Source organism: Archocentrus centrarchus, chromosome 10, assembly GCF_007364275.1.
Source record: "Archocentrus centrarchus isolate MPI-CPG fArcCen1 chromosome 10, fArcCen1, whole genome shotgun sequence".
NCBI lineage: Eukaryota > Metazoa > Chordata > Actinopteri > Cichliformes > Cichlidae > Archocentrus > Archocentrus centrarchus.
Genome location: NC_044355.1, coordinates 21,506,138 through 21,610,476, shown reverse-complemented (window position 1 = coordinate 21,610,476; position 104,339 = coordinate 21,506,138). Strand labels below are relative to the sequence as shown.

The window sequence follows — 104,339 nt, the reverse complement described above, 5'->3', positions numbered from 1 at the left end:
ACTGCATATGAAAACAAAGTTATAATCACCATTATCCTCTGATGAAAATTTCCACCCTAACAAGAGTGAGTCTGATACACGATGACATTAAACCCATCCATAGGGCACAAGGGCTCGATGAGTATGAAATTTATAACAATGTAGTGCATTCACAGCCAACACATCTACAAATCCAAAGAAGAAAAACTGCAGAGGGAAACCGAGATTTTAACAGTGTGTGGACAGATTTGTTTGTTTTCACCTCCAGCACTGCTGGCTCATTGGTATTCTTGATCTGCAGCTGGACTTTTTTGCCAAACTTAAAATGAAACTATTAAAACTATTAGGTTACTAAATGGCTTATTTATTATCAAAGTAGTACTTTCATTTTGACTCATTTGCACAAATGCAGGTAGAATAATGAAACACACATTTTCTCCAGCTGGCGTGGTTTATAAAGCAGCTCTTTTAAAAGCTCATTTAAAGCGGGCCACGCAGCTACTGTTTCAAAGTAGGGTTTTTTTTTCCCTGTGCATTATTAGAATTTTCTTTTTTATCCACTTCACAGTTGTTCAATTTTGTTGGTAATTAAAATAACTAAAAACAAGTCAAATAAAATATAATTTATATAGAAATGTAACAAAACTGTGATATTATTACAATATTCCTTATTAGTGATGCTGATATGCTAATTTAATGTGACTGTGTAACCATAAGGCTCATTTTGCTGCCCCATTAAAAAAAAAAAAAATCAAAAATAGCTCCAAAAAGCCCCTTTTGATAGTAAAGGCCAACGACTAACCTTGTTGAACCCTCCTGAAAGCACACTCCATCACCATCATCAAAATATAAAATTGTTATTATTTAATAAATTGTGTTACGACACTCCAGTGGAGTTCCACAGACTTGTAGAATAAATGCTAAAGTGCATTAAAGCTGTTCTAGTGTAGTCTGTATGTTTTCACCTCACTTACCACATAGTTAAAAAAAAAAGATTAAGCTGATTCCACTATTCATCTCGAGATCAGGCGTTATTTCCTGAATTAACGGGATATTTAATTTAAATGGTAACCCATTAAAAACTGTGCACAAATCTAAACTATGTCCTGATTTGGTAGGAAGACACAATGTTTTGATTGTTAATTCTTGGAAAAGACGCCAGTAAAGCGAGTTATTTGTAACACCAGAATAGATGTGTGGGTATTTTATAAGTGGATGGCTTCACTGCATACAGTATGTGAATTCATCTTGCTCATTCCCCCGAAGGAGATCATATGATGGTCCAGAGAACCTTCACAAGATCTGTGTCATCCAGCAGCCAGTGAAGAACAAAACAAGCATGGAAGGACAAGTGCTGCGATCAGAGTTGCTTAAAAGACATGCCCATCAAGCGCATTCATTTTGTGGTCCAAATGCAGACTAAAATATCTTGGGCTGAGCCTGAGTTTGGTACAGTCTGGTAAGTTTTTCTGACATGTGCTGACCTATCACTCCTTCATATTGACTGAACCGCTCTGCCTGGAGTGAGTCATAACCTAAACGACTGTTTAATCCGAATGAATTGCACATAAAAATGACAACTTGAGTGGGAGGGCGCATACAGGGAATGTTCTTGCTAAATGTAATGAGAGAAAGCCTAAAGCCACGGCATCGTTTTGGATGTATGTTTTGTAATAGTTGTGGAATTACATGTAATTCATATGCAGATCTTTTTCTTTATTCTGTGCGAAATTCCCATGAATATTTCATCAGGCTTAGTCCGAGAAGAATGTGAACAAAAAGCTTCCTTGTGGCCGGCAGTGTTGCACAGCTGAAAACAGCACATAAGAAAGAAACACAACTTCATACTGAATAGCCAGAGGAGACATGTATACGAGGCAGTACACCACTGGGAATCTCCCTAAAAAAACAACCACATGTGGGAATGTATGATGTGAATCATACTCAGTTCAGCTTGACCTTGTGCTTTTCTGTGTGTCACGTGTGTTAAACTTTCTTAATTTTTTGCCACCTTTCTTGTACTAAAAAACTGTAAATAAACACATTTGTTATACTATAACTTACTATTTCTCCATTTGGACTGAATGATTTTGGTAAGGGTAATTTTAGTAAATGTGTTCACCTCAACCCTTACATACTGTTTATATTTCATGCCCTCACAGTAGAGGGGCAAGAATTACCTCATTATAAGTCTTTGTATCAATTTTAAACTGCAGATATATTTAGAATGTGTAAATAGCCTGTGTGTCAGTAATAAATACCTGCTATGATGTATGGTTTTGGAGACGGTGGCGCTGACAAAAAGACAGGAGGTTGAGCTGGGGGGTGATTAGAAATGAGTATATCAGAGGGACAGCTCAGGGTGAGAGGTTTGGAGACAAAGTTAGAGACACAAGGTTGAGATGGTTTGGGCATGTGCAGAGGAGGGATAGTGGATATACGGGAGAAATGATGTTGAAGATGGAGCTGGCAGCCAGGAGGGAAAGACCACATGATGACCATAGAGAAGATTCATGGATGTAGTGAAGGAGGACATGCAGAGAGCTGGCGTGACAGAGAAGGATAGGTTGAGATGGAGGCAGTGGTACGGTGACCACTAAAGAGGCAAGCCAAAAGAAGAAGAAGAAGAATTTACAATTATAAAGAGCACACAGAGACAGTTTCAAGATACCCTTAAACCACCATTTTCCTTGATGTGACCACGCTGATAAATCTAAAATCCATCAGAATAGATCAAATTTGACCCAGAACAGCCTGTACAGTGGTATAAAATTTTCATTTCTGGGAATTCTTGGGTCACTTTAGGAAAAGTCATCAAATTTCAGGCTAAAATAATGACATTTGGGAAATTTTTGCTGCTTTCAAATGTCAAAGCAGGTCAGTCATTTAGAAACATTTAGCATGCTGTGCTGTTAATCATATCAAAAGCCTGCTCCAGTTTTGTTGAGTAAAATGAGTATTTATTTAATGTTACTAAATAGCAGTTAGCAGATATGTCCCTGCGTAATGCACCAAAGGCTGCTAGCACTGTCTGATATCTCAACACTTCACTCTCATCCAAATATAGTATATTCTGCTTGCTATGTAGGACACGTTAAATGTCAAGACTCTGAAACACTTCCAAATAAAAGATTGAATTTTACCTTCAATCATCAGTCAATTCAGGTTAAATCTGGTTTTCTACAAAGACAAAAACATGTGTAATAATGCAGAAATCTTTAATCCAGAAATGTGGCTTTTATAGGTGTTTTATTTATAGGAACATTGACTATCAATCAGAAATAGTATCAAAAGTCCATGAGTCCAATAATAAAGTGTTCCTGGTAACCCACTGCAGACTAAACTACATCACAAGGTACAACTGCATTAATTATATAGATAATAAAAAGCAAAAATATAAAAGGCACATTTCCCTGAATCTTGATCATTCAATTTGTGACTCATATAAACTGAGGTTAGTTTTTACATACTGCGGTCAAGAATCTACACGCTAACTGCCTCCAAATTCAAGCTTAATAAGATAAATGCTTCTCTTATTAAGCACAACGAGTCTGGATGCGGTCAGTAGGGTCAAGTGTTTCTCACGTGTTTGTTGCAGCTCTTCATGAAACACAACAAAAACTCTGAGGGACTGTTAAAGCTGTGACCTGAATCTACCTGCAGGCGATAGCCCTCTCGCATCAATTTACACACTAATGCTTTAATAAAATGCAGACCGAGTCCTCGTTGCATCACCATTTGAAATATTGCTGTCATCCTGATCAGGCTGTGATGCGTGGCTGTAGTGCTGCACTAGAAGACTGGCTGATCTCTTAAAAATCTTCTTCTCTGCTCCTTACACGCTTTGACTTTAGGAGCTCTTAACGTCTAAGATGGTTTGCGAATAACTTTTATCTGCTCCAGCATCTAATCTTAACTGGGAGGGCAAATTCTTACATAGCATTTCATCAACCGGAGAGGCAGCTCTATGAACAAGGTCAGAGGGCTGCAGTGGATGCCTGGTAACCCAGTGGCCACAGTAACAAGGGGTTCATTCTCATGAGAGGGAGGTTTGAATGTTACTTTATCTTGTGTATACAGTCTATCTAACTCTGGAATAATGAAAGGCCACGGAACGCAGATTATTTAAAAGAATGTAATGACATTATAACAGATCTACAAAGATTGCAACGCAGTGTTACTTTTTATCAACTGCAGCAGGAGATGCAGATGTTAGTGTGCTATGAGCAGGAAGTTTTGATCTTCCATGAAGCCAAAAACAGACGGGGCAGCTTTGATAAACTGTAGACCGACGAGTTCTTTTATCACAAAAGTCACATCCTTTGTGAAGCACTGGGTAGTCTTCCATAATGAGGGGATTTTGCCTTATATATTTGCTAAGTTTTTGCGTTCGAAAGCCAGCAAAGATCTGTTATCAGAAATGTCACAGGATTTAATAAAATCATTATTAAAAGCTTCAGTCATACCCTAATGCCACATTTAATTACAGGGGGGAGCAATGTGGAGGGCTAATCTCTTAGCTCTGCCTGTCAGCAGTTTTTCTCTTGCAACTGACCAAAATTTCTTTTTATTACCGATGGCCAGTGATTCAGGAGAACCAGGAGTTGGATATATTTCTATTCTATATGTTTTGGAAGTAGCGCGAAAGTCAGCCAAGGCTGTAGAAAGTAAGGTTTTGAACTTTAGGGGGGACTAAATCTAGGTCTGGGTGTCCAGGGACTTTTACTGCATTTGAAAAGGAAAGACAGTACAGTATCTGACATTTGATTCTTGCTGACAGGAGCAGTCTTGCGAATGTTTCTGCCAGAATATGGCAAGACCTCCTGAAAAAAACAAAAAACAAGAAAACCCCACTTTGATCTGATCATCATGTATTTGCTAATGATTATTTTACACTACAAAGCAACAATTTCTTTTTGTTTTGCCTGCAGGAAAACCACATACGCACAGGGAGAACATGCAAATGCCACAGGATCCCACTGGCAACCAGCCGGTTCGAGGCTAGACTGCATGTCTGTGTAGGTTCTCAGTCAGTAGTCAGTCAGTAGTCTCTGGAGTTTGAAAACGGTGACTGGACTTCTTTAAATCTTTAAGGCTTCTTCAGTTCTGAAACCAAAAGGTGGAGAGACCCAGGTATTTAAACTCCAGTGGGGCTTGTCCCCTGGAGGTGGTTGTGACCCACTATTGTTCATGTGCATAATCACATGTACCAAGGTGTAAAAGAAGGTGTGGGTCAGTGCAGTCAGTGGTTTTGGGTGAAACCAATGTGCGACTTTGCCCCATTCTGTCAAGTGACCTGTTAAGGTCACCTGAAGAAAGGTGTGAATGGGGATTGAGGCACCTGGGAGCTCAGGACAGCACTGTAGACAGGGGAAAGTTGGTGATGTAATCCACCTTCTCTGTTCAGTGATGGTTGTTCACAGTGGACAAAAATGGCTTCTTTAACTGCTCTTCAAACCATTTCAAACCATCCAAAATTTGAACATTGGCATCCTTGAAAGAGTGCCCTTTGACCTTTAGGTGCAAATGCACAACTGAGTCTTGTCGTGTCGAGATGGATCTTCTATGCTGTGACTTGCGTTTGTGAAGAGGCACGGCACAAAATAGAAGAAGGGATAACCAGGTTCTCTCCACCTTTTGGTTTTCGAACTGAAGAAGCCTTTCGGATGAGCGGTGAAACATCTTCAAGAAGCTGAAAAAAGTCCAGTCACCTTTTTCAAACTCCAGAGACACCTAAAATGCACTAAGCACTGCAACCACCATGAATCAAAGCCTTCTTCTATAATACATACAAAAAAAGAAAAAAGAATGAAACATATGATCTTCTAAACTAATTTAATTTTAAGTCTCCTTCTATACTTTATATTCAGATTGATGTACAGTATAGATACAGTGGCAGCGTCTCTGTGACATTTCACAATTTATTTATAGGCCTAAGGCATATCAGTATATTGAATTAAAGCTGTTCCTAGAAAAGTTATTCAAGCACTATGAGCTACTCTGCACTTGCCACTCACTGCTTTCAGTTCTGTGTCCACAGAGTGTATGGGCACAGAGCATGGGATATACTCGGGTTTGTGTCCCTTGCTGTGTTGGAGAATGATTTGCTGTGGTAAGGTATTGATGGGTTTTAGTGTCTGCGTCTTGAGTTTGTTAAATAACCCATGTCAAATGAGGAATCGGATGTCAAAACAAACTATCCAGTCCATGCTTGCTGAAGTGTTTCTGTGCAATTCTCTGTAGATGTATACCACTAATACACATTTGTGATCTTTCTGTATATTTTCCAGGTTATATTGCAGTGTAGTTGGCAGTCCTACTTTTATCATGACTTTTATGATGTCAGCTAAAAAAATCTAGTGGATATCTGCATATGTTTCATATGCACATGTGATGCTGACTGAGGTACCATGAAACCAGGTAAAGCTACCTGTCTGTCTGTAGCTGTGCACAGCTCAGTGCCAGTTCATTCAGGAACAACAAGGCAAACTGTTACTGACAGACACACGGTAATTTGCTTTTACCAGCGCAAAAAAAAAATAATGTCCATGTGTTGGTCAGTTCTAGGATGTACTGTGTTTGATTGTGTTGTGCCTGTTTTTCATTTGTCCTGACAGAAGTCATCATGCGCAAAGAGCTTCTTTGTAATGGAATGAAACACAGCACAAAAATAATTAAAGCAGCACGCTGCAGCCATTCTGTGAGCTTCTCATCTCTGACTCTTTGTTCTTGACTCTTTGTTTCTTTTTCTTTCTGTTGTTGGAATCGTTTTCTTGCTGTGATTGTTCGATTTCCACTTCAAGGCCAACCTGTCTGACCTGTGCGTGGTGTCACTGGCCAGGGGAGACCTGCTGTTAGCTTGTTCAAAGAACGCACACGAGTCTCCAAAGCATTCACGCCGGCCGAATCCCCATAATCTAAGCTACAGAAGCAGACAACAACATGAGACCATAATGAAGCCTTTGAGGGCACTTGTTGGTGCTGGCGGCATAAGTCACATGACCCTTACCTAACATACTACAGTCACACATTGTGCCAATATTTTTAAATTTTTTCACATTACTTTTACAGATAGTTTTTGTTCTCACGCACTAGTTACAGTAGATTTAACCACCAAAACTACTTGAGTAGGTTTAAGGAGCAATCATGGTTGAGTTAAAAGTATTCAGTTTGACTCCAGGACATTGCATATTGTCTGTCTGTAGTTTTAATGTAAAGGCTCATTTGTGCATATTTAAAAGATTTGTTTTGCTTTTTTTCATCACAGAATACTTCCGGTTCAATCTGTACCCAGAAACTTGTCTTCACGCTACACTTGCAAGTGTAACAAGCTGTCATCAAGCTTTCATGCTCTTTTTTTTTTTTTTCTGGAGTGTACTTTTCACAGTCACACACCTTCACACTCGGTGGAATAGACCGGGGCGAGCACCGTCCTCCACGCTTGACCACTGAGCAGGTGTGAGGTAAGACCCCACTAACCCTGTTGCGCATCAGTGCTCACAGTGGCAGCTGCTGAAAGAGAGAAAAAAGCACCGCACAGCTTTGGAGATTTGTATCGGCCACAAGCCCAACTCTTACAGCTCTGGGTAACTTCAGCCCACAGCAGTCTATCATTTATAGCATAAGAAGTGTGCTGCTGCAAACAATGAGATCTGTGTCTTTTTTGTTCTATTTTTCTACTAGCCTTCTAAGAAACAGATAGTCACATGAGGAGCACTGTAAGTCTCTAAACAAGCTATTAAAAACACACACACAAACACACACACACAATGCTGTGCAAATGCATTCAGTTGTAATCAGTGATGCAGTGCCATCAGGAAGTTGCCTGACTGTTCCCAAATTCAGTCTGCAGCTGAGGCATCCTCTGTAACAAGAAGAACAAGGAGTCCTAAAACAGAAGGCGTTGCGCCCGTGGACCTTTGATTTTAACATCTTGCAGTCTGTCTGGGATTACATGAAGAGACAAAAGACAGCGAGACTGCCCAAATCCACAGAAGAACCGTGGCAAGCTTGGAACAAACTACCTGCCAAGTGGGCCTGCTAACATTTGCTTAGCAAAGCTGCACTAAACACAATGCATGGGGGACAAATGGAAATTTTGAATAGAATTGAAACGGACCAGCTTTCTAGTCACACTGACCACTCAGAGCGCCTTTCTCTACAAGCCAAGTTGGCCCGTACATTTATTCTCTGTGCTTCAAGAGCTTGATTTATCTCACACCCACACCTATGGCCAGTTTAAAAAATTAAACTAACAAGCTCTGTCTTTGTACTGTGGTAGAAACCCAGAGAAAACCCACGCCGGCAAAAAGAAAAGAGGAAGCTGTCCAATAATGATTCATGATGTCACTGATGCTGATATCAGTAAACTATCAGAGGACAATAAAAGTCCACATAATACATTATAGGGGAAACAGGATTATTTCCATCCAGTGAGATATATGACGATAAATAAATAAGGAATCTGGATCTTCTGGGGAACATGAACTTCTTATATAACATTCTATGGTAGCGCATGTACAGAATATCAAATTATGCAACACTAATGAAATAATTGCAAACCGATTAGTCCTTGATCTCAAGGATTTGCTCAAAAACACTTAAGCAAAGCAAATGACTTCTGATACTGCAGGGAACTTTAATATGCAAATCCTCTATTTGAAACATAGTCACATCTCCTGTCCTTGAATCGCTAATATGAAGCCACTGGGCCCGAGTCAAAACGAGAAGATCGGCCTTGCTGTTTTGTCACTCGACATGTTTTTGACTTGTAGATAGAACCTGAGTAGGTACTCTAGATCACAGCAATTACACGTCCATCTCTGTATAAAGGAGGGCTGGTGCAGAGGATCGAGATAATAAAATGCAAATGCAAAAAATCTCTTTTCAGAGCTGAGTTTAAAGAGCTCACTGAGGTAGGTGCACTGCGCGTTCTGGACAAAAGAGAACTGGCAAAAGTATAATGTATGTTTTATGTCAGGGCCTGTGTGAAAGTAATTGTATTATGATGTCTCCTTGAATGGTTGGTGGAACAGAAAGGAAGCACTACAGAGAATGAACAAACAGACGGCATGAGGGGGAGCCTCAATATATTCCTGCCGGCTGACCTGCGATGAGATCCCAGCAGAGCCCTCTCTGCTGAGCTGCTTCAGATTCTGGATCAGCTCGTGTCCTTTAAAGCTGCTCCCAGCCATGTCAGAACAAAGCTCCAAAGAAAATCACATCTTTGATACCAGCATTAGAAAGGAGCCTTTAAGGCTTATTCCCCACCAGAAAACTTAATTGTCAGTGATAGCCTTAATTTCTTCCAGTTGAAGCTAATCATAATTTAGAGAAAGCAAAAGAGAAGAATGTTTAAAGATCCTCTGGAAATCTAGGTGAAATCCCTGAAGGGAGACAGATCTTTTTATGTAAAATTAAGCAAAGCAAGGGGGGGCTTGATGCTGCAAGTGTCTGTAGTCTGAACCTTTTTGCTTCCAACTTTTAGTGCCTTAAACGATCTGAAGGAACCTGAAGTTTTAACAAGAAACCCGCTTTTATCCATGAACTTTGAACCTTAACCTACACACATAAAGAAACGGTACTGTAAATGTGCAGAACCTGTGAGTGTGCAGCCTCGTTTAAATCCTGGAAACGCCCCTAATCAAAATGCCTCACTAAAGATTTGTTTACTCCCCCCCCCGCCTTAATTTGCATTTCTTGTCATGAGTTTAAAGTGCCGATTTTTGATTTGCTCCTACAACACAGAACATGATCTTTGCAGGGAGGGAACTGGAGCCCGCTGAGGCTCAGGCTGTGCTAGAGCCACAGCAGAAGCGCAAAGTAAACATTTAGATCATAATTTGCTCCCGCATATAAACATGTCCCGGGGGGAGGGGGCATCATTGCCAGTGTAGTCAGCTTTGATTGGATACTGCATTCCCCCCCCCCCCCCTCCTGTACTAAATCATATAATCCGCGTAAGTCAAAGCCAGGGCAGAGAAGTGGATACGCGCTTTTGGAGAGAGCCAAAGTTTGCCGCCTAAGTTTGCCGGGGACCGCGGAGCGCACGGTGCGCCACTTAATTAACGACCACGCCGAGGTGATTATTAAGACGAACTGAAGATGAACGACACGGGCATATTGTGCAAAAACAACCAAACAGACAGCTTCACCGACCAGTCATGTCAGAACTCAACCCCCTCGCCTTACAGTCAGATCGACATCACCACTTTCATGCACATATTCCCTTCAATTTATGGCATCCTGTGCTCAGTTGGAGTTATAGCCAACGGACTAGTTATCTACGCGGTGGCAGCGTGCAAGAAGAAAATGGTATCAGACATCTACGTGCTTAACTTGGCAATAGCCGACATGCTGTTCTTGCTGGTGATGCCCTTCAACATTCACCAGCTGGTCAGAGACAGACAGTGGGTTTTTGGAAACTTCATGTGTAAGGCGGTCGTTGTGGTGGATGTCAGCAACCAGTTTACCACGGTGGGAATTGTTACTGTGTTGTGCATTGATCGGTAAGCGTTAAATCAGTTCATCTCACAGATTTGCTGCCAGTCCGTTAAGATGTTTTAAGATTTTTTCATTTGGAAAAGTAAAAGTGTTGGAAACAAGAAATATCCTCCAAAGCGTGCTAACAAAAATATATGTATTTATCTGTGCAAAATTAAGATAATAACACCTTAATAATAGCTGAAAATAAGCAAAATTAGTTGTTTAATATCTGCAGTTACTCAGTGTACTTTTTTTTATTCCACAGTAGATGTTTCTTATTTAATTTCCAGAGTTTTCTGGTTGCGCACAGAAATTCATGCTCATATGCCTTTTTTCGGAGGCAATCCTTCTAAAAATGTAGCACTGAGTGGGCTTTTCATGCGAGTAACAACCCATGAAAACACAATCTTCTCTATATAAATGTGTGAAGCTTGTGATCTGAACACATTCAGGACATTAAATGAGCCCTTCCACCAAAGAGCTGAAGTGATAAACATCTCCATTTAGACATAATCTGGATCAGGTGGCTTTGACAGGTCTGATTCTACAAATCTTCAGAATAATACACACAATATCTTTCTCTAGGGTCACTGGACCAGATAAATGTGCTCCAATTTCGCAGCACTACCTCTACAGAAAGAATTCCTTACAGGTTTTGTATTTGCTAGTTTTTTGGGGGTGTTTTCTCATCATTTTGTGAGTTTGTGAGTTAAGCTTTCTCTCACAACAATTCACCATCAACATTTTAAATCACTTTTAAAAAAATAATAATAATAATAATAACTGTAGTGAACACTAAGGAAAAGATCAAACAACCCCTTGAAAAAAAAATCAAAACTTCCTCAACTTCAAAACAAGTAATTGCGGGCTGTAGTCTGGAGTTAAACCGAGATGAAACTCACAAAAGATAAAACAAAAAAGCAGCTGATGTCCTGAGTTCATCAAATTCAAATCACATTTTTTTGCATCTGTTTATCTGAGTTTACTGACTCAGACTGTCTTCACAATTTCTGACATCAATGCTACCTTTCAACAAAAAAAACAAAAAAACAAAACATACATTATCTACTCAACATCTGCTGCTGAGTACTGTAATTTTATAATTTTTTTTCCTTAATCACTTATTATGTAAAGTCCAAACTGGCATTAGAGTGCTTTTCTTTGAATCCCCCTGCTGTTTATCCCAACAAAGGCCACTTTATCTCAGGCTGCCGTGTAATTTCATTTCATGGGAGTTTTGTGGATACCGACATGATCATGTTTCCAATTAACAGCAGACCTAAATAATTGTAAAAACATTTACAGAGGAATAACTCATATTTTAATGCCCCTGTGCTGATGGCTTTTCTTATAGGTTATAGATATGTAGACATGTTTAGGAAATGTCTATTTATTTGAACTACATAAAGATCAACTGTTTTATTCTTCCTCTAACAAGATGTAGGGACAAATCTTCAGCATAGAATAATTAGTATAGTCTAAGGCTGCCTGGTGTTTTGATGGTCTGTGGGGGAAGTATTGGGTTATATCAGACTTTATCTTGAATGGCCTAAAGCTGGGTCTGCACCTAGTGATATAAAATATATTAAACCTTAGCTGAGGACACCGGCTCTGAATGGTCAGAATGCTAAATTAATGATAAGAGAGGTAATGGCAATTTAGCAGTATGTCGTGGAGGAAATTACAGTAATGTTTTTGTGTCCACGCCTGTTAAATCTCAACAGAAAGGTCAGGAACAAACATGCAGACAGTGACTGGCTCTAACTTAAATAGTAATCACTGCATGTAATGGCAAAATCATTTTTCTAGCTCTTCAAACTGAGGCACAATCAAAAGCGCAATCCATATGGAAATGTGTTTACATCCTATTGCTAAATCACTCTTTTTAAATTAGACTACTCTATCAGTGCATTCATCACTTTAATGAGTGAGAGTGAATCTCCAACATGGTGCTTGGTATTTGTGTGTCCTCGTCCAGCATGAAAATAAATTACTTTTCCAAGCAAAACCTTGCACTTGCATGCATGCACTCTAGCAAAGCTGCTTTTACCATCTGTGTTTAAGAGAGTCGTCGAACTGTTAAAAAAAAGTGAATTTTTCCTCACAGGTACATAGCTATTGTCCATCCCACCTCAGAAAAGAGGACCGTGCAGTGGACCATCATCATCAATATATTGGTGTGGCTGGGCAGCTTCCTCCTCACCGTGCCAGTGATGATGTACGCCAAGGTTGTGAGCAGGCAGCATTTGGAGGTGTGCATGATGTACCTGGACGGGCCTGAAGACATGTACTGGTACACTCTCTACCAGTCTATCCTGGGCTTCATCATCCCACTCATCATCATCAGCACGTTTTACTCGCTCACCCTCTACCACGTCTTCAGCTCCATACGTCGGGTCAAGCGCAAGCAGTCTGTGTGGGCGAAAAGAGCCACGAAGATGGTCCTTATGGTCATCGCCCTGTTCCTGATCTGCTGGTCGCCCTACCACGTCATCCAGGTGATCAACCTGAGCAACAACAAGCCAACTGTTGCTTTTGTCTACGCCTACAACATCAGCATCTGTCTTAGCTACTCCCACAGCTGCATCAATCCACTCATGCTGCTCATCTTCGCCCAGAATTATCGTGAGCGTCTGTGCCGAAAGAACATGCTGCACAGCTCGCAGCACTCATCAAAGGTCACGGTGGTCAAAACAGATGGTTCCAGTACAACAAATGACCCCAACTACCGCTGTACGGTCATCTAGCTTTTTGTATAGATACATGTAAATATTTTGCTGCTTGGCACGGAAGAAAGGAGCTCAAATGAATGGAATCACCGTGAACTCATACCGCATAACATAATGGCTCTGAAGCATGAGCAGAGAACACAATCGCAGCTGAAAAAAAAAAAAAAAAGGAAAATGGAATGGATGTTTTTTGGGGGGTTTTTTTTGTCTCGGAGTTTCCATTAGCCTACCATACGTCCAGTGTCTTGCTGGTCTGAGATGCAGCTTGCTGGATAAGCATTCACATGCTGAGTGTGTGAAATGATGTGATACTCGGGAGCCTTTCCATGGGAGGGGTAATGGGAGGATCAGCTTTATTATATGTTTGATGGATAATTTTAACACCACACATGGTGGCATATTCATTCTGAACGCATGTGAACTGCAGCAAGACAGCTATCAGCACCGTTTTCCAAGAAGGAACTATTTATAAGGGCTTATGAGTTGGAACCAGTGGCTTTACTAATGGTGAATACATAATTTTATGTAGTATGTATATATAATCCATCCATTTATTTTCTACTGCTTATAAGGGGCCTTAATTGTAGGGTGATTTGTCCATTTTACATTGTAATAAAGCATTTAAATGTGTTGGCATTCCATTAATAATTGTTATGGTTTTCCCACTCTTAAATTAGCCAGGAATTCTGTTGTTACCTTCTGTAAAAATGGTGGTGTGATGCAATGGGTCATGGCAAAAGTGGGATTTGTCTCACAACCAACTCGTCACTTATGGACACTCTCCCAGGATGCATTGTAATGTTATTATATGCCATAATCCTAATCCTAAACCTAATTGAGTAGCTTTGGGTGCCTAAGCCTAACCAGTGAGAAAGTGAAAGTAAAAAGGAAGCGAAAAGGAAACTAATCAGGAGTGAAAACAAGGCAAAACAAAACCTCCTGAACTGGACACAAACTTGTGAGTCCAGCGCCATCCATCTGACCTCCTAATGCATATTTCTTTAATTTTATCTGACAAACATGCTGAATTTCCCTGGATTAAGTCCAGGTTTATTTGGTTTGTCTCTCAGAGCAGTCAGAGGTTTTCACATCCTGACGATGCACATTCATGTTTTAATGGTGTATAGAGCAAGAGTAAATTATGTATTCACCATATATAATGTAAATATTGTAAAGCATTAGTTACAACTGCTAAATGTACACACTTCTGAATTGTGGAACCCAATAATTCAATATGTGAAAGAAACTGAATTAAAAAAACATTTGAAGGTAATTTCATGGCAAAACATTAGAACAGCAAAGGTGATTTTCCTGGTCATGCATTTTTCCTGCCTGACTGTTGTACAAAGTACTGTAAATCATGAGTTTTTGCCAATCATGGATCTTATAACGGAAGGGTGCGGTTAGTACACTATTTATGAAATATGTTTGTAATGAATGTAGCATTTAAAGAGAAAGGCTTAAAAAAAAATCAAATTCTGTTATTGAGCAGTTCTTAAACCGCTGAGAACAGCCTGTTTGTTTTACCCTCAGACTGCTGTTAAATTCAGCATAAAACACCAGTGACCAATTTGAACCCAAATGTAAGACACAGTAGAACCTTTTGGATGATCAAATTTTTTTTTTGGTTTCTGCCTTAATGAATGGTTTCAGAACTCATCAGACGTTCTGTGTTTTATTGCTCTTTGTTTATTTATTGAGCTGCAGTGATTTCAATTGAAGTCACAGACCTCACAAACATCCTCTTGCTTTTCCCTAAAAGAAAACTTAGGCATGGGCCCAGAAATAGACAGCATTTTTTTGTTGTTGTTGTTGTTTGTCTTGTGGCAGATTTGTAGAAACAATGTCGATATTGTATATTGACTGAAGATGTTTGTTAGAATATTGGGGCTCTTCTCTTCTCCCAAATTGTGTATATTTGATCTGTGCTTCAGATTGTGGCTCTGACATGTAATTTTATGATAAGAAGTTGTGTTTCTTTCATAAAGGACTCTGAGTGGTATTACAGACACAGCAAAGTCATTATCCTTCAGTGTAATGTTAATATGCACATTCAAAAGTGAGAAAGTGATATGAATACAGCTCTTTTTGTGATCTGTGACGCTGCAGTCACAGGGGAGTTATCAGGAGTGACCTGATAACACACTGCCAATGGATACTTCCCCAATAGCTGTGAAATTAGAGCTACATAATAAATCATCAAGACTGCTTTCTTTCATAAGTTGTCCCTAATTATCTCTAAAGTAACTTGATTGCCATCTGCTACTCACTTACTAGTTTGACTGAATATGTTTAAGATTAATTTTAATCATTTGGAGTAATATTGAGATAAAGGCGACATTTTTTACAGTTCATTAATTATCAGGTCATTCCTGAGTTCTTGCTCCTCGATAATCACATTTCAGTGTGCTGTGTGCTGTGTACTGTGTGTGTGTGTGTGTGTGCGTGTGTGTGTGTGTGTGTCTGCGTGTGTGTGTGTGTGTGTGTGTGTGTGTGTGTGTGTGTGTGTGTGTGTGTGTGTGGTCCTCTGTGCTGGATTACCAGCTGTTCTAATCAGGCGCCTGGGCCCTGGGTCCATATACGTTCTGTGGAAAATTAGTTTGTGGTAATTTGACAACATGCAAGTTTGTCTGGAAATTCTACATACAAGCTGAACTGAAAGTGCTGAAATGGCTCTCACAGTTTGACTTTGTCTGGGGGCCCGGTATTCTTAAAGGGGGCCTTTGTATTCGGCATTTCCATACAAACTCGCAAAATATCCTGATTACTGCCCTTTTTTTTGTTGTTGTGATAGCAGCAGGCTGAGCAGGGTACACCAGACACCCCTTCCCCACCAAAGTTTCCCACTTTCTTCTGTTGAACACCAAGACATTCAGACCAGGTGCGTTAAATAGTCCCTTCAGTGACTTCCGGGGCTCCTCCCAGCTGGGTGTTCCCTCCAAGTAAATGTGCCCTGGTAGGAATCCTGATTAGCTGTCTGAACCACCCCAGCTAGCACCTTTCAATATAAAGGAGCAGTAACTCCACTCAGGATGTCCAAGCTTGTCACTTTATCTCTAAAGCTCAGCACAGCCACCCAATGGACCTGAACTCTCCCTTAGTTACAGTTATGCCTAGGCTGCTGGGGGGTTCCCATGATCCACTGAACACTTCTTCTTCTTCACTGACTTCTTTTTTGCTCTCCATGTGTTTATACACCACTGCAGGATGCCATTACATTTTTGTCTTCTCTCCCTTAGTCTGTGTTCTTTTCGCTTCTCTTTCTTTTGTTCTCTCTCCCCTCACTGGTCATGGCAGATGGCTGCCCCTCCCTGAGCCTGGTTCTGCTGGAGGTTTCTTCCTGTTAAAGGGGAGATTTTCCTTCCTAATGGTGCAAAGTGCTTGCACATGAGGTTTTCTCTAGAAAACTGTAAGGTCTTTACCTTACTGTATGAAGCACCTCGAGGCGACTGCTGTTGTGATTTGGTGCTGTATAAATTAAACTGAATTGAACTGAAATTGAAGTACTCAGAGTTTGTGACCATAGGAGAGGGTTGGAAAGCTGATGGACTGGTAAATCAAGAGCTTTTCCATCCGTCTCAGGTTTATCTTCACTTCAGTGGAATTAATCAATCCACCTGTCTATCTCAGACTCTGTTTTACCATCACTCATGGGCAGATCTCAAGATACTTAAAATCCTTCCATTTCGGCAACAACTCTCCAACAACAGTGAAGAAGACGCATTTTCTCAGACTTGGTGGGACAGACGTTAGTACTGGCTTAGGTCAAACCTCCTTGGATCCCACATTTCACATATTGCAAACAAGAGCACCTTCACTGGTGAATTCCCCCATTTTTCAAACTCCAAACTCAACTTTTGGATTGTAGGTTTTTCCATATAGATTTCAAGTCCAAGCCAAGTGAACACTAAACTAGAGATACAGCTTGATTCATCATATATATTATTATTTAAATTTCTGCTTTATTAAAGTAAATGAATGATTGTAATCATGGTTACAGGAACAAGAGCATTTCCCGTTTATGGTTGCTAGTATAAAAGAATTTGTTGACACAGGAAATAAGAGACCGTCTGCCATCTCTCACAGCTCGTTAGCTTGCTCACCCACACCGACCCTCCCTTTCAATGTGGTACATGACTCTGGAACAATGACAATAGTTATAAGCCACTAACTTGTTGTAAAAAATATTGTTCCTGGAAATTTGCTGGAAGAACTGCTGCTGTTGTTGTTTCTGCTGGGAATCTCATTTTCACAGGTTGAGCCAGACTAAGGCTCACTACCTGACTTTTATGTGTGAAATTGGTGGCATTTCCCTTTATTGTTTGTATTCCTATTGTACTTACATCCTACACAGACAAGTCTAATCAAATGATCAAAATGTAATGTGGGTGGTTAAATAGAGGCCTACAACAGATTTTTATCCAGTGACCTGGGTGAAAATCACTGGGTTAATCCAGCCCTGACCTTACATTGTTACAGTCTCCTCACAGTCTGTAAAGTGCTTTTTGTTTATTGCTTTTTGATGCAGAATCACTGAGCCAATGAATGCCTTAAAAGCTTCTTTAAAGCTTCTGTGGTTGCTGTAGCCTTTGTAATGACTTACATGTCAATCATAAATATACAGTGTGTGAGTTCTTTGTAAATTTCTTGTAAATGTTCAGACATGCAGTACATTGTACAGTATAACTGCATCCTTCCAATTCATTTCCCAGTAATTCAAGTACCACCCCCTGGCTTTCATTTAATACATCAGTGCTCTTGCTTCTTACTTTAACAGCCATAAAGAGTATCCAGAGGAGATTCAGATTTTTAATCAGTGGTTGGTGCTGTGGTAATATTTCAGATTTATCTCTGATTATCCTCAGATGCATCAAGCAAAAACACTTGACTCTGTTATTCACAGCATCACTCATGCAGCAGCTTTCGTGTTGTTTATGACTCCGGTGCCATGCCGGTAATGCCGAGGGAACAGTAGAAGTGACCGCTTATAAAATAAGAAGTATCGTGGAAGTGTGTTTTGGGACATGCCTGCGCGCCCTCTAGGAAGCGAGAGTCAGAGCGGCAGCAGCCAAAACGGTTTCAAAGTCACACCAGTGCACGGAAATGACCCCGGATGAGATATCGACCTCCGTCCATGTTTCAGTTAACAACTGCAGAGTGAAGTTGCAGTGAATTTCATCAACAACCACCTCACCCCCCACCCCGCCACCCCCCCACCCCTCTTTTCTTTGGGTCTTTGATTTGATGGTTGTGGACAGAGTTGAACAAAATCTTCAAGGTAGCTAAAACAGGAGCTTTACAACATTTCTTTTCCTATTCAAGGAAAAACTGTTAGTTTAGTTTAATATGACAGCAGGGAAAGGGAGGAACAGCTTACAGAGATTTAAAAGAATTCATTAAGAGTGAGCATTATAGTACTAATATTTAAAACCTTCAGACAGGGCCTGGCTAACTGTCTGCAGCTGTACGGATATCAAGTGTTTTTTCCGTGAAAAGTGATTAAATATATCTCAAAATGTCAGATGTTTTCTTAAAGTCCTGCAAAAAATTAATTAGTTATCAAATGCCCAACCAAGCAGTGATTAAAAGTAATGGTCAAATTCAGGATTTGAAAATTATTTTTATATGACTCCATGGCTCTGCGGTTCTTTTATATTAAACAAAGCTTCTGCAGTATCTGCATTAAATTATGGTGCAAAATGAACAAGCAGTTTCTTAGAGAAACATCCATCAACTGAATATATACTTATGTGATCATATTACTGAAGTACACTTTAATTTACACTTGCTTTTCTTATTCACAGGAATCTGCCCCTTCTCGCCCTTATTAAATGTGATTGTCAGCTCTTTTCAAAGCCAGATCTCACTTTGTGTTCACATTTCATTATTGAAGTCAGTCAAGTCACACAGGTCATCCTACCTTCCTCTCCACATGACTTGGTACAAACAGCACCTGTTCAGAACTAAAAACACACACACTCACACACACACACACACACACACACACACACACACACACACACACACACACACACACACATTCCAGCCCTGACTCAATAAAAGGTTTGACAACAGTCCTTTTCATGGCCTAACATGTAAATCACATGATTTTTCTCCTCACCTCTCATCTGCACTGTCTTCTCTTTCCTGTCTCAGTGAAGCAGATCACTTCAAGTGCAGCTTCACTTAGTACAGTCCCACTGGAGACGACATAAATTCAGTTATGGATTCCATACGCTCCTGTCTTTGAGAAGGGAAGCCAGAAATGTTTTTTTTCCCTTCATTTTTTTAAATTTTTATTTGGCTGCATTACAGAAAGAACCATCATCATGATGATATAAAAAAAGATGCACATCTGACACATTTTCCACTCTGCTGCTGAAACATTAAAGAGAATCACTGCATGCAGAATACGTGAGCTGCTGCTCCTTAGGAGTTATTGGAGTTATATGTGATGGACCAGCACTGACTGCAATAACTTCACAAAAGTATATTAAATATTAAATATTAAATATTATGTTGCAGTGGCACAGAGCTCTCATAATAATGCTGACATTACTTACTTTGTAAAACATAAACATACTGTTCATATTCATTTAAACCCAAACTCAACCCAAATCTTTTTTAATAGCACAATTAATTCAGTTGTTGGATATATTCATAAAAAGACCAAAACAGTTAACAAGGATCATCTGTGGAGCTACAGTCTGCTCTAATTTAACTTTCGGCCATTGTACAAAACACATGAATGAGCCACACTGTTTATAATTGGTTTCATTTTTTTTTTTTTTTTTTTACAACTGAAGCTCTAAGTCTAACACAAAAACCAATTTTGTTCTTCATGCGGAATTTGTAGACAATCATAAAAACATTCAGCCACAGTGTAAGCACAGTCAAGATGAACATCACGGCTTATCTTTCATTCCTACATTTCAGGAAGTTAACTCAAATGAAACAGATCATTATGGCAATGCATGTGCATGCACAACCCAGCATCCCAACTGGATGCTGGGGTGCAGGAAGGATTGTGAATGCTGTATGAACTGCAGCAACAGCAGCACGTGTCAGCATAATTTTCAGGTGAACAGTGTGGTGGAGCTCATGGTGGCAAAATGCAGAGCACTGAGGGTTTAAATGCACCACCGTAATTCAAGGGGAGTGTTGGGTATGAATGTGAGAGGAGGGCACGCTGCAACAGTCTTAAACTTTGTTACTGAACTGGGCTCACAGGCTTTGAGTGAATGGGAAGCAGATTGTTGGGTGATTTGAAGCTGATTTCCAACAACTGTGACCACTCACGTACCAATTAAACATGATGGCACTCAGAGATGTTAAGAGTATTGACTTTAAACCCTCAAGCACCACACAGTGTAAAAATCTGATGAGCAGCAGAACTAATAAGAGGGAAGACGCTTTGAATGCGATGCTTTAGAGAATGATCCAAAGAGAGAGCTAGTCTCTGCATGCATGCAATAAATCAGATAATTAAAAGCATAAAGTTCAAAATTTGGATGGAGAACTTTCATACACTATATTGCCAAAAGTATTCACTCATTCATCCAAATCATTGAATTCAGGTGTTCCAGTCACTTCCATGGCCACAGGTGTATAAAACCAAACTGTGTGACTGCATTGTATCAAGTTTGGTGGACGGGGGGATTATGGTGTGGGGTTGTTTTTCAGGAGCTGGGCTCGGCCCCTTAGTTCCAGACAAAGGAACTCTTGCCAAGACATTTTGGACAATTTCATGTTCCCAACTTTGTGGGAACAGTTTGGGGATGACCCCTTCCTGTTCCAATATGACTGCACACCAGTGCACAAAGCAAGGAGCATAAAGACATGAATGAGCAAGTTTCGTGTGAAAGAACTTGACTGGCCTGCACAGAGTCCTGACCTCAACCTGATAAAACACCTTTGGGATGAATTAGAGCAGAGACTGCAGGCCAGGCCTTCTCATCCAACATCAGTGTCTGATCTCATAAATGTGCTTCTGGAAGAATTGTCAGTAATTCCCATAAACACTCCTAAACCTTGTGGAAAGCCTTCCCAAAAGAGTTGAAGCTGTTATAGCTGCAAAGGGTAGGCCAACATCATATTAAACCCTATGGATTAAGAATGGGATGTCACTCAAGTTCACATGCATGTGAAGGTGGACAAGTGAATACTTTTGGCAATATAGTGTACATGATTTCTATGGTCATGTCCACACTATAATCCAGTGAGGAGTGTAGTCAAATTAATAGAAATTCAGAACACTTTAAGTGGTTTCTCACTACAGGCAGGATTACACTGGCTTGCAGATGGGCACGTGGAGAACTGTGGACACCAGAAACAAGTAGACTAAAGGAGACATGCAGAGCTGTTGCCTTTAAATTGCAGCAAGTTTGCGCAGTTATAACAAATGAGAGAGTATGCCAATATCCACAAGGAGCCTATCGTTTCCCCTCTGATAACGGAATTTACATCACCCTGTACACATCTGGGCATTAACATGCATCTCCACATTGGTTTTGAGGGATCTCATGTCACAACTTTCTGCAAATAAACATGTGCATCACTTCCTGTGCCTGTCCACTGGAAATGACACAACAACATAGATTCTTTGTTGTGTTCCAAGCAAACCAAGTTTCACCAGATTTTTCTAATCCACTGTAACACATCACTATATGAACTTTAATATGAACCACTGGCATGTGCATGAGTACATCTGCACACACAGAGGATGTCATTCAGTAGGTCATCCTTCATTGTGACCCAGGACGCTTACACAAAAGTACAGTACACAGTGCTGGTGCGAGCATCCCTGGTTCTGTGTCCTCACCCCATCTCGGCTTCATTTGCACCTGTGCCTGTGATTAGATCACCTAAGAAATCTCTTAATGCCAAGTGTTAACAGATATCCATTTGTCTTGAATTTGCCCGTGCTGATACAGCAGTACTCCCAGGGTCTGAGATCCTCGCTGATATCATAGCTTTATACTTATAGTAGCCTGCCAGTGTAACTCTCTCATGTGATCAGCTTTTAGAGAATTAAACATGACAGAAAGCACTGGAGGCAAAATAAGCTGGCTTCCTGTTGATCTACTAAAGTATGTCTGTGAAGGAAAGCCACTCTCAGATGAAGTGAATAAAGTTAATCATGGTTTAAAATTGATGCATGTCAAGGTCTGGGATATATTTAATGAACAGCCAGTTACTGTAGTGAAGATTGACAAGGACAAGGTTATAATTGGGGCAGGGTCAGAGCGTCTGTAAAAGAGCAAGGCTTGTGGGAAGCTCCTGGTCACCAACAGTGAGTACACACAGTCTGATCCTCTGATGTTCCAACTTGGCAGCATCTTCACATGCCTTGCAGATTCAATCAGTGCTGTTACAGGACAACAACAATAATAACCAGGCTGCAGGTGGTCATTATGTTTTAGCTCGTCAGTAGTGATTGTTTTTTCCTAAACTATGTATGAAATGTGTGCTGTTGGATTTACCAACTACGGTGAGTGCTCCCAAAAAAAGCTTAATTTCAAAGCTGCAAACAACAGTTTTTGGTGTGGATAGAAAGCCCAGCAGGAGACAGAAATATGTTTTCAGGTTTATCAGTGTGGATACAGCCTAAAACCCCCTGATTACATGCAATTGGTCACTAATCAGATTTACCGCTCCTTCTCTGCCACGCTAATACTGCTCTCGGTCTTTGAAACCCTCTTAGAAATCTGCTTTTGTTCACCGGTTGCCTTTATCAGAACTCACACCTCACTTAGCAGTTTTTTTTTCTACCACAGCTTAAAACACAAAATTTAAGCTTTCTTTTTAGAACATCTCAGAGACTGTCTTGTGATGTTGTTTGCAAATTTTCTCCTCAAATGAGGCCAAATATTCACTGGGGTTGAGGTCTTGTGACTGCTGATGGAGAGCCATGCGAGCAACACTTGCTGCTATCCCTTGGACTTTAAATAGCTCTGACGCATGTTAAGGATCATTGTTTTACTGGAAATTAAATCCTACTGCAACACCAGGAGGCTGTGGCATGAGGGACTTTACAGCATGCTTCCTCAGGATAGAGCCCACTTCTGTTTGCACTGCAGGGAGATGATCTGTGGAAATTTACCAATCCTGAATATGCTATACACACTCTCCATGGTGGAGTCTGTTTGTGCATTATGAGCACTTTTTTTTTTCATTCCTCACACACACACACACACACACACACTGATGCATCCATTTAGGTTAAAATTTAGTTTCATCAGTTGTAAAAAAGACATTCTCCCCTTAAACAAACTCCCATCTAACCAAGACTGCAATCTTATATCTCATCATAAGTCTTACTGAGCTTGTCTTGAAAATGTAGTACTGTGCAAAGGGAAGCAAGGCCCAGAGCATCGAAGGTGGATTCAAACTGTTCTACCATGGTGTGGAAATAGTTTGAAGTAAAAGAAATGGCGTAGGAGTAATGAAAGAAGAATGTGTGAAGAGTGTTTTTCGAGATGAAGAGAGTGTCAGACAGGATCACGAGTTTGAACTTGGAAATTGAATTGAATGAAGTGGTGGGGAGTGTCCCCAGGGGGAGATAGTACAGAATGCACCTGCATACAGTTGTATTTTTGCACCAAAAAGATGATTCCCAAATAGCCATTAGCTGATGTCTGTAGTTTTCTCTGGGCCCCTCCCCAATCAGACCAGGAGCGACATGTTTAGCATCGTGTTCTCTTTAAATTGCTGTCTGTCTGAGTGGCGTCTGAGTGGGCTTTATAGATAATTAGGAAACTTTCTGGGGAAAACCTGGTCTTGTTAGGAGAGACAGCATCCATCCCACTTTGGATGGAGCAGCTTTCATTTCTACTGACTACCCAGGGTGAGACCAAGAAGCAGAGTTGCAGTCTTACGCGCCTCTCTGCAGCTTCTCTCCTCCTGCCATCCCCTCAAAACCCCATCTCCATAGAGACAGTGCCTGCTCCCAGACACCAAAAAACAAACCAAAAGCCATCAAAAAAAAAATAATAATTTGAGCATAAAATTCAAAAAGAAATAATAATATAGCATCCCCAATTGCACCAAAGAGTAAAACAGTTAAATGTGGATTATTAAACATTAGGTCTCTCTCTTCCAAGTCCCTGTTAGTAAATGATTTAATAATTCAACATATTGATTTATTCTGCCTTACAGAAACCTGGTTACAGCAGGGTGAACATGTTAGTTTAAATGAATCAACACCCCAGAGTCACAGTAACTGTCAGAATGCTCGAAGCACAGGCCGAGGAGGAGGAGTAGCAGCAATCTTCCACTCCAGTTTATTAATTAATCAAAGAACCTGGCAAAGTTTTAATTCTTTTGAAACTCTGTCCACCCTATTTGGAAAATCAAAAATCAGTTTTATTTGTTATTATCTATCATCCACCTGGTCCTTACTCAGAGTTTCTGTCTGATTTCTCAGGCTTTTTATCTGATTTAGTGCTCAGTTTAGATAAAATAATTATAGTGGGTGATTTTAACATCCATGTAGATGCTGAAAATGACAGCCTCAACCCTGCATTTAATCTGTTATTAGATTCATTTGGTTTCTCTCATAATGTCATAACCACTTTAATCATACTCTGGATTTTGTTCTGACATATGGCATAGAAACTGAAGACTTAACAGATACTCCCTGAAAACCCTCTTTTGTCTGATTATTTCTTAGTAACATTTAAATTTACTTAAATTTACTGTGATGGATTACACAGCAGTGGGAGCAGCTACCTCTGCACTGCAGGAAATGGTGTTCGCTAATTTAGATGATCTTCATTTAGCCTGGAAAAGAGTTTGTTGCTCTATTTTTTTTTTTAAAGCCCTCTGTAAAGGTAGGACATCTTACTATTCATCACTGATCAAAGAACATAAGAAAAATCTTAGGTTTCTCCCCAGAACACCTTACCCAAGAGGTGCCCAGTCCTAGTCAGATGCCCGAACCACGTCAACTGGCTCCTTTCGATGTGGAGGAGCAGTGGCTCTACTTTGAGCCCCTCCCAAATGGCTGCACTCCTCACCCTATCTCTAAGGGCGCAGCCAGCCACCCTTCATGATTTTCTTCACAAATAAAATTTTAACCATTAGAGAAAAATGTATTCATAACCATCTCACAGAAGTATCTTACTTGTGGTTCCTAGGATACTTCAGAGTAGAATGGGAGGCAGAGTCTTCAGCTTTCAGGCCCCTCTTCTGTGGAACCAGCTCACAATTTGGATTGGGAGACACCCTCTCTATTTTTAAGATTAGGCTTAAAACTTTCCTTTTTGATAAAGCTTATAGTTAGGGCTGGATCAGGTGACCCTGAACCACCCATAGTTATGCTGCTATAGGCCTAGGCTGCTGGGGGGGGGTTCCCATGATACACTGTTTCTTTTCATTCACCACATTTAACTCGCTATATGTTTATACATCACTCAGCATTTAATCATTAGTTATTATTAATCTCTGACTCTCTTCCACAGCATGTCTTTTGTCCTGTCTCCCTCCCCTCACCCCCAACCAGTTGCAGCAGATGACTGCTCCTCCCTGAGCCTGATTCTGCTGGAGGTCTCTTCCTTTTAAAAGGAAGTTTTTCCTTTCCACTGTCGCCAAGTGCTTGCTCATAGGAAGTTGTTTTGACTGTTGGGTTTTCTCTGTAATTATTGTATGGTTTTTACTTTAGAATATAAAGTGCCTTGAGATTTCTTTTCTTTTTTTTTTTGTGATTTAAATAAATAAAACTTAATTTCATTGAAAACTCATCATATCTCAGTATGCTCTGCAGTGTGTCCTTAAAAAAATATGAGGAAACTGGACGAGTGGAGAACAAAAGAAAGCGTCAAAAAGATCTGATGCAGGACCTGAGAGATGCATCTGGCCTCCCCAGAGCCCAGACTTCAACATTTCAAGCAGTGTGGGATCTTTTTGGCAAAGAATGAACCAAAAGGCAGACAACATCCAAAGAATGGCTTTGAATGTCCTTCAAGAAGCCTGGAGAACTATTCCCGAAGACTTCTTAAACAAAGTACAAGAAAGCTTGCCTAACAGAGTTCAGGCTGTGTTGAAGAATAAAGGCGGTCATTACAAATACTAACTTTCAAGCTCATTAGAAAACTCTGTTGTTGCCATATATACTGTATTTCCATGTATATTTCCACATATTTCAATAAATAGATGCACCAATTTCCAATTTTCCTAGCAAAACATGAAGAAATAAGGGGTTGATACTTTTGCACAGTACTGTATTATAGAAGAGCAGTAAGGTTATTAGGCTTGTTTTAATAATATTTTATGCTATCTTCTTTTAAGTTAGTTATTTCAAAAGTTATTTAAGACTTCACAGAAATAACAGCCTAATTATCACATTTAGGACATTAGGTCACATCATTAAAAATTCTAAGGCTGTGTCAGCGTCAACATATTTATTTACCAAATGTAAATCAATGCATTGATGAACATGTACCAAATCATAAGGGTCGGGAGTATCAGCTCACTAGTCCGATTCCATCTCACGGCAAATCATGAAGTAGTTATGAATAGGATCTCCCCTGTACAGTGTTGCCATTTATCACTATATTAAATCTAATGCATTACATTTTTGCAGCATGTGTCCTAACAAAGTAGCAAATTAAAGTGACTAAAAACACAACTTATGTGTAAGACACAGTACCAAAAAAAAAAGTGTGATAATCAGGGCCCTGTGTGGAATTAAAACCTCTGGAGTCAATAAAAAACTGACCACTAATTGCAGGGTGGGTGATTTGAGCCCTGGCCACTAAATATTCCAAAGTGCCTCTGGTCCACTGCTCTGCTAATCTTAATGCGTCTGTGTGTGCATAATATTGTAAAGTGCTTTGCAAACTGATGTGTTGATGAACATGAATCAAATAAGAAGTTAAAAGACACATTATAAGTGCACAACATTTTCAAGTTAGTTTTGAGTTTAGATCATTAAATGCAGTCCTTGAAATTACGGTTTAACTACATGAGTGAGGGTGAGTGGCAGAAGCAAAGATGGAAGGAAATCTGTCTGCCTTAATGAAGAATAGAAGAGGATTAGTGCAAATTGTCATCAAAATACAATCGGGAGTAAATTATTAGATAGAAGTCATACCATGAGGACCAGTGTGAACTAGGACAAGATAGCATAATGGAACGCACACAGTGAAAAAGGCAAACTCAAGACACACAGAAGCCCTGGAGAAAGGGTGAAAAATACAAGGGAACAAAGAAAAGAGAGGATGACATTCAGAAACTATGACATTTTCTCTGTGTATTGTCATCTTGACATTTCTCAGCTATGAAGTGGTAAGTAAAGTTGTCATGACTTTCTTTGGGTAAAAACAAAGTTGCAATTAGTTAGAAGAAATTACAGCCCTTTAAAATGATTGGTACCGAAATGCTTTTTAACACTCAAGAGAACAATATGAACCCACAATAAAACAACAGTACAGTTGCAGTGGAAGTCCCTGATCAAGCTAAAGCACTTTACCAATTATCTCCTAAGTTTTATTGCCTCCTCCCCTACTTTGCTTTAGTTCTTTATTCCTTACATTTACATAGACTGAATCTAGTAGATTGTATTCCTTTGTTAATCCTCATAAGCCAAAGTAGCTTTGTGGTCCTTTGTGGCAAATAGCCAAAACTATGCAGGTCAGATTGGTCCCAGCAGATAATGAAAAACATGCTGCCAGAACAGTACCAATACCAACACACAAACTAGCCCATATTCCGAGAGGACATTAAGGTAGCTTTAGAGCAACAATAAAGGCAACATGAAGCTTAAAGTTTATTTTTTAAAATGCAATTAACATATGAGAAGACAAGGCTATATCACATGTCTCATACAGTCATGTAAAAAAAAAAAGGAAGTACACCCTCTTTAAATTCTAAAGTTTGACATATCAGTAGATAATAAAATAATCAGGTCTTAAATTGAGGCAAAAAACAACCTGAGATGAACAACAGTATATTATGGCATGATTTATTTAACAAAAAAATAATCCAACATGCAGAAGGAGTGTGGAAAAAAAAAAAAAACTAAGAAAAGCCTTACTGCTTCCATAGGAATTAAGAGGGTAAGTAGCAGCCAGGTGCTGCTAATCAAATGCACTTTATTAACTGGTCATCAGCAAATGTGAGCACCTCTATAAAAGCTGAAGTTTTTGCAGTTTGCTGGTCTGGAGCATTCAGGTGTGCGTTAACGCAGTGCCACAATCTTCCCAGAATGTGGTCGTCGAAGCAAATTCAACCCAAGATCAGACTTTGTAATGCTCAGAGAATCTGCAAAAAATAAACAAAGAGCTACATCTCAGATTCTACAGGCCTCAGTTAGCATGTTAAATGTTAAAATTCATGACAGGACAATTAGAAAAAGACTGAACAAGCATGGCTTGTTTGGAAGGGTTGCCAGGAGAAAGCATCTTCTCTCTAAGAAGAACATGGCAGCACAGCTAAGGTTTATAAAACCTCATCTGAATAAACCTCAAGACATCTGGAACAATGTTCTTTGGACAGACTATAGTGGAGATGTTAAATCATAATGCACCACACCACATTTGTCACTGAGTGGACAGTGAACTCCTCTGTATACCAAAGTATTCTAGAGTCAAATAAGAGGCCATTTGTACGACAGCTAAAACCAAGCCCTAAACTGAGTCATGTAATAGGCCAATAATTCCAAACACAGCAGCGACTGGCTGAAAAAAAAGAATCAAGGTGCTGCAATGGCCCAGTCAAAGTTTCTTTATTTTTGTTACTAAAATAATAACACTGTAATATGTGTTGTTGTTCATTTGAGGTTTTAGTTACCTAATTTAAAGACCTTTAATGACTATATATTATTCTGTCCTGATTAAAAACAAACTTAAAACTGAAACATGAAAGATGGTGCACTTTCTTTTTCACGTGGCCATATGCTGTGTGTTTCTGTTGGAACTTTCCTTTCTGTGAATCAACTTTTCAAACTGCTAAAAGCACCAAACAAACTGAAGCCTGGTTTGAACTCTACTATAGATTCTCCAACAACTCCTCTAATGAATTCAGAGTCAACCTTTAGCTTAAAGCTTTTCTTTTTTAATAAACTAAATTAATTAAATTTTTACAGCTTGATTCTGGGGGGAAAAAAAAACAAAACAAAACACTTGAATGACAGATAAACTGAAATCACTCAACAAATGAGAAAGCCTTGTCTGTACACATAGTATACGAGGCACTTTGCACTAAAGCACAATATAAACCTCTTTATGTACAACAGCAAGCTCAGAGTGAAGTGCTAACATTAAAGTGATAGAAAGCTTCTTTATGGTGTCTTAAATTAACAAACCTCTCGGAGTAAATGTGTGACTATCTCTTTGCTGTTTTTTTTAGAAAATATCACTCTGGGATTAAAGGAGGAAGCCAACAAAGCTACTGGAACGTAGTTAGTTGTGCACATCCGTGATCCACGCTGGAAGCTGTTTGTGCAGTCATCTAGGCTCATAAGTTTGAAAGTATAAGTCATGCCCTCTGTTCCATTGACATAAAGACAAGCCTTGTACTGACAAAACTTGGTCTTCAGGCCTCGCCTAACATGATTTTTCAGCTACAGATCAAAGAATGCATATTTTCAAGCAAAAAAATCCTATAGGGCACTGTGGTGAATGAATGTTTTGTGGAATTCCAACTTGACTCACAGATCCATAGTGTTTCCTCATGAAAGCGTTTAAGAAAAACACATTCAAACTTTCTGATATTTATGATATTCACTCAACAGTAAACTGCTCTGCAGTGCTTCTGTGTAAGGTCAAGTAAACAAGGTTCTTAGATACATCATGGCCCACTGCTATAAAAAGCAAGTAAAGGCAACGTGGCAGCATTGTGTTTTTCTGTATAGGAGATTGTGTTCAGTGAAGTTTCCTCATCTTGGTGTTTTAGTGTGACACATCTGAAGTATTCACTTTGTGTATACAGTTGTGTGTTCTTATAGAACAGCTTAAATTTGCTTACCTGCTTGGTGGTTTTCTCCCCTGGTGATAATAAAGACTTCTTTGACCTTTGATTATTATTCAAACAGCTAAAAGAACATTAGTTTAAAACCTTGTGACTATTTGATACGGGTAAATGATGAATTACTTTGGATTGTAGATCATGACATAAAAAAATCGGGAAGAGATAATAACTGTGACATAACCTTTTTTATTGCCAAGGCCAAATAAAAACGTATTTATATAATCAAAAGAAGAAAATTTTCAAAATTTTTTGTCTTATTCTGTTAATGTGAGTCATAGGGCTACATTAGTTAGAGTGACAGAGAGGACATTTCCTTGGCTTGATAAGGCATGTACTCTGTGTCTTGTTTTCATCATCTATCAGGATCTTGGTGGAAAACTATCCATCCATCCATTTTCTTTAATTCAATTTGATTCAATTCAATCTTATTTGTATAGCGCCAAATCACAAGTCGCCTCAAGGCGCTTTGTATTGCAGGAAAAGACCCTACAATAATACAGAGAAAACCCAACAGTCAAAACAAACCCCTATGAGCAAGTATTTGGCGACAGTGGGAAGAAAACTCCTGTTTAACAGGAAGAAACCTCCTGCAGAATCAGGCTCAGGGAGGAGCAGTCATCTGCCACGACCAGTTGGGGGTGAGGAGAGGGAGACAAGACAAAAGACATGCTGTGAAAGCAAGACAGAGATTAATAATAACTAATGATTAAATGCAGAGTGAAGTAAAAACAGATTAGAAAGAGGTGAATAAAAAGAATAAAAAAATAAAATAAATAAAAAAGTGCATTATGGGAACACCCCACCCCCCATCTCCTGAATCCAAGCTGGGAGCTGGTTCCACAGAAGAGGGCCCTGAAAGCTGAAGGCTCTGCCTCCCATTCTACTCTTAAATACCCTAGGAACCAAAAGTAAGCCAGCAGTTTGAGAGGGAAGTGCTCTATTGGGGTGATATGGCACTATATATATGGGGTGGCTGTAGCTCAGTAGGTAGAGCAGGTCACCTACTGATCGGAAGGTCAGAGGTTCGAATCCTGGCTACTCCGGGCTACATGCCAATGTATCCTTGGGCAAGATACTTAACCCCAAGTTGCTCTCCGACCGTTCTGTCGGAGTATGAATGTGAGTGAATGTTAGGTAATTAAAAGCACTTAGCTTCATAAAAATGGAAGTGCTTGTATGAATGGGAGTGCATGGGTGAATGCAAACAGGTTGTATAAGCGCTTTGAGTGCTCTGACTGAGTAGAAAAGCGCTATATAAGAACTAGTCCATTTACCATAAGGTCTTCAAGATAAGATGGGGCCGATTATTCAAGACCTTGTAAGATAAGATAAGATAGTGTTTATTCGTCACATGCACAGTTATACACAGTACAATGCACAGTGAAATGTATTTTGTACGTGAGGAGAAGAATTTTAAATTCTATTCTATATTTAACAGGGAGCCAATGAAGAGAAGCCAATATGGGAGAAATATGCTCCATCTTTCTAGTCCCTGTCAGTACTCTAGCTGCAGCATTTTGAATCAGCTGAAGGCTTTTCAGGGAGCTTTTAGGACAGCCTGATAATAATGAATTACAATAGTCCAACCTAGAAGTAATAAATCATGAATTAGCTTTTCAGCATCACTCTGAGAAAGTTTCTAATTTTAGAAATATTTAGAAATATTTTTCTAATTTTAGAAATATTTATTTAATATTTATTTAATATGTGCATTGAAGGACATATCCTGGTCAAAAGTGACTCCAAGATTTCTCACAGTGTTACTGTGAGACCAAGGTAATGCCATCCATAGTAAGTATCTGGTTATACACCATGTTTCTAAGATTTGTGGGGCTGAGGACAAGAACTTCAGTTTTATCTGAATTTAGAAGCAGGAAATTCTACTAATCTTGGGCCAGGTCCCAGGGGGCAGCAGCCTAAGCAGAGAAGCCCAGTATTCCCTCACCCCAGCCACCTTCTCCAGCTTATCCAGGGGAACACCAAGGTGTCCCCAGGCCAGCCGAGAAATATAATCTCTCCAGTGTGTCCTGGGTCTGCGCTGGAGCCTCCTCCCAGTAGGACATGCCCGGAACACCTCACCCGGGAGGCATCCTTGTCAGGTGCCTGAACTACCTTTCATTGTGGAGCAGTCGCAGCTCTGAGCTCCTGAACTCCTCACCCTATCTCTAAAGGGGGTGGCCAGGCACTCTTTACAGAAAGCTCATTTCGACCACTTCTGGAAATCTCATTTCCACTCATTTCCACCACTTCTGGAAAAGATCTGCGATCTTGTTATTTTGGTCACTACCTAAAGCTTGTGACCATAGGTGAGGGTAGGGACATAGATCAAGTTGGTCCAGTGTTCCACAAACAGGATGAAAACTGCATTGTTCCTCTTGAATCTGAAGTTTGACGACAAACTGTCCTTTCCAGTAACCTGGCACTGACCTTCACAGGGAGGCTGAGGAGTGTGATCCCCCTATAGTTAGAGCACACTCTCTGGTCCCCCTTCTTAAAGATGGGAACCACCACCTTAGCCTATCAATCCACAGGCATTGCCCCAGATCTCCACATGGCTTTGCAAAGGCGCATCAACCAGGACAGCCCTACAACATCCAAAGTCTCAGGAACTCAGGGCACATCTCATCCACCCCAGGGGCCCTGCCACCAAAGAGTTCTTTAAACTACCACCTCACCCTTAGTGATGAGCAAGTTGTTCCCCTTGTCCCCAGACTTTGCTTCCTCCAGAGAAGGTGTGTCAATGGGATTAAGGAGGTCCTCAAAGTATTTCTTCCACCACCCAACTACATCTTCAGTCGAAGTCAACAGCACCCCACCTACACTATACACTGTGTGAGCAGAGCACTGCTTTCCCTTGTGAGGATTACCACCACGACAGGCACCAACCGCCTTGCAGAAGCCTTGGCAATGGAGGTGTGGAACATGGTCCATTCAGACTCTGTGTACTCAACCTCCCTCAGCTGAAGGTCTACCGGAGGTGGGAGTTAAAGATCTTGTGGACCGGGGCTTCTGCCAGGAGTTCCCAGTGCACCATCAGTATATGTTTAGGTGTGTCAGGCCTGTCCTGCATCTTCCCCTGCCACCTGATCCAACTCACCACCAGGTGGTAATCAGTTGACAACTCAGCTCCTCTCTTCACCTGAGTGTCCAGAACATACAGCTACAGATCTGACAATGCAAGTACAAAATTGAACATTAAGCACTGACCTTCAACATAGGGTGTCCTGGTGCCATGTGCACTTATGGACATCTTTATGTTCGAACATGTCGTTTGTCATGGACAAACTGTGATTTGCAGAGAAGGCTAATAACAGAACATCATTCGGGTTCAGATCAGGTAGGCCATTCCTTCCAGCCACATCGCTCCAGGTCTCACTGTCATTGCCCACATGAATGTTGAAGACTCCCAGTAGGACAGCAGTTGCCAGATGGAGCACCTTCAAGCACTCCACCCATTAACTCCAAGAAGGCTGGGTACTCTGAACTATTGTTGGTAAATGTTAAATGGACTGTGTCATGGTCCTGGGCTGTGCCCAATGTTTGTGTACTGTCTCTGTGCTTTGTTACCCTCTGTCTTTATCAAGTTCTTGTGTCCTAGTTGTGGTCTGTGTTCCACTTCCTGTTTTATTTTGGGAGGGTATTGTTTCTTGTCTGTTTAGTTTTCCTTTCTGTGTCTTCCTCTCAGGTGTTCCTCATCCCCTTGTTACCTAGTGTGTATTTATTGTCTGCATTTTAGTCAGTTCATTGTCAGGTCATTGTTTACGTCATGGTGGAATGTGTGTCCCTGTTTCCAGTTCTCATCTGTTTATGGATTATGCTCCTGGCCTAGCCTTCATGCGGATTTTGGTTCTGTTATTTTGGTCACACAATAAATACCCTTCAAAGTTATTTTCTGCCTATGGCATCCTGCATTTTGGTTCCAACTCTACCTGACACACCGTCCAGTTATGACAGACTGGTTATTTCTACTCTGCTTTGAGCACTCACAGCACTTTACACAACATGCCTTATTCAACTATTCACACACATTCATACTAGCACTTTTATCTATCTAAGCGCTTTCTATCTAATTCAATGTCTTGTTCAGGGAGATAAAGCAGAGGTGCAAAAGTGAACACTGAGCAAGCATGAATCAGTGAAGGAATAGTATCATTTTACTAATATATATATATATATATATATATATTATATATATATATGATATATATCTATATCTATATATATATATATCTATCTATATATATATACTTATATCTATGAACTGAATATATAATCTATATATATATATATATTCAGTTCATATATATATATGCTGAATATAGATTCAGTTCAATCTTATCGATGACCTGACTCATATAACTCTATCTATCTATCTCTATTATCTATATCTCTATCTCTCTCCTCTATCCTCTATATCGCTCTCTCTAATCTCTCTCTCTCTCCTCTATATCTCTATCTCTGTCTCCTCCCCTGCTCCTCTCCTTCCTCCTTCTGCTTGCTCAGTGTTCACTTTTGTACTTCTGCTTTGTCTCCTTCACTGCCTGTAGAAAGATCAGGCATTGTTTTGCAGCTACTATCATGCATGTCTCTTCTTTTCCATGCTAGAGCACTTCCTGCTCTGGCTTTTTTCATCTCTGCTCTAATGGCCTGAACATTATCAAGTACCCCCAAAAATTTGCTTAATACAATTGACTCAGTAACTTCAAAATTATGAACCATAAAGAGACTTTCTGTTGTTGGTATACTTGTTGTAACAAATTTTATGAGTACATTAGTCCAGTGAAATGTCCAGTCTCTTTGACACAGATATGCAGACCCATGATACCAGGCCTGTTGTTATCTATTAAGAAGCAAGCTAGAACCTCTGTCCAGCCATCTTTCTCCTCAACTGATCTGCTCACAGATGTATTTCCTTGAAAAAAGTTGAAGCAGCCAGTGTAGATACTGAGGCAGTAGCAGTTTTTAGTGCCATTTGTCTGTTTGTTTTTTCTGTCTCTCTACTCTGTCAGCAAGAAAAGGCAAAAGCTGCCAAAATTTAATGAAACTTGGAAAAGAGGTGGGTAAAGGTGGAACCCAATCAAATTTGGATCTGGATCACTTCCTTAATGGTCAGTTTCAGAGTAAATGCAACGTTTTCATGTACAGTCATGCAGGACAGGACAGTAGTGTGGTTTTGGAAACACCACACTACTGTCCACACCTAAATGCTCCAGACCAGCAAACTGGTTTTGGCAGTTTGCTGGTCTGGAGCATTTAGGTGTGTGTGTTAACAAAATCTTCCCAGGAGTGGACATCCCAGCAAATTCACCCCAAGGTCAGACCATACAATGCTCAAATTCAGGGGTGGCATCCTTCGAAGGACCCAGCCCACGTACATAGTCCGCAAAGGCCGGTGAGTAAGCGTCTGTGAAATTGGACGGTCTAACCTTCATATCAGCATCACCTGCCCTCACCTGAGCGTAGCTCATGTCGCCTAGCAACCGTGACAGTGTGAAGCACAGCTGTGGAAAAGCAGCTGGTTAAACGGAGAATGAACATTTGCTCCTTTTTGTGGTTTGATTTTAAATCTAATTCAAAATAAGCTGTTAAAACAAGCATAACACATTTCAAGATCAAGGAATACAGCTGAGTGAATGATTAATTTCCAACCAGGGGCGGGCTGGGGTTAAAATTCAGCCCGGGAGCTTGGTTTGGAGAGGCAAACGGACAAACCATAATTTTAAGATGAGAGAACTTTATTTGCAGGTGCGGAGCTGCAGCAGCCAGCGCTGCTGTGCTTAATTGGGTAAAATTAAAAAAAAAAAAAAATAATAATTCTGATCACTGGCCGTTCGGGAAACCTCCCGATGGCCACCCGCCCCTTTCTGAATGAGTTATATCTGTGTTTAACTTCCTATCTGTGCGGGAGGTTGAAAATGATGTGTCGCACAACACCAGCAGTCGGACGTTCTCTCCGGCTAAAGCGAACCTCGATAGTCCGGTCAGCTGACAGCTAACGAGGCGAGCTGCTGGCAGCGGCAACGGACAGCTCCGGAAAAAGCGGAGCACTTGTTGCAAATAAGCGACATGAATTTGGACACAGCTCATCACGCTTATCACATTGTGCGTAGATATAATCTGTATCCCTGGACTCCTGCAGTGAGAAACGTTCCAAACTTGCAAACTGCAAAGTGCGATTAAAATGCGTTAAATTTTTTAATTCGTTATTTTCTGTGTAATTAATTAATCGTAATTAACGCGTTAAAGTCCCACCCCTAAAAAAAAAACATGAACTACATCTCAGACTCTACAGACAGTTAGCATTTTGAATGTTAAAGTTCATGACAGGACAATTAGAAAATGTTTGAACAAGTAAGGTTTGTTTGGAAGGGAACCTCTTCTCTCTAAAAAGAACATGGCAGCAAGGTTTATCTTTACAAAGTCACATCTAAACAAACCACGTTTGGCAAATACCAAACACAGGATATCAGCACAAACACCTCATTACCAACCATCAAGCACAGCATGAGTCAAGCTTATTTGCAGCTATAGGACCTGAGTACCTTGCAGTCAGTGAACTCCTCTGTATACCAAAACATTATAGAGTCAGTGAGGCCATCTCTCCTACAGCTAAAGCTTGGCCCAAAACTGGGTCTTGCAACAGGACAATGATCCCAAGCACAGCAACAATTCCACAACAGAATGGTTGAAAAAGAGGAGAAAAGGCCCAGTCAAAGTCCAGACCTCAAATACTGCAGCAGGACCTAAAGAGAGGCGTGCATAAACAAATGCAAACCTCAATGAACTGCAGCAATTTTGTAAGGAAGAGTGGGTCAAAAGTTTTCCACAGTAATATGAGAGACTGATATATTCATGCAGAAAATGACTGCTTCATGTTATTGCTGCCAAAGGTGGTTCTACAAGCTATTGAATCACAGGATGTACTGTACTGGACATTTTTTTTTTCTTTTTCTTTTTTTTTTTTTTTACATGACTGTATATTCATAAGTTGAAAATATTTCAACCTCAGGAAAACTTTTTGCCTCATGATCTGTTGTGAAAGCTTATCAGCTAAGACTATCCCATAGATTGTGGATTCCCGTGGTGCCGCCAACAATCAGAAATGGATAAATAGCTTAGTGTTGCCCTTTGGTGATTCAAATTTGCTTTGGAAGGAAATTGTTCCCTCACCTGCTGCTAGAGGGTTGCAATATGTCCAGAAACTCTTTAGTGACTGTATTTGCGCAAGTGCCACGAGGCAAACACACCATAAGAGATATTCACTGGTCCGGGTGTTCAATGCACTTCCTAAGGGCTCCTCTATAGTTTCACTTCTGTTGTTATATCCATCTACCAGCTAATATTGCTACGCACAAAATAAATAAACACTACAAACAGTTCACTAATGCACCTCATATGTATCCCACTCTTTGGCACAACTGCTGACAAGATTTCTCTCTTGGAGTGCTGGAGGAATCCTTAATTTGTCTTCCCGTATCAAAGACTGAACAGAATATCTCGACCTGCTTTAAACACATCGGCTAACACGTTCCTATCGATGCCACTAAATCTAGTTACTTTCTCTGATTAAGCGATTCTCAGTCTCAATGAGCAGAGACAGCCCTTCCAGTCATCGAGCAGCACTGTGTGAGATGGTAATGCGGGGTGAAATAACTGAGATTGAATATTGATCAGGTGTCTGTGTACAGCCCTGAGGCACCTCAATATAATCATTTCCACACTTGTTCTGCCTCCATCGGGGCACACCTGATGGAGTGATGACAGAGGATGCAACCACGCTGCGCGAGGTGTTATCTGTCATATCTCAGTGCAAGTGTGCACGCGCGCACACACACACAGGTTATGAGAGTACGATTAGATTACATTCAAGTGCTGATCCAAATGCATCGTAACTTAATTGTTTTGATCATCTATATTAGAAAAGGTGTGGAATGGAGATTAAATAGCTGGGGAATGATTGAGTGTTCTGAAATTGAAATGAGTTAGACTCATTTCCATCCACTGAATCTGGCCCTTTTTTTTTTTTTTTTTTAATCTGCAGCACAGTTTAATTGAACTGTGTCAGCAGTGTTAAAAAAAAAAAAGTGATGCTTAGACTGGAAAAGAGAGTGTCTGAGAGGCATATTGATTAGCTGCTCCTGGAGGAAAGGATTCTCCTCATCACACTTCCTGGCAACACCTTCCCACAGGGCATCCATCTTAATGTGATATGACAACCCTCAGCCATATCAAAACTGGATCTGGACATTGATTTTGACATTCAATTTAAACACTGAAAAACACTTTTCCGCTTTCATACGCGCAGGCAGATGTAAGGGTGTTTGTCTTGCTAACAGGGACTCCTGCTGTGGCCTTATACAGGCCTTATACGCCTACTGCCAGTTTCACAAGGTTTCTTACTGTTCCTGTGTAGTATTTCTATGAAACTCTACTTCATCTGCCCACCACAGAAGGTCATAAATAGCTTTAAAGTTTGACCTTTTTAGAGTACAATAAAAAGGTCAACTTTTTGTTTGTCCTCAAAAGCAGCTGAGGATCTGGTGACTTGCTTTTTTAATTTCTGCCTGTAAAAATGTTCACTTTAGATGGCAAATACATCCACAGAGAGCTCCCTGCACTGCTGTTTACTTGCCAGAGAATGTATTGTTTAAGTCAGGATGCTTAAAGGAGGGAATATGGTTTCAGCAATTGGCTCAGACTAGAGGAGGCAATATAAAGTCAGAAGACGAGAGGTTTGGCAGCAAAAACCAGCAGACCAGCTTAATAGGTGCAGATACCGAGGGCTATGAGGCTTAAAGACACAACCAAGGCGGGTGTGCTCATGCACAATTTAAGAGACAATGATGTAAAAGTAAGAAAGCCGATGCAAATTTAGATATTTATATATATATATATATATATATATATATATATATATATCATAGAAAAAATGGGAGTACTTGAAAGCTAATATTGCCCACTGTGAAAGAAAAAATCTTGTAGCTATTTTGCATAATTGTCCAACAGTCTCTAACACTGGCTCGATTAAGTTTGACCCCATTTTCAAATCTTTCAGGTGCAAAATGTTTCAGGAGTGTTTTTTTATGTACTGTGCTTTTCAAATCTTTCCTACAGCATTTCAGAGGGGTTCAGATCTGGGTTTTGACGAGGCCATTAAAGAAACTCCATTTCTTCCTTTCTGGGCCTTTTCTTGGCATATTTGTTTGTGTGCTCAGGATCATTATTATCTTGGAAAATCCACTTCCATTTTCACTGAAAATTTCAGACAGATGCCTTCACATTATCATCAAGCACTCTTTGACAATAATGCAGGATTAATAATTGAATAACTGAGTGTAAGCTGCCCAGTCCCTGAGGCACCAAACAACCTCAATCCATAATTTTCCCACCATCATTTTTATAGTTTAGGTCAGGGCCTAATATTTCTGCTTTTACTGTAGGTAAAAGCAGTCTTTTTTCACATTATTTCAAAACACCTGATCATCCACCTTAATGTCCATTCTATATGTTCTTTTTGGACAGCAAAGGCTTTTTTTTCTCATGCATGTGAAATTTGTGCAGTATCTATAGATGCATCCATCACTGGCCTGTCCTCATGCTGGAAAATCATTTGAAACCTGAGCCATTTGCAGAAGAGTTTTCTCACTGCAGAATAAGTTATTTCCATTTTTCTGAAGGCCTCAGAGAGCTCTATAGATCTTGGCAGGATGGCACCACACTGCAAAATCAGCCCCACAAAAAAAAGAAGCCAAATATTCTTAAATGTAATTAAATTGTCCTGTAACAAGCAAAAAGTAAAAAAAAAGAAAAAGAACCTGCCAATAGGGAAAGCCACTTTTTAATGGGCTATAATTCTTAAACTTAGCTTAAAAATCTAGACATTGAGAGATCAAAATGGGCCCTAAAGCTAGAAAAAGATGCCAAAATGGAAGCAAGTTGTGCTTCTTATAAGCAATGAAACTGCAAATGATTGAGCTGACTTTAATACTTCTTATATAAATGATCCATACTTCAAGGGTTTGTCATTCACCTCCTCACCAGTGTAGTGGAGCTGCCATGTGGGGGAAAAAACACTGTTTTATCAACTGAACCACAGCCACCTGATTTTTACATGTCCATCGGGTTTTAGTTAAAGCACCGTGACTGAATTTCAAATTGTAAGTTACTTGCATTATGCTTGGATAGTATACTTATCTACCTGTTTAGGATCAGCGCCATTGTCTTTGGTAACACACAGACATCAGTGACAAGTCTCTGATAATAATCAGTGCAAATGAGACAGTACCTGTCTCTGGACTTATTAAAAAGAACAGGTATGTGGTAGACAGATTCTGGCAGCGCCTAAAGTTGCTGTACTTAATTTTGCCTGGGAACCTAGAGACGTTAGATGCTGAAAAGATTTCAGAAACATTATAAGAAAGAGATGTAGTAATCCAAGAGTCCTGAAGCTTTGAATCTCCAGCATCGCTTGCTCTCCGATTTTATTCCGTTGTTAGGTGGTTTCTAGGCAACATGATGGCATCATAATACATCGTGCATAATTCAGGTTTTGCGGATATCAGTTAGATGTTATTGTCATCGAATTAAAAAGATACAGCGCTTTAACAAAGTGCTGAACTTGCACAAATGCAACAAATGGGTCATTTTAGCCCGTTGGGAGGTGGTTGCTAGGCAACGCGATGACTTCATAGCATCTGATAAGAACCTTCGGGGGCCCTGGATGTACCAGTGTGCCAAGTTTGGTTGCTCAACTGCTGCTCACGTAGGTGCAGTGGACGGACAGAGATGCAGAGAGATTTTTTTTTAGTATTATGGTAAGGAAAGGATGGTGGCAGAAATACAGCTTAGGGAAAAAAGTTTGTTTTCGGGGCAAAGTCAGCAAATGTTTTAAGCATTTCAAAACATCAAGTTAAATGAGTGTCCAGAGGTCTTTCAGGATGGCTGCCGAGTGGCCAGACTTTCTTTTAGAAGGATTTTGATCATATGTTTTGCTGTCCAACTAAACTGTTCTGTCGAGTTGATACTGCTGATACTTGTGATTTGAAAATAAATGTGTTTACACTGCCCCGGTATTTGGAATAATAATGTGACTCATCAAACGCCAAGTGTTACTGGCCAGTCTCTTGTAGTTAGAAAAAAAAGTGTCTATTTTAGCCAAATTAAATGATCTATTCATGAATGTGAGCTGCACACACTGCTTATGAAAAGACCACACAATAGCATGTAATTTGACTTTATATCCCACATTCAAACAAGCAACAACAGTAATATTATAGCTCATTTTCTGACCTTGGAAAATACTCTTTAGAAAACCCTGCCCTGAGGTCCATTAAAGGCCGTTCTGGAGCTTCTGATTGCATCACATGATCTTTATCAGCAGATACAGTTGGTCCAGTTGTCATGGAAATACAACTCCTCTAACACCCATTTGCTCCTGAGGAGACTGGGGGTTTCTTGTTCGCATCTGGGCATGCTCAGTCAGCAGATGAAGACTGCACGATGCCGCTGAAAGCTCCAGAACAGCAAATTGATAAATAAGTTGTATCCTGACTCATTAATGAAGCACAATGTCAGAGTGTCTGAACATGTTCATGTGAGTGTTTTTGCAGTGCTGCATGTGCTTCTCCAGCCCCCCCCTCCACCATTCCTGACAGCTACAAAGGTCCCTTTCAACAAGGTTGCCACAGTGTTTGGGCATCTGTCCCACACAAGGAGGAGTGATTCGGTTCATTTCGCTCTCAGCTACGGCAGCTATCATACCATGACTTTGCTAAAAACCAGCACAAAAGGAGTGTGATTAAATTGCCTTGTAGTAACATATACCAAGGTGGGAGATAAACAAATCTGCAGAACTAAAGATGTGAGGAAGAAGTCAGACACACACACAACCTTCGGTTTCTCACTAATGTGATTAAGTGGGACTTTTTGGCAGGTGCGTGCATTATATAAGCTAGCCTTGATGATATGTAAAAAAAATAATGCGATTATGACTACACAGCTGTGAAGATGGGATTCCGTATTTCATGCCGGAAAAAAAAAAAGCTAAAGGTGAAGTACATAAATTGTGCAAAGAAGTCTTTTTGCTGTACTTTTGGCTGTGTTCAAAGTGCCACTGGCTGATGCGTTCATGGTAGAATTTAACATGATTAATATCCTGGAAGTTAAATTGTTAATTAACATGATTCAAAGCTTTTAAAAAGCTTTACTTTTACAGTGCAATTCCTCGGTGTTGCTCATGTAAAATATGACTTTTAAACACTCGGGGAGGGGGGGGGGGTGCATCTCAATCTGTGTGTTCAGGAGGGTAATGGGCTTCGCAAAGAAGAACGCAGGGGGAAAAAAAGCTGCAGATGCTTGAGATACAGTAATTAAACCTTTTCTCACCTGATACTCGGATGCTTGGCATACACTGATCAATGAGCCACTACACTGTGGCATTCACATTTCATCTGCACCAGAATGAAAAGCAGAAGCAGAATTACTTTTTAGCAAAGAATAAAGTGTATTTAATACAAGTTTGGTGCATCAGGCTCACACACCATTACCTTCCTTCCCAAGGTTGGTTCCTTTTATTTTGAAACCAATAATTAGACTTTGTGATGTGGCACTTTCTTGTTCTGAATTAGATGAGATCATTAATAACATAAATGTCCCCGAATAAAGCCTGAGAGCCGGTTAGCATCGAAGACAAGCTTTGAACCAAATGTTAACGTCAGCAGCCATTTTATCAGGTACACCTGTTCAACTAATCAGCCAATCACATGACAGAAACTCAACATATTTAGGCATGTAAATATGGTCAAGATGACCTGTTGAATTTTAAACTGAGCATCAGAATGGAGAAGAAAGTGTGTGTGGTTGTTGGTGCCAGACGGGCTGGTCTGAGTATTTCAGAAATTGCTGATTTACTGGGATGTTCTTGCAAAAACCATCTCTAGGGTTTACAGAGCATGGTCTGAAAAAGAGAAAACATCCAGTGAGTGGCAGTTCTCCCTGTTGATGGCAGCGTTCACATGGCCTCCCCAAAACTGGAAAACCTTTAGTCGACTGTTCTGATGATTCTCGATTTCTGCTGCAACATTCAAATAGTAGATTTAAATTTTGTATAAAAAAAAACATGAAAGTATGGATCCATCCTGCCTCATACCAACAGTTCATGCTGCTGGTTGCTGTGTAATGTTTGGGGGGGTATTTTAGTAGCACACTTTGGGCCCCTTAGTATCAACCAAGCATGTTTACACTCCACAGTCTGTTAAGTATTGTTGCTGACCATGTCCATCCCACAGTGTATCCATCTTCTAATGGCTCCTTCCAGCAGGATGACTCACCATGTCACGAAGCTCAGATCATCACAAATTAGTTTCTTGAACATGACGATGAGTTCGCTGCACTCAGATGGCCTCCACAGTCACCAGACCTCAATCCAACAGAGAACCTTTAGTATGTGGTGGAATGGTAATGCAGTTGTAAAGGCTAACAATGACCATGACACTATTTTCCTGGTTCAGTGAAAACAGAAACCAGTTTAACAGTAATCATATTAGTAAGCTACAGCTTCAGTTACTAATTTGTATATTTTTTTGTACCTAAAAGAAGAACTTAAAAGATATGTTTAGTTATTAATAACCAAATTAGCTGATTGACAAAAAAATTGCCAAATAACTGTTAATCGATTTAAGTCATCGTGTAAAAGTATTGCATGTTTCCAGCTTCACAAAATGAGATTTGTGCTTTCTTCCTTTTATTTCTTTAATAGCTCTATAATATATATTGTTGATCATGTTAATGATTTCAATGTTTTGACTGTTAGTTGGACAGTTAATTCCAACAGCCACTGAGGCCAATTTATATATTCAGTAATTTTATTTTTTGATGCTTTTTGTAAGTATAGCTAAATGTTTTTATTACATAAGTGCAGAATGTTTTTAACAGAGTATTTCTACAGTACAGCTATTAGTACTTCCACTTAATTAAATGATCTGAATGCTGGCACTGGTTAAAAAAAAAAAATGTCCCCATAAGTCGCCCTTTTCACAGCGCACACTCCGCTCTTCTTTCCGAGCACCTTGAAGCACTATCAATATATATAGCTCAGATAAATATTCTAGCTAAAAATGGGTGACATGCAATTAGCTCTTGTGGGATTCTGTCTTTAAAGTGGAGCCACTTGGGTGACTTATGGTTGGCCTGAGAAGCGCTCTCCTTCAACTTAACCCCACGGCACGTTCCTCTGACTGAGGAGGCAGCGGATCGAGAGCAATTCTGCGAGTTCGGTGTCTGGGCCATCATAATCCTTCTTGCCGTTGCTTCAACTGGCCTCCAATTTGATCTCAGTTTGTGTGGTAATAACAGAAACATTCTCATTCAATTACAACCAATCAGCTCTGTTAGATCACAACAAAGGGCAGACATCATGACATCATTTGTTTGTCTCTACTAAGTGGAGGCCATTGCTGTCTAATATGGAGTTTCCGATTACAGGAAAAAGGATAAAATAATAATGTTAATTTTCCTCACACAAACTAGATAAGAAAACAAATAAAAAGCAGCGTGTATCATCCATTAAAAAGGGACAAAAATGGGATTCATGTTGTACTTGAGCACTTCAAAGATTTTTATTTAACTGCAGTATGTGTCAATGACTCTCTTGTCCCCCTCCATGAAGACACCACATGAAAAAGCGAGAGTACTATCATGTGATGTCTGTTTCTCTAAGTTAGGTGACGCACGTGTGACGTCACTGGCTATTTAATGGGTGCCTTTGACAGTTTGGTGGGGAAAGCTTTTTCAAGTGCTCTCCACGCCAGAGGCAATAACATCTCGTTCCGGAGGCTGGCATGATCCCTCCAATTGTGGAGAACCACAGGGAAGTTTCCCACTGCCTCGTAATGTTATTATTGTTCCTCGATGCTTGTTCAGATCTGTAAGAGTACGTGTACTGGCTTAAACTTTTACACCTTTCACTGCAAAGTTATACCTTGCATTCCCATGTGAACCAGAGGAAAAAAATACTGTGCTGTGCCTAGACTGTGCAACCTTTGTGTCTTGATTCATGTGTGCTGGGAGCTTAGTTCCTGCACATGAGATCTTGAATTATCGTCAGAGTCAGTAAATCCAGGTTGAGCTACAGGCTGACACACCTTCAGGAACAAGATGCTTTTCCTCTTGAGTGTCACATCGGGGCCATTCAGCTTCATTAAGATTGTAAACAGTGGCCCCACCGTGCTCTTTAATTAGCTAATTACTAACTGGGTGCATTCAATTTAGCTCCTCAACCGCGGATTAAGGCAACCTGCTTTGTTTTGTTTTTCCCTTCTTTTTTTTTGGAGGGGGGGGCTGGCTATGTTCTGAGTCAGACTGCAAGGCAATGATAGTGCAATGCAGCTGAGGGAAATCTCAGTGCACTGCACTTTATGATTGTTGAAAGGGGACCGTGTTGGATACCAGGTCGGGCAGAGCAGCACAAATTCTGCATGACAGTAAAAACCCAAACAAAAGAAAGACAGCGATCTGAGTTTCTAATCGGATTTAACTGCAATGTAGTTTTATGTTTAAAATAAGATCTAATTCCAGGACTTAACAGCAGATAATCATTACACATACACTATATTGCCAAAAGTATTCACTTATTCGTCCAAATCATTAAATTCAGGTGTTCCAATCAATTCCAGCTGGGAAATTTCCCAAGCACAACTCAGCAGAACAGCTTTGGGATGAATTAGAGCAGAGACTGTGAGCCAGGCCTTCTCGTCCCACATCAGTCTCTGACCTTACAAATGCGCTCCTGGAAGAATGGTCAAAAATTCCCATAAACACTCCTAAACCTTGTGGAAAGGCTTCTCTGAAGAGTTGAAGCTGTTATCGCTGCAAAGGGTGGGTCGTCATCACATTAAACCCTATGGATTATGAATGGGATGTCACTCAAGTTCATATGTGTATGAAGGCAGATGAGCGAATACTTTTGGCAGTATATTGTTTTTAATGAATTAAGACAAAAAACAAACCAAACTGTTGTTCCACCTGAAGGCAATGAATGGTACTGCTGCTGCTTTTAATAGCTACTTATTGTTCTGCAGTTCTAAAACACGGTTAAAAATAAAGATAGCAAAAAAGTAAGATATAAACTTTACTGATTCCAACAATAAAAAAGGCATTATATTTCTAGAGAAAACAAAAAGAAGCTGCAAACAGAATCAAGTCTCTATCAGTGCTCAGCAGAAGAACTGTACCAGCTATCAAAACTTACTTTGATAGTTTAACCTGATAACTCTTGTGCAATCCCTTAATGTCCCAAGGCCCACTCACAGGCTATAATGGCTATAATGATTTTAATGACTAGAATAAATACCCTTTTAGATGCAATGTTGGCAGTGTTGAACCAGCTTGGGAGCAAGTAAAGAATAATTAAACACAATTCAAACAAGGCTTACTTGCAAATCTTATATATGGCCAACAAGTAGTAATGAAAGAAAATGAAGCCGCCAGCAGGAAAAAAAAAAGAAAAATGACGCAAGGAGTAAAGTTATCTCTGCTGAGAATCTATATCTCCCAGAGACTGCCAGAGGGTTTAGACAGTCTCAAAAACCTAGAGAATCACTTCCTCCCCGTGCACGGTGCTCAGGTCTGCAGGATCTTCTAGAAATGGTGGTGCTATTTTCCAAGAGAGCTGAGATGCTTTTATACATGTTCAACTGCTCCTGAGCAGATTAGGTTTGCAGCACAAGTAATAGCACTGTTACCTATGCTGCAAACCTGGTAGCAATACACTCCAGTAAGCAGTGAGCCACCTCTGTAATACTGAAAACCCAAGGTTAAAGCTGCAGTTACCCCACTAACCCAAATCCTGCTTTGTTGTACAGGCCTCTGGAGAAGCTTTGTTCTTCGTGTGAGGATACAGAGAATGTCCTCCCTCAGGAAAAAGACCGCACAGGTCTTTGGTTCAGGCTGTTATTATATTCTATAGTTTAATGATGTCTAACAGTCGTCTGAAGAAGTGCATGTAAGGTGGCCATCAGGGTTGGTACCTTTAGATTTGGAATTAGCACTTTGTCTTCTCTAAAACCCCAAACATTTTACCACCAGGAACTGAAGTAAAAGCTTGTTGTGGTATACTTATATAAATTATTAAATCTATCCATATTGTTCTGTCTACCCTGTGACTTTTCCAGTGAACTTGGACAAAGAAAAAAAAAAAAAATTGACACAAATTTAAAAGATTACTAGTGTAACACTTGTGATTATTATTGTTTGAGGTGAGAAGGTCAGGTGCTCCGCATGGTCTGCTTTCTCCTAAAAGATGAAAGGCAGTAACAACAGCGGCTGCAGAAGCAGCAGAGTCTGATGTAGCCTTCCAGATGTGTGATACAATCTGGAGATTAAATCTTTAAACGTCTCTTATAAAGGAAATGGAGCACGTATCACGCAGCGATCTCTCTAAACTGTGTCTTTTAAATGATATCAATTGGTCTGGTTTTCAGTGATGAACTACTGTATGGAATGAAAGCACATTGTTGGTGCCTACGATGCTTCCTGTGCCTATAAAAACACAAGGTCAGTCAAATTTATTGGACAGATAATGGTAGCATGGTACCATGGTAGCAGCTGCTTTAAATCAAATCAGAAAAGGGGAGCTGCACTAGCTGAGCTTCTATCCATAAAGCTGCATGCTTTTTTCTTATAAGGTACAACTTTAGATATATTCATTTTCACAGACGGCCAGAGACTGTAGCATAAAGACCAAAAGACCAATGACCTTTGACTGTCACTTGTTTATTGCCAAGTAAAGAACACGTGTGAGTATAACCATGAAGGGTTTCATCTCTGAAGTCCATGGGTGGAACTAGTTGATTGATCTTTCTCTTAATCTCAATATCGTGAGGCAGAGCTGTCACAGCAGGTCGACAGAATGGATTTGAGCTGTTCTGCAAAAGCTAACATCATCAAGAGTATAAAATACAAAAAAAACACAGCTTCTGGATGCCATCTTCTCTTGACTTTCAGGATTAACAGAGGTCACAGCAGCACTGTCAGTATCTGAGCTCTGAGTCACTATTTGTCTCCCTCTATTGGCTAAATTATCCAAATATGATGAATTAAAGGACTTTGTGATCCCACAAAATCTTAACAGCCCCAGAGTAAAGTAAATGAATCGGTTTAGCATTCATTTTTGCACTTTTGTACGTCTCCTCCTGCTACTGAGGCTTTACCATGAAGGCCACACATGAATATACTGCCTGGTTGAAGCCAACCTCAACTATTTTGGGTGTGAATAAAATGTACAGCAACTTTCTGCAATGTGGAGTATAAAACAGCATGAAACAGAATTATTTAAATAAAGTACAATCACCCCAAACCTAGTGTTTATGATTGCTCCCATGAAGCAGAAAGAAAAAAAAACAATGCTGTTATCAATAATCCTTTAATATATGAAAGAGGCATGTATTAACAGAATATACAGTGTAACAGACCACGTCCCACAGTTTTCATTTACATTTCTTTACAAGGCGACCCCCTCAGAGCAGGCAGGCTGATTGTTTTCTGCTGTAATCCAGAAAACTTATAACATAAAAGAAAAAAAACAAAACAAGGAGCTCGAGAAAAATCACAAACTATCTTTGTAGTGGTTTATGTGCAGCTGAAGGATAAACAACTGTCTTCATAGATGTAAACTCCGTAAAAACCTACCAAATGCATTTCTATACCAGCTCAATTGCACTAGCTGATCAAATGTGTTTGATTTGGAAACATCAGTACTAACACGCGTAGTATTGCTGTTCACATGCTCATAAAACGAGCCGCTTAGGCTGCGTCTCTGTGCTCCGATGTGACATGAGCGTATGCACATGATGAGGTAAGAGGTACAAATGTCTGATGTGCTGCTCATTTTTGTTCAACAACATGCTCACAGGACGTTTCATCAGGCACACTGCCAGCCACTCTCTATTATACATATAAAGCAAGCCTTAAAAGATTCAGTCAAATCATTCAAACGCTTTAAATGAGGAATCAATAATGGTTTATTCTAACCTGAACAGAGGGGATTATTTTTAACGATATTATAAAAGGAAAATAAAAATCTATCATCCACATGTTCAGCTGCTGAACAGAGCATATCCAGGTTGTAATTAAAAGTTTTTGTGATTGCATATAAATGTAGGTCTGCACGCACACCTGGAAACTGAAGAAAGGGAATGCTCATGCGCTTCCATGCTCGCTACAACACATTTAAAAATGTTAAAGAAAAAAATTTCTAAAAAAAAAAAAAAAAAACTCCTCTAAGTACTCTAGATTCACATTCCTTATCTCAATTCATGTTGTGCATTGCACTGCATCAGAATAAAGGGAAGTACAAACTGAATGTGGGGCAGTAGGTCCATGCTGATAAAGACTTGTACATTCATGGTATGTATAAGGCTCCTCCTCGGGAATGATTTAAGCACCCACAGGGGGAAGCAGAGAAATTAAGAAGGTGTTTCTTGATGCAAGGCCATTACGATAAAGCACACAGCATAATTAGCATCGTTCTCTCCCTCCTGCTTTACCCTACATTAAAGGAATACAAAAGCAGAATTAGCCAAAGCCGTTAAAACAAACACACTCGAGCAAGTCACCTCTGTAGAGTCTGCATATTAAAATCCTGCCAGGCAGCTACTGCAAATTATTATGGCATTATTATCCTTATTACCAAGGTGACTGTCTTGGCACATCCATTCAAACATACTGCTGGCTGCAGAGCACAGCCCTGTAGTGCAGGAGAACCGACACTCACAGGCCTCCACCTGCATTCAGCCACACCCTCACCATAACTCAAACGGCTGCAGCCCCCCCCCCCCATGTCATCAAATACAACACAGCATCTGCTCCTATCCATAAGCAAGCTCATGTTTTTTGTTCTTTTGATGGAACAGTGTGTTTAAGACCCTGAGCAAAGATTTTCCGATTCAGAGTGATTTAAAAAAATAAAATAAAAACACTTCACAGATCTGTTAATCTTTCTCTTTTGCTAAGTAGTGACATATCTGTTTCAACCCACAAATGTATGGAGGGGAAGGAAAAGAAACAAAAACAATACACACACACACACACACACGCTAGTTTGACGTAACTGACTGAACAGTAAGTGAAATCAAAGAAGCCCACACAAACCAAGGATGAAAAATAACCCCACGTCACATCATGAAAATGTAACTCCAGGTGAGAATTAACTGCAAGTTCATCCTGTAAATGGCTCCATATTTATTCTAAATGAAATCTGTTTTCTGAGATTACTGGAAGCTGTTTCTCACTGATTACACCTAAAGTGCTGATATAAACGAGCTTCTCCTATAGAAACATCTATTTGAGCCGGGAGAAGTCATTAAGGCTCCGTCGCTCTTGTGCAGACGCATTGTTCTCCACGGGCAATATTTTCTACTTGTGCATTCACGACACCTAAATTCAAATGACTCGTTTTGTCGTGCGTTCCTCTTTTGTCAAAAGAGCCCAATGTTTAAAAATACATCAAAATGACAGGCTCTGAAACAGGTGTGCTCTGATCAGGTAGAATATTTTTGAAGGAGGAAGCGTGTGGGCGAAAAGCGTGTCATGTGACATGTATGCACGGCAGACGATCTGAAGGTGGCGTTGCTGAAAGGACTCCTGTGTGTATGTATTCTGCAGACCGACTCGGAGAGAAGCAGGCAAAGTTTTGCTGCACTGTTCACAGAATATTAATGCTAGTCATCTTTCAGCTAGTCTGCGTTGCGATTCCAAACATGTTTTCTCATTTTTGATAGTGTGTGCATGTGTGTATAAGTGTGCATATATGGGCCTGTGTGTAGTCAAGTAAATCCCTTCCTAATCTTGCTTGTGCTATGTATCCGAATGACACCGTCACAGCCAGAAACAGCTGTTGTAGTTAAATGTGTTGAATAATATACAGAATTACCAAGTGAAGCCAGTTATAGCAGAAGTAAATTCACTTCAAGATGAAAAGCACTGAGGGTGAATTTTTATAATGAAAAACAAAAGGATGACAATCAACTGAGTACAATGTGTAAACTTTAGCATGAAAAATAACAAGAATACTTCCTCAGCCTTTTTTTTAAACTACAAATGTCATCGTGAGAAGCTTTTTGTTAGCTCAATTACTGTACTAAACATCAATAATCTAGTCAAAGTTAAAGCAGCATTTGTGTTATATTGAGGCTGTCGCTACTATCAAAATGTAACAGCATGTATCTACTAATCTATTTAAAAAAAAAAAAATAAATCCAAAGAAAAAGACAAAAGCGTTACTGTAACATCTTTTAATTGTCATTTGATTTCTAGGTTAGACTGGCACTTCCCACATAGAGGGACAATGAATTCACATTTTGGCCATGGAAATGCCATTTGTTATCGTTTGGCATTCCTAATAACAACAGAATTGCGGCCAGGCAGAAACCTTGGCAGTTAGCTAATGATATTATTTGGTCTCCATTAGGACCGCTAACACTCACAATACGAAGCTAATTTGCAGCTGACTGATGAGTTGGAAGTGAAACAGGTGCCTGTAAAACCTAAACAATGAGCCCAAGAATAGATTTATCTATAAATGACAGGAAATAAATGAAGAATAAAGGACATCTTTAACAATAAACATATGTTCTTTTGCAGAGAGCAAAAAATAAGACAAATGCGGTAACAGAAGTAAGAGGAAAAAAAGGCCCCAAACAAGCAATCCCATGTGCCTGAGGGACGCTCGGAGACAGACAACAATCTGTATCATTAAACCCCTTTCCCTGCATAGCACACTCTTACAATCCTTAACCAGTCTATGTCATACAATACACCATCTTTCACTGAATCAACAGATAATGCAATCACCGCAGGGCAAACAGGGTGACTTTCGAGGAACTGTCAGTTTTGTTTCTGCAATGACTTAAGTGTATCTAAACTCAACAGACATAGATGCAAAAAATAAGATATGCTTTTAACTGGCGACAGGAAACACACATTTTTTAGCCAGGCCCTGAGGTATTGGGGGGGGGGGGGGGGGGGGGGGGGGGGGGGGGGGGGGGGGGGGGGGTGAAGAACAGGAAGAACAGGAAGACAAAACTATCGCTGGAACTTAATGGCACTTTCTTACATTTGAAATTAGAAGAGAAATTTCTTAAAATGACTTAAATTTGCGGGCATGACCAGCCAGTGTTCAGTTTGTTTTTTTTGTTTGTTCTTTCCATTTTTTCAGTGGTCATAAAAAAGGTCACAAGGGGGGAAAAAAATGACACGCAGAGGAAACCATGTGTTTCTTAGCCGGCCGGCCAGCCAACCGGCCACTGTCCTCTGGAGGAGGAAGTCAATACAAGCACGTTTTAAAAACGGCTGTTTTTAAGGAGATGTTCAACCTCTTGCTGAGTGGGACAAAGGCTCTGTGATAACATGTTGCTTGAGATAAAAAAAAAAAAAAAGACTTAGTCATTTTTCCTTTGATTTTTTTTTTTTTTGTCTTTCATCCATGGCTTCCAACCTCCCAGCTTTCAGGAGTCCTTGTGCAACTGCGTGCCTTAAATACATTTGTTGAAAGAAAAAAAATAGAAGAAAAAAAAATATGTATGAAGTACGCAGGACTCAGTTCTGTATATTTGGGTTAAAATCCCAGCTGAGTGGTAAACAAAGTTCTGACTGTTTGGTTTGCGTATGAAATATTTCCGTTTTCAAGTGTCACTCCTTATTTCTGCACGTATCACTGTGTGACAGCATGAATGTGTTGCTTAGCTCAGTGGCAAAGTAGACAGAGTTTTGTTGGCTGTCCATCCTCAGCTGGACGGTTGTGTGCTGTGTGAGCTTGGGGCGGGGCTGCCCCACTTCAATTCTCCTGTCACCAGTTGGCTTTGACAGCTTTGATGTCACTCACAAGGTTTTGAGCAAGGCAGATACCAAAAATCTAGAAGGGGGAGGAAAAAAAAAAAAAAGGCCATAGAGGACTTTAAGTCACTGAGGTAAGGCAAATAAGAGAAAGCTCTACAGTTGCACTGCAAGGGTTTACTTGATGGTACATATTCTCACCACTAGATGGAAGCGAAGATATAAAATCAAAATCCAGTTTTAATTAAAGGCCTCATTTCAGATACAGTAGGTGTCTTAGTGTGAGTAATCTCCAAGCACCACCGTCTTACCTGTAAAAGTGCAATTCCAACAAAGATGCCGGCTACAATGATCAGGTTGTCTTGAAGCCACTTCTCAAACTGTCCCACACAGCCCTTGGTATGGATATATTTCTGCCGATCCAGGTCCTTTATCACAAACAACAGATTAGAAAGTGCATTAAAATTTAGAGTGAAGAAACACTTTTTTTTTTTTTTTTTACATCAAATGATCTGCTCTCTGAGAGGAAACTGTCATTGCTCATCATTTAAACAAAAACTGGTGCTCTGTCCTATGACTAATGCTGGACACAAACAAACAACACAGATAGCATTTTGCCCACTGACTCGTTCACTGCTCGTGAGGGCACAAAGACTACATGATAAGCTGAGTCACAGCCTGAGATTACAACATGCCAGTGTCCTCCATTATGGAGAATATCAATGCAGCGTTTTCTGTTCCACTGAGGACACTGCTGGCCTGAACAAACAGACAAAAGCTGTTTCCTGTTGCCGGACAGATGGCTGTTTGTGTTGTCAGATCCAGTAGATGTGTATGTGTTCTATTCAGACACGAAAATAAAAAAAAAATTAAAAAAGGTGTAATTTACTGCTGCAATGACACTAAAAAGGGGCTGAGAGTCAGTGCCTCTATGCAATTCATTCTTTGTTACCCTTCAAGACAAGTGAACCAGGAAAATCTTTTGTTCTTTAACACAACTTGAAAGCAAGTTTTAGACCAATGAAGTAGACAGAGCCACTCGGTAGCCAATAAAATATCAGGAAACACCATGGTGTTCCCTAGCTGTGAACTTCCTCTGAAGCTATTTCAGCCTTCTGCCTTTGTTGTGCTCCTGTCCTTGCCATATCTCCTGCTCTTCCTCTTTCCCACCCTGCTCTCAACACAAGGGGCTACACAGGAACTCACTGCACAGCCCCGATAGTTTCAGCAAAATGTCAATGGCCAGGGCGTTAGCGCACAGAAAATTAATTCATACCAACTCAGTGGCAGGTGGTTCACTGTATTGCAGCTCGCCTAGCAACAGCAATCTTTCTGACTGCAGTGCAGTGAGTTGTAACCACCACACCCACACACACAGAGGAAAAGGGAACGGACTGGCATAACCCACTGAGTCGCCAATTACAGAGTGTAGTAAGGCTGTTCTTGAGGCTATAACTGGAGCCTAATTATCCCTGTTAGAAGAACAATCTGTTATTAAGGCAGGAAGCATACAGAGTAGTCTGAGTGTGCTACTTAACCCACTGTGTTCTCTACATCTAACACTAGCCATATGCTTTTTAGGTATAGATGTTATTTAGTAGGTTTAAAGACAGCTTCCTCCTCACAGAGAATACCATAAAATCTCACATTTGATTGGTTCTCGTTTGCATTTCAAACATGAATTCATTTTGGCTGATAGATCGACAATCAAGTCCAATACAAATGAACCCGACTGCCCTCGACAGCTTAGATTGTTTCAGTCAAATGGGTTTGCAGGCTGTCAGTCAATTCACTCGCTGGAGATATTCTCTTCAGCAACATTGCATCATTTAAAGAAAATTTCTGTCACTTAGAAATCACAGATTTCCTTGACAATTATCTTAAAATTATCTAAAAATTCAAAGAAAGAAAGAATGAAGCAGCCTCTAGAGATCTACAGAAACAGCAGATACCAACCCCTTGGAGCCGAACATCATAACCACACTGCGTGTTGATGACATCCTCCTGCAAAAAAGAAACAAAATCAAGATGAAAATCCTTTACCACATTTATGTCACAATTTTACCAACCGGTCAGAGGATTTGCAATATAGCACTCTGCATGTCTGAGTGACAAGAGGACAAATTAATGTTTTTTTGTTTTTTGTTTTTTTTTAAATGAATTTAGAGAGAAACTTCTTATACTGACACAAATGCCTGGCTACAGATAGCTGCATTAAATGAAGAGATGATTATGCACAGTTGTTCGTACTGCTTAAGAGTGACTCACTGCAGGGTCTTTAACACAACATGAGAAGGGAACGCCACAGCGCTCTCTACTGGGATTCTTGTCAGTGCAGTTGAAGTAGATGTTCAGGTTCCAGTCGTCGGGCCCGTGCGCTCCACAGCATGACCACTGAGACAACAACAACAACAAGCCGAGATTAAAGAGCCGACTCTGGTAAACACATAGCTGTACTTTCTTTGATCTTGTCTTCTGAGCTCTTGAGCGGCTGGCTCAGGTCAGCCTAGGTTGTTAGCTTACTGTTGCAGGTAGTGACTACAGAAAGTAAGAATGGTGAGCACAACTGCCAATCTAATCGCCTTTAGAGTATTTCATGACGAAGCCCAGCGTTTACACACAGTCACTTGATTGAAATACAATCACATTAATCAGAGAAATGATTCCACAATTGCAGCAGCCGAGTCTCTTCATTTCTTCCCATAATTAGGGTGATTCATCATTTTATGAACTCATATGAGCAGCTGCATTTCTAAAGAAGGGAGTGACTTCTTCTTGTGAAGAGAAACTATTTAAGATAAGAGATACAGTCAGTGGGCGTGGACTCACATATTCCTGGGCAAAGTCAATGAGATTCTGCAAGTCGATGTCATCGCGGTAGGCCTTGACATTATTGTTGATGAAAAAGTTAAGCTGGTCTTTGATCCAGTCCTTAAAGACGAAGGCAAGGATCCCAGCAGTCAGCTCCAAGAAGAAGATCAAACCCAGGAACACAGAAAACTGAAAAGTACAAGTAAACAAACACACACACACACACACAAACAGAAAACAATGTACCTGTCACTTCAATCAGGGAACAAGGAGTGCCAAAGAAAATCCTGTGCTTTTTCCTGTTACTTTTTGAAAACAAATGAAAGAACAGCTTTGATGTAATGTTCATGTGCAGGTCAGGTTGTAGGGTCTGTCCTGATTTGCTAAGTGAGCGTGTGGCAATAAAAACCACAGTCCCACAGGTGCTATTGCATAATCCCTTTACAGTAAATGTAGGAGAAGATGCTGATGATAAATGCACAAAAGCCACATTAGCTCCTCACACTGATGCCTGATTTACTGCTGCTAATGGACATCTGGCAGAGTTAATAGCTACTCAGGATCACAGCCAGCAACAAGGCAAGTTTGTCTCTGTCAGTCACATGTTTTTATCAATAAAGCTGAACCCAAATAAATCTCCTTCCTGGTGGCGTTGTGGCTGTGGGTTTTAGAGTCCGTCTCCTCTTTCTAAAAGATGCTGCTGAAGAAAAGAATAGCCTGACACAAAAAAGACGCTTCAGTGGATTAGCATACCTTTCTGATCATTACACTCTGATTAAACAGGACTTGGTTTAGTGTAGAGGTAAGATATGGCAGGTAGTCACTCATAGCATTTGGCTCAGGCGAGTCAAAGTGACACCTGCTACACAGACGGCCTAAGCTCTGGTGTGAAGTGCAGATCTAAGGAGGTGTGAAGTAGTTAAAACGGGGTGTGTGTGTGTGTGCGCACATCAAGCCTAGAGGTGGCTTACAAATTTAAGCAGAAAGGTGTTCTCTCTGAGCGCTCCGATACATCCAGCAAAGCCCAGAATGAACATGACCCCTCCTACGACGATGAAGAGCCATACAGGGTCGAAGCCCCCTAAATCTGTGATGGATGACAGATTGGACAGCACGCCCTGAGGGGGAGAGAAGGAAGACAAAAGCGTAGTTAAAATTCAGACTATAATACTTCCAAAAAAAAAAAAAAAATCAATCCTTACCATCCTTATAACAAGGTCTCAGCAAAATTTCTACCGCTACAAAAACACAGTTAACCTTGAAAAGAGCCTGTGATGTCAAAGAGGAAAAAGTGAGATTTAACGAATGTCAGTCGAGAGGCCGGCTGGGCCCTGTTCACGGATGCAGACTTGTGGCAGGAAAATCCGATAAACTGCAATACTGTTATTTCATTACATTCTTATATATCAATGTGATGTTTTCAAAATAAAATAAAAGAACCTCCCTGGGGTTTTGCTATCAATTTATATGCAACATAGGACTCACTCTATGGCATTTTTTTTTTTTGCCACAGTTATAAAACAAGTAACTTGTCTCACAAGAGGCAAACTTCAGAGCCTTCTGAAAACACACAGACATTTGTCCTTCCACTTTCCTCTCTGAAAGCCACAGTGTGTCCACCATCATCTCGTCAGCCTCTGGTATTTAGAATTATTTACAATGAGATAGACTTCATCTGAAGTCATTCCCATCTCCTAACTATATTTAGGGCCCGAGCACGAACTGTGCGAAGGCCCTATTGTAATTGCTTCGTTTATTATTATTATTATTATTATTATTATTAGGGCCCGAGCACGAACTGTGCGAAGGCCCTATTGTAATTGCTTCGTTTATTATTAGGGCCCGAGCACGAACTGTGCGAAGGCCCTATTGTAATTGCTTCGTTTATTATTATTTTTTTTTTTAGGGCCCGAGCACGAACTGTGCGAAGGCCCTATTGTAATTGCTTCGTTTATTAGGGCCCGAGCACGAACTGTGCGAAGGCCCTATTGTAATTGCTTCGTTTATTATTATTTTTTTTTTTTTTTTTTTTTTTATTATTATTATTATTCAGGCAAATGAATTGGCTTTTTGGGGGCTTTATCATATTCAAAAACTCATGAAACTTTGCACATGCGTCACACCTGGTGAAAATTTAAGTATTTTAATGGGCTCGGGCAAGGGCGCGCCCAAATGGCTCGCTAGCGCCCCCTAAACTGGAGCCCCACCGCTGTGTTTCACGTACATGAATGAAACTTCATACACATGTATATCATGTCCAGGCGCACAAAAAATCCTCTTGGAGCCATGCCCTAAACCCAACAGGAAGTCCGCCATTTTGAATTAATTATGCAAATTTGGCGATTTGCAGCCCTCACACTTTTTCTAATAACTCAGAGGTTTTAGACCTTATCATCTTCATATTTGGGTTGTCTAACCTACACCCCCAGGGGAATCTAAATCTCGAAAATGGTGAGTTTTTGCCAAGGGGGAGGGGTCCTTATGCCCCTTTGAACTTTGATCATTCGCCATGAAATTTTGATTGCCTCTCATTCATACCTACATGATCCAATGTGCATCAAACTTCTCCAGTAGGATGAGGGTGCCCCCCTGAACACATACATATGACAATATTTAATATCAGTCGCAGCGCCACCTAGTGGGAACAGGAAATGTCATATTTTACACTTGGAGGTCCAGCTCCAAGGTGGTTTAGCAGAACCATCTCAAATTTCACCTGGAAAGCCTTAAGAAGTTCGACTTACTGTGTTTTCAAAACTGTGACTTTTTGACAAAAGGGCGTGACCCTTATGGGACGGCAAAGTTCGATGATTCGCCATGAACACAAAAATGGCTGTAACTCCAAGCCAACTTGCCCAATCTGGCTCAAACTTCTGTGGTGTGATAAGCATGCTGCCCTGAACACACTCATATGCATAAAGTCCATAAACGGTAGAGCGCCGCCTAGTGGCAGCTCCGAATATCTTAAAATAGCATGTTTTTTGAGTAGCCCCGGAGCTACGTTTTATCTACATGTATGAAAATGTACAGGCTCATGTAACATCCTAAGACGTACAAAAAAGTCTCTTGGACCCATACCCCAAACCCTACAGGAAGTCGGCCATCTTCAATTGAAGGTGTCAATTTTTGCGATTTCCACGCCTGCTATTTGAACGAACTTGTCCTAGGGCATTTGACCCAGTGAGACCAAATTTGCTCCACATCATCTAGACAAGAAGCCCATCAAATATTGTGGAAATCTTTACAAAATATTAAATGGCCTTATCACACCAGGCCATTGAAGTTGGCCTTCGTTTTTCTCCCTCACCACCAAAATTGTTTGTGCACTTGTTCGCACATGCTTTGTCTGATCAGGCTGAAAATTTAATCACTCATGTACACACCCAGGCTGAATCCATAACTACAGATTCAAGACTGTAGGCGCAATAGCGCCCCCTACAGAAGCAAATGAAAATTTGTATGACCGTCCACAGAATTAGTTTTGCTCTGAAATACATGAAATATCTTTCACCATTCCTTACAAAATCCTCATCTATTTGATAAGCCTCCTGCCCTGAACACATTGATATGCATAAAGTCCATAAACGTTAGAGCGCCCCCTACTGGCAGCTTTAAATATCATAATATACCATGTTTTTTAGCTAGCCCCTGAGTTACATTTTATCTACAGCTCTGAAATTTTGCACACTCATGTAACATCCTAAGACATACAAAAAAGTCTCTTGGAGCCATACTCCAAACCCTACAGGAAGTCCAGCATCTTCAATTGAATGTGTCAATTTTTGCCATTTTCAGGCCTGCTATTTGAATGAACTCCTCCTAGGGCATTTCACCCAGTGAGACCAAATTGGCTCCACATCATCTAGACAAACAGCCCATCAAAAAAGTCAATCAGACCCATGCCCTATTTTGCATGCTGGAGCCGTGACCACACCCCCAAATATTCCATTGCGTCTATGCCGAGAGCAAAAGATACCTTTTCCTATAAAAGAATTCAACTTTCTAGAGACCCATCACGATCACAAAACCTCCGAGTGCGGCACGGGTCGACGAGCGCCACAGGTCGACGCGCGCGGAGTGCGAGGGCCCGATATCACCGCTTGCGGTTTTAATTATTATTTTTTTTTTTTTTTTTTTTTTTTTTTTATTATTATTATTATTATTATTCAGGCAAATGAATTGGCTTTTTGGGGGCTTTATCATATTCAAAAACTCATGAAACTTTGCACATGCGTCACACCTGGTGAAAATTTAAGTATTTTAATGGGCTCGGGCAAGGGCGCGCCCAAATGGCTCGCTAGCGCCCCCTAAACTGGAGCCCCACCGCTGTGTTTCACGTACATGAATGAAACTTCATACACATGTATATCATGTCCAGGCGCACAAAAAATCCTCTTGGAGCCATGCCCTAAACCCAACAGGAAGTCCGCCATTTTGAATTAATTATGCAAATTTGGCCATTTGCAGCCCTCACACTTTTTCTAATAACTCAGAGGTTTTAGACGTTATCATCTTCATATTTGGTTTGTCTAACCTACACCCCCAGGGGAATCTAAATCTCGAAAATGGTGAGTTTTTGCCAAGGGGGAGGGGTCCTTATGCCCCTTTGAACTTTGATCATTCGCCATGAAATTTTGATTGCCTCTCATTCATACCTACATGATCCAATGTGCATCAAACTTCTCCAGTAGGATGAGGGTGCCCCCCTGAACACATACATATGACAATATTTAATATCAGTCGCAGCGCCACCTAGTGGGAACAGGAAATGTCATATTTTACACTTGGAGGTCCAGCTCCAAGGTGGTTTAGCAGAACCATCTCAAATTTCACCTGGAAAGCCTTAAGAAGTTGGACTTACTGTGTTTTCAAAACTGTGAGTTTTTGACAAAAGGGCGTGACCCTTATGGGACGGCAAAGTTTGATGATTCGCCATGAACACAAAAATGGCTGTAACTCAAAGCCAACTTGCCCAATCTGGCTCAAACTTCAGTGGTGTGATAAGCATGCTGCCCTGAACACACTCATATGCATAAAGTCCATAAACGTTAGAGCGCCGCCTAGTGGCAGCTCGGAATATCTTAAAATAGCATGTTTTTTGAGTAGCCCCGGAGCTACGTTTTATCTACATGTATGAAAATGTACAGGCTCATGTAGCATACTAAGACGTACAAAAAAGTCTCTTGGACCCATACCCCAAACCCTACAGGAAGTCGGCCATCTTCAATTGAAGGTGTCAATTTTTGCGATTTCCACGCCTGCTATTTGAACGAACTCGTCCTAGGGCATTTCACCCACTGACACCAAATTGGCTCCAGATCATCTACACAAGTAGCCCATCAAATATTGTGGAAATCTTTACAAAATATTAAACGGCCTTGTCACACCAGGCCATTACATTTGGCCTTTGTTTTTCTCCCTCACCACCAAAATTGTTTGTGCACTTGTTCGCACATGCTTTGTCTGATCAGGCTGAAAATTTAATCACTCATGTACACACCCAGGCTGAATCCATAACTACAGATTCAAGACTGTAGGCGCAATAGCGCCCCCTACAGAAGCAAATGAAAATTTGTATGACCGTCCACAGAATTAGTTTTGCTCTGAAATACATGAAATATCTTTCACCATTCCTTACAAAATCCTCATCTATTTGATAAGCCTCCTGCCCTGAACACATTGATATGCATAAAGTCCATAAACGTTAGAGCGCCCCCTACTGGCAGCTTTAAATATCATAATATACCATGTTTTTTAGCTAGCCCCTGAGTTACATTTTATCTACAGCTCTGAAATTTTGCACACTCATGTAACATCGTAAGACATACAAAAAAGTCTCTTGGAGCCATACTCCAAACCCTACAGGAAGTCCAGCATCTTCAATTGAAAGTGTCAATTTTTGCCATTTTCAGGCCTGCTATTTGAATGAACTCCTCCTAGGGCATTTCACCCAGTGAGACCAAATTGGCTCCACATCATCTAGACAAACAGCCCATCAAAAAAGTCAATCAGACCCATGCCCTATTTTGCATGCTGGAGCCGTGACCACACCCCCAAATATTCCATTGCGTCTATGCCGAGAGCAAAAGATACCTTTTCCTATAAAAGAATTCAACTTTCTAGAGACCCATCACGATCACAAAACCTCCGAGTGCGGCACGGGTCGACGAGCGCCACAGGTCGACGCGCGCGGAGTGCGAGGGCCCGATATCACCGCTTGCGGTTTTAATTAGGGCCCGAGCACGAACTGTGCGAAGGCCCTATTGTAATTGCTTCGTTTATTATTATTTTTTTTTTTTTTTTTTTTATTATTATTATTATTATTCAGGCAAATGAATTGGCTTTTTGGGGGCTTTATCATATTCAAAAACTCATGAAACTTTGCACATGCGTCACACCTGGTGAAAATTTAAGTATTTTAATGGGCTCGGGCAAGGGCGCGCCCAAATGGCTCGCTAGCGCCCCCTAAACTGGAGCCCCACCGCTGTGTTTCACGTACATGAATGCAACTTCATACACATGTATATCATGTCCAGGCGCACAAAAAATCCTCTTGGAGCCATGCCCTAAACCCAACAGGAAGTCCGCTATTTTGAATTAATTATGCAAATTTGGCGATTTGCAGCCCTCACACTTTCTCTAATAACTCAGAGGTTTTAGACGTTATCATCTTCATATTTGGTTTGTCTAACCTACACCCCCAGGGGAATCAAAATCTCGAAAATGGTGAGTTTTTGCCAAGGGGGAGGGGTCCTTATGCCCCTTTGAACTTTGATCATTCGCCATGAAATTTTGATTGCCTCTCATTCATACCTACATGATCCAATGTGCATCAAACTTCTCCAGTAGGATAAGGGTGCCCCCCTGAACACATACATATGACAATATTTAATATCAGTCGCAGCGCCACCTAGTGGGAACAGGAAATGTCATATTTTACACTTGGAGGTCCAGCTCCAAGGTGGTTTAGCAGAACCATCTCAAATTTCACCTGGAAAGCCTTAAGAAGTTGGACTTACTGTGTTTTCAAAACTGTGAGTTTTTGACAAAAGGGCGTGACCCTTATGGGACGGCAAAGTTCGATGATTCGCCATGAACACAAAAATGGCTGTAACTCCAAGCCAACTTGCCCAATCTGGCTCAACCTTCAGTGGTGTGATAAGCATGCTGCCCTGAACACACTCATATGCATAAAGTCCATAAATGTTAGAGCGCCGCCTAGTGGCAGCTCGGAATATCTTAAAATAGCATGTTTTTTGAGTAGCCCCGGAGCTACGTTTTCTCTACATGTATGAAAATGTACAGGCTCATGTAGCATACTAAGACGTACAAAAAAGTCTCTTGGACCCATACCCCAAACCCTACAGGAAGTCGGCCATCTTCAATTGAAGGTGTCAATTTTTGCCATTTCCACGCCTGCTATTTGAACGAACTTGTCCTAGGGCATTTGACCCAGTGACACCAAATTTGCTCCACATCATCTAGACAAGGAGCCCATCAAATATTGTGGAAATCTTTACAAAATATTAAATGGCCTTATCACACCAGGCCATTGAAGTTGGCCTTCGTTTTTCTCCCTCACCACCAAAATTGTTTGTGCACTTGTTCGCACATGCTTTGTCTGATCAGGCTGAAAATTTAATCACTCATGTACACACCCAGGCTGAATCCATAACTACAGATTCAAGACTGTAGGCGCAATAGCGCCCCCTACAGAAGCAAATGAAAATTTGTATGACCGTCCACAGAATTAGTTTTGCTCTGAAATACATGAAATATCTTTCACCATTCCTTACAAAATCCTCATCTATTTGATAAGCCTCCTGCCCTGAACACATTGATATGCATAAAGTCCATAAACGTTAGAGCGCCCCCTACTGGCAGCTTTAAATATCATAATATACCATGTTTTTTAGCTAGCCCCTGAGTTACATTTTATCTACAGCTCTGAAATTTTGCACACTCATGTAACATCCTAAGACATACAAAAAAGTCTCTTGGAGCCATACTCCAAACCCTACAGGAAGTCCAGCATCTTCAATTGAAAGTGTCAATTTTTGCCATTTTCAGGCCTGCTATTTGAATGAACTCCTCCTAGGGCATTTCACCCAGTGAGACCAAATTGGCTCCACATCATCTAGACAAACAGCCCATCAAAAAAGTCAATCAGACCCATGCCCTATTTTGCATGCTGGAGCCGTGACCACACCCCCAAATATTCCATTGCGTCTATGCCGAGAGCAAAAGATACCTTTTCCTATAAAAGAATTCAACTTTCTAGAGACCCATCACGATCACAAGACCTCCGAGTGCGGCACGGGTCAACGAGCGCCACAGGTCGACGCGCGCGGAGTGCGAGGGCCCGATATCACCGCTTGCGGTTTTAATTATTATTTTTTTTTTTTTTTTTTTTTTTTTTTTTTATTATTCAGGCAAATGAATTGGCTTTTTGGGGGCTTTATCATATTCAAAAACTCATGAAACTTTGCACATGCGTCACACCTGGTGAAAATTTAAGTATTTTAATGGGCTCGGGCAAGGGCGCGCCCAAATGGCTCGCTAGCGCCCCCTAAACTGGAGCCCCACCGCTGTGTTTCACGTACATGAATGAAACTTCATACACATGTATATCATGTCCAGGCGCACAAAAAATCCTCTTAGAGCCATGCCCTAAACCCAACAGGAAGTCCGCCATTTTGAATTAATTATGCAAATTTGGCGATTTGCAGCCCTCACACTTTTTCTAATAACTCAGAGGTTTTAGACGTTATCATCTTCATATTTGGTTTGTCTAACCTACACCCCCAGGGGAATCTAAATCTCGAAAATGGTGAGTTTTTGCCAAGGGGGAGGGGTCCTTATGCCCCTTTGAACTTTGATCATTCGCCATGAAATTTTGATTGCCTCTCATTCATACCTACATGATCCAATGTGCATCAAACTTCTCCAGTAGGATGAGGGTGCCCCCCTGAACACATACATATGACAATATTTAATATCAGTCGCAGCGCCACCTAGTGGGAACAGGAAATGTCATATTTTACACTTGGAGGTCCAGCTCCAAGGTGGTTTAGCAGAACCATCTCAAATTTCACCTGGAAAGCCTTAAGAAGTTGGACTTACTGTGTTTTCAAAACTGTGACTTTTTGACAAAAGGGCGTGACCCTTATGGGACGGCAAAATTCGATGATTCGCCATGAACACAAAAATGGCTGTAACTCAAAGCCAACTTGCCCAATCTGGCTCAAACTTCAGTGGTGTGATAAGCATGCTGCCCTGAACACATTCATATGCATAAAGTCCATAAACGTTAGAGCGCCGCCTAGTGGCAGCTCGGAATATCTTAAAATAGCATGTTTTTTGAGTAGCCCCGGAGCTACGTTTTATCTACATGTATGAAAATGTACAGGCTCATGTAACATCCTAAGACGTACAAAAAAGTCTCTTGGACCCATACTCCAAACCCTACAGGAAGTCCGCCATCTTCAAATGAAGGTGTCAATTTTTGCGATTTCCACGCCTGCTATTTGAACGAACTCGTCCTAGGGCATTTCACCCACTGACACCAAATTGGCTCCAGATCATCTACACAAGTAGCCCATCAAATATTGTGGAAATCTTTAAAAAATATTAAACGGCCTTGTCACACCAGGCCATTAAATTTGGCCTTTGTTTTTCTCCCTCACCACCAAAATTGTTTGTGCACTTGTTCGCACATGCTTTGTCTGATCAGGCTGAAAATTTAATCACTCATGTACACACCCAGGCTGAATCCATAACTACAGATTCAAGACTGTAGGCGCAATAGCGCCCCCTACAGAAGCAAATGAAAATTTGTATGACCGTCCACAGAATTAGTTTTGCTCTGAAATACATGAAATATCTTTCACCATTCCTTACAAAATCCTCATCTATTTGATAAGCCTCCTGCCCTGAACACATTGATATGCATAAAGTCCATAAACGTTAGAGCGCCCCCTACTGGCAGCTTTAAATATCATAATATACCATGTTTTTTAGCTAGCCCCTGAGTTACATTTTATCTACAGCTCTGAAATTTTGCACACTCATGTAACATCCTAAGACATACAAAAAAGTCTCTTGGAGCCATACTCCAAACCCTACAGGAAGTCCAGCATCTTCAATTGAAAGTGTCAATTTTTGCCATTTTCAGGCCTGCTATTTGAATGAACTCCTCCTAGGGCATTTCACCCAGTGAGACCAAATTGGCTCCACATCATCTAGACAAACAGCCCATCAAAAAAGTCAATCAGACCCATGCCCTATTTTGCATGCTGGAGCCGTGACCACACCCCCAAATATTCCATTGCGTCTATGCCGAGAGCAAAAGATACCTTTTCCTATAAAAGAATTCAACTTTCTAGAGACCCATCACGATCACAAAACCTCCGAGTGCGGCACGGGTCGACGAGCGCCACAGGTCGACGCGCGCGGAGTGCGAGGGCCCGATATCACCGCTTGCGGTTTTAATTATTATTATTATTTTTTTTTTTTTTTTTATTATTCAGGCAAATGAATTGGCTTTTTGGGGGCTTTATCATATTCAAAAACTCATGAAACTTGGCACATGCGTCACACCTGGTGAAAATTTAAGTATTTTAATGGGCTCGGGCAAGGGCGCGCCCAAATGGCTCGCTAGCGCCCCCTAAACTGGAGCCCCACCGCTGTGTTTCACGTACATGAATGAAACTTCATACACATGTATATCATGTCCAGGCGCACAAAAAATCCTCTTGGAGCCATGCCCTAAACCCAACAGGAAGTCCGCCATTTTGAATTAATTATGCAAATTTGGCGATTTGCAGCCCTCACACTTTTTCTAATAACTCAGAGGTTTTAGACGTTATCATCTTCATATTTGGTTTGTCTAACCTACACCCCCAGGGGAATCTAAATCTCGAAAATGGTGAGTTTTTGCCAAGGGGGAGGGGTCCTTATGCCCCTTTGAACTTTGATCATTCGCCATGAAATTTTGATTGCCTCTCATTCATACCTACATGATCCAATGTGCATCAAACTTCTCCAGTAGGATGAGGGTGCCCCCCTGAACACATACATATGACAATATTTAATATCAGTCGCAGCGCCACCTAGTGGGAACAGGAAATGTCATATTTTACACTTGGAGGTCCAGCTCCAAGGTGGTTTAGCAGAACCATCTCAAATTTCACCTGGAAAGCCTTAAGAAGTTGGACTTACTGTGTTTTCAAAACTGTGAGTTTTTGACAAAAGGGCGTGACCCTTATGGGACGGCAAAGTTCGATGATTCGCCATGAACACAAAAATGGCTGTAACTCAAACCCAACTTGCCCAATCTGGCTCAAACTTCAGTGGTGTGATAAGCACCCTGTCCTGAACACACTCATATGCAAAAAGTCCATAAACGGTAGAGCGCCGCCTAGTGGCAGCTCGGAATATCTTAAAATAGCAAGTTTTTTGAGTAGCCCCGGAGCTACGTTTTATCTACATGTATGAAAATGTACAGGCTCATGTAACATCCTAAGACGTACAAAAAAGTCTCTTGGACCCATACCCCAAACCCTACAGGAAGTCGGCCATCTTCAATTGAAGGTGTCAATTTTTGCCATTTCCACGCCTGCTATTTGAACGAACTTGTCCTAGGGCATTTGACCCAGTGAGACCAAATTTGCTCCACATCATCTACACAAGTAGCCCATCAAATATTGTGGAAATCTTTACAAAATATTAAATGGCCTTATCACACCAGGCCATTGAATTTGGCCTTCGTTTTTCTCCCTCACCACCAAAATTGTTTGTGCACTTGTTCGCACATGCTTTGTCTGATCAGGCTGAAAATTTAATCACTCATGTACACACCCAGGCTGAATCCATAACTACAGATTCAAGACTGTAGGCGCAATAGCGCCCCCTACAGAAGCAAATGAAAATTTGTATGACCGTCCACAGAATTAGTTTTGCTCTGAAATACATGAAATATCTTTCACCATTCCTTGCAAAATCCTCATCTATTTGATAAGCCTCCTGCCCTGAACACATTGATATGCATAAAGTCCATAAACGTTAGAGCGCCCCCTACTGGCAGCTTTAAATATCATAATATACCATGTTTTTTAGCTAGCCCCTGAGTTACATTTTATCTACAGCTCTGAAATTTTGCACACTCATGTAACATCCTAAGACATACAAAAAAGTCTCTTGGAGCCATACTCCAAACCCTACAGGAAGTCCAGCATCTTCAATTGAAAGTGTCAATTTTTGCCATTTTCAGGCCTGCTATTTGAATGAACTCCTCCTAGGGCATTTCAGCCAGTGAGACCAAATTGGCTCCAGATCATCTAGACAAACAGCCCATCAAATATTGTGGAAATCTTGACAAAATATTAAATGGTGTTGTCACACCAGGCCATTGAAGTTGGCTTTCATTTTTCTCAATGGCGACCAAAATTGTTTGGGCACGTGTTCGTACATGCTTTGCCCGATATGCCTGAAAATGTAATCACTCATGTACACAGCCACTCTGAACCCATAACTATGGATTCAAGGCTATACGTAGCTGCAAGAGCGCCCCCTACAGAAGCAAATGAAATTTTGTATAGCATCCACAAACTTAGTTTCTCGGAAATGTATGAAAATGTGTTTCAACATTCTTGACATCATCCTGATCAAAACAGTCTATCAGACCCATGCCCTATTTTGCATGCTGGAGCCGTGACCCCACCCCCAAATATTCCATTGCGTCTATGCCGAGAGCAAAAGATATCTTTTCCTAAAAAAGAATTCAACTTTCTACAGACCTTCTGTACACCATCACGATCACAAGACCTCCGAGTGCGGCACGGGTCGACGAGCGCCACGGGTCGACGCGCAGGGAGTGCGAGGGCCCGATATCACCGCTTGCGGTTTTAATGTATATTGCATCTTTGATGGCGTAGTTATTGTTTCTGGGCAGCACATTAAAGAATTCAAGTTTGTAAAAGCTCCATAAAAGCATGTTCAATTTTATTAACATGTTTCTGTACAAGCCTGATTTCTCCACTATTTCCTCAGTCATTTTGAAAAGGGAAACCACTACAGGTACCCACTCTGAGTTTGACATCCTGTTTGCTTGTCATATATCACAGGGAACATGCCAAACACTTGCAGCTAAAACCGAGACAGCTCTCATACTACGTTAATCTCCCGCTGCACTGAGCAAGGACAAAAATATAGGATGAAGGCAATGCTGCATTCTTATGTTTTATGGCACTGCTGCAGAATAAACTGCATGCATTTAAATTTTAGCAGGAGGCCCTGAAACAATGATGTAGTCTGGCTGTGCACAGCAGGCTTGAAACTAATCATCTTAGTCACTGAGACCCAAACTCACCATTACGTCTTTCCAGCAACCACTATTCATCATTCGCCCTAATCCCTTTAAATTATTCACGCTGCTCCACAAAGGTACTCCAGCGCAGACCGATTTGCACAGAGTTCATGACCAGACGTTACTAATCAGTACACGGTTCCTCGCTGGTGCAGCAATTTCTTGCTAATTAATGAACAAATTGACTGCTGACTTCTCTGAAAGAAGTTTTGAATGTTGCCATGATTCACTGCGCACGAGAGGTTAATGGCAACACCTGATCTTTGTAGCCTGGCCAGTGTGGACAATAAACAGCAAACCAGTTTTCATGCAAATATAGGATTCATACAAGACACAGCACAATGCATTCAGAACCTGGTAGCTGTGAGTCAAATGAGTGTGTCATTTAGGCCCTATGGCTCCTTATTTGCAGCCACGGCATTTCAAGCTCCAATCACCGCAAAAACTATTTAACCATTAGCTCGATATTGGCTCAACAAAACTTAGTTACATGTCACACTGGAGCTGCAGCAGTGAATATAATTCATTTCCTGAGACGTGTTTACCAGGAACATTATGAGGTTATATGCCTTTAAGTGCTACAAAGTGTTACAGGAATGGAGCTTCTATTTTCCACACCACTCCTCCCCAATCAAAAAGCTCTGTTTACATCCAAACTCTGATGAATTATACTTCCAGCTTATAACAGCTAGAATATCTGGAAGAATTTTAGCTATGTGGTAACCCTTCGCCAGTGTGTGTTTGTGTGCATGTGTTTATACATACCTTCTCCGCCCATGCCCACAAGCCAATGCCCAAGAATGCTGCTCCTAGTAACTGTAAAACAAAGGACAGAGAAGAGGCTGTGAGATGTGAGGCAACAATACACATAAAAACAGCTTATTACAGATGAAACTGTTATTCAGTGAGATCGGGAATGATTTGGGAGTGGCGCGGCTTACACTGGTCTCTTCCTGGCAACATATGTAAACAACAGAACTGCCTGCAGATTCAGGTTTTTATTCTGTTAAACTGATTAATCTTTTGTAATCCACTGCATCCTCTTTGTCAAATTTAAAAAAACACACACACAAAAAAGCCCTGAAGACAGTGAGAACAAAAGGAATCTCTCGTTTTTAATTATCAGTACATTTCTAAAACTGGTAGAATCACATATGGGAAAAGAGCCAATGAAGGAAAACAGCTTTAAGAGCTTTTAAATCAAGTGAATCCTTCAAAGACACAATCTGTACATCTACAGGTCAAAGGAAGTTAGAGACATTAAACCAGGCTGCTCTAAGGGTTAAGGAAAATCCCTCCGATGTTAACCTCCCATCCCAGTGAAGGATGAGCGCAAGGCTCACAGCTTTAACATGACTGAAAACTAAGTGGCCGTGTTACCAGCCCACAGTGCCAAACAGCAGACAAAAAACAGCAGAAAAGCTTCAGAATCAGAATAATCACCAGTTTCTGGTGCTTACGCGTAGAAATGTTACTGTCTAAGCAGCTGCTTAGCTGCTACAACATGGCATTCATAAGAGTTTTAGGATGGCAATGAATTGAGCTGGGGCAAACTCTAATGGTAGTGCCTGAAATATAATAGCTCCATTGAAATTGTGTTAAATCATTTGTTGGGAAGCTGATTAAATCGCGAAAAGCAGGTAAACTAATGGCAGCCCATTAGCGCACACCTAACAAGATCAACAACGTGACAGTCTTCCAAACAAGCACAACAGTCAGCAGCTGGGGTGGGGGTGGGAGGCTGCTGGCTTGACCTGGTAGTTACATAAGCATCTGTAGTGAAGGGTGTGGTAGGTTTAGCTGGAAAGTGGCAAGCAGGAAGAGTCTGTGTAAGCAGACGAACATCAGAAGAGATTAGACTGACAGAGTGGGAGTATTACAGCATTTGGCCTTTGACTTCAAGTTTTCCATTGCAGATTAAAGGAGCTGAAAACCATGACAAAGAAAACGCTTTAGTCTTGCAGCGGGAAATACTCAATGGAGCACAGTAGCTGGACAACATGAATAATTACCAATGTAATCATTCGAAATAAGGAGAATTCTTATAACTGCTAATATCCAATTTAGGACACTGAGCTACTTTAGCAGCTTTGTCAAGATCGGCTTCAACTCTAAAATGGAATATATGCATGTTTGTCAGATTGTAGTGTGGTTACTTGACTGTCATACCAACACTTTAATTGAATTTGCTTCTCTATTGAATACTGATCAATTTTTAATGTTAATTTTTTTTTTAAGAAAAAACGGGCCTTATAGCATCAGTACAGCAATTTTATTATCTCTGACTCTGAACCGTTGAACCAACATGTGTATGACTCAGGTATGCAGTTCCACTGCAGTGAGTTTCGCATCAATGTTTTGCAAAATGCAACCATCAGAGGAGCACGCACTGATGTAAGAAACTGCAAAGTTTGGAGGCAAAGCAATTCATTAGACTGGACATTTTGGAGCCTGCTCTCAGTTTCCACCTTTAGTGACTGAATCCAGAAGAAGCCTTGATCATAAGTGCTCTGCTCTCAAGTTCTTTCCCATGGTTCAGGAGTAAAAAAAAAGAAGAAAAAAATCATTATTTGGTGCTCCCTTCTTCATTTTTTATGAGATTATGGTTATGGTTCCTGCAGGTCCCTACACTACACTGCCTTACCACAGTTGTGCACCAACACCAAAAAAGCAGCAAACAATCAACCCTGCAATCTCATCATTCCAACAGAATGGTGAACTTGTAGTCACCCTCAAAAGCCAGAAAAAGAAGAAAAAAAAAGAAAAAAAAAACAAGTGCTGTTTTTGCCAATTTTCAATGAATCCACTGACATGTTTTCAGAAATCGACATGAACTTAGAAAATGTTACTCATTCTTTGACACACAGTTTTAAAAACCACACCAAAAATCACTGTAATTCAATTATGCAGTAAGCAACGAGCTTAAAGGTAAGCCAAGGCATTTTTCTACTTCTGCTAATGGAAACATTTTTAACTGGATTGTGTCAAGCATGGCTCACACATTCCAGCTACCACCTTAATATCCCGCTTAATCATCAAGAATTCATGCTAGCAAACATACAACAACACATGTTTTCATGGAAATGCACTCAGGACCATAGCGCATTCTGAGCAACAGTGAAAAACATTATACCTTGATTTGTTTGCAAGAAAACTCCATCTCACTTTTAGGTTGAATTTGGTAACAGTTCAGTTGGCAGTTACACACCACAAGCAACTGTCTGAACACCAGGGGTACACCACACAGGTTTTTAAAACAACAAAGTGGCTAAAAGATGATGCAGGCACCAACCTCTCTCTTCTCTTTTATTTGAAGTGTTTGTGTTGTTTCATGAAGGAGGTCAATCACTACATCTGCCCCTTTGCCAGTCAATATTAAATCATGTGCCAGAAATCAGTCTTATTTTTAGTATTTAAATTTTTATTAATTTTGCATTTCTAAGCTCACCTGGTCTTTTTTTCCTTTCAGAAATTAAACAAAGCAACTACATAAGCCTTTAACCTTCTCCCGTCAAGATTTTTGTAACTCATTTTTAATGTGCCCCACTCACTCTCATAGTCCTTCACAGCCTGTCTTCATTTGATCCACACAACAGTAGCTAGGCTGCTAAAAAAAAAACAAAAAAAAAAAACTAATGGGTATCACACTCAGTCCTATTCTTGCTTCCCTGAACTGGCTTCCATTGAAATTTAAAATTCAATTTAAAATTGTATTAATCACTTACAAAGCCTTGCATGTCTGTGCCCCTGCTTAAATAGCAGTGCTGCTGAGCCCTTATACCATCAGTCACTTTCTCTGATAATCTCATCAGGGCCTCTTAACTCTTCTATGCTCTTCTTTTAAACTCAGAGGTCACCACACTTTTAAGGCCTTAATGCGTTAACTTTGGAACAGCCTTGTCTGTTTTCAATGTCTGCTGAAAACACATATTTAGAGGTTATCATTTTCTTAAATACCCTCTCCTTGTTGTTTTGGGTTTTTTTGGACATGCTCCCTTCACTTTTTGCCTATGGTTCACATCAAGGCTTGCATATATCTCTGTACAGCCATGGCCAAAAGTTCTGGCAGTGGCATTACTGTCAAAACAAAATTTTGATTTATTTCACAAGAACTTTTTGAAACTTGAGGTCAGGAGAGCAATACAACAGTGTGTGCCTACAATCATCTGTAATACACGATAGAGGCTCTGTCATGGTTTGGAGCTGCATTTCAGTGGTGTTGGGGATCCTGTCAAATTGGAATTACGAACAGAGATTTTGAGCCACCATGCAATACCATCTGGAAAGCATTTGATTGGAAATAGCATAATTTTTCAGCATGACAATGACCCAAACACACTGCCAGTGCAGTAAAAGTTCAAAGCATTGAGTTCATTAACCTTTGATTAACTGTAACATGCACATATAATAGTTATTACCTCCTATAATAAACTTAGTATCTTAGACGCTTTCATATTTAGCAACTGATTATTTCAAGAGGAACAGGGCTAGAATTTATTAGTGCTGCCTTCAAATGCTTGAAAAGGTGTCCATGTCCATAGTGCTGATTACCGAACTGGAGAAATTTAACAATTAGAGGACAAAGACTGCAGAATTCAACATCTCCCATCTCTTATGATGAATCATGCAGAATTTAATATTAAAATGTTAAACAGACATTTTTTTCAAGGCAAATTCTCAATTTATTAATAAGCAGGTGTTCTGGTAGCTCAGTATGGATGCCACCCTCCCCATCTTTTCCCATCTTTCCCATTTCTTCCACACTATGAAAGATCCAGTGAAGCAGAAAGAAACCTATGCAGTGTGGTGTTTCTGAAATGAAACACCAGCCAGACACCACAAAGTATTTTGTGGTGTCTGGCTGGTGTTGGTTTATAGAACCAATTTTATTATTATTTTTATTTCCGGTCAAGAGTACTTCAGAACATCAGGTTGGATTTCCTCCTGACACAGCTTGATGCATCACTGAAGGCGGCATTAAGCCTACGCCTGGTAGTACGATGATATCCAGGTTTACTTTTTTCCTTCTACTGTTCTCTGCCTCAGTCAGTGATTATTTGCATTAATGTTGTGAAGTATAAATTAACTTTCAGGAAAGCTTATTGAAGAATCATATTTATATAAATATTAATGATATTTAAGCAAAAAAATAATAATTTCAATTAAAAGTGAGATTTGACCTGACAGAGCAGCTTGTGAAATATCTGTATAGTACAAGTATATCCTGATACCTTATGCTATGTGCTCTTGCACTGGGTTTTTTGGAGCCCTATCTACAAATCAAACTTCCCTTTATGGAACAATAAGTTTTGGACTGAATTGCCTAAAAAAGTTCACAACAGCAAAAGAACTGAAACTGCCTTTGTACAGCACTTGTGTTTCATCAGCTTTTATCTAACTTTTCTCACAGTATAATGTAGCTGCAGCTAGAATCAAATTCAGGTCAGCTTGTGGCAGCAGAATTAACCACCTGAGCTAAACTCTTTCAATGCCACTCTCTGCAGCAAAGCGTGCTCCAGACAATCGCTGAGCAGTAGCTGATAAACAGGATGTGAAAGCTTCACTTAGCTGTAAAGTTTTTCTCTTTGTATGTCAAAAAAAAAAAAGTATGAGTTGCAACCTTTGTTTTTTCAAAAATATGTTTTTAAAACTCAGAATCATTCATTTAAATCTCACCCAAACTGGTAAGTAATGTGTTTCTTTTGAATTTGATTAATTTTTTTATTTTATCACAAACTAATCAAATAAAGTCAGAATCTAGATGTCTCTACATTTGCCTTATTATTCAAATCAAGGTTTCTTCACTGTCAAGCACTGCTTGTAAAATATGTCCATCCCAGAGCGAGGGTTTCCTCTTCATGTGGACTAAGAGATTATCAACACTTGAAAAGATGCCTCCCTAAGCCAGCTGATCCCATTAACCTCAACTAACTGGCAGACAAATCAAGCTCCCCACTCCCTCCCTCCCACCCTCCCTCCCTCACACACACACACACACACACACACACACACACACACACACACACACACACACACACAGAAGTTATAGACTTACTCAAGTGTGAATACCCTGTCGACAACGCCTTAAAAAAACTGAATATTTAATGAATCGGGTTGTGTGACACGATGGTTCTCAATCTCAGCTGCAATGTCAACAGTGTGGGCAAATTGTTAAGCTCATCTCACTCCACAACAATAAAAACACTTCCATGTATTGCACATTTGCACACTCTCCATGTGGCTACAAAATATATACATTGATTCTGCAGATTAATTATTTCCATGGAAAAATAATTCAAAGATCTTATGAAAACGGGCAGCACAGTGGCGCAGTGGTTAGCACTGCTGCCTCACAGTTAGAATACCATCTGGAAGGCCTGGGTTCGATTCCACCTTGGCTCAGGCCTCTCCCTCTCTCTGTGTGGAGTTTGCATGTTCTCCCCGTGCTTGCGTGGGTTTCCTCCGGGTACTCCGGTTTCCTCCCACATTCCAAAGACATGCACTTACTGGGGTTAGGTTAATTGGCTAATCTAAATTGCCCATAGGTGTGAATGAGAGCATGAATGTGAGTGTGAAAGGTTGTTTGTCTCTCTGTGTTGGCCCTGCGACAGGCTGGCGACCTGTACAGGGTGTACCCTGCCTCTCGCCCTATGACAGCTGGGATAGGCTCCAGCCCCCCCGCGACCCTGAACAGGATAAGCGGAAGTGAATGGATGGATGGATGGATGGATGGATGGATCTTATGAAAACAGACCAGATCATACATAGCTGTGAGACAGAATGAATTGGGGGAAAAAAATTCCAGTTTTAGTTATGAAAAAAATGCAGAATAACACAGTAGTCAAAAATAGGAAAATATCTTATGGGATACCATGTATACAGACATGAATGATGATTACAAATGAAATAATACATTTTTCTATACACTGGGTCCTAGGCCTTCAACTTAAAGTCTATTTGTCCACCAGTTATTCCACAAATTATTTCTTGGTTTAAAAAAAAAAAAAAAAAATTTGCCAAAAGATTTTAAAAAAAATAATGCTGACGTTGTCTCGGGCCAGGCGAAGAATTTCACCGGTTCGCTATCAGAACTCTTCGTTATCACTGCAATTAGCAAGCGGGCACGCACCCAACGCACTCCGCCATGTTGCCAATACCAGACTTTCTTTCTCTGGCTAAGTCACTGAGCTATAATATTATTTCACCGCAATTTGCCATCTACCACCGGGCATGGCCAGTTTCGTTCACATTGTGCACCCGTAATCTTGCAACTGTTCACACTTGATTTAGTGGGGCTACAGAAAGCAAAATGGCGACCAGTGTGAAAGCGAGAGGGAAGAAGACGAAATAGGGAGCTCAAATGATAATGTTGGGCTTGGAAAAAAAAACTACAGTTCCCAGTAAAATGTCACTTCCCATTGTCGTAGTTAGTGGCTGGCATTAAAAACGTGACAGTTCATGCTGACGTGATGACGGATATTCCACCGAAGGAAGTGCTGTTAACAACTGATCGGACCGATGAAACACCTGGATTATAATGTTTTTGTTTTATGCGCTTTTTACATGATTTCTGCAAACCCATTAGTGGAAGAAAACGGCGTTCTGAAACACATTGAATGCGTTATATGTAGGGCTGCAACGATTCATCGATTAACTTGATTAAATCGATTCTAAAAAATTATCGACACAAATGTACTGTGTCGATTCTTCGTTTAAACTCTGCAGCGCACAGTTGTCTCCGGGTAAGCGGCGTTCCTCACTAGCATTAGCAGCATTAGTGCTCCGTCGTGGGTTTATTGGTGGCTGGCAAACCAACAGAACTGCATTACCGCCACCTACTGGACTGGAGTGTGAATCACGCACGCACACGCACACACAGATTCTAAAAAGCTCTCCGTCTCTGCAATGGATTTCCTTTAACACAGTGGATCATTGCTAGAGTTGCCACCTGTCTCGTAAAATACAGAACCCCGCATGTTACGGGACTCCGTGGAATACGGCTCCGTAACATGTGGGGTTCCGTACTTTACGGGACGGGTGGCAGCTATCGCTGACATGCATTTCCACGCCTCCACTGCTCTCTGTGTGTCTGTGTGTGTTGTGCTCGCTGAGAATTTCAGCTATTATTTTTGTCTTTACTTCAGCTGTAGCTACCAGAACTGGTTTGCTAGCGAGCGCGGGCCATTAGCACTAGCGATGGTTCGGTACCGGAAGGCCCGCCCCCCAGGACCGAGGGGCTCCGTCAAAATATTTTTTATACTTTAATCCCTTATTAGTGACTAAATATAGACCTGCAGTAGAAACGTATTTTCGAGAATGCTTGTGAATACAAAGCATTACATTACTCACACATGCGCCATGGCTCCTGCAGCCACAAGTTTTTCAAAACACTCATAGCAGGCAGCGGTTTTAACTGCGCAAGTGCAAAGAGGCGAAGCTGTTATAGAGACGGTGAGCTCAAGTAGTGCAAAAGGAAACATTTTTCCAGCGTCCAAAACAGCAGCTTTTTCTTTTAGTAACCACCATTAAAATCTTTACTGAGAAACAGCTGGAGGTCCTTCAAAGAGAACTTTGTAGCTCCATCCACCGCTGTTTGTTCACACGGCAAAAAACTGCAGTAGGGAAGTTAAAATATGCAGATAAACTGTTAATAAAAAAAGTATTTCTTATCCGATTAGGCGATTAATCGATGGAATAATCGATAGAATACTCGATTACTAAAATAATCGATTTATGCAGCCCTAGTTATATGTAAGTGTAACCCTTCTGGTTTATATGCAAAAAGAATTATCAATCTAACTGTTCACCATCACTTACATAGCAAGCAATCCCAGCATTTAGCGTTTGGCATTTTATTCTGGGTTGATTATAAATCTGTAATGTAATCACTGTCTCCGTCCTTATACCTTATTAACAAGTGATTGGCTGTAAAAGCGCGATTAAGTACAAATACAGTAACATCGAACAGGGATTTCGGTGCTTGTAAAATTGTAAACATTAAACAGTAAAATTAATTTGCTTCTCTCATCGCTTTGACAGTGACTTTAAGAATGAGGAAATGAATCTGAAGCTTAATTGACTTGATGTTGTACTCTAATTAAAAAGTGTTCCTTGAATGTTTTTGAGCAGCGAACAAAAAAGGGGAAAAGTTGAGGAACAAATAAGTTTATTCCTGAAAAAAATGACCACAACAAATGCCACGTTTCTATTAGTAATGTGACACGGAAGAACAGCTGATTGGCCAGGGAGTGTCATCACTAGTTGAGTCATGAGAGCGACGCCTAGACCGACAGTTTGTAACAGTAGTTTTGCAACAAGAGAGCCATCTGAAACGTGCACACAGCATACATATTTTAACTAGGGGGTGGGACTTAACGTGTTAATTTTGATTGAGTAATTACGGGGAAATAACGAATTAAAAAATTTGTAACGCATTTTAATCGCACTTTGCACCATGGAACATTTCTCAGTGCACGAGTTCCAGGCATACAGATTATTTCGACGGCCCACATCCTTCGCAGCCCACAAAGACCGCAAAGGCCGGAAGTGAGCAGCTAGCCTTCGTATCAGCGTCGCCTGCCATCACCTCTGCGTAGCTCATGTCGCCTAACAACCGTGAGTGCGAAGCACCGCTGTGTAAAAGTAGCTGGTTAAACGGAGAACGAACGTGTGCTCCTTTTTGTGGTTTAATTTTAATTCTTTTATTCAAAATAAGCTGTTAAAACAAGCATGACACATTTCAACATCAAGGAATACAGCTGAGCGATGATTAATTTCCAACCATATTAAGTGAGACATTAATGTTGACTAAAACTATCCAGTTATGATGCTTAACTTTAATTTCAGGAGTTTGCTTATCACAGGAGCACTTCTGCCCTTTGTTGGTCTGTGTAGTAGACTGGTGGGAAAATAAACAAAATTTTGAAGTTTAAGCTTATGTATATTGATTCATTCATCAACCAAACTTAAATTAATATTTCTCATGTTAAATATTGAAATGTCATTAAAATGCGATTATTTCGATTAATTAATTACAAAGCTTAATTAATTCGATTAATTTTTTTAATTGAGTCCCACCCCTAATTTTAACCCTATACTGTTGGGCAATCGCCCCTAAAGCACGCATTACCTGCCCCTACTAGCCATGAACAGCTGGTTAACACCAAGCGCTGAGGCGGCTGATCAAAGGAATTCTTAATTACCGCATTTACGCGACCATTTGTCCTATTGGAAAAATTCAAACTGTTTCTGAAAGCTGAGAAACTGCACTTCACACCCAACATAGGGTTATTACGGTAACTGTTGCCAGAAGGACACGAACAGCCGCACTTTTGAAGTGCACCGAGTCGATTACAACATGTTCGGCGGTATAGGGTTAATACTTAACAATGATAACCTTCATCCATTAAAACATTATACGAGGGACTTATGCATGATGACGATAGTAAACTGGCATTAGCTATGTTAGCTTGCCTCGATCTCATCCATTGTTGTGTTGTGTCTTGAGTCGCATACAAATTACGTCAAGAGACTACTGCCTGAGTTGCTATATCGACTCCACCACATTGAAGTGGTACTCAATTGCAATGGAAAAAAACAAGACCGTGGCGAGTCGAGTCGACCCGTGCTGAGTAGGTACTAATGGAAACGCGGCAAAAGAGCAGGGACCCAAGAGGAAAAAAGCCCCAGCATTTTATTTGTTTCTATCGGGTGGCACCGCGTCTAAAACACCGTGACAATTACCAACAGCTTTCATCAAAGGACCAGGGGATAAACTTTTAACACTCTTCTAAAACCACTAACCAAGAACTGGCCCTGATTTCTGTAAAGTGAGACAACAGAACAAGAAACGAAATATAGATGGACACAGGAAACCATGACTAAGTCAGAGGGTAAGTCCCCCAATGACTGCATTCACACTTGGTTGTTTATAGGTGTCCTCGTGAGCTGTGATCATCCAGCGTGCCTTTTGGTGCCAAATGTGAAAAGACACTTGGAGCTGTAGCTGGCTAATAACACTCCGCCTGTATCCAACCAACTCAGCAACTTGGTTACAGCTTAACAAGCTCTTAATTACAGCGCGCAGAGCTTCCAAACATTTCAGCAGCTCAGGCAGAAAATGTAATTAATTAACTGGATGTGGGGAATGTGTCTATTCTAAGGACGAGAAAAGGTGTGTTGTTCTTGGGTGAGAATGCCTAGCTGTCAACAGCAAGCCTGAGTACTGAGAGAATTCACACTGAAAGCAAGTATTGCTCCATTTTGTTCACAATATTTATGGCCTTACAAGCATTTTGTCTCAATTTAGGCAGCCTTTTCAAGCCTGACAAGATCACTAGAGGAAAGACAAATGGGTTGATTTGTTGAGTATAAACCCCATCTCTCTCTATTGCAGCAATGCACTGGCTTGTCTGTCAAATCCAGTTCTACAGTACACAGACAAGAGTAGAACATCTTCTAGTGATTATTAACGGAAACAGCCAGCGAGCTGGAACTTGTTCCACTGTTTTACAGCGAGTTCAGACACAGGACTGTTAGTGTGGCCAAAGTGTCAAACAGTGTGAAAGAACACGATGAGTTAGACACAATGTTACAATCCTATGACTTAATATTTCCATACTGATTGCTCAGTCAAATAAAATGACAAAAATCTCTTTGTTTGTGAGGACAACAGCAGTCTTGCATCTACAAAAATCATGAAATCATTTCATAGCACAGAAGAATGTGGCAGGTATGGTGTAATCACATTTGTGCTGAAGGCAAGTGTTGAGGAATGAGGAGGCGGTGAGGGAAGTTTGAGCAATGCCAAGAAAGGCAGATACATGTGAAGCCCATGTTCCTTATGAGTGTCTGATAGAACAAGCATATGATGGGAGAAAACACAGACTTACAACCCCCCCCAGTCTTTGTTCTCACCAGTACTCTTTGTGCATTTGTGGGTGTGTGAGTGAAGACAAACAATGCTGTCCCGCACAGCCTGGGCACCATCGTTGTAGAGGGAGTGAAAGAAAAGCATGAAAAAGAGGAGTGCTGGGTGGGATTCAGGCCGTATGGCCTTTTCCTTAAAACTGTGTGTGGGAAGACCTCCTGGGGCAGACAGACACGCCATTCCTTCACCCACAGACATTATATTATACCAGCCCACAGAGGCAATGCAGATGAGTGAGGAGGGGGGAGATGTGGGTAAGACTGAACAGTGAAACTTTTCAGACTGAGGGGGGATAAAGATTGAATGGAGGGGGAGGTTGCAAAGGAGACGTGCAACCACTTGCCACTGCCCTATCAATGCAGATGAGACTCATTAATATTACTCAACTCAATGGTACCAACTCTCACGCCCAGCTCAGAGCAGGAAATCTTATTTCTCTTTACTAAACTTCACATTAAAATTGACAAGTGATATTTGTAAGTAATCTGCCTCTGATGGCCAAACGTTTAGGAGCAAAGTATCCTTGGAATAAGCAGAAGTACGCAAACACAAGAAAAAGTTAAAATCTTAAATAGTCTAGCTGACATTAAGGCATGACCACTGTCCTACACCCAAAAACATTCATTTTTACCTCACTTTAATACTTTTAAAAAATCAGCTGTGATAAACATCAACACCACAACATAGGTGGATGAAGAAAAAACAGGATTTCCATTAAAAAATCAAGTGACTTAGAAAAAAATCCTACTAGTTTAGACCTCAACGATCAACTTCAATTGTTAACTTACGCTTAACACAAAACATACTTTAAGTTAGCAATATTCACGTTAATTTTCTAATTCTACCGAGAGGAAAAAAGTATAAAGACTGTGTTTACTTACCCAGAACAGAATGTTGAATCCAAATAAAAAGTATTTCACACAGCAGCTGACTTCGGCTCCTTTAAAATGACGGTGTTTTCTACTCATTCTTCCAAAGATAGTGGTGGCTAACTGACAAAGCTAGGTAACTACTATGACTGATACTGATCCAAAGCTACAGTTCTTGAACAACTGAATACAGGATTAGCTGGCTCCATTAGCTAAACAACCCCGAGTTTACTCGTCCGAGGAGGTTAAATCAGACATATGTGGCTAATTATCTTTACCTCTCTTTAACCATTAGCTTGCTAGGCCAGCTAGCTCGCAGCCTCTATAGTTAGCATTAGCTGCTAACAACAACAAATCCAGGAGCACTTAAACTAAGGCACATAGACATTCATCTGCACTTCCGTCGACATTCAAGCTGCCTGGTGTTAATGTCGCTGCGCACAATGGAGGATCGAGTTAAAGCTGGCGGTGTTTCAGCTACACCTCCCCAATATTATCTGTCTTACTGCAGCGTCGCTTGGAATCTTCATCCTTGTTGTTTTGTGCTGTAAAACAAGCCCCTGCTGTCAAACGGGAAAACCTCTGCGCTGCCTTTCGCCCTTTTCACCTCAAGAGCGGCCTCTTGTGTCTCGACGAAAGTCCTCAGCCCAGCCTGACCACAGACAAAAAGTGCGATGTACGTGAGGGTACTTAAAAGCTGCAATGGGAAGTGCCCAGGTTCATAATGTCAGTTCAAATTGAGGAAAGAGTGTACAGTGAGAGAAAAAAAAATGGGGGCAGGACAGGTATAAGTAGTAATATTAACAAATCATGCATGATTATTCATCTACCCATCCACCCGTTTTCTTATTTAATTCATTAATTATGATTATTTACACCTTTTCCTACACCTGCCATGACGCATTAAAAAGTCTGCAGTGAAAAAGGTAGATTAGGAATAACACACTCTAGTAAACAGAGGGCACTGGAGTGCAATTATTTATTTATCATTTCAACCAGTATTTTCTGGCATTGACAGGCTGAATAATTTCACTGCTGTAGTAAGTCATTGAAGTAGAAATATAGGCAACTCCAGAATATGTGAGATGTTTTGAAACATGATCAAATGGAAAAGGAAGCAAACAGTCTGTTCTGAACAGTGTTGCCTCATTTGAACTTCTGTCAGGAGTCCTACAGATGGCAGTCTATGATCCTGCGATAAATGTGCTTCTTTTTCACCTCTGGGTGCTCCTGTCTGGGGCATGCCAGCCTACTAACTGTCACCAGAAATGTGCAGTATGCTGTACTGAGAGTGAACACAACAAAAGACTATAAGACTAAATAGATGAACCTGCAAATGTGAGCTACATGTCATAGTTTGTACTCTACTTTCTACGGCATGGCATAAACTAGCACTTAAGATGAAATTGCAAATAAAATTGTCACACAATTTTAAAAGAGCAGCTGTTAAAGGGCCTTATGTTTGCACCAATACATTCAGTAGTCTATTTAATACCTCATATAGTTGAATTGATTATGGAATTAAATAAAATACTAGTTTAACAATATAAATGTGGGGATGGTAGAATATATAAATATATATGGATTGCTTCTTTTCCGTGACCAGCTTCACCTTTTATTCAGATATGCAGATATAACAGCGGACATAACTAGCGAAATGCTACTATTCCTCATTAGGGCAGGGTGTCATGAAAGACAACAATAAAGACAAACTGGAAATATTTAAATATTTAGTGTGTCATATATTTTATTATTCTGCTTAAAATCATTCAAAGATCATACAGTTATGGAATGCAACATGGGTTATAAAATGCAGGCATGCAATCATGAAACCAAATAAAGAAAAAAGTAATACATTAACCCTGCTTTTTTAAATTCAAAACTAGAATGATTCCTGTTAAATGTCTTCTGCAGAACTTCTGCAGTCCATCTGGAGGCGACCCAGGTTGAACTCAAGCCATGACAGTGATAGGCCTGATCCTGCTGAAGGAGCTGGGTCACCGTGTAGCAGGAGTCCCTGTCACTCAAAAGGCACACAGGGTAAATATTTAGAAATGTGCTGATGCTCTTGGCTGACACATCAGGGAATGAAGGAATGATCTGTTGTGCTAGCGCACGACGGGAGAAGGTGGGGTAAAATGGTTCCACACTTGAAACATAAAGCTAGTTCTGGCAGCACTTATGTTTGCAGCTAAGTACCACCATCACCATCATGTCAGCATATTGCATTTTCCAGCAGTAAGCTTATTTTTTTACAGTATACATATGTCTGCGAGTTAATTGTGATGAAACCTCTTAGAGCAATCAAGTTTTAAATAACGCCCAACTTAGCCGCTGATGTTGGAATGAAAAGAGTTGCAAATCGAGTACAAGGAGAAACAATAAAAGTGAATGAGAGTGTACATTTGATTTTTATATGCATTTGAAATACATACACGTCCTCCAAGCATCTTCCCACAGTCACTTCATTACATACAACATTCTTCAAACCTTTTTTCCACACAAAAACTTAATATCTTGACTCTCTGAACTTGTGTGACATACACTTTTACTTCTGAACCTCGTTCTAACAAGCAGTAAAATATATTTTTAATCCATTCCTTGTGACAACAGCAACAAAAAAAAAAAAAAAAACAAAGAAACAGTTTTTTGACATCTTCCTTGGAACTTGGAAACAGTGTTTGATTGAACAGTTGTATCAATGCCCTATCTCACCTCCACATAACTCCTTGTATTTAACATTCCCTTTTTTTCTGTCATTCTTTGTCAGTCTGTCTATACAGCTTACATTCATTTCAGCAAATTCAGTACTTAGAGCAACATCTATACACTGTGCTAAACCTTTTATTGCACTATGATATTTATGCGTTTGACTTACTCTGCAATGATTACAGCCAATAAAAAACATGCGTCCTACCTACGACTGTGTTTTTGCTGTGGAAAAGGGAAGGAAGCCCATTTTTCTCAGTCCTGTCTAAGTGAGTTTTCAATACAATGAGAATACCTCAACCAAAGCACTGTACAGTCCATTGAGGGCTATACTGACATGTTACTCAGTTCCTTATCCCTCGACATTTTTAGGTCTCAGAGCCATTTTTGAACTGCATTATAATGATAGTTCATTAATAAAGTTGAAAGCTGATACTTTGAACACTTTAACTGCAGTTTTTGACCGTGAAGATTCTGTGTGTATGTTGTGAAAGTGAAAAAAGTATAATATGAATTTAAAGTGATTTGAAATATCTTTGGTTATTTCAAGTCTTTGTACTTTTTTGGCATGTGAGAAGCATACGAGCCACAGTAAATGTGCTGTGTAAAAAGCTTTTTCTTGTCAAGCCATACTTTGAATGTGAGCCATATGAAATACTATAAACTACCTTGATGCAACATATATCATTACAGGATCTACAATCAAAGTTACTTATGTAGTATTTATCTAATATTAGTCTGATGAAACGTCACAAGAAACTGTTACTTGGTGATCCAATTCCACAAAACTCTATGAAATATGAAATTATGCTTTAATTAACATCCAATTACACCTTCACAGGTCACTGGAGATGGTGCTTCTCTTCACCCTCAGGCTGCCACCCCAGCCACGGGGACAGGTGTTGTAGGAGTGCAGGCCAGGCGAGCGGAGGCCTGAGTCTTCAGATTCAATAGAGGCATCCGAGTCGGTCAGGGAGCGAGTGTTGTAGAGCCGCACAGGTGAGCAGATTCTCTGAGTTGGAGTCGGGGGAGGGCTGGCGAAAGTAGGGGACTGCGCCCCCAGTGACCGTGACTGGAAGAGGTTGACGGGTGATTTTTGACTATTATAGCCATGTTGGGAATTTCCCAGAGGTGAGATGGGAAGACTGTGACCACTTAGTGCACCAGGGGAGGGGCTGTTTTTACGTTTGGCTGCATTGATGATATTTTTGGCCAGAAGGCGATGGTTGGCTTTAGAGTCTAAGTTATTAACAGTGGGGGACATGCAGCGATTGTCTTTGAGTGGGGAAACAGGGGAGGTGACAGAGGATGTGTATAGAGGTTTAGTGGTAGAGAGAGAGAAACTGGTTTGAAAGTGTGAAGGAGACTGAGAACGTGAGCCCCATGGAGGAGAGACAGGAGATGTGGCTGTAGATGTTTGGGATGGTCTGGATGTGGAAATGGACACATTAGAGAACTGGGTGTTCTGGCTTACTAATGGCGATTGGCATCTTGACCCCCAAGGAGGAGGTGTGGTTATATAAGTTTTGGAAGGTCTGGATGTAGGAAATGAAGAACTAGTGGAAAACTGGGTATTCTGGCTTACCGCTGGAGACTGGAAGCTAGATCCCCAGGGAGGTGTGTGTGGAGAAGTAACTGGAGATTTCTGGGGAGGTTTAGATGAAGAAAAGGTGACACAAGTGGAGGACTTGTTGTTCTGGCTCCCCATTGGGGATTGGCACCTTGCACCCCAAGGAGGAGAAAGAGGAGAAGGAGATGTAGAAGTTTGGGACTGGCTGACCATTGGGGACTGGCATCTTGAACCCCAAGGAGGAGAGCATGGAGAGGTGGCTGTAGATGTTTGTGAGGGTCTGGATGTGGAAGTGGAAGTAACAGTAGAAAACTGGATATTCTGACTGGTCATAGGGGATTGGCATCTTGAATTATTAGGAAAAGATACAGGGGATGTGACTGAACGGATAGAGCTGCTGAAGGGAGAGGGGCTTGTTTGGAGGCTGGAAGTCCAGGTTCCAGTAGCTGGGCTGCCTGGGCCATGCGTGAGGTTAGGTGTCCTGGTTGGTGTAGGTGTCTCACTGGGAACTTCAGCAGGAGAGGACTCCTTTGTTGTCTGTTGGACCAGGACATATATTTCTTTAATCTCTTAGAAGATACATTCAAAAACACAACACATAAATATGCAAGAAAAGAGAGACCGTACTGTTGTAAAGCATGGGAATAAGTAAATAAATCTAAAAGGTTTTCAGTTAAACTATGTTTGGATGTGTTGTTTAAAGAGTATTTACAAAACACACCCATAAGAACAAACAAATAATCTTAATAAGTGAATCTGTTATGATAAAACAGTGCTCAGCCTGTGCCTCAGCAGCATTCAGGTTATGTTTGTGCATTCCCTCTTTCTATATGTGTTTCTTCAGCCCTCTTAATCCTGGCACACATAGGGCCTGTCTTAAGTGTCTCTCTCAGGTTACTGTCATCTGGCTTTCCTGTAATGGTTAACCTTTGCAGAGATATGAAGTTACTTGACAGAAGCAAGGGTTGCATCCATCTTATGTCTATTCTAATTAGGGAATACTCCCACTCAGTATGATATTATGATGAAACTGACCTGCTAGGATCAGCTTCCTGAGGAGTTATGGTCTCGTAAGATGAATGTTAATGGTCATATTTCAAATGTTCAGAGCTACTTTGAAAGAAAACAAGGCCCAGGTCAAGAGTCATAACATTCATCTAAATGTCTGACCCCCTCAAGGCCAGCCAGGGCAGAGTTCAGGTCTTAACGTGAACGCACATAATTCAAGTTATTATGGAATTTAAAAAAGAAAAAAAGAAAAGAATCTTGTAATGGAAAGCTTCAACTTTTGTTTTTTCAGATCTCTAAATGTCACACACTGTGTAACAAAATAGAGCTGCCCCCTGCCGCAAGCTATCTGTGTACTTCAAGGAGGCATACATTTTATTAGTGTGTTTCCAGTGATTGCATAAAAGGCAGAAAAGTGAAAGTGACAAACAATTAACACTGAAAAAGCCAGTGAAGTCAGGAAACGAGGAAAAAGGTGAGAACGGAACCCGTGTAGAGTGTTAGCACAAAGCTTTAATCAGAGAAGAAAAGATTCAGTCTTACACAAAACAATCAGGTAGAGGAGACAGGAACGGCAGAAAAGAGCAGTGAAATGAAACAGACACAGTCCCTGTAGTCCGAAACAACAGTGCTTGATGACAGAATTACTGCTACAAGTCATGAAAAACAAAATGTATATATAGCAGGCAGATTTGAAACACCAAAGAATTCAGGCGTACACCATATAGTTAAGTAGAGCATGCTGAAAAGCAGAGTAAATTAACATGAAGGCATGAAGACATAAAAGGAGTTCTCTTGCTGCAACATTCATGTCAGTGAACAGCATTAAATTGCAAATCGTAGATCATAAAGCAGATGCTAGACCATCTGTTAAAGTGTTTTGTGAAGCAGCATCACCCAATTGCCCAGTGGAAAGAGTGTGAGGCTGTTTCTCATCATATTTTAAAATGTGCTGAAAATGGACGTTCTTGAGTGCTGATGTGCTTTGTGGCTTTGGGAATGGCAGTCCATTTTGATTACACCGAGGCACATTTTGTGGATAATTACTGGTGTTTGGATTTTTCTTACTGACAAAAAAATATGCACTTAACTTTGAGGATGAATTTACTTATGCAATCTTATAAGATACAGACAGCCCCAGCTAAAATAGGTCATCTGTCAGTTGTTCAGTGAGAAATTTGAAGATTACATCAAGATTGCAAGAAATTATCTACAATGAAATAAGAGGCACGAGAAGAAGAAGGCACAGGTTAAACAAACAGTGCAATCAAGTGTAAATTTTAGCTCTATTAAAGTCAGTTCTGCGATCCCATGTTTAGTATCTAGAAAAGATTAAATCCTTTTTTAAACACATTTTCTAAAAACGATACAAAGAGGGTCTCCACACCTGTGGTGCAATCCCTGCCTTTTTGGCAGAAAATGTGGGCCTTGGTGCCTGTACTGATGACCGGGGAGAGGACACCCGGTCTGGAGAAAAGGCAGCCATTGGAGAACTGATCCTTGGATGATGCCCAGATGCTGGATTTGATGGATAATCTGGTCCTCCTGTGGGGCTGAGAGGCAGCTGAGGAGACATGCATTGGGGAGTAAAGTGAGAGGGGGGATTGTTAGGGAGGGAAGTCTGTCTGGAGAAAGTTGAAGAGGAGATCAGGTTCCTGGCCTGTGGTGCTCCTTTAGGTAGGGTACTGATGGGGTCTTTGACTGGCTTGAGGATGAAGAGGGAAGAGTTAATCTGGTATGGCCGGTGCCTTGACAGATCCATCTCTATCTTGGAGCAGCCATTTTCCAAAGGCGGAGGCTCTGGAACTGGCTCTGGTGCTGGAGGTTTTTTCATTGGTTTCTGCTTGACTGCTTGTTGGGCCTTGAGATTTTGTGAAAGCTGAGCACACATGTCAGAGTTTTTAGCAATAGCTTTGACCCTACCAGGCATGTTTGATGGGTAAACCCAGGACGGTGGCAGAGACATTGTAGGAGAAGGAGATCTAATTTGGCCCGAATTCTGATTCTCAACTACATATTTTTCCATCCTGGACTGACGCTTAGCAAACAGTTCAGCACCTTTTCCAGACACGTTGGTAAGTGTCTGCTCCGGCTGGTGCTCTGCCCGCGGTCGGGTCCTTGAGCTCTTGAGACAGGAGGCCCATTCTGGAGCACTTGCTCCCTCTGCTGTGTCCTCTTCCTTGGCAAGAAAGTTGGAGGCTTCTGCACCCAGAGCCAGTAACTCCTCCTCAGATCCTGGCTCAGGCACAGATTTGTGTCCATGTTTCTTTCTGTCATCCACACCTTGCACCAGACAAAGCAGCTCAGGGTTTGGAGCAACCACTGGTTTCTCTTTGAATGTGAACATTGACTTCTTACTTGCCCTCCTGGCAGCGCCCTCCTCAAGTATTCCTGTTTTGATCGGTGTTATCAGCTTCCTCTCCCCGGATGGCTGGGGAACAAAAGTGGAGGGTTTGGGCGCTGTGGGAGGGCCATAATGGGGCATGGGTGGATACTGAGAAACAGAGAAATGGGATGGTGGAGGAGAAGAAGGTGACATCACAGGAGACACTGGAGGTGGACTGGAGTAGTAGGTCTGTGGAGGTTGGTTTGTAAACGCTGGTAGAGGCGGTGTGGGATATGATGGAGGTGGAGGCAGAGGTGAGGCCACCACAGGTTGGGGGACAGTAAAAGCAGGGAGAGGAGGTGTAGAGTAGGAAGGAGGAGGGGGGATGTCCATGACTGGCCCGACCGTCTCAGGAGACTGCACTGTGGGTGGTGAGAAGAAGGGCCTGGCAGTTCTATTGATGAAGGAGCTAGTCTGCTTAGATGTGGGTACAGACACCTTCTCAGGACCAGAGGCACTGTGACAGCCATTAGGAAGCTTTCCAGGGAGATCTTGTCCTGTTTGTCTCCCATTTATCTTTGCTTCTCCTTCAGCATGTCCCAACACTATTGGATCAGTGTTTTTACTTCCTGGTGGAATCTCATGCTTGGCCTTATCCTCTAGATCCTCATGAATTTGATCTTGTGCTCCTTCCTCTTCCTCTTGCTCCTCCTTGACAGGGAGGAAATGTCTCTCTTGTATAACACTTTCATTCATTCCCTCTTTAATGTGGAACTCCTTGGCTGGCTCATCCATGATATCTCCCACTGAATGTACCCTTGCAGGTGGTGAGAAGACTGGCTTGACAGCACTATTCTTTAAGTTCAGGTCTCTGTCCTTTTCCTCACTGCTCCTCTCTGCCCATGTCAGTCTGTTGGACGAGGGGTCCGTTTTCACATTCTCAGCTTTGTCCTCCTCTGACCCTTGTCCACAGCTCTCAAATGTGAAGGAGCTGACTCTCTGCTTACGGCGATTAAAGAGCTGCACACCCCTGGACTTGGAGTTGGAAGGGATGGTGAGCTGAGCAGCAATGATCTGACTCTTGATGCGAGCCTCCTTTAGCTCCTTCTCTGACAAACTGGCACTCCTGCTCAGATCTAAAGTGAAATATACAAGGAAAAACAGGACAGGAAGTTCATTGTTTTTTTTTTTAAAGCAAATCTTCTTGTCTATATTAAATATTAAAGGGAGTCAGACTTTGGTAGACTTGGCAGTGTGCTGCTATACAGAGACAACTCCCTAACACGTAATTAAAGTTTGCCAAACTGCTTTTATGTACAAATAGAAAGACCCAGAAAGGACAGACTTTTAACAAGTGTGGGATAGAAAGATTTTCTTTAAAACCCACATAACTGTTTTGGCACCATGTGGTTTTGATTGCCTTTTCTTTTTTCTAAGAGTACTTTTGATTTCAACCAATCTAGCGAGAAAAAAAAGGTCTTGTGGACATTTGACTCAGCACACCAAAGCTGCCGACACTGAGCCAGGAGACGTAGGCAGAGAAACATTTGAAACAAACATGTTAACAGCTGCTTTACTGAAGTTCATTTTAAAAAAAGATTAAGGTCAATGCTAAAAGTTAGAGAATAAGAAATTATTGTCAGTCAGTATTGTACCTTGATTTCATAGGTTTGCTGATTACTGGAATTATAAAATAATTAATAGTTTGTTTTCTGAGCTCAAGAGCTCCCTTTTAGGCAACAGAGCTATTTCCTATGCCTTCTGCAGTAGTCCCTCCCTGAGCATTCCTCCACCACTGAGAAAACTCCCTGCCTGTGCTTCCAGCATGCCTTTGGTTTCTCTCTGTACTTAATTTGTGCAGCACTGCAGCTCAAACCCTTAATAGACCACTTTTACAATCTGAAACTCCCAAAAATGACATTTTTCACTGCCCTCTATAAACATACTATACAATTAACTGTTCCCGTTTAAAATATAGCGAGTACATCACTCTTCAAAGTTCATGAGAGGAAAAAATCAAAGCTGCATCTTTTGCTTTCTTAGCACTATAAAAACTTGTAGTCAGGGTCTCTTTGTCGTTATGGTGACACATCTGGTAGATTATTCACTGAATGCATTTTACTCTGATGGAAGATATTTAAAATCCCTGCAGGACATTTCTCAGACAGCTAGCTCAGCCATGACTGTTTTTTCATTTATTAAGGTGATGAATCCAGACGGCTACATTATTTGATGTAATCATGTGCCAATCATAATAATTATGCATAAATCAGTCACTTGTAAAGCTGTCCTATAGAACTGACTCTGCCTGCAGTTTTTCCTGGCACAGAGTGCAAAACTAACATGATCATTCCCCCAGTAAAAAGGAATAATATGCATCTGTCACTGATTTGACAGACTAAGTCTGCCCCTCAGTAATTGAATTAACTCTTCTTGAGGTGCTCAGCTAAAGTTCAAGAGCATATGTGTGACATCACATCGTTATCATTTTTTGTTTATGAAACCGTGCACTCTAGGACCCACTCTGATAAGAAGCAGTGCGTTAACAAAGTTATCCTCTGTGATGATCATGCTGGTTATGTCTGCAAAGAAATGGATCAGTATAGACTATGTTAAATCATGTGCCTGACACCAGTAGAGATATATCTCCCACATTAGATATTTGTTCCAGTATAACAAGGATAAACACATTACCACGCTTTAGACAAGCAGTCCTCTCACAACTATTGGCATGAGCATAAATCATCTTCTTTTATAGACTGCTGCAGAGAAATGAACCCACCTATCTCGCAGGTACTTTATGTATACTGCCTTTTATCATTGTTGTCACTCTGAGCAGGAACACCACCAGGGGTCCCAGTGATGAGTTTTATGAGCAATTTGCTGTTTATAATTCACGCTACCTGAATATACCAGAGCAGAGAGGCTTGACATGAAGTGTCTTCACTATAAACATCTACCTTGAGTGGGAGCCAGCTCCGTGATCAAGTGACATTCAGGTGCAAATCCCATAAGTGACCAAAAAATACAAGTGGCACCTTCTATTCAATGTGAATTTTGATTTGAATCATCATTAAATCCTCAAGTTTTTATAGTAAATTTTATAGCAAATTGCAAAAAACTAAATAAACTGCAGTTGTTTTGCATCAAAGAGAAACATTAATCAAAAGCAAATAAATAATAAGTTTCAGATTAGGCTCCAAAGTACAGATCACATGATTACACAAAAATCTAATTGAGCGTCACTTACAACTTCTTCAGTTATAGGGAGAAATAAAGTTAAGCTGAAGCCCATAATATGTCATATTTCTTCATAAAGCAGACAAGCATAAGGTTCTCCTGAGCTATAACTCTATACTACAGCATATCCTCACAGTTCTTGAGTTTTCTAAAAGCTCACATCTCTTGTTGGATCCCCTTTAGTGTCTAATCCCTTACCTTTTTCATGTCAAAACTCAGGGCTCCGCACTTTTGTAGTACTTCCACAAGAGTTTTCAATTTAACTGCGCCTGATAGCTTCACACCCCCTTTCTGGAGCGAGGTGGGATCGGATTTCTTTTTCCCTGCAGTCCAGCGCACAGACAGACAGGCAGGCAAGCAGGGGAGGGAAAGGAAGGGAAGGGAAGGGAAGGGGAGGGATGGGAAGGGAAGGAGGGGGGAGGCAAGGAGGGCCTGTAGCTGGAGGCTGTGCTGTCTGTCACTCAGCCTCCAGTGTTGTTTTACTTTTTTTTTCAAATCGGTGTCATAGCACCTCCACATCCATTTGACTAATTATAAAAAAAAATAAAAGCTGGGACGTGACTGGTTAAAAAAAAATCCAGTCTTGCCTTTCGTGAAATCTGTAGAGAAGCTGCACTTTATTTTGAAAGTTCAGGACAGGAGTGCAATCAGCTGTAAGTACTCAGCAGCTTATCTCTGTCTGATGTCCTACGCCCTTGCTGTCCTCCATGTAGGTCTCCATGTGTGTATATAGAGCATACCCTCCAACCAAGTGTTCGCCCTCTTTGAACCCTGCAGGAGTGGGATAGGAATTTCCTGTCCAACGTTAAAGTCAAAACTCAGTACTCAGCGGTGATGCAAGAACCCCTACATCATATTGCCTACCCCTCCTTTCTCCTCCACCTCCAACTTTGTCTACCTCTGCCCCATCACCTCATCCCAGCATGGGTGAAAGCAGACAGGAAAACTCCCCCACAGCAGCAGGATTTAAGTCTGGGAGGCCAACCCCGCATTTGTGTATCAAAGGTCAGATTACCCCGTCGGATGTTATCTTTCTCCGAGTGATGGCTGTGGGGTGAGCGGGATGACAGCGCCGGCCCCTGTGGGTGATGCGTGAAGCAGCATGGAAAGACGAGGATTAGCAGAGGTCCTGGGATTCTACCAGACTGAATGTGACCTAAACTTTCGGTAGATCCCCTGGGAGGAATTTTTCAAAAGCAGCTCAGAGGTGGAAGCCAAGCTCTCTTGCTCATATTGTTACTTTTCATGTGTTAGGAAAACTCCCAACAGCGGAGTCGTCCACTTTTATCAGCATCTCTGTGTTCTGGTGATCTGTGCTCCATCTGAGGAAACTAATTAGTGAGTAATGAGTGATGGGAAGGGTGTTGGAGGTCCAGAGGCATTAGATGCATATCAGGAACATTTATTTTTAAGGTCATGAACCTTTTTAATACACAATGCCTTTTTACTCACTTTGAATAGTGAGTCTGACAAACTTGTCACCGCCCAGAGGTAGTCATCTTTTCTGTATATTTTCATATATTCAATATTTCTATTTTAAAACAGGCTTTTGAGTATTACAGTACATTAAGTCTTTTACTTCAAGTTGACAGCTGTGAAGGTAAAATAAAGAGGGACATTTCCAAACAACTTCTCCCACAAGTTAGCCTGTTACTGTCAGTGGCTGGGTTGTATATTAAGACAGCCCTTTAGCAGTGAGGCATGATTGCATCTCCACTGCTGCAACAAGAGCCTGTATTTTTATGCCATGGAAACAGATGTTTCAGAGAGCAGTACACTGTATCAAGTTGCTCTGATGAGTCTGGACTCCCTGTAGTCCAAGTGTTGTGGTCCAAGCCACAGTGTACCTTAAAAGCATCACCAGAAACAAACCACTGGAAGTGTATTTAGAGATGCATTTCATGTAGGCATCTCAAATAAGGAGAGGAAATGCCAAATAAACAAACACTTACTTGTTTTCCGGCTCATGTGTTCCTTGTTGAATCGTGTCTTCTCCTGTGATGCATTGTAGTCTGTCCCACGGGTGTGCGTGTCTTGCGTTAGCTGGAGAGGTTTTCTCAATCCTCTCGGACTCCAGCTCACCCCTCGCCTGATAGACACATGTCCCTTCTCCATCTCCATCGCAGCCCCCAATAAGACAAGCACTCGACAGGGGGGGGTGGAATATTAGTGCTTTGTTCCAACTCTGCTCAGTCTTCTGTCCCAATAGGATGAAGCAGCTGGTGAAAGATGGAAGTTTTATTCCTTACTGGCAAACAGTGAATTAGCCGAAAGAAAACACACACGCAATGGACGAGGGAAAGTTAGTAGCTCAGTTTTCCCAGTTTCTGTTTCCGGTCACGGTTCCCCTTTCAGCAATAATTCTTCCAAATGTTGTCCGGCAGTCAGCCGAAATTTGACGGAAGAAGTATGTTCCTACTTTGGTCTTCATGAAGTATTATCCTCTGTCTAACAGGACCTCCCAGGAGGGTCAGCTCCGATGAGCCTTGGATGAGCTCCCATGGACAAACGCCACGAAAATTGCACAAGTTTGTTGTGTTCTGTTAAATATCTGGCATGAAGGGCTGAGAAACAGTCCAAGCTTCTCTACTTGCATCTCTCTAACACTCCTTTTTTTTTCTTTCCCAGATGTTGCTTTTCCTCCTCTTCTATTTTAGTCACAAAAACAAGTTTTTTGTCTGCGTCTCAATCTTCAATTCACAGATAACTTTTCTTTTAGCGAAAAGGGATCTGCCCTTTATCATGGAGTTCATAACTCTAGAGTGACTCGAAGGGAAGCCGTGCATATGAAGGCTTCCTGCTTTTAGGTGCGTGTGAGGAATAGCATTTCATACTGGAAAGGTCACTGCAGAGGCTGGTTTGTATTCAGTGTTCAAAAGCATTTAATTAAGAGTTGCTTTCATCTGGTGTCCCATGTTATTTCTCAGGCATTAAAGCCAGATACAGTCTCTGAAAGTAAAATGATCGATTTCATTCTTCTGCTTTTGTAGAAAGCCACATGTGAGAATGAAGGTTCCTAGTCCATGCGGCGGATGTCTCGGTTAATACTGAAATGTATCAGCATGCTGCAGCTAAGATGTCAACAGTTCCACCAATTTGGGTTTTGCTTCCTGCAGAAAAGATCTGATGTGTGTGTTTGTGGATAAAATGGCTCATCATTTGATTGCAAGTCACTGTGTTTTATCTAATCGTTCTCTGTGTGCGTTTTCTGTCCAGAAGCACCTGGAAAAAAAAAGAAAAAAGAAGAAGAATATGCAATCATGTAGCATCATGTAAAAGTCATATCCATTTATACAAACCTTTCCTGAACTCTATATGGCTTTCCTGAAACCAACTATATTGTCAGTTTCAGGAAAGCCATCTGATTTTTAAAGACTTGCTGATGAAGTGGTCTGAAAGGCATTCTAATATAATTTATCTAACCCTTTTGATGAAAGCTAGTTTACTTCCAAAAAGCACAAATCTCGTGCGTCCATTTTTGAGAAGGCGGAACTCTGATTCGCTGTCTTCGAAGATAAAGATCAGGCTTCTCGCTTTGAAGTGTAGCCATGCTAATAGTGTGAAGCCGGAAATGAGAGGCGCCTTTATAGAAGAGATAAACTCAGTGGTCTCCAAAGAAGGAAGGAAGGCCGCGATCCATTCAGGCTTGAGTGTTGGGGGATTGACTGTATATTAAACCTGTCAAAAATAGTTTTATCACTGCCTCGTGGTCTGTGATGTGATAAAGCATACTGAGAAAGTGAATGTAGATTTAAGTACAAAGTGAAGAGAGAAACAGTGATATGAATATCTTGCAGTGGCATCCACTGCCTTCCTCCTTCACTCTTATCCTATAAAGTATTTCCCTAAATCACCAGTGTCATGTTCCTCCTTCAAAACTAACAGGAGCCACTCGCAACCTTTGTAATGATAAACCACTGTTTCCACATCCTCCTCCTTGATCGGACTTGCCTCACCTTGAAGCTGATGAGGGTTTCATTTTTGTTTGTGAGTCACCACTACACACACACACACACACACACACACACACGCACACACACACACACACACACACTGAGTTATTATTTTAAATGCCTTTTTCTGAGATTCCTGAGAGGCAAAGCAATCTTCTTTCCTCAAGTCCAAGCGCTGTAAATTTGTTTGAATCCTTTGAGGCTGTGTTTTTGTGTGGGCACTCAATAAAATAACAGCAGAGTCATGACAATCCTTAGCAGGGCTTTGCATTGGTCCCTGGATACAATCAGCCCAAACAAAACCCTGCTCCGCCTCACTGCTGTAAAAGAACCAAAAATCCTAACTTGCTGGCGTGATCGTGTCAAGTGAGATGAAGGCTAGTATTGTTTCGGCACTCTGACAATAGCTCTTTGATTCCTCCAGATGTGTGATCCATGCTTGGATCACTTGGAAAGCGACATTGTCTCTTTAGATTAGCTTTTCACTGTGTCATTTTGCTGCAGTGGTTTTATGATATTTTTCTTCAGTTGTTCAGTTGTCTTTGTTTTCTGTCTCCACAGAGAACATAGGTGAACACATGTCGGGGACATGTCCTAACACCACCAGTTGAAACTGGGGTCGATTGCTATCTTTGATTCAGTTTGCAAATATTTATTAACTGACAGACAAAGAACAGATGTAAGAAATCTACATGAGCAGAGGCTCTGGCTCAGGAAACAAAACACCAGCATATGGACTTTTGAAATCTGCATCTGCCACAATCCTTTCTTTCCCCCCCTTTTATTTATCCCAGCTTGTTAATATGCAGCTTGGCATTATATTTATTCCAAACAACCTTGTGATATCTAGCCCACTTCACCGATTATGTGCTTGCCATATCTGATAGCCTGATATCACAACCACCACCACCTGGTCTTCAAGTACTTCAAAGTTCAAGAAGTATTTTGTAGTGCCCACCTGTCCCATTTGGCTTCCACCCCTGCACAGTTTTCCTATGCCACCCATCTGCCTCCGTGATCAGGAATGAAGGATCTAATTTACAGTTTGGCCCCGTAGGCTACTTTAATGTGTAATCACAGAGTTCCTGTCCATCGTCAGCTCATGATGGATTCATACCAGACAGCAAATCTATCCCTCTGCTCTCTGCAGCGTGTCTCACACAGCGACGACGCACAAAAGAAATTGCTTTTGGCGGCCTTACAAACTGTAATCACTCATTTGTCCCTCATGGCTGTTGTCTTGTACATTTATTACACATCTGCATCAATAGTCCACTTGTAGAAAGCTTGTCATCCACCTAATAACTCACACAGTGCATGCAGCTTCACCCCAGGAATGGCATCTGTACATCATCAGTTGCTCTGGGCGCACATGTGCAGATGTCAGGTGAGCATGCATTCCACCTACTCTGTGACTTGAAGTGTATCAGTTACCCAGCTTATAATGAGGCATCTGGTCAGAACACTGACTTGCAAGGCTTTGTGACTGAAACCCTGAGAGGCAGAGCTGCTGTGTGTCTGCTATCTCCTGTCTTTTTTTGCCTGGATGCTTTACAGTTTACAGCAGAAAATCATTCAGCAGTGAATGCTAAAGGCTTCAGCACGGCCCTTTGCTCCCTCTTTCTCTCCTGCTTAGACAAAGAGCCATTCAAAGGCCCTTGCAGCACTACAAAATAATTTGGGCTAGTGCTCCAAAATGGGCATTCCTGCTTCATAATTCCTCAAGAGGCTGTGATAGTTAACATGCCTCAGCTTGTGCAGGCTGATGACAGACATCTAAAACATTGCAAAGCATCGTCTCCAATGAAACGAACAAATGTCTCTCTCTGTTTGTCTTTGCTTTTTAAAGGACCCCCGAGAGGTTCATCATAAATCATGCAGTGGGAAACCTTGTAATAAAGCGTCTGCTTTGTGTAGCTCATCCTACTCTCATTGTCACAGGTGGAGAACTTCAAGAGGTGAAAATAAATACTTGAAGTAGGTGTGTATCATCCAGTGCCAAGAGGGAGGCACCCCCTGAAACAATCAGTCACAATCTGAAAAACTGTTAGACATCAAAGGCAGCGAGCACTAACATTTTTTAAAAGTGTAAAATCGCAGATATGTAGCATGCTATTGGCTTTGGTTCAAATTAAGGCATTTGACAATGCAGGTTTCTACTGTTTCAAAGCATCTCCCAGTAGAGCAAAAGTAAAGGAGTATAGTTAGTAATCTGTGTAATACATTGTAACATATAGCTGAACAAAACCTCCTGTTGCTCCCCTGTAAAGCAGTTAATGGGCCTCACCTGTTGTGTTAACAGGAAGCAATTACTTATAAATGTGTGTAAGTCAATACAGTCTCCAGTCAGGACTTTTAATTGGATACACCCTCTAATATTACACAGTGAAGTTCAAGTCTATAACCTGGCCACAGAGCGGGCTCCACACAGTCAGGACAATAGGCTTGGATATCAGTGACCACAGTGCACACCCCACCCCACCCCACCCCCCACCAAACCCCCAACCCTGCAAGCCTGCAGCCTTCGCCAAGGGAAAAACAGCAGCCACAGATGTTTGTCATCTACTCAAACAAAGACTTTCAGAGTTTCCCTCCTCTTCTGCCCCAGTTCATTGCATTCCCCAGACTCTCTCTCCTCTTTCTCCAAACAAAGATAGTGTCTTCTTACCCCATAAAGATAAACTTAATAGGCTGCAAGTGGCAAAGTCTGGAGCAAACAAAGATGGAATTCCATGACTCAGTAAGCCTTTTTTGGTTAGGTTTGTGTAGTCATGCTGCTCACCTGTGCTCCGGTGCGTCTGGCTGTGTGAGGCGGCGCGGGTGTGTACTGCCCCTTTTCAGTTCCTACGACTGTGCGCGCACACCTCCCCTTTTTACCTCTTCTCTCTCCCTCTCCCTCTCTCTCGCTCAGTTGAGGCAGACGGCGGATGGGGTGGGGTGGGGGTGGGGGGGTCAGCTGGAACACAGAAGGCTCTTTGTCTGGGATTTTTTTCATATGGTTTCCTTCAAGCTTGCATACTGAACACATTATGCCATAATATATTATTTCATATTCAACACAGGGATGTTGAGGGACCAGTAGGCCCCACTCTGTTCTCCCCCCTCTTCTTCACTTCTTTCTTGACCCATTTCCCCACCGTGCACACACGGCAGAAAAAAATCCAAATAAAGAGTGAAAAATATGCCAGAGTGGGTTTCCTCTAAACTCCAAGAATGTCTTGATATACTTCTTAATGTCTCCAAATAATAAAAGTCAAGGAAAAAGATTTCTTTTTGAGATATGCAAACATAAAGACCCTACAGAGCTTTTAATTTTGTGCCCAGATTCCTCATGATAGTAACTTTACATTCATAGTTGATGTAAAGTACAACATACTGGCCTTTCTGCTGGGATGTTAATCTTAAGATTATGGATGTATACTCCATATCGCCAAAGATTTACTTACTCGTAAGATCCCTGAGGTACCATAAAATGTCAGTAACATCTGGTTCACTGTAAAGTGTCCGAGCCTTAAAATGATTAGATCTGTAGATTTATAGAGGAACAGTCTTGCACAGAACTGCGTGAACGCATTTCACCTTCATCTTTAAAATCCTTTGTACAGAGACCTGAAAGCCTTCAGCGAAATGAGGACTGACTGTGGGCACTGGATTGTTGGATACACGGTGGAGACTGCTTGGCTAGGTCATATGCTTGAAAAATGTATCTTGAACAGCTGCCAGGCTTTAGGAATAACATCTTAATCACCCTTCAGCCACGGGACAGGCTAACTTTATTTAATGGTGCACTTATTCTGATTGTGGTTCACCACTCTTTCAAAGAGCAGGTCGCACAAAGTTTACCAACAGGCACGTCTCTACTTCCCAGATCAGTTTGTGATCACAGGCGTGTTTAAAAAAAAAAAAAACACGACTCAGCATCTTTCGTAATCCTCGAGGTGTGGTTTGGTGGTGATTTTGGTGCGACATGTCTGAACTTTCACCACCTTTCATCACCTGCTGGATTGTCCTGCCAGTCCATCTCCTCAAGGCTAGGAAACGCCTTTCCTCCTCCTCCCAAGCTCTATTCTTTCATATCTTGTTCCTCTCTGTCCTCACCTTTACCCTTCGATCTCCCTTTCTACATCACTATGCTCTCTTGTTTGACCCCCACCTGACATGTTTACATGTTTCCGACCCTGTGAAGCTGGGAGAGCAACCATTAGCCGCCGCGTCTGTCTGTCTTTCTTCTCCCTCTCTGCCTCTCCAGCGGCCTTCTCGGCTCTGCTCTTGTGGCATGACTCTCTGAAGGGCAGCTGTCTGTGTGGGAGACCAGGGAGCTGAGGGGGAAATCTTAGCTCGCATTCCTTCAGAAGAGGGGCACTTGCTGCAAACAGACCGTTGCGGAATTTCCAAAGTGATCTGGTTTATATTCCCTCTCAAGCTGGATTCATCTACAGAAGTTATTAGAGAGACGGGCTTGCTCTGGCCTTAACTGATTAAAATCATACATGCATGCCCCTCTTTGCTTTCTTCCTCACCATACAGCTCTCAGCACATGTAATGGGATACAGCTATGAGACTGTTCACAGACACAGCTTTACTATAAACACAGACAGAAACAGCAGGATAATTCACAGTGCTTGCGGATGTTTTGAAGTGTGTGCTCCTCGCATCTCATGGCACGCTTGACAGTCCATTTAAAACGGGTTGACCGCCGCTCTTAAAGGATACGGTATGTATATAGCATTAACGCGGTCAAGGCGCACGCATGTTTCAGCTCTGCCTCTGTTTATTTTCAGTGAATGGGACATCTGTATTCCTCATTAACTACCTCAGAGGGTATTGCGGTCTGAAGCAGAGATGAGTAAGGTCTAGTAGAATCAGGGTGTGTCCACTTGTGGTCTGATGATGTTTATACTCCTGTAAGGCCACAGCTGAACGAGACACTCCAAAAGTCTAATTACTTCACAGTGTCAGTACATAGTAGTGCCTAATAGGCTGCGCTCATTTCACTTTTGAAGTGCAAGCAAGTTTGGAGGCCAGCCTGGTGCCTTGTAACACATTTAAACAGACACAAAGTTTCCAAATCCAATATATGCACTAAATATACTACATGGCAAGTCCCACTACAACATTTAGCGGCCTAAATAGCTTCCACAGACTGGGCAGGGAATCTAAGTTGCCAGTGGACCCTGGAGTACTATTTTGTTATTGTTGCTGTGTATGAGTGCGTGTTCATTTATAAACTGCATGTGCGAGCAGACTTGGACCCAAAGCGTCATAAGCATATGGTTGGAGCCTCAGTGCACCAATGCACATACTGAACCCAAACCACAATCAGCTGGCTCAGTCTGTCTGTCTGGGTAAAGTCGAAATCGTAAAGAGCCAAGAGCACTATTTACACATAACAGAAAGCAAATCAGCTATATGCCCACGCTGCTACCTTCTTTTAATAAGCTCTTGGCAAAAATGCAGCCCAGGCATGAGGGAATCAGAAATAATTGCAGATGAATCTATGACGCTCGCCCTGGAAACAGTCAGTGATTTCTTCACTGCCAGCTCTCCTGCTTTTGATTTGTAATGTTTTAATGTAGTAAGTTTCTGGTGTTATCCAGTTTGAAATTACACTCATCAGTGTTCACATGGCTGCCGAAGCCAAAACAAACAAACAGCGGATGTTGCAAGAAAAGGAGTTTGGTCGGTTTGATTTAGTCTGAGTTTATTAGTGGAAGAACATACAGACCTTTTGATTCCTTCACTCCATTTATGGGCAATACACCACCGAGCAGGCCATGCATGTCCCATTTTATAAGCTAAATGATTATCATACTGAGTGAAAATGTATTGCTTTTGAAAGTCTGTATCATAGGTCAACATTTGAGAGGCACTATGCAGTTAGAGAAGTGCAGGTCTTTCACGTGCAGTCCAGGTTGCATTCTGTACAGGATATTTCTTAATTTATAGGAATGTCATGCAGCACTGTTAGTCTTAATTTACTCTACCAGGATGTCAAAGGTTAAAGAATTAGAGGAAATGTGTGGGAGCTCAAGTAGTTCACTCCCCTCATGCACATACTGTAACTTGTCACTCAAGTGCTATGACACTTTTTTCCAATCAGTCAGGTTTAAACACAAAAAACCGAGCATCAACACTAAACGATTCTTAGCAACCCTTCATCCATTAAACGAGCTTACGCACAAGCTTATGGATCAATTGATGTGACATCCTGTCCTGCATGATTCTGTTTGGTTCAGCCTCTTTCCATCTAAATGCCTTTCTGCTTAGTTGCTGGGCCTCTCTGCAGATAGGATAGGAACAAGGCAGGAATTATTCTCCCAACAGAGAAGCTCGCTCTTTGTTTGGAACAGCTCTCTGTAGAACGTAATCAAAATTTACGAGAGGACAAAAACAAAATGCCTAATGCCGATCTGCTCCACTACTATGCAAGCTAAGGGCTTAATCTGTGTCATATTGTGCAAGGTCCTAACAAAAATATTTATTCATTTTTCCTGGTGATATTAGCATGCAAGCCCAAAATATCAGCCAAGGTTATTGTGAAAGAGCAATGTAGTGAAAAAAAGCATGAGTGTGTGTGTGTGTGTGTATGTGTGTGTGTGTGTGTGTGTGTTCAGCTCAGCTTAATAACAAAGTAAAAACATTTAGTACAGTACTGTAGCTTTTCTTTGTGAATATATGATTGGATGCATATGCTGCCGCTTTTAAAGAAAAAAGTACAGAACATTTTTACAAGGAAAAATGTCATGGTCTCTACACATGACGCTAAACTCTTAGTATAACTGTAAAACAGTACTGATTTTGTATTGTGAATGAAAACATAGTAAAGAAAAAAGATACCATGGACAGAGTGTGTTTCTGTAAAATTTACAGCAACCTTTTAACAATGAGCATATTTTTTATTTTTCAGTTGTTACTTTGTCACTTAAGTCTCACCAAAACTCATAATGCTGAGAAATCCAATCTCATTGTACATCCTGTATAATGACAATAAAGGCATTCTATTCTATTCTATTCTAAAAATAATGTTACATCAAGTACTACCTCAAGAAAATAAAAGTAGGCATAAAACTCTGAGAAAGCGGCAGCTCAATGCTGATGAGGGCAGAGTTCAAAACCTGATTTAGAAATTCGGTGAAATGTGTGTTTACATTTTGATTTATTGTGTAATGTACATTGATTACATGATTTAAGTGACTTTGGTTGTTGGTGCTAGACAGGCTGGTCTCAGTATTTCAGAAACTGCTGATCTATTGGGATTTTATCACAGAAACATCTCTAGGGTTTACAGAGAATGATATCCAGTGAGCAGCAGCAGGGAGAAAATGCCTTCTTGGTGCCAGAGGTCAGAGGAGAATGGCCAGACTGCTTTGAGCTCAAATATCCATTTGTAACAACCAAAGTATGCAGAAGACCATCTCTGAGTGCACAACACACTGAACACTGAGAGAGATGGACTACAGCAGCAGAAGACCACACTGGGTGCCCCAAGAACAGAAAACTGAAGAAAAACATTGCTTGATTTGATGAGTCTCGATTTCTGCTGCCACATTCAGGCGGTAGGGCCAGAATT

The 104,339-nt window shown here is 41.0% G+C and overlaps 3 protein-coding genes across 3 annotated transcripts; 1 reads left to right on the top strand and 2 right to left on the bottom strand.

The window, feature by feature from the left end:
- The first annotated feature begins 9,977 nt into the window (after nucleotides 1–9,977).
- Nucleotides 9,978–15,602, top strand: mchr2b (melanin concentrating hormone receptor 2b). Its single transcript, XM_030739669.1, has 2 exons — nucleotides 9,978–10,487; nucleotides 12,572–15,602. Exons 1-2 carry the CDS (start codon nucleotides 10,084–10,086, stop codon nucleotides 13,209–13,211), a joined length of 1,044 nt encoding a protein of 347 aa, XP_030595529.1. The 5' UTR covers nucleotides 9,978–10,083; the 3' UTR covers nucleotides 13,212–15,602.
- Nucleotides 15,603–52,613: 37,011 nt separating this feature from the next.
- Nucleotides 52,614–82,641, bottom strand: tspan17 (tetraspanin 17). Its single transcript, XM_030739108.1, has 8 exons — nucleotides 81,976–82,641; nucleotides 69,931–69,981; nucleotides 56,771–56,917; nucleotides 55,818–55,988; nucleotides 55,257–55,382; nucleotides 54,945–54,992; nucleotides 53,300–53,416; nucleotides 52,614–53,067 (listed from the first exon to the last, which is right to left on the bottom strand). The coding sequence occupies exons 1-8, from the start codon at nucleotides 82,060–82,062 to the stop codon at nucleotides 53,002–53,004; spliced, it is 813 nt and encodes a 270-aa protein (XP_030594968.1). The 5' UTR covers nucleotides 82,063–82,641; the 3' UTR covers nucleotides 52,614–53,001.
- Nucleotides 82,642–83,701: 1,060 nt separating this feature from the next.
- synpo (synaptopodin) lies at nucleotides 83,702–99,647 on the bottom strand. The gene is made up of 4 exons (XM_030739287.1): nucleotides 99,552–99,647; nucleotides 94,769–96,038; nucleotides 88,638–90,712; nucleotides 83,702–86,779 (listed from the first exon to the last, which is right to left on the bottom strand). Exons 2-4 carry the CDS (start codon nucleotides 94,935–94,937, stop codon nucleotides 85,508–85,510), a joined length of 3,516 nt encoding a protein of 1,171 aa, XP_030595147.1. The 5' UTR covers nucleotides 94,938–96,038; nucleotides 99,552–99,647; the 3' UTR covers nucleotides 83,702–85,507.
- Between the last annotated feature and the right edge of the window lie 4,692 nt (nucleotides 99,648–104,339).

Bases quoted from the DNA above. Each gene is read 5' to 3' on its own strand.
- synpo (XM_030739287.1), bottom strand. From the start codon at position 94,937: ATGGAGATGGAGAAGGGACATGTGTCTATCAGGCGAGGGGTGAGCTGG. The intron at 90,713-94,768 runs GTAAGTGTTTGT...ATTTCACTTTAG, and splicing joins ACACATGAGCCGGAAAACAA to ATCTGAGCAGGAGTGCCAGT. The intron at 86,780-88,637 runs GTGTGGAGACCC...CTGGTCCAACAG, and splicing joins AGGCAGGGATTGCACCACAG to ACAACAAAGGAGTCCTCTCC.
- tspan17 (XM_030739108.1), bottom strand. From the start codon at position 82,062: ATGAGTAGAAAACACCGTCATTTTAAAGGAGCCGAAGTCAGCTGCTGT. The intron at 55,383-55,817 runs GTGAGTCCACGC...TTGTTGTCTCAG, and splicing joins TTGACTTTGCCCAGGAATAT to TGGTCATGCTGTGGAGCGCA. The intron at 54,993-55,256 runs GTGAGTCACTCT...TCTTTTTTGCAG, and splicing joins GTTGTGTTAAAGACCCTGCA to GAGGATGTCATCAACACGCA.
- mchr2b (XM_030739669.1), top strand. From the start codon at position 10,084: ATGAACGACACGGGCATATTGTGCAAAAACAACCAAACAGACAGCTTC. The intron at 10,488-12,571 runs GTAAGCGTTAAA...TTTTCCTCACAG, and splicing joins ACTGTGTTGTGCATTGATCG to GTACATAGCTATTGTCCATC.